Source organism: Xiphophorus hellerii, chromosome 3 (assembly GCF_003331165.1).
Source record: "Xiphophorus hellerii strain 12219 chromosome 3, Xiphophorus_hellerii-4.1, whole genome shotgun sequence".
NCBI lineage: Eukaryota > Metazoa > Chordata > Actinopteri > Cyprinodontiformes > Poeciliidae > Xiphophorus > Xiphophorus hellerii.
In genome coordinates this window covers 27,369,421-27,513,599 of record NC_045674.1, presented here as the reverse complement: position 1 = coordinate 27,513,599, position 144,179 = coordinate 27,369,421, and the positions used below count along the sequence as shown (strand labels likewise).

Here is a 144,179-nt window from a genome sequence, read left to right as displayed (position 1 = left end):
TATAGAGCACATTTCAGCAGCAAGGCAGTAAAAGTCTTTAAATAAAAAAAAAAAACATCATACAGTCATCAATTCTGAAACGAGCAAAAAACAATACATTTTGTCAAATGTCATCAAAATCATCCAGCAAGTATGCATCAAATACTTTAATCAATGTTTCACTGACTACTTGAGCTGGTATACCGGCTTTGATGAGTAACAAAATAGCAATAAAATTATTAAAAAGACTAACAAATCCAAGATTTACACTACTACCACCAATAAATCTACTGATACTATTACTACTACTATTAGTAATAATAATAATAATAATGCATTTTCTTTCATATTTGAAACAAATAACAACAAAAAAGAACAGCCACAATTTGGACAATTAAAACCAGGAATAACATATTTTCTGAGGTTCAGAGTTTGGGACTGAACACCACTGTGAGTATATCTGAAAGGTGTGGAGGGTCACTAGAAAATGAACAATTAATATTTCTACATGGGGCAAAAGTTTGTGAATGGATTTTTTCTTGTGTGCAAACTATTCAGAAGCTAGGGACAAGAATCTAAAGAACAGACAGAGCAAATGAGATTTTTGGTGTCCTGAAGGCAGGCGCCAACAAGTGTGTATTTTTAGTGTTGTACTGCAAAAATATCAGATTTTCTGGTCTTAATTTCTTCTTCAGCCAAAAAAAGAGGAAGGAATTACATAATCAGGTTTGACAGACAGGCACTGTTATGTCTCATGTCTCCAGCATAAAATTAGACTGATGGTTTTTTTCTGAAACGACACTGAAGGTGAAGGAAATAAATTATAAAAGAAAGGGGAAAAATATCGCCTGTAACCATTAAGGACATTTATAAGCTGGAGAAATAGGTTATTTTTAATCAGCACACATTTTTTGCCTCATATTTTGAAAATAGTTGATGACTGATTGAACTGGAGGGACTCCTGATGTTTCCAAAGAGATCAACAGGACAGGTCAAAGTATCACACGATGAGCGACGAGACAAGATTGTGACATATCATAAAAGTACCATGCTGATGGTGAAGCAGCAGAACCCTGTGATTTCAGCATACACAATATTCTCAGAATATTAGTACAAAAGAGATTCTGCTCATGTACTTTGCACAGGCCAGTGATAAAATGTTATCATTTCTACTAGAACAGACAACATCTTGGTACAAACCCAAGACAACATTCCAGATGAAGGCCCTCAGCTGTCCAGCATGCAGATGGCAGTGTTATGGTTTGAGAATATTTTTTTACTGTAGCGGGGCAATAGCCAGCTGATTTTTTTATTTTTTAAGTCTAGACCGTTCCGCTGGGTCTGCGAGCAGTGTTTACGAAGCTCCAGTTCAAGAAACGCCGTAACTCTAATAACCGGTTTCCCCCTGTTCAGCATCACGCCACAAGCCGTTAAATACGCCTGCATAACCTTTGTTTATTTGCGTTCAATTGCAAAATGCTTTGAAGCCGTTTAGTGTCTCATGTCGTGTAAATCAGTGTTTCCCAACCCTGGTCATCAAGGCACACCGTCCTACATGTTTTAGAGGTTTCCCTGCTTTAATGTGCCTGATTCAACTGACTGCAGTTCAACAAACGCCTGTTAATCAAACATCAGTTGAAATCATCTGGACTGAAGCAAGGAAATACCTAAAACATGCAGGGCAGTGTGCCTTGAGGACCAGGGTTGGGAAACACTGGTGTAAATAAACATAACAGCCTCCAGGCTCACTTGGAGCTCTAATCATTTTGAGACTTTGTTAGATGTTGTATTATGTTTTTCTTCTTTTCTTTTCTTTTTTTTCCCCCACCAGAATTGCTTAGTTACTTTCAGGCAATCCTCCTTCTCCTGTTTTTTGTTGTTTATACAATATAGCTAATAGGTTATATAGGTAAGCGCAAAGCTAGCCATTGTAATTGCACACACCATCAGTCAAATCTCGCTCGCTGAGAAACAAGCCCCTGTTTCGTTACGGGTTGTCCGAGAAGCATGGCAACCAGATGAGCGGTCTGTGCGGCTGCCATTTGTTTCCGTGCACGATGACGGGCAGCATGTCTCGCTCTTTCCGTGAACCTGGACTTTCTTCCTCTGGTTAGTCTGTATATCAGATACCGTGAAAAGAAGTGTGCACGACCCACCGCTCTTCTCATCAACAAAACTCTGGTCGATAAAACCACGATTCCAAAGGCCCGTCGATGTTACTTTTGTAAAAGAAAAAGAAAATGCAAAGGGAATAAAAGAGGAACAGGCAGTGTCCGACAAGCCAGAAACATTTTGTTGAAATGAAATGCTGTAAAGAGCATGTTAATGTTCCTCATCCATCCATCCATCCATTTTCTTACACCCTTGTCCCTAGTGGGGTCAAGGGAGGTGCTGGTGTCTTTCTCCAGCTGACGTTCCGGGCGAGAGGCAGGGGTCACCCTGGACAGGTCGCCAGTCTGTCGCAGGGAAACAGAGACAGACGGGACACACAACCATACACACACACAATCACCTAGGGAGAATTTAGAGAGACCAATTTACCTAAGTCATGTTTTTGGCCTGTGGGAAGAAGCCGGAGAACCCAGAGAGAACCCACGTATGCACACGCAGAACATGCAAACTCCGTGCCGGGAATCGAACCCAGGAACTGCGCCACTGTGCAGCCTATGTTCCTCCCATCCCTCTATTCAAAAGTAAAACAAGATGCTAGAGGATGCAGCAGCGAGGGGAAAAAAAAAACCCGTCCCCAGATGTTTTTCATGAAGTGTAAAAGATTGGCTGTATCATGTGACTATTTTGGTGCTCGTGTTTAGGCCAAGGATGATAAAGGTTTTCTGTCATCCTCGCTGGACTCCGATACAGATGTCAGCTGTGCAAACAAAATAACGACATGCTTATTAAGGTGCTGATTCCATGTTGTCAGCGGCATACTGCTCAGGCTACCAGCATCCTGACAATGAGCTACGTAACTATACAGGACATGTAGTTCTCATCTGGCAGCATATTCTCCTTTTTTTTTAAGGGTTCTGTGTTTGTATAGTTTTGGAAGTAATAAAGCCTGAGTCCTCGGCTGCTTCTTTGAATTCACCAAGGCAGCAAGAGAAAAGTGAGCGCCACTCCATATTTCTTCCTGACCCGTAACATGACATCTTGGATGTTGCGGGAAAACAGGGAGTCCCACTGGTTTCCTGTCATGAAGCCCTTCAAGTGTCCCTCACCCTCTCTTTAAAGCGGAGAAAATGGCGCGATGTACTGGACATCATGTGATGTTCAGAATGACGGGCATTTGATTTTTTTTTTTTTTTTTTTTTTTTACCCCAGAGGGCTTTTGCGGGTCACAAGAGGTCTGCAAAGTTTTAACAACGTCTCTCTGCTGTACGCAGGAAAGAAGCTAAATCCAACGGGAGAAATTAAAATTTAGACGCGAGGATGTGAGGACAGCTGCTGAAAAGCCGCTTTGACTCTGAGCGCTGCCAAGAAAAACAAGCAACACACAACAGTGTCCCATGTGCTAGAAGCAGAATCAGATGTTGTTGATGAAGCCCGTATGAGAAATGATCAGCTGACCAAAGTTTCATTTTCTATTGTGCCAAGTGAATAAGGGCAACAGAAACTGTCATGCATAGTTGATTTTCCAACCATTAGTCTTTTTCATTTTTTTAAAAAAAAATATATATTCTGGATAATCACTATCAAAATGTTTTGGGAGGAGGTTGAGTCTTTGACCCTTGGCGCCTGGAAACACCCGCCCTGTGAGTTGGGAGCAGGTATCTGTTCAAGACATGGGATGTCCATAAGGGGCATCATGTTTCAGTACAAGGTGGTCCAATGTTGTACATGCTACCAAAGGTCAATAATTTATCTATTGTATCATCTGGCCTCCAACGTTATGCCTCAGATAGTTGAGGTTAGGGGGGAGTTGTAAAGTGACCTGGTAGTGATTTTGATCCAGTGACCAAAAGATCAAGTGAACCTTTAGCTTTCCTTAACCCAAACATCTCAGGGAACAACAGATATCTTCAGGTCTCAACCTTAGGCGAGTATTCCTTCATGTTGGGTTCAGCTACTGGAAATTAAATAAACCGCTCTTAGATCTATCAATTGTGGATGCAGGATCCCAGAGCTGTGGCCTGAAAGACATTGGTGCCTGTTGATGGTTACCAATGAAAATGAAAGCTGAAGTTTTGAAGTTGGCCTTTAGGATGTGGCAGAAGTTCAAAGGCAATGGAAAAAGATTTTCTGTTAAGTATGAAGAAATCAAACGTCTCAGCCTCGCTTGAAAAGTTAATTGCAAGAGGAGTGGTTGTTGAACTTTAGATTCAGGAGTAGCAGTCTGGCTTTTATCCCGACCAGGTAACAGTGATATTTGCACTTGCACAGTTGCTTAGGGGCTCATGGGAGAATGGTTGTTCCGTCCACACGTGTTTTGTGGATTTGATAAAGGCCTGCAACCCTGCGGTTTTTTTCTGCCTTGAAGATATCAGCCTCATCTCGGCTTTTTGTTGTCGATGTGGCTCTTCTGGAAGCTTCAAACCAGAACCTTTACCGTGCATCGGTTCATAAGCGTGTCAGAAGCAACTGGGACGAGAAACAGTTCTTCTGGGTCTGGAAAAATATGGACGGTTCCTTTCATTTGGGGGTGAGTGTTGCTGTCATGCAGAGGAGTCGCACCGGGCTATAAGCCGCATGGTTCAAAGCGTGGGGAAAAGTAACAGTTTATAGTCCAAAAAATACGGTAATGTGGAATTTTATTTATTTATTTTTTTGTGAAAACATTAGCTTCAGTTCAAAGGTGAAAATCTGGCAGAAGTGACAGCATTTTCTACTTATTTTTTACCAGGCCCGGTTTGCCTTTGAAGCTCAGCTATGAACCAAGTCTCTTTAACGACATCTGTAGGGGTCCTCGCCTTGAGGTACTTCTACAGGTTCCCCATTTACTGGCCCGGAAACGTCCACAGTATGCTTACCTTAAGGCGGCACAAACGAGCAAAGGCCGCGTATCGTCCTATTTTAGTGGATATGTGGAAAATTCCTCTTACAACGTACACATGAAGACCAAGGAACAGATGCGTGTAGTCTCTCAGACGCACACTCTCGCGTACACATAGACACAGACCACTAGGAAAGTTAGGTCTCTGCATTTAGGTGTGAAGTTGACAGATCGCCCCCTGTGACCTACACATCAAACATTCCCATCGAGGTAGAATTTGGGGAATGCTCCCTGGAACATCAATTGCACTCATGCCCATCTGTTTCAGGCTGCCTGCGGTGGCATGAGGGTGGCAGGATGCAAGTTTAGGAGGGTTGGCCCAGGACTTAGGTTTACTGCGAACTTTATATGAAAGCGTAACTATGTGTGTGCATGTGGGTTTAATATTGCTGCAAGGTTTGGGAGTACAAAATGTACTTTAGCTATGGATTGTTTTTGAAGGATTGTGTGAAACAAGCTGAAAGGATTGTCAACATAATTACAGTCTATAAAAGCTTAGGAGGAGTTTCCCTTCAAGGTTAGGACTTGTAGCTCACCGTGAAATGTAATCAGGCAGCTAAAAGAGGAAGTTGTTGAAGTTGCTGACGAAACGTCAGGGTGCTGGCATAAGTCAGCACCGCATCCTCAATCACAACGAGGGGCTGGTAACTGATAAACTGACTTAAATGCAGATGAAAAAACACATAGCAAAGAAAGAGTTTAAGTAAAACACTTGAATCATAAAAGTCGTGAACATAAGATAATCCATTTAGAGCAGAGGTGTCCAAAGTCGGTCCTCAAGGGCCGGCATCCTGCATGTTCTAGTTCTCTCCCTGGTGGTAGTAACAACCTTTTCAGCATGTCAATGCTCTTCTTAGGCCTCTAATGAACCATCATTTGATCCAGAGAGCATCAGTCATTTCTCTTTTAGTTTGGTTGGATTTAACCAGAATGCCTTGCTCTATAGTCCGCTTCCTGCTTTTTGGAGCGGTCTCCTGTCTGCTTGGCGTTCACATATCTATTTGAACCATAGATATGAACCATAGTACACTGAAACCTGGACCAGAGTTCGATTGCGCATTCACACCTCCCCAAACAAACCAAGCTATTTAGGCAAACGAACTCAAGTTGGATTAAAACTAAACAGGGCCGGGTCGCATGCTCCCTTAGTCTCAGTCATTTGTTTTTTCTTTTGAGTACCTTTTAAAAACTCAAGCACTGGCTCTTGCTAAACACCTGCACTCAAGCTGCGCTGACGTGGAAGAGAGAAACAAATCAGTTTCAGGCACAAATGCTCTTCCGATAGGTTCAGCAACAGTCTCTTTGTGTTTTTTTTGGCCCCGAGGCAAACATTTAATCAAATGTCAGCTGAGAGATTTTAGAGGCAGGTCTGGGCTCTTGAACTGACAGGGTTTGGAAGCACGACGCTGGAGGTTTACTGTAAAGATAAAACTGGAAGAATTCATCCTCAACATAAAGTTCCTCTGAAGGAGCTGACATGACATGTTCTCTGAAAGAGTCTCGGCCTCTTTGGGATCAGGTTGAAACAAAAGAAGAAATAAACACAGCAGATTAGCAACAGCTTACTCCAAAACTACATGAGAAACATTTAAATCTAATGTGATAATAACTGTCTTGAAAAATGTTTTCGACCCTCCGTACTTTGACATTTTTGTTTTGAGGAAACAACCGGGGAGGAAAAAAACCCACATTTCTCTACTTGTTCAACGTCTCCTTCCATCGCTACGTCTGTCGCGTTTCTGCACATCTGAAGTCCTGCTTGGGTGCAGTTATCTTCTTTGCCTTGGGCAAGGGATCATTACATTACATCCAGCTCAACACCACTTGGCACAAGCTGAAAGAAAAGTTATCTAATCTGAAATTTTACACAAGGATTCTGAGTGGCATAAAAGCAGCGGCTCCAAGGCTGCAGATGAAGTAGACGCGTGTTTGTTCAACCTCTTAACTCATCTAAGAAAACAAGACGCAGATCCCTGTCTAATATGTTCCATCGGCCTTTTAATAGGAGACATTTCGACCAGTCAACGTGATAAAAGCGCAGATGTCACTGATAAAATTTAATTATGACATGATCCGCTTTTTGAGTATCACAATCTGCTATAGTGCAGATTGTGTACAGACTGAGTTCAGTCGATGTGTCGCCCCGCTTTGTATTATTCTGTACAACCTTTTCTAACTTGTGTGTGGCCTGCAAACTGTTATCCATCCAACATCATGGAGGACGTTCCTGCCCCATTTAACGTGTTCAAAAAAAAAAGAAAGAAAGAAAATCAGAGGTGAACGAGTTGGAGAGAGAAAAAATATATAATTTTTAGACTGAATAACAACAGAGTTCAGCTAGACTGAACTTTGACAAGGTGCAAGTTTTGAACAAAGGATGAATTGTTAACCGTATTCATGGTCGGCGCAAACGCCAGAATACATAGAGAAGTGGATTTAACCCTTCGTTCACATTGCCTGTCTGTCTGAAGAGGATCTTAACACTTTTTGTGTTAATAGTTATAAACTATGCAATGTGCATGTTCCCCTCCTCCCAAAGGCAATGTTTTTGGATGACTTATTTAAAATAAGCCAGTAATTAAAGCAATCAAATTATGTTGATTACTAAATAACACTCTCTAAGGTAATTTTGTTTATATAGCACATTTGCGGCAACAAGGCAATTCAAAGTGCTTTCCATGAATTACAACAACAAACTAAAAAAAAAAAAGACAAAAAGGTAAAATGATAAAGTTACATATTGGTTCCCCATGTTTAATACGAATAACAATAAGTAATCAATAATTTATAAACCAGTAGGGGTTTCTCTGGATTCTGGTTCTGGTAAAACCAGATGTTGGTTCTCCATGTTTGGTAAGATTAGCAAAGCATAACTAGTACGGGTTTCCAGGTGCTCTGTAAAAGTATAAAACTACATATTGGTTCCTCACGTTTAATAAGAATAAAACATGGGGACATGCTTATATAGCTGAGCCTGTATAAACTAGTCGGGTTTTCTCTGGATTCTTGTTCTGATAAAACTAAATGTTGGTTCTCCATGTGTGATTCTATTAGTAAGTATAAAACTAAATGTTGGTTCCATTTATTCTAGGTTGACTTATAGACTTGTACAGTATAAAGCTAAATGTTGGTTCTCCATGTTTGATTCTTGTTCTGGTTTGTTATGGTACTTGCTAAGTTTGTTCTAGATTTGTAGGAGTTACTCTAGGTTTTGCTCTGATATTAAAAGTATAAAGCTAAATGCTGGTCTAAAGTAATAAGTACTCCACGGTTTATAAAAGTCTGAGGTCATTATACGACAAGACGCTGAACAAAATGTCAAGGGGTATGACTATTCCTGCAAGGCACATGTCAATGAATTCTGCTTCCCGAATTGTTATTCATACATTAAACACATTGCTACACAGTGACATAGGTTCTGTTTAACTATTTTCACCTGTGTTGAAAGCAGTTCCATAGTCCAAGTTCAAACCCCATTCAGAAGAGCTCGGTTGATGGGATTCTTAGGTTTGTTTTGGCTTTTGTTGCATCGCTGTAACACCGTGACATGACCTAGCGTAGGTACATGTTGTCGAAAACAATTTGGGTGATCCTGTACAGTCAAGCTGGGTTAAATGAACCAAATGTCGCTGACTGATACAGTTCGTACTTCTTCCTGATCTCATTTTGTTGCGCCTGTTTTCTGTTATACACATCTTGCTCCTGCTGTGTTTTGTTAGTTTTGCCCTAACTGGGCTTGTAGATGGTTTTTATTTATTTATTTATTTATTTTGACTCAGGATGAAGTTACATAGCGGTACAAGTACTTCTTTTTTCATCAGTTAAAGTGATCAATGAACAAATCCAGGACAATATGAAGCTACATAGAGAGCTAGTTCCTCATTAATCAGTAGTTATTCAGTAATATATTTAGAGGTTGGAGCAGCATGTATTGCAGTTGTTCCAAAGAGCTTTTAATGACTTTTCTTTTATATATGATTTTAGTAATTTATGCATGTACTATCCTTTTGATGTTATGTATGAGTGCCATGTGTGTGTGCAGTGTTACCTCTCTGTCCAAGGCAAATGTTTCCCAAGGGAGACACGTCAACAGACTGTGACAGATTGTTAAGTGAACAAAATATGACAATAGTTTTAGATTAGGTTAGTTTGATTTTAGTTGATAGTTCTCAGTTTAATTTTGCTTAATTTAGCTTGTAGCTAAGCTGTTACCTAGCTACGTTAGCTAACGTAGCTAGCTAATAGCAATGGTACTTAGCTAGACAATAGCTAGCTAAGTTGAAGTCCTTAGATTAGAACGGCAAATTCTAAACTAAGTTTGGAACTTAGCTTAGAAGTTACAAGCTAGCTAGAACTTAACTAGCTAGCTTATAGCTAGCTAGTTCCAACCCTTGTACGAGCTACAAGGGTTGGAATACATTTTGGCTACAAGCTAGCTAAGTTAGAGTCCTTAGTTTAGATCTTCCAGTTCTAAACTAAGTTTAAAACTAAGAGTATAAACTGTGAACTAGACTCTTAGTTCACAGTTTAGCCTAGTTTCATTTATTCTGTTTAATTTTTGTTGTTGTTTAGTGGAATTCAGCTTAGAGTTTAAATACTTTTTTATTGTTTAGTTTTAGTTTATATACAGGTTTAGTTTCTTCTTCAGATTTAGATTATAGTTCTAAGGCTTGGAATAAGTTTTGATTTTACTTACATTTTTTTGAGTTAAGATTTTCTATACGGTTTATGCTTTCATATCATCTTAGTTTATTTCGTTGAGTTTTGCTTTGCTATTTGGTTTATTATAAATAAGATGATGTTGTAGATATAACTTGAATTTATCTGAGTAATTTTTTTGTTCTGTTTTTCATTGATTTATTGCATCTGATTTGTCCCGCTTTAGTTTTATTTTTTTTAATCATTATTATTTTGGATGTAAATTAAGCCGACAACACCAGACAGAAAAATATGTCAGGTTCGTATCTGTTCTATCTGCATGGAAATAAAATTCAAAGTAAATGTAATAATCTTCAATTGACTCATGTGTGGTTGTAAAACTAAAGCATAACGACAACAAAGTCTGGGACTCTTTAGAGAGACTTGACATTATTTTTGTGAGATCTGAGAGAAATTATATGGTTTTTATACTTCGAGTGTGCTGGGTATGACAAAAATAAAAAATAAAAATCTACATCTCGGATTTGACTTGTTGGCATTAAGGATGCGGAGCCAAATAACGTGTGGTCCACATGGTAAGGAATGTGGTTTGTTTCCATTCAAATGATGTGTGTGAAGCGATCAAAGCAGTGAGCTGTGCAGCAGTGGAGCCAGACCTGCTGCTGCTGCTGTAGACTCATCTGTGAAATCAACTAACTTTTTTGACAACAAAAAAAAGAAAATGACAACTGTCTTCTTTACCAGTCCAAGGTCTAATATTCTGCTCATTCTGACTCCTGCTTTCATTGTTGGTCTTTTAAATCGGATTAATGGAGTCAAATGGCAAAATAGATTGGGTGAGTAATGTTATCGCAGTATTGCTGGCAGTCTTCATAGCTCCGATTCCACCGAGGGGACACACACACACACACACACCGGTCCGGCTGTTTTCCATCACCTCTGCCCGGGCCATCTCATCACTATTTTGTTTGGATGCTGCTTTTGTCACACGTGTCCCAGTCTCAGCGTGGCTGTTCATCCCTGCTGCGGCTCCGCCCAGGCGGTGTGATTAATTGCCTCTATTACACAGAAACAAACGAAATACCAAAAGAGCGCACGCGCTTTTACTGTAATCGCATCCTTCAGGTGTGACCTGCTCTGTAAGTGATGCGTTACGCCGGATAGGTTTGACAGATAAGCCTCATCAGGAAGACGTCAAGCAGGTGCCGACTTCTTCCTCACGGTGCACTTAAAGAAGGCGGCGTGAAACCTGCAGGGCTCAAACAGACATCGTTTACAGTAATCATCCAGGAGCTTTCACAGCAGTAATAATTTCATTAAAGTTAGGATGAACTTAAAAATAAAAATAAGACGAAGACGATAAAGGCGAAGTTGTGAATTTTTTTTTTTCTGAGTGTGTAAATGATGCACATATGTTGAAAAAAAAAATAAATCCCATTAATGTTTGGGAATTTGTTTGTGAGAACAAAAGTTCTCATAACAGCCTATAACATCTGAATATGACGTTCATATGCTCAAACAGGCAATTTGCCCCCAAAAAACTGCATGTGAACAAGTTCGCCACTGAAAATAAAGGAAAGTAATAAAAATGGAACTTGTAGTTCAAATGGATCTTGATGAAAATGATTTATTGAGAAAGCATAACAGGCTTACAAAAAATGGGAGGAAGCATAAAGGAGAGATGAAACGGCAGGAAACTTTTCAGAAAACAACAGAAGCAACAGGATCTGACAAAAAGTGACTTAGAATAAGAAGCTTATATTCTCGGGAGGTGATTAAATTTGTTCTGTAATTAAAGAGGAGAATTATTTGAGATCCCAAACCAAACGTAACACAGAAAAAGGAAAACTGGAAGTTCACTGACCTGCCATGCCTGAAGGAACTAAATTAACCAAATTAAACATAAACTACAACTCTGTACAAATTCAGAGCAACACATAAAAATCCAGAAACAGTGTTTAGTGGGACACCCACCTGTTTGACAAGCTAGAGACAAATGAATGTTGTGGATTAAAGAAGTTTAGTGTAAAAGAGAAGCCACCTTCTGTCATCAAACTAATTCCAACGGGGCTGACGACAATTCAGCTTTCTTGGATTTTTCTCTCAGGCAGGAAACCAGGCCAGAAAAAAAAGAGAGAACAACATGTTTTTAGAAATGCTGGCAGCACTCATGTCACCATCTCTGCGTCCATGGACACTTGCTTCCGCCTGCACTTCGAAACGTTAGTAAAAGTGCTGTAGCAGTAAGACTGCACACAGTTGTGCTCTAAATATGTTCTAGTGGTGCTGTGCACTTTAGTCCACATTGTACAAACCTTTTTTCATGGCTCTGTAAGGGTGAGCCTCTTAACCGCGGTTGGCTTGTTTGCTGACATCAAACCAGAGGAGAAAAAGAGGAACTTAACACGGGAAACGTCGCATCCATGGGCGATGAAAAGACAACGTCAGGGTTGGAGGTGTTGCACGATGAGCTGGTGTGCTCGACGGTTACCCCCAACCTGCACGTCCATCCGCAGAGGGCAGTTTACGTTCGGAAGATTTATGCGCCATTTGTGTTGGGGAGAATTCAGACTCCAGAGGCTGAATTCTCTGTCTCGGGTTTGCTGGAGACTTAGAGGCTCCAGCAAAACCGACAAGGTCAGGAAACACATTTTTGTTTTGCCATATTTTTTGCTTTATTGTTTCCGTCTGCAGCACCATATTTTACCAATCTGGAGGGTAAAATCCCTCATTTCAACACATGATTCTCAATGAGGTTGTGCCTGAAAATCAACACTGACTGTGTTTGGCTGAAATGCAGAGAAGGAAAATGTGAGTATTTGACAATAAAATAAAGGTTTTTTTCTCAAGTCTTGGTGTGTAATCTCTCATATTCACTAAACGCTCAGAGGTATAAAGTTAAAAGCAGTAGTTTACATTAGAGGTGTGTGATACTGAATATTTTGATGTCAATCCGATAAATACGAGGCCTGTATCGCTGATAATACCGATACTTATAATTTAAGTGCGTCATATCTTCAAACGTCTCACCGTTAATCGTTTTTCTGACTAAATTCCTATGAATTGTTTAGTTAAAACTTGGGACAGAATTTGGATAAAGCTTGAAAAGTTATTTAATAACATGATAAACTGAAACAATAGGAAAGCAAAACAAATTTTTGTGCGCTGTTTTCAAAATAAAGCACAAGAAATATTATTTGTAAGGAAATCGACGGCAAATTTCAAGAGGGAATCTGAAACTAAAGTATCGATCTTATTGTGGTAGTATCTATCCGACATTGATACCGACCTGGTATCGATATTATCGATATTGTGGATTGATTCGCCCACCTCTAGTTTGCACACATCAAATAAAAAGACAAAACTCCTTTATTTTCTCTGTCTGAAACTAAATACGATGAAATGTTTGTTAAAACAACAGTTAGAATTACCCAAATTATTCCTATATGCTAAATGTCACAATTATAAGAGAAAGAATATGTGAGATACCAGACATCTACATGCATGTTCTCAGAAACTGCTAGCACTGACTTGAATTCAAACTTTTTGGGTATCCTTCCGCAAGCCTACAAGGATAAAGCAAAGAACAATGCTAAGTTTTCTCTTCAGAATCAATTGACGAAAGCTAACAGGTGAGATTGCCCAAATTTTCACATAAAATTATTCAGCTACTGCCAGTTAATTGGATGTTAAAAGCTTTTTCCAGCAACACGGGCTCATCAGGCTATCTCTTAAGTCCAGCTTCCTTCTCTCTGCATGTTGCAGGAACCTTTGACTCACTGATGACATCAATCAGGATCCGAGTGCCGTCAGAAACGTCGCACATCGCTCTGGGTGTCAGAGGTCGGCAGGGAAGAATCAGTGAGTACCGTCCTGTATCAGAAACAAACAGATCGAGGGTCAGGACCGTCCGCTCCAGAGACGTGACTGTGACGACAGTTTATGGGCTCCGAGGATGTGAGGGGAATAAATCAGCCCCGTTTGTCACCATCCATGGCTGTTTTTTGGGGGTTTTTTTAGTGGCCATCTACGTGTTCAGTTTCATTTTCTGTGTTCATTATTGTTAATAATGAACACAGAAATTTTCATTTTCTGTGTTCATTATTGTTAATAGGTTTTTGCCAAATGAGTTCATTTCTTTGTGCTTGGTTTCTTAGTGTGCTGTTCTTTGTGCGTTTTGCTTTTTTACTTAGATCATTAGCTGCGTTTCCATGACAAATCTTCGCAAAAAATTTTGTTGATCCTCCCCTAATGTTGTAAAAAAGAAAAGAAAATAATCGCAACTGCATTGTTTCCTTTACATAAGAAGCGCAATTAAAATCCCACATGCATAAGTCATGAAAAGAACATGCTCCTCCTTCCACTTCCTGTCGTCTTCTTTGTCTTTTACATCAGTTGTAACATCCGGTTGTTGATCACATGACTCGTTTTTCAATTGCAGTTCTGCAAAGAGCACTAAATTCGATACAGCTGAAAAATCACCTCATCCTACTACAAAACCGTTTTATTGAAAAACGTGAGTTTTGTTTTTGGGTTTTTTTCCCCAAAATTGGCATGTTTCCAATAAGGGAATGTATTGTTGTAATACCATTTTGCGCAATTTTATTGTCAGTTGAACCGCAGCTGCTTGAGTTGGTCTTCTTCCCTTTGGTTTGCGGGATCATTTTGTGTCAATTAATGTCCCGGTCCAGTATGATTATGTTCTGTGTTGTGTTTTTTCCCCCCGGTTCTTGCCTCTTGTATAAATTTTGAAGCGTTTCAAACAGCTGACGTAACATTTGCATCTCTTGCAATTACATTCGAAATCTGCAAGCGCGATTCTGGTTTCGGTCGAATTATTCATGATGCTCCTGGAGTTTTGTGGTTCCCTTTCATCGGAGTTTCCTCTTGTGGCGGCGATCCCATCAGCGAATCGGAATTCGCTTGCGGGGACGAAAACGATCGTTACCCCCGCGCTCGCTGTCCGTCAGCAAAGTCAGCAGAGCAACAGCTTTGGTCAGAATCCACGGAAAGAAAAGAGATGGAGGAAAAAAAACCAAAACATCAGTTGTAATTAAGGGCTACATCAGCATGGAGTTATATGTTTTCTTCCTCACATGGGAACCCAGCGGTGCACGGTCAAATCCTGAGGCTTCAGTCACAGACGAAGCTAAAGCGCAGCTGCCACTGTGGATTAGACCTGAAGGGGGGAAAAAAGGCACATCCTGGGTGGTAATGCTCTTGTGGTTAGGTTGCAGCTTTGAGATGGGCTGCCGTCAGTATCCTGGATGTTGTTCAGAAGGCCTCTGCAGTTTGAGGTCCACTTTGAAGTCTGGCTGTGGGAAAAGCCACGGTATAGGCAGCGGTCCGGTCAGTATAGGCAGGGCTGTTCCATTGGAAAACAGGCTGTTTGCACTTGTTGGTCCTGAATGCTTCATGTCACAAGCACATATACAGAGGAAGCAGCACATAGTCGTTACGTATAGTTCAATAAAAGAGGCAGGGATGTTTTATGTGATGTATTCTTAAAGGAAGGTCGTGGAATTAGGGTTAAATGATAGGGCGGTGTGACGAGACCGAGACGTCCCGCTATAATAAAATGCTGAAAATATTTCTGCTTGGCCAACCCAAGCATTAACAACATGGAGCCAACGACGATATCCGAGTGCTTCCCCGTTTCCGCCCCCGTCCTAAATGCCTCAGAGTAAATCTTTTAAACATGGTGGGATCTGTGCGGGTCAGCGTCCGCGCCGGCAGGACTGTGATTACGGCCGACCCGAGTGAATATTTGACATGGCAGAAATGGAAATTAAGGATGTGAGGAGGATAAAACGCGAAGCCAACAGACGGGTAATTAGATGAGTGCTGTGGCTTTTTTTTAGGCCGCAGCGTCTGAAGTCACATGAGGACGAGCAGCAGTTCTGGTGGAGCGTGGTGCTGCGGTTCTGCTGCGGGGGATGATTACATATGAGAAAATAAATAAATAAATAAAAACAGACCTGTACAGGTGATGACTTCAGTTGATTTCTGTGAGGATTAATAGCCAGAGGAGTCCAGGAAAAATCAATGGAGAATAAAACACTGTCCTCACATCTTCCTACAACTGATCAGACGGCAGAAATTCTCCTGCAGGGTGCAGAAGCAGGAAGCGCTGGCCATCAGTGAGTAATAACAATGACAATCAGGATATGTGAGGATATTGCATGTGTACGGAAAAAACAATGTCAAAAAACTTGGGTCCAATTTGTGCAACAGAGAGCTGATATATTAGCTCGATCGCTTGACAACAACAACGACTGGGATTCTGCAGGCTCATGCAGATTTATGGTAAAGCAAAAAAGATAAATAAAAAATGCTGACATGTTGTTGCAACTATAAATCAGAATAAGCTGCTATCTTATTGTGGATGTGATTGGAATGGCTATGTTATGTAGATAACTGCATACTAACTCCAAAAGAATGCAACCCCGATAGAGAGACGAATCGAAAATGAAGCCTTGAATTAATTTTTTTATTACTATCTAATATTTAATCCAGTTCAATTCAGTTCACAACAAATGTCATCTCGAGGCAATTTACATAAAGGTCAAGTCAATTCAGTCATGAATACAGAGTCAAAGTCAAATGCATGCATTCCAATATGACACCAAACAATACAGTCAGGTTCAATTTGTTGTCCAAATTGGTTAAAGCATTTCTATTTAAAGACGACCGCACTGAGTGACTGACGGTGGACGGTCAGCTGCATTAAGTTGCTGACTTTGCAGCAATCCCTCGTAGTGACAGCGCAAATGTAAACTTCCCCTTTAACAGGAAGAACCTGACTCCATGTGAGCGTGCGTCTACCACGACAGGCTGGGGCTTTGAGAAGACTGAGTGTATTGAAAAAAAAGAAACAGTGATTCTATGTTAAACAAATATCTTGTCGTTAAATTACTGGTCACAATTCAATGAGAATAAAATCCTTTAATCTTTAAGGCAACCATTCAGCCATGCAAAACTCCTGGTTGGACCTAGCACCGCCTCTAAGGCAAAGCTCCGCCTCACAGAGCAGCTCCTCCTGACACTCCCCCAATCAGTTCCTTCAGACTAGTCAGCAGCAATTAGTGAACATCTTCCCATCTACACAGCAAATTCAAAAGTGTTAAATGTTTTGGTGTTTATGCAAAAGCAGAGTTAATTTTACTCTAATAGAGTCACGTTCTGTTTATGTCACTCTGGGGTGTATATTATTAGTAGTTAAAATCCAGTGTTAAAACAAAGTGTTTCTGTATCAAATCTAGAGGTGTTAAAGTGGAATCAGTAACGCTTGACTTCTTAACTCTGAACTCCTACAGTGGCTGTAACACTAAAGGCATTAATTCACTGACTCCGGCCCCAGAATCACAGGTTCCCACCGACACCAAGTCATTTCAGGACAATTTACTTTCCACATGTCTGAGTTGTTCACTGCGCTTGGTAAGTAATTTTTTCCTGAGATGGTTTATAAAACTATTATTTTGAGTTGAGATCAAGCTGTATGATAGACATCACGTTTGCCACACGGCTCGGTGTTAGCATATTTAGCTTAGCATGCCGAATGTTTGCGGAGTATAAGTGTTGGGGAAAAAACCGAGCCGGTGAACATTCAGTCAAATTCATGGCTAACGAACAGATCCGTAATAATCTGGAGTCTGATTTTTCATGATGTTGAACGTTTACATGAATATTGGTCAGATTTATCAACGCTTCTCATCATATTTTTTCCTTTGGAAAACTGTAAAAGGCTTTTTTCCATGTTGATGGCATTATTCCTGTTGTTGTGTCTTCTTATGTCAGACCTTTTGATAAGCAATATGTGAATGAAAGCGACATGTGAAACGTGCACATTATTCCACGTTGTGATATGTTTTGTAATTATGGTGCATGTTTTGAAATAAATGTATTTGAGAAAATTATTGCCTCTTTATTAAATGTTTATTTTCCAAAGAATTTTTAAAAGTTCAAAACAATAAAATACCTATTTAGTATTAATTACAAATAACTCTTATGAAGTTAAAAAATACTCTGTGAGAGTTAATATTAAGATCTAACACTGAATTAGTGTTAGTAAGTGTTAAATGATTAACTCCAGCAGATTTGATATTTGACCATTAGAGTTAAGGCACCAACTCTCCAAAAAGAGTTAAATGAACACTTTCTGGTGTGAACCCATATAGACACTTGAAAAGTGTTGAAATCAAATCTGACAGAGTTAATTTGGACCTGCTGGGTTTGCTGTGTACTGAGTCCATTATAGGAGCTACTTCACAGTGCAGCGCTGGTAAAAAATAAATAAATAAAAAATAAAAATTAAAGGGTTAAAGAGGAATGATATTGTGATGACTTTCTGAAGTCTGAGTTTTAGAAAGAGCAGGAGTTTTTAAAGGCACAGAGGCCCAATTTCAAAGTGTTAAATTAGAAAGTCACATTTCTTTTCAGTCATATTTGACATATATAACATTTCTATAACAACTGAAGTTAACAAAGTCATTTGATTGTGCTATAAAATGCCAATATGTGCCTGGAAAACACACTGCCCCTTTAAGTCTTTAGTTAACCCAGTAATACAAAAGTCCCACTGGTTGTGGATTTGGACCAGCAATCACTTGTAATGTCTCACTTTATAGCATCTCATCATCCATCCACTTACCCTCACTTGGAAGGTATTTTTCACATTTTGCACAGAGCAAACATTCCCCACTATAAAGATATTTCTATACAGAACAAAATGACATCAGGTAATTAGCTAATGTGGAAATGAAAACGTGAAGATAAGGTTCGGATTAGCGATACCAAGACACAATCCTTTAATCTTGCTTTGCTATAATACAGTGAGCCAGATGACATAAATATTGCACTATTTAATGAAGTACTTAAGAGTTTCCTGCCTGGACTCTAGTGTAGTAAATCTAGTATGCTGAACCTGAAGTACAGCCTTCCTTGAACTCAGTGTTAACAAATGCATAAAGATTGATTTAACTGTTTAACCCGACGAGGAATAACATCAGGCTTTTTACATCTGAACTACATTCATAAACACAACTTGCTCTCCCTCCGAGCTGGAAACCGAGAGGACATGAGAGCCTAAACAACGCTGCTTTATTTTGGAGATACGGCAACTCTGTTTGACACAAACGAGGATTATTTTACTGAGTTGTGTGTCCCTGTCAGGTCATACTGGGATTGTGTTTCTCTGAGACGTTCCACGAAGACGTGAAGATGAGGTTCGGATTAGCGGTTTCCTCTTCTTCAACAGCGGTACTATCTTGAGGGTCTTTATTTAGCAGAACGAGGGCAAATACATTTGTCAGTTGTAAATTCTGGCTAGTGCCTTTCTGTTTTACTCTCAGGTTAACGTCAGCGGTTTCAAACTACAGTGGACCCCGGTTCAGTATTCCCACATTCAGCTATTTGTGGATTTTTCTGTGGAACGTACCGAAAAATGTAATCAGTCACAGATTTTTTTTTTTTTTTTGAGAGCATGTGTAAAACATTCAAAATAAAATGCAACTTGCGGAGTTGAGATTCTTTAGCACAATGCTGCTTGGCATGCTATTGGCTGGTGTTTACAGAGCAGCCAATCCAGGAGCGCCTTTCATTGTTTTTAGTAATTATTGGCTGTACCCCAAAGAGTGGAGGATGTTAGCTTCTGCGCTAGTGCTAAGGTGGTTTCCACTGTAGGTATTACTATATATTGAACTATTAAAACAGGCAGTGTTTTTAGAGATCTCAAGTATTACTCATGGAGGATAAACTCTAACCCACATGGATACTGGAGGTCCTCTGTAAATAAACTCTATAGAGCAATGAGTATTGTTGAAGATGCTTCCAGTCCTCTGTGTCGTCAACTTTCTTTTTGTAGTTTTTTCACTTTCAAATTTTCTTCAGTTTTTTCCATACGAGAGATTTCTTCAACAATTTGAGCCCATTGGTTAGAGCGGGTTGGATCTGATTGGTCCCGTTTCCTTATTTATACTTATTTTTTTTCAGGCCACTGTTTGAAATTTAGCGAGATATTCATCTCTTCCTTGAACATATCCATTTTCTGCACTTGCTTGACCATTCAAAGTCACGGTTGGGCTGCTGCCTGTCTCCAGTAGTCATTGGGCGATAGGAAAGGCTCACACTGGATCGGTCGCCTGTCCATCACCGGACTCCCTAGTACATATTCATCTGAAAAAATTACCAAGATACTGGTCATTTTTACCAGTATCTTGGTATCTGGTCACACCAAGATTCTTTCCTAATTCATTGTTAATGTTTTGCCAAAAAGGTCTTAGACATCTCCAAGACAAGTGACCCGGTTGTTGCCTTCCAATGTGGACTTTTTTTCCAAGTTTCCCGCTGAACACGTGTGACTTAGTTTCCTCAAACAGTCCAAAAACATGCACGCTAACTCACCTGGATGTTCTAAAAGTTTAGTGTGGATATATAATGCTGTGCTATGCTGTAATAGACTGCCGATCAGTGTGGGTGTACTCTACCCCTCAACTGCTGACCACTAATGAGAGAAACCACAACCTAGACAAGTCCGATCTGCAACCAGGTTTAGAAATTCATACTTACAATTTGTCCTTTTTCTTCCATTCATGCTGCATTTGAAGCCTTAAATCTGCTCACTTCACTTTTCTCTAGATTGCTAGTTTTTTTGTGGGTTTTTTTTTAGTCACATCTGCCTATTGTTAAGCTGAATTAAAGACTCTGTATGGAGAAATAGAGCTGGAGTTCTGCTTCATTCATGTTGCAGAACACACCCCGAGGTGTCACAGGAGTCTAATTGGCTGGGATGTGATAGTACAAACTTTGAGTATTTAACCTCTGCTTTTCTTACCTAGAGTAAGCAGTGCAGTCGTCGAGTCTCTCCCTGGTTCTGTGGTCAGAACGCTTCACACAACAGGACTGTGTACATGTCTATCCACAGCATATTGTGGTTCAATATTTAAGGGGATTTGCTGTATAAACAAAAGTCAGCGTCTCAGTCAGCGGATGAAAAGTGAGTTTGTCATTAGAGAGTGAGTGCATTTAGAAAAAAGAAGAAAAAAAAAGACCAAAATGAGTTTTGCTCAAATTACCCAGTATGTTTACTCCAACACATCTGGGACACGCTTCCCTTTGCCAAGGGAGTGGAAGACAATAAGACACAGCTTGGTCCTTCAAGCGTAACACTTGTGGGGACATTTATTTAGGAAATGCCACCGCTTGGGCCGAATGGAGATGAACTGATCATGAATAAGCGACAGATGAAAAGAAATATAGCTACAAGCTAAACGGTTGTATAATTTTGTCAGGGAATAATGTGGTCAGCGTCTTTCATGTACGTCTGAAACCGTGCTCCTTTCTTCCCAACCATATGCACACGATAAAAATGTAACTTTCCGCTGAAAACGTCACATCTCTTCAAATTCAGCATAAATAATTAGCATACGGTTATACGGCTGAACTGACACCATGTCCGTAAACGTCATGGACAATAAACACCAGTCCAACCCACGCGGGCAACGAGCTAAACTTTGCACCAAGAATGCTGACACAGCTCTTCCTTTGGATATACAAGGATTGGAAAGTCCTTAAAAGTAAACCAGAAACCCGTAAACTCTCGTAGCACCTCCCATAAAACAACACCAAAACTCCCGGGACCCCGCCCCCCGACTGTCCCCCAGGCAAGTCTGCATCTGGACAACTGTTAAAGATTTGATCAGATTTGATCAGACTCTTCTTTCCAACAAGTTTTGCTTGATAAATAGAACAAATGTTCTGGTCAACCTTCTTAGAAAATGGTAGCGCCACTTTGGTTTGGCACTCCACAGCTGTTCCTGTTTTTCACAAGACATAAAAGGGGCAGTAATAAGTAAAAATCGACTTTTTTTTAGCTTTACATCATGTTACAATGTTATTTCTTCATCTCCTAATCTCCCATGGCAACCATTCAGCTGTGCAAAACACTTGAGGCGACTGAGCACCTCCTCCTGAGCTGCAGTTTTTGAGATTTTATGTCATATTTGACATATGTCGCACTTTTTACAACAAGTGAAGGTAACATAGCTACTTGATTGTGCTATAAAATGGCACTGGAAAATGTGTCTGAAAAATACATTGTCACCTTCCTAATGTGACAATAAGGTGGCCTAATTCATTTTTTTCCCCAAATTAGATTTTTTTCCCCCTTCTTTTTTCTTTTGCCTAAATCATATTTTGATTTTAAAAAAAGAAAGAAAGAGGTGGTGATTTGTTTGAGGCCATTATTACGAAAACGTACATGTCAAATGAGTCATGAACAGAGACACGTCAACAATAAGCAAAAGGAAATTAGTGCTCAACGAAGATATGTGTTGGCATCCAACATCCTACACCGGACGGTGTTTTCTGATATCTTTTTTTTTATCTAACAGTAAAATCTAACCTCTCGTATGTCGGATGGCATTTACTCCAAGACTCCCGTCCCATTTCGGCAAATTCTGATACGAAATAATTCCCCTAAATTACAATATGCTATAAATGCAGCCTGCGACAGACGGCTCATTCATTTCGGGGACCGCAGAGGACTGCAAGTTTAGAGGCTCGAATCCAAGTTTGTTTTCTCTGGGAGGATTTTTTTATTTTTTTTTTTAAAGTCTCCGCGGGGGAGTCGGGTTAAGTGTCTGTCGGCTTTGCCCACAACTTCCTGTTCAATCCTGCCTCTGTGAAGGCGGCAACCCAAAACCAGCTATCAGTGCGAAGACACAGCTTGTTCTTATCAAGACCGGCGCAGGGAGATTTACACCGTTTGTTTTCAGACTGCCTACTATTAAGCCTTAAATCACCCGTGTCCCCGGATGATTAGGGGGGAACGAACACCCCGTGTTAATGACAAGCAGCGAGACTATTCGTCACTTCTGGAATGACTTGTTGTTATTGATGCATTAAATGTGGCAACAACTACAAAAAAAAAAGGACATTATGTCCTTATTGAGCTTCGGGCCAGACTTATTAATAACTTACTTCACTAGAGTTAGGGGACTCTCATTCACAAAGAAGCGCAATCTTTTCCTTTTTCTGCTCCGAGTAGATTCCACAACAGGCACTTTGATCAAATCTACCCTCACATGGCGCTTTGAAGACCTTGTCTCCTGCAGGCAGAGATTGCTGCCTCAATTGTTCTTCCTTGGTGATTTAAATAAAGAGAGTCTCCAAAGCCACACGGCTCTAAATATGTATTTCTACTGTTCTAATTAGAGAGTGTCTCTGGAGCGGGCACCGAGCCCAGGATGAGGGACGGCTAAATATACCAAAACAAAAACAAAGCTTCCAAATGGAAAATTATAAACATTTAGACAGAGCTGTGGACAAAAACTGAACATATAGCTGGTAAGGTGACTTTTTTGTGAGTGTGTGTGTGTGTGTGTTTGTTTTACTGGAGGAGAAGCAGGGCAGAGACAGGAGGCTGTGGGGCGGCTGCACACTTTGAGAACGGCGGGCGTGGAGCACCAAGCCGTCGGGGAGAAAAGCACAAAAACAGAAAACTTCAGCAGAGGGTTCTCATTCTTAAATGGGTTCACCTGCTTTGATGTGAACCTTGATCCAATTTATGTGCTTTCAGCCGTTGTGAGAAGCAGTGAGCTGTCAATAAAACATTGTCAGTTTTTCTAATGTAATAAAAAACAGAAACCCAACATTTCTCCCTAATGGCCACTTTATTAGCTTCTACCGTTCAAACTGCTTGCTAGCACACAGTAAATCAGCCAATCACATGGCGGCAACTAGGGGTGCATCGATTGCAGTTTTCTGGCCAATCGCTGATCTTTTAAAAAGCTTAACCTGCCAATTCCGATTTTGGGCGATATAAATTTTTCTGTCTGAAATGTTGCTCAATGTAGCAAGACACTTGTTGAGTTGGCAACAGTGAGGTCACTATTGTTAATTGTAAACATGCAGATATAACTTGGAGGGCCGGTCTGTCTGTCAAACCTTTCTCACGGGAGAGCAAAACAGGACAGTGTTTGATTCTTACACATTTGCCAAGCTAGATAAGACCGGTGGAAAAGATCGGCTTCATATGTAAAAATCGGCCAATCACCGTTCTCCCAAAATTAAGGAAATCGCCACCGATAAACTTTTGCACCCCTAGCGAGTGGCAACTCCATGCTCGATGAGGTGAAGACAAATAAGTCTCAGGATGAGAAAAATGACAGAGTGTTGCAGAGTGGCATGTCAGTAGCTCTTACAACATGGGTGGAACCGTCGTTGGGCTCACAGTGCAGCCAAGCTTGAAGCAGATGGGGATAGGCTTCAGCCGCAGAACACACAGAGTGCGACTCGGGACCGGCGAGAACACGGAAAAGAGTTTCGACAAGCTTACCAAAGTTAAAACTGATGAAGGTGTCTGAGCTTAAAATGTGGTTAGTTGAATTTACTGAGATACTCCATTTGGAGACATTGTGGTATAATACCTTGGCCTCTGCTAATAGGTTCTGTAGTATCTGGCAGCCATTTTTGGACCTTCTCACACAGTCTAAGATTGATCCCAATGCTCACTCAGTCTATCGTGCCACCCGCACCTTTATAGACAGGTGGTACCGTCCTGGAGTGTAAATGGTAAACTGTGCAGTGTAACCAGCTATTTAGGTAATTGCCCTGACTCATTTTTATTCATTATTTATTTATTTGTTTATTTATTTATTGTTTTTAGTTGTTGTCTGTTTTTATTTTCATTTTTCCTTATTGGTACCAGTATTTTTTTTCTTATACAATAGTATGTGAAATATATGTTTTATACTCTTGTGTATAATTTCTCTATGTTCTACTTTGCAAAATTTAATTAAAAAAAAAAAAACAACAAAAAACAAGCTTACCAAAGTTGGACAATAAAAGATTAAAAAGGTTGCCAGGTTGATAAGTACTGATTGTATTAAGGAGACTTTCACCAGTCCCCTTAATACCAGCTGATCGCCATTTTAAATGCCTCCATGAGTGTTTTTGCTATTTACCACGTCCAACCCTTTCTATAGTCTGCACATTTTCTGATGGCCGTAACGAAAAAAGTCACAAAGCTCGGATCATCTCACACTAGTCTGCTGACCAAGATAAAGAGTTCTCTGACTCAACCAGTCACCAGGCCTCAATTCAATAGAGGTTTGAGATGCAACCCTACAGTAGCTGCATGTCACGTTCGTAGAGAGAAGGGACTCAAATGTTGAACTAAACTGTGGGAGAAAGATGGGAGAAGGGAAAAAAGTAAAGACATACCGTAAATGCGAAGGGGAAGACAAACGACCAGCAAAAGATGAAAATCGATGAGCTTAACTTACTGAGGAGAGAGTGGAGAAAGACATTGGGTTTAGGTGAGGAAATCAGGTGACCAGCTGACAAACTGATAGGTTGAGGAAAGAGGCTGAACTTGGTTTGAGTTAAAACAAACAAAAAAAAAAAAAACAAGGGGGGAAATGAATAAAATCCCCCCCAACAACAACCGACCCCATTGAGGTCCATGGAAAGCAAAAGATGTACAAGGCAAACCAAGGCCTCTGAAGTAGAGCAAGAAGCAAACCAAAGCCAGGAAATACCTCCATCTGTAAAACCTGTCCTGTTTCTGATACGATCCCTCACCTGGTTCACTCTGGGCTTTAGTGAAGGATCACATGGTTACGGAGACATCCGTACCGGTATCCGTGTAAATGGATGCTCCAATACCATCACCTTAAATTATTAATGACGTTTTAACCCTTTCATGCATAGTGGTCACTACAGTGGACAGCTATCTAAAAGCCATTTTCTTGTGCTTCCTGTGGATTTTTATGTTATAAATGCACACAGACCACTGAAGTGGACACTGATGCATCATAAAATATACCATCAACTACTGGCCATCAGCTGCAAATGCAAGAAAATTTTTTTGTTAAATACAATATGGCCGACAGACAAAAAAGCATGAGAACCGACCCGGTCCCTCCTTCTACTGTGGACGACTCTTGCAAGTAAAAAAAATATTGTGACATCAGATAACCCCTAAGGAACAATGCTACTGATGTATTTTTCAAATAACAACTTTGTATTTGGACAAAATTACAATTGATCATATAAAAAAAATATATATATATATTTTTACAAAAAAATGTTCCTACCTTTTTTATGCCTTAAGAAAAGAATTTTAAAAAATGGAAAAAAAATTCTGACACAAAGGATCATAATTCATGCATCAGAGGGTTAAGAAACTAGCAGTGCTTGCGAATGTCTCATAATCCTGATCTGTTGATGTCTGCCCCAGCGGTACCAGAGAACGGGAGGTAAACACAGCTATTAGGGGAATAAAACCACCTGGAGATATTAAAATATAATCTGATTCATAAATTACTTTTAAGGATTACGGGAAAAATCATCAGCTGTGAGTGCGGATTGTTCTGCTTCAAATTTGTAAATTTATTTCAAAATAAAGTGTAGGAACATGACAGGGAATCAGCTACACACAACTTTACTGTCTGATGGTTTCTTTGCACGACATACTATTTTAGTGTTAAAAATAAAGCATTTCCAGAGGAAAAGCTTTTTGTTTAACGCATGAAATACATGAGATTCTTTGTTTTGCACATGATGTTTTTTGCTCTTGAGGAAAGTGACACAGCTATATTCACATTCTGCTGAAAGAAACCCCCGTCATGAACATAAAATAACACCTGTTATGAACACGAAGACGTCTTCATGAATGGTTATGACTGTTGTCCTGAAGTGTCACTCGGTAAACAATGACACTTTTAGAGCAAAGTGGAGACTTTCAATGCAAGTTTTCATACTACTTTGCATTAAAAGTGCCATTATTTACCAAGTATCACTTCATGACAGTCATAACCATTGATGAAAACTACTCCATGTTCATATTAGATGCCATTTCATGTTTATGACAGTGTCATGTCAGTCTTATACACACACCCCTTCAAATAAAGTGTTGCCGTCTTTTTAGTATTTTCTAGTGTTGACTATTTTATTTGCTAACAAAACTTATAAAGCCTTGCCTCCATCTTTAGACAGATCATGCTGCAGCCAGTTGGCATGGTTTGTGCTTATCTTGTCTTCTGAAACAAGAGCCTGCCTCGTGCAGAAACATCTAGAAGCCTGTGTGTTCACACCAACCACAGGAGGGCGATCCTGTTTTATTGGAGTGATAAATACAACTTACCGAACCAGGCTTGGATGATAAATACGGACCCCAAAGACGGTTTATAGGACATTTTTTTAATTTATTTTTTACCTAGAAAGCCATATCAGCTGTCCACAGCCATGTCTTTTCTAACGTTGTTTGTAAATTATCAGGAAAGAAATGTCTTGTTTCTTTACTCTGGATCTGTCCCTGAAAGCCAGAGCCAAGTCCGAGTTCTGATCAGATGTTTTCGAGGAAAGTTGGCCGTGCGTTCTCGGCGAGAGCATACCAAAGTCTGTCAGGGTCCAACCTCTTCTTTCATTGAGCTCAGAATTCAAGGAAGGCTCCAAACTTCTTCTTCTTTTTTTTTCTTCTTAATGATTTAGATTTCAACAACGTCCTAAGTAATAACCGCGCAAAAATACTTTTCATATATTTAAGTGGATGAGAGATAGCCTAGCGGCGGTAAATGATGGGACTTCTCTAATGTCAGGAGGGTGAGTCAATAGCCATCACTATTGACCTTCAGACTTCTGGACCCAGATGAAATCCTTCAGGAAGGAAAAGGGTTTTACTGCGAACACATTTACCCTCGCCGACCTCGGATGACTCCAATCTTCCCTTCCTGCAAAATATACTTCCTTTGGGATTCTAGATCCTCCGGCTCACCCCTGGGAACCGAGTGTGTGTGGGTGTGTGTGCGTGTGTGAGGTGCGGTGTGTTTGGAAGGACTTTTTAAAAATTCTTTTGTAAGGTTGAACTGCGTGAGGCGCTGAGGATTCTCTAACAGGTGAAATATGTCAGCGGAAGAATGTTAGCGTTTTTATTAGCTCTAAGGCAAACCATGCGCTCACGTCCAAGCTGCTTTATTGATTTGACGTCTGTAAAGCTACGGACTTGGCGACGTTACAAAAAAAATAAAAATCTCTTGCTATGATAAAAATTCTCCTCACAGTGAAAGAAATTGTCATAGGAAATCGAGCGTAAGGGGCGGCGGCAGCAGCTGCACGTGCATTCCAGCAGATAATGGGAAATAAAATGGATGCCTCAAATGATAATGCAGACCGGCCGAACCGTCTTTCTCGGTTTACATTTTTCCTTCTCCTTGGGGACTTTATTCCAGATGGACAGCAAAGTGTGGGATGGAGATAAAGCGCAGTAAATCCAGCTGATTGTGCATTTCTACAGCCATTCACGTATCTTGAACTTTTCTCTTTGGAGCAGCTGCAGAGCAGAGTCTGAAACATAGCGGTAAATAAAACTGAATGCAGCGGAAATGGAATATCCCAACATCCTTTTTACTCTTTTTTTTTTTTTTTTTTAAAGTAGCAACGACTTAAAAGTACAGTAAAACACTTGAGGTTTGTCATTTTTTTGTTAATAGCAAAATTTAATTCAGCCTGCTAGAGGGGACAAAAAAACTGTTTCTTGTAACGTTTCCACGCCTTTTAGGGTTCTGGACAGCACAAAGACGTGTTGAGTGGCAGCTGTGTGGACGAAAACGCCTTGTTGACATCAAAGGTCAGAGGAAAATGGACAAACAGGTTTGCGATGATAACCGGTCATTAGAGCCAAAGCGTGTGGAATCTCTGAATGCACACACCGCTTCGAGCCTCAAGCAATGAAGACCACACAATGTGCCGCTGCTGTTGCCTTAGAACAGCAAAGCGAGACGACAATTTCCACAAGTTCACCAAAAACAGTTTAGTGGGGAAAAAAAGAGGAAAAAAATGTTGCCTGGTGTTAATTTTAGCTGCAACATCCAAATGGCACGGAGAGAATTTGCCACAACCAACCTAAAAGCATGAATCATCATCATCTGCTGCTGTAATGACTAAAGGGGACATTTTCTGAGATAATTTCCCCCCTCACTGCAGCAGCTGGGCGTCACTCAAACGCCACCTGCTTACCTCCTGTATTATTGCTGACATTGTCCATCCGTTTATGACCGGTGCTCCAGTCCTCTGATGCAGTGGTCTCAAACTGTATTCCTTGAGGGCCAGACCCCTGCTGCAACGTTTTGATGTCTCTTTGCTTCAGCACACCAGGCTGTTAAAAAATCGAGCTAGCTAGCAGAGCTCTGCAGCGCTTGACTGCATGCTAGGCTTCGTTCACACTGCAGGCCTTAATGCTCAATTACAATTCTTTGTGAAATCCTTTTTTTTTTGTTTTGTTTCTTTTTGCGCGGCCGTTAACATTTCAAAATACATTGGGCTTGTGTGTGATATCCTATGTGAACTGCAAACACCCTAAAAGTGTCCCGCATGCGCAGCAAAAGGCGCAGTAACGTCACATGTGGCGTAGCGAGCGCGTTTACGCAAGAAACACGGATGGTAACGGTGATTTTGCGATTTTAAAGTGAACTTTATTAGTATTATTTTTACACCTTTATTTAACCAGATGCAAACCCATTCAGGTTTAATTTTTTTTTTTTTTTTTAAAGTTAATGTGCTGACTCTGGTTGGTCAACAACTTTAAAATCGCAAGATACGCTGCGCCATTACCATCCATGTTTACTTCGGCAAACACTGAGCACGTTACGTTGCTGCACCCTCTACTGGACACTTTTGGAGTTCAATTTAAAGTTCACTTACAACTTAATCCGCATTATCGTTTGCCATGGTTGTGGCTTTCCTCCCAACTTGCGCATATCAGGATGTGAATCTCGAGTGGCAGTGGTGTACAGGTCGGATGAATGCAAAAAAAAAAAGAAAGAAAAAAAAGGTCAGATTTCAAAATATCGGATTTAGGACCACATATCCAAAAGGCCGGGGTCGCATTTGTAAAAAAAAAAATACAGACAGTCAGTGTTGTTCAGGCTGTCTTGAAAAGAAACAACTTGTTGAATCTATCCTACAGAAAACTAAGCTGAAGGGCGATGGTTGCCCCCAGCCTGGTACATTCAACTCATAGAAACAGATGTCAGGGTGGGTTTGTCTGAGTCACACTCTAAGGCCTCTCTGAGTGTATGGAAGATTATGGATGGCTTGTAATGGCCCTCCATTATCTTCATAATCACTGGGAAGAGTAGTTATCCTGCAATCAGAAGATTGAGAGTTCTGCAGATTCGCTTAACCACACTGGGTACGACCGTAGAAGCCCGACTTGCCTACTGATCTGTGTGGTGGTGCATCAGTGTGTGTTTCTCAGCCTTCATGGCTGAGAAAGAGCAGCGTAGGAGAAGTTTAACAGACCCGCTGCGGAGGCGAGGAATGTGGGCCTGATTCTGTTCAGCAGAGCCAACCTGCATAAAACTACACCGCAGTGTTTTTATGCTAATGTAGATAATGGGACGCAACTATGTTTTTAATTTAAACAGCTCCATTATGACACGTCTGAATCCAGCTGAATCAAAGTGAGGATAAGCTAAAAGGTCGTTGCCAGTAAATATCTCACCTCCACCAAGATAGGTGTTTCTGCTAGCCGCAGCCATTACACATGGGTTTTGGGAAACATTAAAAGTTAAATTATGTTTACCTGAACAGATGGACGACGTGTGCTTCCACAGTCATTTATTTTACCATAATAATGTTTTAGAACCAGTTCTTATTCACAGACTTTTTGCAACATCTACTTTGGCCAGATCCATAAACTGTAGAAATCAGAAATAGGTGTTTCAAATGGAAAGGTCATTTTTACAAACCGAAACCTCCCATTCCAAAAATAAAAAAAAAAAAAATGTAAATATATATTCATCCATCTACTGTATGTTCATTGCAGGGTCACTAGTGCCAGTTTCCAGCTCTCTTTGGGCAAAATGTCAGGTTCACCCTGGACAGGTCACCAGTCCATCATAAGGTTTGGTAAAGACACACAGGACCAAGCAAAGTATCCAAACAAATTTAGAGAGACCAGTTAACTGAACTCAGAGGGAACCATGGAGGAATACCCCAGACCAGGATTCAAACCCAAGACCGTCTGAATGTAAGGCAACAGTGCTAAAAATCTAAACTCCTAAATCCATTTGCTTCTATAACAACGTCCAATTTAATCCAAACATGACAGCGGTCCAAAAACCTGCCAGCCAAAAATGCTGGCAGGTTTTTGGAGTCAGAAGTCAACTGTGTTCTTGTGGCGACACTATTAGCTGTTTGCTGAAAAGTCTGTTGTGGTAAAGACTGATTGACATCAACTGCTGGTGAAAAATGTTGATCCTTTCAACCACCTTCCTTTTCTCTTCTTAATAAATCTTGATTAATATTGGTGGTTTTTCTATTTTTCCTACGTACATCATCTATTTATTTATTTATTTGCTTTTATCAAATTTTAATCATTTAGCTGCTTGTTTTATATTACAACAGTGAAACTATGTTGGGTCGGGACGGGCGACAGTTCTCGTCTTGGTGCAGTTATATTGCCCGTCATTTTTTAGTGCAGCTGTCTCAGTCATTGAAATCTGGCTGCACCGCGTCGTCTTTTGTCTTACTGTATAATATGTTTGTACGTCCTGCCGTCGCTGTATTTCTGCCCGCAACCAGTTTCACTTAGGGGACAATAAAGTACATCTTTATTATCGTATTTTATCTTATCGTTTCTGAACAGACTCAACTCTGTCCACCCAACTCATAATTGTCTAAAATTTTAGGAGAACTAATGCGTTTTGGTTGCGTGTGTGTGTGTGTGTGTGTGGCAAGAAAAGCAGTTTACCAGTGAAACATTGGCAGGTCTCACTGGGAGCTCTGTAAATGGGCACAGTGACATGACATAACACCAACCGTAAGAAATGCACATTAACGCCTGCTAAGCTCAACAACTTGACAATAGGACAGTTTTAAAGCTTTAATGGAGGTTGGGATTTTTTTTTTTCTCCCCATGGCGTTCACAGCGCTGCAGCTGCTGCCTTTCTAAATGTGCCGGTCATGCTGCATAGACTGTGAAATATTACTGAGAGACTGAGTTTGCTCAACGCTTTGGTCATTTGCTTAACGAAATCTGAGCGTTCCAAGAAATGTATGTATTTGAAAAAGCCTGTTGACTAAAGCTGTTGACAGATTTTAGATATTTAAGTGCATAGATAGGTTCTTCCATGATTACGTAGCGGTTGTAAAGAGTGTGCTGAGTTTTTATTTAGCGCACAAGAAACCCCCCTCCCCCCCAAAAAAACTAGAGCTGTAAAAAGGTGTTTACGCCCTTAAAGCTTCTTTTTTTTCTTTCTTTCTTTTTGTTGCATTTAAATGGTTCAGAGCATCATGCAAGGACACTTGAGTAAACACAAAAAAGCTGTTTTTAAAATTATGATTTCATCTAGTAGGGGAAAAACCATCCAAGCCAGCCTGGCCCTAAGTGGAAAACTAATTACCCCGAAGCCTAATAACTGGCAGTTCCACCCTTGGCGCTGACGATTACTGTCAAGCATTTTCAGTAACTGGCAGTGAGTTTTACACATCAAAGTGAAGCAGTTTTTTTCTTTTTCTATTTTCAACAGGACTGGTTCGCTTAAATCACCTTGGAGGGTTTTAGAGCCTGTTTAAGTTCTCAGCAGGACTACGGCGAGATGCCGCATCGCGTCGTCCAGGAACCGAAGCGGCTCCGGACCATCACGCTACCATCGCTATGTTTGACCGTCGGTGTGGTTTTTGTTCTTCTGAACTCTGTGGCTTTAGGGTGACGAGGCAACAACCGTTTGGTATTTGCCAAATTAGTCAGATGCCTCAAAGGTGTCCAAATCCAATAAAGTGTCTTTGCAAAAGTTTTGATAAAACCTCAGTTTCTTTTTTTACATCATAACAGCAGACTTAAATAGCCTCCTTCAAAAAACAAACCGCAGGGATTCAGACACATTTTAGCCATCTCCATGTTGTTTTTGTTTATTTAGAAAAAGAATCGATGGGGCAAATGGACATAAGTAGAAGTCAGTCTCCCTCTATTAGTCACATCTCCTGATTTGTATTGGGGGAAGCAGACTCTGTGGGTGGAGGGATTGCTGTATAGCTTGTGATTGATCCATAATATCCATAATACCGATACCAAGTCGATATTAGTATCAGACTGATTCTATTGTAATAGGATCAACACTTTAGCTCAGTTTCTGTCTTGAAATGTAAATTTTTTTTTATCGCTGTTTCTCAACTCTACCATAAAAACGATCTTGCTTTGATGTGCTCTCGTGCCAAATTTGACGACATGTCATACTTAAATTAAAAGTACCAGTAATGGTTTTGGTACCAGTATCGACGATACATTGCCCTCTATCTACTTGGCGTCGGATCGCTGCCAAAATATACAGATTCTTGTGCAATATATTGAAGTTTTCAGTTATGTAAAAAAAAAACTTTGACATCATGAAGGTCGTGATTTGCCACTGTATGTTTGAATAAGACTTCATCTCTAAAAGTATATCATTGGTAAACAGAAGATCAGCGTAACCCTTAATCTGTAAGTTAAAGAAAACTACAAAGGTATTAACGACAAAGTAATGTTAGCGCATAGCATCCACCTCAGTGGAAAGGAGGAGAGAGAGGACTGGTCTGCAGACACCCAGATGTACATGTGTTTTGTGTTTCAGGGCTGTTTTTAGTGCTCTGTGAGGTTCAAAGAAGGCAGTGAACCGCAGCTTGGAAACACAAACAGTATTAGCCGTGTAGTCTAACCACGACATTCAATTGTATCAGCAGACTAATGTACAGTGCAGCACGGCTCTGTGTGTGTGTGCGCGTGGGCGGGTGTGTGTGTGTGGGTGTGTTTGCGTGTGGGCTGCTTGCACACCAGTTGCATGTAAATGTTTGATTGGGTAATGAAGCTTTGAATAAATGGAACAGAAACCGCTCGCAATCTCCCTGGGCTGGAAGCAGGTAAACATAAAAGCAAATAGCGGCTTTTGTATCAAATTAAAGACGGCAGATATTATTTCATCTAAATGAACTGCAGTCTTAGGTTACGAAGAACAGAGCACGTGTAGCAGTAGTAGTAGTGTGTAGTAGTCTGAAAATGCTTTTTCTTCTTGTTATTAAATGTCACACACATCAAACTGCCAATGGGACTAGAGGTGGAAATTAGCCACTTTGGTATAATGTCATGAATTTACCTAGAAATGTTAATTAATATGTCATTTTTAAAACATAAACTTAAAACAATCAGCGAAAAGAAACATTAATGGCAGTTGCAAAACAACAAAAGGAGCGTTTCTGTCACCTACTGACATGGAGTTTGGGCGAAACGCTAATCTATGTAAGAAACTGACTCACAGCTCTGGTGGGGGTGGCCAATCAGATTTCATGTGTATTTGGTGCACTCTTTTATGATGCTAGTCATAAAAGATTACGACTAGCTAATCTCTTATGACTAAACCAGCAGTTAATCAGCTAATCAGCCGTGTACCATGTTATGGCTACACATTGTAAGAAATGACCAAAAAGTAAAAACAGAATCAGCAGAAATCCCTCCAGCTGCACGCCATCGAAAACTAGAGAGGAAAACCTTCGAAAACATTTTTGTTTTCTGCCAGAAGCAGAGGAATTAATGTTTCAAAAATGAAATAAACCAGAACGATGAAGTAACAAGAGACACTCCAACATGCTGTTACTTCTAGAAATTTACAATTCTAGGAATCAGACTTTAATTCTTCATGCAAAGAACTGAGATTTGGCCAGAATCAATAAAAAATAACTCAAAACGCTCAGCATCAAAGTCCAACAGAGGCTCAATGGCATACTTCCTCCTTACCAAAATAATAAAAAAAAAAACATAAAATAGAAGCTACACACTGTTTCACATTACCCTGCCCCACGACCGAAGCATGAACATCTGAACTCTGTGATCTATTCCAATCTGAAATGCGAGATGAGAAACAGACAGAGATCTGGTGGCCACACATCACTGTGGGAGAAAGACAACAGCAGTTGTTCTTTATAGAACGGACCCTTTAGAGAGAGATGCTGCATTGGAAGTGATGACATTGAACATATATGTATATACAACTGTTTTAAATGTTCTGCAAAGTAATACATTCACATACACTAAGACTCCTTTAAACAATCTGATGGATGCTCAGGTGAGAGATACGCAGACTTCTTTGGTGAAAATCGTAAGAAATTAGTCAACATTTCAGGAAGAGAACTGCGGGAGGGGCTGGTGCACTTCACAAAACCGATGGCATCATGTGGCGAAAAAAACGTGGCAATAATTAAGTAACATCTCAGATATTTAGCCAGGAAGCTAAAAATTGGGACGAAAATTGGTCTTACAGAGACATTTTCAGCTGCTGCGGTTCACTTCCACACAGCACTGTGTCAAACGAACCTTTGGTTAAACCTCCTCGCCTGTGGTGGCGCTGCACCAAGAACCACTCAAGAAAACGACACAAAAGCCTCTGAAAAAGACACTGAGCTCAACTTCCTTCTTCACAAAATGTAAACAGATTTAAGCGGTTGTACAGTTTCTCCTTTGTCTTTGGCAAAAGATCACAAGCTATTTCTACCGCTAGAACCGGGCAGCTGTTTTGGTTGTATTCACCCAGAATGCCCTGCGCTACTGTCCGCTTCCTGGTTTTGGTGTTCACATATGCGTTCGAACCACGCCAGAGTTTGCTTCAACCCAACCAAGACCGGTGTTTGTAAGCAGAACACAGACTTAGAGCTCAATAACGCAGTAACACCTCCGCAAAACAACAGGACTTTCTAAGCAAACTAACTACCGTTTAATTACAGCAGACTAAACAGAGCTGGTGTGAATGCACCGTGACACAGCACCAAATTATTTACAAAGTCGATGTTTCGGAGTCACTTCATAGATGCAGGGAATTTAAAACTTCTGGTTTCAACTGTATAATTAAACAGTACATCTGGAAAGAAAACTATGTTTGTTAAAGTCCTAGACTGAAATTAGCATGTTTACTCTGACTTTCTGATTATTCAGCTTCTAACATCTTTCAATGTTGTTTGAGTTAATCGTGTTCAGATGAAAGCAGTTGTTCTCTTGAGTCATGAATCTATTAAAGGTCGGCGGTGGATGTATGGGCGCAGAGAGAATAACATCAACACAGAGAGAGCGGGAGCTGCAGCAACCAATACAGTCATTTCTTCAGTATCCTTATAACATACAGCTCTGGGGGAAAAAAAACAAAAAAACTTTAAATGATCAGTGCCTTTGATTTTATTTTTATAGGTATATGTTTGAGTAAAATGAACATTGTTCTTTTATACTATGAACTACTGACAACATGTCTCCGAAATTCCAAGTAAAAATGTTGTATTTATTTGCAGAAAATGAGAAATGGTCAAAATAACGGAAAAGATGCAGTGCTTTCAGACCGCAAATAATGCAAAGAGAACCAGATCATGTTTATTTAGAAACAACGGCACCAATGTTTTAACTCAGGAAGAGATCAGAAATCAATATTTGGTGGAATAACCAGGTTTTCAATGGGGTTCAGTGCAGTGGGCTCTTCATTTTTTTTACAGAGCTGTATATCTTATTGTATATGGTGTAAAGTTTTCTGATAGTTTGACCTATAGCTAAGAACATTCAGTTATGTTTTAGGTTAATTAAGCAATATGAAAAGCTTGCAATATTATTTTGTGAGCTGCACAAGTGAAAACAGGGTGTGTTTGTTTAAAAATGTCTACTCAGAATGTGGCTGCTTTGTTTGCAAGTGGTTCAGTTATAGAAAAATCAAATCAAATCAAATAATAGACCCATAACATGCATCTGGAATTTAGCTTCGTTAGCAGCTTTGATGCAAATCACCTAAAATGGCTTTGATCAGAACCAGTATCCAGAGCTGTGGCCTGTGCTGGTGACGCTCTTCAGAAACCATCACTTTTGTGCCGCGAGAGAAAACCGAAAGAACCCAAACGAACCGACGACTTGAACTTCCGGCTGCACCATCACGGCTAATCCGCTTCTCAAATTGATGCGCTCCGCATCTTGCGGTCAAGTCATAAAAGTGAACGCCGGCGCATGTAAACACAAACACAATCACAACAATCCCATGAATGTAACGATGCTGTAAAACATGCAGCCACGGCCATCAAATTGCACAATAGACCACATTACAGGCTCGACGGTCCTGTAATCTTCAGTAATGTCTGGTTGTGCGAGTCGACGCGCACCGCAGCATCTTCGCCCCCCGCGGCTCCGCGTCGTGACCTACCACCCCTGGTTTCTGCGTTTCATGTAAATATAGCGTGTAATGACACACTGCGAGAGCACGGATGCTATTATGGCCTTCCAGCCGAGCAGAGGTCATATTTGCCGCCCCACCCAAAAAGGAGGGGCTGCCACACCAAAAGGGTTAAAAGGACCTTTTGGTTAAAAGACCCACAATGACATTCAGTTTATCTGCGTGTTTCGCGCCGCAGTTCGCAGTGCAAAGTGCGAAATATCCGGACTGAAGTTTTCTGGAAGGGCTTTTGTTCCGTTTACCAGTGGCTTACTTTTAGACAAAAAAAAAAAAAAAAAGATACAGAACCTTGACAAAATATTCAAACACCTTGAAAGTTTTGATAAGTTATTATAAAAGTGCAGCAAATTAAGGGAAAAAAATGTTCAGGACTTAAATTTTCTAATCGGATTCCAGTTAAAAAGGCAGAATTTTGTAAAATTGACTTTATTTTAGCTTTGCATGTTATGATGAGATTCCCTTATCAAAAACATATTTGTGATTCTTTCATGCATGTTTGAGAAATCCCTTTGATCGCCCATGGCGACCATTCAGCTCTGCAAAAACAAACTTCAGTTGTTAGATGCGGAAAACTTTTGAAAGATTTAGAGCTCTGACTGAAAGGTGCTACTGCCAAACGGGGGCTGAACTCGAACGCAGGAAATACGTTCCGGATTTTTGTTGTTTATCTTTTTAAAAGTTTGAAATTATGGATCGCTTCCTGGCGAAGTTAGTCGTTTTCGACGTGACAAAATGTGCAAAAAGGTTCCAGGGGTATTAATGTGCCTCTGCAGACGTTTTGCATGTGAATGTCAGGGAGGAGAAAATGGAGGATATCTTGAGGATTATGAGAAACAGAGAGTTATCACACTGTGAGACAACTCTGAAACTCACTCATAAACGTCTGCCTCAGAGTTCAGATAGGGTGACAGAGAGTTCATGGCTTGTAGACGGAATCTAGTTATTTCTATCTCGAAATAAAACAGTCAAGTTAGATTACCAGAATTGCAAATGGATATGTTTTTTTGTTTTTTTTCAGTAAGCCTTTATTTAAAATACCCATTTCCATCACAAGAACGTTGTTTTTTTTGTTGTTGTTGAAAATGACATCAGAGATGCTGTTTTGTGCAACGCGGCAGCCATTTGTGCACCTTTCAGAGCAGTTCGCCATGACATTTCAGAAGTTTTTCCTCACACACACACACGTTTGCGCAGCCATCTTTGCGGGGACTTTCCATTGACTTCCATTCATTTCTACAGCCTAAACTTTACCTTTATCCTAACCCTATCCATTACATACCTAACCCTAACCCTAACTAAAACTCAATTCACACCTTAGTCCTAAATCTGACCCCTGACCCAAAAACAGTGTTTCCCCTTGTGGGGGCCAGGCTTCGGTCCCCACAACGTAGTATTTGTCAGGAAAATGGTCCCCACAAGGTATTAGAAACAAACGCACACCCACACACGCAAGCGAAGAGGAGCTCTCGCACACACATTTTTATGTCTACTTCCAAAGAAAAACCGAAAGGTTTCCAAATCACACAAAGATGTAGCCAAACCTTTACACCGAAAGAAATTCCAGATGGCTGTTTTGTATCAAATCCATGAGACGACTTCTCTGGTTCGCAGATTTAAGCTTGATTTAACCCAACCCGTCCCGAGATTTGCACCCAAGTCTACCGATGTTCAAAGTGCAAAGTGGAAGACATGGATTTTGTTCATTTTTAGTCAAACTTCGAGGCAGGCCTCGCTTTTGGGTGAGACGCGGGGTCATCAGGTCCGTCTTGCTCCATCGGCTCCTGAACATTTTTTGTTCTTATAAAGTCGGGGCGAGTGCAAGGTGGAGGAGGTGGGGGTTGTACACTGTAAAAACATAATGAACATCGAATCTGAATTTGTTTGTACCGTCTCCCGTTCACTTCCACATTTTTCTGCGTCCTAACAAGCGGGCCTCGATGAAGCCCTGAGGTACTGTAAAGCAGCACGGTTGTCTGGCTCACAATCCAGCAACTTAATGTGTCCCAGAAAATGACTGTTTGGAATCATGAAAAGTCTTTTGAGGCCTGAAAGAGCCAGGTACGACATTAGGATGTTCTTGTCAGGCTAATTTAGAGAACACAAAGCCGGGGGGCGTTGGGGGAAAAACAGCTTCCAATAAAATGTCAAGGAAAAAAAAAGAAGATTTTGCTATGACTCTTCTCATAACTTCATGCAGATCTGATGCAATGCATTCGCTCCAATGAGAGTAATCTGAGACGCAGCAGTAACAACTGGTGTTCATATACGAGAACCAAGCGTGTTATTGTGGCCTCTGATGCCAATTCAAAGCCCTTCACATCATATTAAAGCTGCACCTGAGGACATTTCTGCGCCGACGACGGATCAAACGACGCGATGTTTCAAATCAGCGCTTTGGAAGAAAAGGGGAGCGCAAACATTACCCACAAATCTACCAAAAACACAAGCTCGGCCTTTTCGTGACTTTGCTATTTTTGACCGGCGTCTGTTTCTGCGTCGCTCTTCATTTGAAACTTGAATGAATAATAGCGAGGTTGGACGGATTGAGTCTGCACTGCAAAAGCAAAAAAAATATTTTTGGTCTAGTTTATAGTGTAAATATTTTAGTACACTTGAAATGAGACAAAACTAACTTACAACTAACTTTTTAGGAAGACAGAGGAGCTTATTTTAAGTCAATAATTTCTTAATATTCACAAAAAGGTATTTGTTCTACTGACAAATGTTTCCACTTTCAAGATGGAAAAAATATCTTGTTACATGTGAAAAATCAAGGAATTATTGACTTACAACAAGCTCCTATATCTGGCTCAAAAGTTACTTATAAAGTTAGTTTTGCGTCATTTCAAGTGTATCGGATTTTATTTCTAGAAAGTCAGATTTTGTGCTTTTGCAGTGTACTTGTCAATCTTGCAACATTTGAACTTTTTTTCACCCCCCAAAGATGATTCTTTCTTGAAAACGTTTTAGAAACAAGAATTAGGTGAGCATGTTTTTTCTCTACGTTTTTATTTGTTTTCTTCAAAATTTTAAATTCAGGCTCAAATATACACTGTACACACACATTTATACACAAAGCTTCTCCAATGACTGACTACTGGATCCTAAGTGCAAAAAGTTGTGTATTTGGAGATTCTTCCTTTTCACAGTTTTACTGAATTTCCCCACTGTAAAGAATTTTTCTACTCTATTCTATCAAAACGAATGTTTCTTCGCAAGGTGCCCAGAAATAACCAGCTTGTTGTTGCCATCAACACCATACACCATACCGACATAATTCTGGCTTAATATTCCGCCAACCTTTGACTCAAAAATGGCAAAGCTCATTTAAATTTGCTTGTTTCCTGGTATTTACAGCGATTTTAAGCATGGTTCAGGAATTAAGTCAAAGCTATTCAAGTAGCTTAATGTTTGTTGACTTTGCCCAACTCAGAATTCCTGTTGATGCGTTTCAGATCGTCGTTTTGAGGGAACCACATCAACAGAACCAATGGAAGCGAGACACATCCTCAGCATGATGCTACCACCACCGTGCTGGACAGGTGATTCAACTAGATCCATCCGTCTCCTCTGACCAGAAACTTTTTCCATCCAGAAGGTTTTTCCTTTTCGGCCTGCAGTTTGAGTCGTGAAAGTTTCAGTGTTGTACTGGGTCCTTTGTTCGTTTGCTTGTGATCCCCCCCCCCATTGTTTGCGGGTAACCTCCAAGTTCATGTTGCTGTTGAACTTACTCTTCATGTTGTCATGTTGGTGTCCCAGCAGTTTCAAGTTCAAGATAAATTTGAGTCTCTGTGGTTTTTAGGCTGAGAATAATTTACCTGATCCTGACCATCAAAAATGGTTAAGAACAGATCTCAGTCATACTAAACTAACAGTTCAGAGATATAATGGTTTAAATAGGACATTAAACCCCAGCATAAAATTACATTAATGCCTATGTTAATGCACAAGCTGGGTCTTACCGTAGCTTGTGCATTACTTATGTCTCGTTTATTTCCTGCATAGGTTACCAGTGGCTACTGGATCAGACTCAAGTATTCCTACAGTTTTCATTCAACTTCAAGTCATTAGTTTAAAACCAACCAACATTGTGAATGTATGACTGACAGCAGCATAAAAGGTCAGGACTCAAATCAGATCCGATCATAATCCAAAAAGGTTACGTTTGCGTCATCCTTCGACTACGTCTTCATCCTGCAAACAAACGTGTCCAATTAAACCGACGGTTGTTCTTAACAGTAAATACTGCTGCCTCTCAGAAGACAAATATAACCTGTTTTATTTTATTTGCCTGTGTTTTTCAGGTATTCTGACGTCCTCCCATATTATAATAAATATGTGTAGACCATAGCTATCCCGGAGACCGAATGCTAATAAGTGGGCATAGAAAATAATAACTTAATGTCTTTTAAAGCTTGAATTTTCTTTGATGTCGGATTTTTTTTTTTTTTTTAGACCCATCATCTGACTGCCCATTTATTTGCCTTCTTTGTAATAGTTTGCACATAATTTAGGATTTCTAAAAGTGCAGGATGCAGTTTTAGCAGTAAGTCAATAGGATATCATTAGTATCAAAATCCAAAAGCAAAGATTTGCATAAACTGACTGGAATGGACATAACGGTACAGAAAAGATCACTGCGGACCCAAATACAGTAAAATCAGGGATGCACCGATCCACTTGTTTCACTTCTGATACTGTACTGAATTACAAATGTATTTGATAAATCTGCACCAGTACAGCATAATTAAATAAACCAATAGTTTCATAAGCTTGGTCAAATATGTGAAAAGAACAACTTTCATTTGTTCAGTCCATGAAATTAGGAGCAGAACAGCCAATGTGAAATAAATAAGGAACTGAAAGTGAACAAATCTTTCAAATGGTTCAGAAAGTCAAATTAGAGATTCTAAATGTAGAAATAAATAAAGTATGACTTTGCTGGGAGTACGAAGCATAGAATCACAATGAATAGATCTGTCCTCATGGATCGGGCACATTGTCACTGATACCCGATCTAGAATTTTGTTTCAATATGGTGACCGATACCGATATTCATATCGGATCGGTGCGTCTCCAAGTAAAATTTTTATTCATCATAAAAAAGTCAGAGATTGGTCAAATAAATGAAAGTGAAATATTTATTAAACAATGTATTATTTATTAGTAAAAGCAGATCACTAATATATATTTATATGTATATATAAATACATATATATAATATGATACATATATTATACAAGGCAATTTCCTTATATATATATGTACATATATATAAATTTATATATATATATATATATAAGGCAATTGCCTTATATAATATGATCCTGTTCCACGTCATTACTAATGTGTGTTTCATCAAGTGAAAAAAATAACATTTGCTAAAAGTTGTTGGTAATTATTCACGGCTGATACAAAGACTAGTGCATCTGCTGTTATCGCAGGTATTTGTACCGGATTTAAAAAGAAAAACTGCATCTGAATTTAAGCAAAGGGTGCATGAGAAATAGAGTAATGTGCATTGGTGATCATATGTGAAGCCCTACAACATTTTGCAAGACCATTTCTGTGTGAAAATCTACGTGATTAATGTGATCTTGGGACCAGATTATAAAGGTCAACATTTTTTTTTCTTTCTTCCGGGTTTAAAAATGCCAACGGAACAACAAATTCAAACACAAACAACGAAGCCCAAATGTTGTGAACAAATCTATTCGTTTTATTTTGATCGAAAAGAACAGACTGTTTTATGTCGATACACTTCATTTCATGTGAAACTAAACGGATCAGAAAAAGGTCTGGACACGTTACAGAGCAACAGCACACAAAGCAAGGCAGTTACATATTCAACCAAGTATTTCCCCGTCTATTAATAAATGTGTTATTCTATGCAACAGCTAAAACCTACATGTCACCGTTCATTCGGTTGATCGAGTCTCTTCTCCTTTGCAATGTGAGATAAGGTAACAGGCTTTGAAAATGAGGAACAGAGCGGAGCATGAAGGCCATCCGGACTGTGTGTTTTTTTATTGGATGGTCGACAAAGTGTTTCTTTATTCTTTTTTTTTTCCACCGCTCTGTCCTGGTTGGATGTATGAAGTGTAAAAGGCAGGGAGAGGGTGTGGAGTTCACGTCCACCAGAAGCTGGCCCTGGAGATGGAGAGGATGGAAAAAAAAAAAAGAAACAACAAAGAAAAGTTGGACTGGATGAAGCAGAGAACTGAGGAAGAGAGGCGACATATGTGGGATTCGATTAAAGGTTTAATAAAAGTGTCATTCCTCCTCAATAGCCAAGAGTTGAAAAGCTATAACTCGGGATGAGTTGCTATGAGACCCAGAAAGCTCTCAGCTTTCTCATCAGAAAGGATGCCAAGGATTCCAACACATGCATTTCTGACATTACTCCCCAGTGAAAATAAAATGAAATCTTTGGTGACAACTACACATATTTGTTAAAACTGTTACTCTGTCACGACAGTATAACACAAAACAGATAATGTTCATTAAAAGTAAACTACAAAACTACATAGCTCGGTCAGAAACAACCAATCAGAGCTAGGAGGAGGGTCTTAGCGCTGTAAATCAAGCTTGCTCTCTGCTACGCTACAGCACCTTCTTGGTTGTTTTTGACTGCGAGCGGTGCTTGACTTTTTCTCAAACCATCTCATATTATACTGTCATGACATAATGATAGTTTTAACAAATATGAAAGAAAGGGATTTGTTTTTTACAAAAGTCACATACTTTAGCTTTAAATCCTTGGGTTTTAGATCTCAGGGCATAATAAAAACATCCCATCTGTATCAGGTTCTACCAGTATTGAAGTCGGACCCCAGCTGACTCCATATCATCATTACTGCAGCACCTTGAATCACCCCTGGTCAAATTATTGACTTTTTTTCCCCCCAGCAGCATGTTCAACAGACGGTATGAGGCATTTATGTGAACATTACATCCAAACATCTCTGCTTTGGTTTAGACGCAACATTGCAAATCTACCTCGCGCTTCCTTCTTTCGAGGAAAAAATAATAATAATACGACTATTTCCTCCTGGTAAGCCTTGCTTAAGTTTTTTTCTTGCCCTGGACTTTAACATCCACCATGCTAACTGAAATCCGCAGAGTCCGACATGTACCTGCGCCATGTCTTTGTCATGTTTCTGCGCTTTTTTTTTTTTTTTTCCCCCCAGCCATTCGTTGTGATGTCAACACCTGGGAAATCTGACAAATTTCTTTAATGTCGTCTGCTGGTGAATCGCCTCAGCTTGAAATTATGGACTTCAAATTGGTTGGAAAGGGTTTTACAACTTTTCTAAGCTTAATGGAGAACACCAATTACTCCTCTGAGGTCATTGCTGATGTTGTTCCCTCTTGGTATTGAGTTAATACACATCTTCATGCTCCATAGCAACAAAGTCAGCTTTTCAGGAGGCAGCTCCACTTGCTGGCGATTACAATTCAAAGACTTATTTTCCGTCTCAAATCGTACAAGTGTACTCAAGTTTTCCTCCCACTTTTGTTCGCTTTTGATGTTAAATTATGACTTAGTGGAATCTGTAGCGAGATTTAGCACAACTGAGGTTAGAGTTCAGCTGTTCTGTCATACGTGTTCAGCTGTTCTGTCACGTATGCTGCCTTTCGAAATCGAAAGGCGGCATACGTGCTTTTCATCACGTTTGAATGTAAAATGAAAGGTTCCGTTGGAAATGGAATAGAGCCTGTAGGAGGGAGGTAAATGTTCTGATGATGGCTCTGTTTCAGGTTGGGATGCACCGATATGGAAATCGGGGCGGATCGTGGCTCTGATACTTATCGATACTGTACATTTGTCTAATCTGTTGACATCATGAAAAAACAACCAATCAGAACCAGGAGGAAGGTCTTAGCGCTGTCAGTCACTTTCGAGACAATTAGTATTTTTAACCACTCAGTTAAACACTTGTTTGTATTCATTGGTTTATTTATTGTTTGCCTTTTTTAGTCATGCTAGCACCTTTATGTTTTTGATCGATACGTTTTGAGTTTCTAACCTCCATTGGTTGCAGCAGTGGAGTTCAGTGCCACGCCCTCTGGCTGAATATTAATTCAGTCAATTAGTCAAGATTATTTATATAGCACATTTCAGCAACAAGGCAGTTCAAAGTGCTTTACATCACAAAAAACAAAGATAAAAAGTCATAAAAACATCATGCCGTCACCAATTGAGAAACCAGTGAAACGTCACATTTTATCGAGTTACATCATCAACTAAATTGCTCAATGTTGCAATGTTTATGGCTCGAAAGCAACTCTAAACAGGTGGGCTTTTAATATAGATGTAAAGGAACTCAGTGTTTTGGCTGTTTTGCAGTTTTCTGGCAGTTTGTTCCAGATTTGTGGTGCATGGCAGTGGAATGCTGCTTCTCCAGGTCCTCTGGTTCTGGTTCTGGTTCTGGGGATGCAGAGCAGAACCAGAACCAGAGGACCTCAGAGGTCTTCTGGTTAAAGATCAGCAACAGCAAATTTTGTATGCATTTTGGTGCCAAGCTGTTCAGTGATTTATAAACTAACACAAGTCTTTTGAAAGTCGATTCTCTGAGTTAGTGCAAGGTCTTAAAAGTGTTGCTGTTTTTATTGCGACTTATTGTAAAATTACTTGTCCATTAGAAAGATTGGAATCAGAATGATGTAAAAAAAAAAAATAATAATAATAATGTTTTTTTTACTGGACCAGTATCAATATGCTAAAGATTGGCTAGTTTCGACTTCTTAATAGTAATTATATTTTTGCAAAGAAAAAACCAATCTAAAGCAGGTTAATTGCAAAAAGACTTTAAACACATAAAAAAAAACGATCTCTTCTATCAATTTGGCTCAAAAGAAGCCATTGGATGGTTGGTACCTGACAGGGCTTTAGTAGTTGATCATCCTCTTGATTGCATCGAAGCACTTCCACTTGTCTGGGATGTAGAAGGGCTCAAAGATATGCGGGAAGGGGGTGTCGTACCCGCAGACCCTGGCTATAGGAGCCTCCAGGTTAAGGAAGCACTCCTCCTGCAAAGGGGAAAAGAAACAAAACAGAACAGATGCTGTTGGTTCAAAACAATCCATCTAATCCCACAGTTTTGGCTCATTACATAAATACATGGCACAAACAGTTAGAACTGGTTTGTCAGAGCAAATTAAAATAGGACAAATCCATAACTTTGATTTATGCGACGCATACCAAAATGGCTTTGACACTGCCGGTAATTACAAGCAGACACATGCCTGCACAAGAGGTTCAAATAGTGCGAGCGAAAGCTTAACACAACAATAAAATCCTAATGCGGTAGTCTGGAACAGATGCGATGGTTGCGCTGGAAGCTTTGGCTTAGAAGAAGAAGAGGAGGAGGAGGAGGAGGAGAAGCAGCTTGGGAGCAGAAGGCGAAAACAAAACAAAACGCGGAAAAATGCGGCGAGGAACTTTGCTCCGTTTTAAACCAGTTTTAGCCTTATTTTTGTTTTTTAAAAAATTGGCTGGTGGATTTTAAAACAGCTGGGAGTGGAGTAGAGAAAACAACGTTAACCACCTGTAACATAGAATCTGGCTTGATCAAGTCGTTTGGACAGACTCACTATCTCTCAAAAATAAAAAATGCCATCACTCTTTGATTCAGGGGAAGTAACCTTTCCCCAACTGTCAATTTAGCCAATTAAAGACACTTTCTTATGCCTATATACACCATCAACACGAGGCATAAAACACTTAGACTCTGGACAACACGTGCAGAATGTCAGTTTTATTGTTCAGAAACACTTCAGATCAAATGGAAGGCTCTTCAAAGTGGGGCAATACTCAGGCTAAAGTACAAAACAAACCACGACATGTGGTTTCATATTAACTATTCTTCTTTTTCCAAGGAAACCAACAAAAATGCTGTAAATTGGACAATTAGATAAAAGTCCTTTGAATCGAACCGAGCAAACGACCCGCGGTGAAAGTGGACGATTGACTGCGTCACAAACAACAAATCCGAACGCTGGCCGTCACGCTTGTTGATATTTGACAAGGCAGGACATGTTCACTGCATCCATGGCTTTTCGTTTCCAATAAAACATCTGACAGAATCCTGAGTAATGTCACATTTTATGATGGGAACGTCTGTGTTTTTCCAATTTTTGTAAGTCACAAAAAGAGAAAGAGATAAAAGAAAACAAAAAAATCGAGAGAAACAAACGTGGGTGTTTTTCTTTTGTTTCATTTGCCTCGTTTTTTTTTTTTCCATTAAAACGTTAATTCTGAGAACAGACAAACAGGCGAAACCATATTACATGTTTGCACGTAAAAACTGGTTGCACATCATCTAACTTTTCCTCTAGGAAAAGGTCGGGCTAATTACGAGGCCAATTCCAACTTTTAAGTAAAGGATTTGCTGTAAACTTGAATTTTCATGCTATATTGCTCTCCTTGGAGCCAAGATTCAATATGCCTCTATAAAACATATTAAAAAAGTCACCAAGTCACTGAAGAAAGCAGGCAAAGTAGCTTTGAGACGTGATGCATGGACATGCATTGTAAAAAACATAGTTTTCAATCATTTTATCACCAATATCTACAAGCTATTAGCGTGTATGCTTCGAGTAAGAATCACATTTATGCAAATATGGCATCGCTACATAAGGTGCATGGAAACTGTGGCTTTGCTAATAAGGATAAGATTTTAGTTACTGATGAAGTCAAAGATCTTGGACTTTCCATTTAATCGTTTCCAACTGTTCTATCAAACAGGCCAGCTGTTTAATAGTTCAAGATGTGCAGAAACGATAATTGACGTGTCGATAATTGAGGCTCTCAATCGTAATCGAATCCAGTTGTTAAGTGCATTAAGATTCCCCCTTTTGTTTTACTGTCGTCCGTTTGATTCCCTCTTCGTCTCACTGAAACAATCTGAGGAAACTGTTAACTCTAAACATGTTGGCAACGAAAATAGTCCAAAACAAATAAATAAAATAAAACAGATGTCTTCCCAGAACCAAATGCTCTCCGAAAGAAAGATTAACAGCAGAAAGGCTGTGCACTGGCAGTGTGCTTAAATGGTACACAGTCTGTAAATCTTTCAAATACAACAGATTGATTTGTATGAAACATAGTTGTATACAATTTGATATTCGTATATTTATTTGACTAAATAGGGGAGCAATATTTTTATGGAGGTGGTCTTAAATGGCCAGAAGAACCCACGATTACTCAGAACACAAATACTGGACCGGTTCTGCCTATAAAATATTCTGTTTTCAAAACTTATATATAAAGAGTGATAACCCACAGCAGAGCTGATCACAGCTGTGCATACTGTTGCTCTTCATCATTTATTTTAATTCCTCTAAAGTCGATTTACCTATATACTTATCGCCTGTGAGCACTTGAAACCAAATTCCTTGTTTCTGCACAGCGTCTCGGCCAATAAAGCTGATTCTAGTTCTACAGCTGACTAATTTGTCAAGATAATTATTGAGCTGGTGTAGAGAAAATAAAGAATTGCCACCCAATCCTCCTGAATGCCTCTATCAGACTTATTTTATCTGATTTGGTTTGGCTTGTACGGCTGGACCTCAGCGCCTCAGGACACGCAGCACGCTCCACCCAGCTAATTTAATCTCATCAGCTTTAATGAACATGACAATACTAGTCCAACAAAACCCCCCTTATGTTCTCCACTGCTGCTTTTGCCTTCCTCTTAGACCGCAGAGCGTTTTCATGTGCTGACAAATGTCCACGTTCCCTGGGGGTTTGTGATTAGGATTTAAAGACTGCTCTTTATTCGGTGAGTCAATTTGCGTGTATGAGAGGGTTATGGGGAGAAATCTATGATTTTTGTATTATGGAAAAAAATACAGCTGTTAAATACAGAAAATCCAGACTGGAAATAATTCTGGCACCCTTTCTAACACGGCGCCCCTGCAGTATTTTCTGGACTATAAGGTGAACTGGATTATAAAGCGCACTGTCAATGAGTGGTATATTTTCCATCTTTTATCATATGATAAAAGATGGTATATTTTCCATCTTTTATCATAGGTAAAGCGCACAGGACTGTAAGGTGCATTAAGTGAAACAAAACAGTCAAGTAAGTCAGTCAGTCAAAGCACAGTACGCGTATTACTCTGCAACGCTCCTGACTAAGGAGTAATGTAACTAAAACATTTTGACAGTACTATGAGAGCCTGCTAACGCACAAAATCTATAGGTCAATACCAGAATTAATCCATATTAATTCACTAGAGGGGAATGTTTTACTCCAGAACAATGTATAAAGTGACTATCGTTTTTTGATCAAATTCAAGTGCGCCTTTTAGTCTGGAAAATACGGTCCAGGGTAAATACGGTACCCACTTTTTGTGCCACTGTTCTTTCTGGTATACTACTTAGTGCTGTCAATTGTCCAGATTTTACACAGATAAAACTAAAGAGAAGAGGCTTTGAAGCTTATGAATCCGATGTAATAATCCTCGATTAAACAGCATTTAATAAGAGTGCTACAGGAAGTGTTCATTGGACAAACCTCAATGTAATGTCTGTGAACCCAGCAAACCTTCTCAGAAGTGAACAGGCATGCACTTGAAAAGATTTTTGTTCATGCAAACCTGCTGGTACTGTAACATTTCGTCATGCTGGGTCTTGTTTTTTTTTTTCTCTTAAAATATACATCCAATTATAAATGATCCATTTGAGCTTTTGCGTTGGGTTTGTTTGGTGGATTTTAACAGATAAAAGTAAAACGGAAAAAAAAAAAGTTGGAATATTATTTTATTGGTGAAGATGTTGCTGTGAAATCCAGCCTATGACGAGTCAACAACCAATTCTCTGCATGCAGACAAACAGTCAGAATGTACTGTAGACTCTGCTCTTTAGTCTGGATGAGATCTGTAATCTCCTTTAAATAAATGTACTGGAAGTGGGAGGAAAACACAGTAGTCTGACTGTCTGCCACCAAAACTGGACAGGGAACGGCCACACAACTCCGATTTCATTCAAATCATTGTTTAGCTTTGAGGAAGTGCATCATTATATGTAATATAGTTAAATGTCAGAATAAAAATATGTTAACATGGGAGCAGCAAAAAGAAAAAAGAATAAAATTGTGTCTTCCAGTGGCAAAGGGTTTTTAAAAATACTTTCCAGCGCGGCCGGAGCTTTGCGCTGATCACATTGTGACTGATTGTCAGAAACACCCACAGAGACAGCAAGGTTCCTACAGCCACTTCTCTGCGAGTCCATGTGGCTTGACTGGGGCTTACAGAAACTGGTAGCAGGTCACATGTCATCTGAGCTGTCAATATTCTAATTAGCTCTTGGTGGAAACTTGTGGGAGGGTACTAATTGAAAGTCTAAGTTTTCTGCTCAGAAATCCCATTACTGTGAAATAAGCTTGAAAAGCATGAAGAATTCAGATTTTCCACTGTGTCAAGAATGTGGCTTTAAAGTATGTTTTCCTGGTCAGAGCCTTAATGGGGCTGTTAGTGCAGTTAGTCTCTCCATGTTTCAGCTGAAAATGTACCTCAAGGCGGAAAAATGGCAAGAACTGCTTTTGGTATATCTGAAAATTTATTTTGATCAGACAGAAAAGCATGGACTTGTGTTGGTTATTGTGAGTGAAGGCTTTAGTCTTTCAAGGTAACCATGATACATCCCCCATACCGTCATACCTCTAGCTGATGCTAATACACTTTATACACTTCTTTATATAAAAATTTGTTTTTCAAGGGACTTTGGAGTGCATTCACACTGTTTAGTCCGTTTGTCTAGAAATTGTTTGGGGAGGTGTGAATGAGCAGTCAAACTCCGACTCAGAGCAAAAAAGCAAACTCTGGTCCGCCTGAAAACCTAGGTCTCAGTTTGGTTGAAGAGAACTCTGGCTCGGTTTGGATGGATGCAAGCGGGCCAGAGACTGTTCCAAAAGCAGGAAGCAGACTGCAGCACACGGCATTCTGGGTAAATACAACCAAAACAAAAGTGAGAATCTAGCGCTAGAGGGAGAAATGGCTCATGGTGTTTTACCAACGACAAAAGACAAATCCTACAACTGCTAAAGTCTGACTACATCTGCATCGTCTTCAGAGGTTTTCGTCTCATTTCCTTCAGTGGTTCTAGGTGCAACGTCACCACAACGTCACCTCCTCACGCAAGGAGGTGAACAGTTTTCTCCAAAGTGTTTGGTTCGTTTGGCTCAGTGTAGTGTGAAAGCGAACCGCACCAGTTGAAAATGTAACAAATGTTGCATTTTCTGGTCCCCAATTGGAGTCTTCCAGGCTATCAGCTGTGAAAACACTCAAACATTTTGTGATGAGAACTACGGGTTGAGGAGCAACAGTAACATTTACAGCGAGGCAAAAGCCGCAGGCCAAAATCTGACTCCAATTCAGAATATATGGAAGATAATGTTGGGGGTATTCATCCTTATCAGTATGAATACCACAGCATTCATACTGAATGCAGGTCGTAGTCTTTGAACACAGAGCATTACAGAAACTCCTCAAAGTGATAAGATGAATGCTGGATTTAGTTAGCCTCAACAACACTGGCACAATGGGGAGCCAAACAAATGAGTTTACAAAGTACTCAGAGACCCCGCCCCCAATTAAGACAATGCTGCTTGATCAATTGTGACGTAACATTACATTTATTAAGTAAAAATCTGTAACACTATCATTATTTCTTCTGCAGAATTCTAAAAAACAAAAATGGCATTCACAGCAATTTAACATTAAAAAGAGAACATTGTGTGGAGTTTCCATTTCAGGAAAAAAACAAACAAAAAAAACAACACCAACTCATTGTGGGTGATATGCTGGCACATCACTTTGGCTTTGAAATGTTCAGTCATTACTCAATAAATCCGGAGGATTTGTCCCCCATAAAAACAACAAACCAAACCAATTACAGAAATTAGCTGGTAAGACGGTTAAAATGGCACATATGTGCAGCTGCACCAACAACATACAACAAGGAAAACGTGATGCTATTGTTGCACCAATTACCATCTTCATCTTCTTATTATTGTGTCGTAATGACACTATTGGAATATCTGTTTTAAAGAGGCAGTATTATGTATATTCCAGACACATAGCCCAGTCAAGTCACTATATAAATGCTACATATCTAAAACATGACTTAAAAGAAATTGGACTTCTCAATTTATCGTCTTGAATTTGGCTCTCGGTCTCTTTAAGAAGATTTCACTCTTTCAGAAAAGAGCAAAAACCCAATACTCTACTTTAATACAAAAAAATACATATAAAAAGAAATTTGTTTCAATTTGGGATGTGTGTGTGTGTGTGTGTGGGGGGGGGTGCCATTCAGTTCACAGGAAATGCATATGCTGTCAGGTCTAGAGTTGAGAGGACACACCACCAGCAGCAGAATTGTTTCAGCTTAAATATGGTGAAAGTTCACCACTGTGGTAAATATCTGAATTTCCATTCGGCGGCTGCATTCTTCAAAGGTCGATCATGTCTCAGCCGCATGACAAATGCTGACCCAATTTCAAAACTCCTCCAAATGCAGCCTTCAAATCAGTCTTTCGTTTTAGGCAAAAGATGGAAGCACCTGGTCCATCTATCGTGGCCAAATATATCCCATAATTCCTTCATGTCCGAGTGTGTCAACTATCAGTCGACTGTGGAAAATACAAGCAGGAGACTATAAATGAAATGTAGTTTAAAACGGTACAAATGTTACGTATTACAAGTATTGGGCACAAATAAGTGTTTCTGATCATTTTTCAACAGAGTAATCTAACATTTTTTGATAGAAATGTCACCATAAAAAAACATTTCTAACAGACAATATCCCAACCTCCCTATATTAATGTTACAACTGTTCTTCCAAGTCTCTCTTTCTTGTTCTTAAACCCAAGAGATCCAAGATCACAATTGCGGTGTTTCCACGAAATAAGAAACGCAATTAAAGTCACATGTGAATAAGATTATTGATGCAACAAATCAGTAAAAATCATACAGAGGCTGTCATCTTCTTAGTCTTTTGCACCAGTAGTAACATCTGGTTGCTGATGAAGTGACTTGTGTGATGTAAATCAAAAGCATCTCCTTTGCAGGCATTTTATTTGGGAGGGGGTGGAGGAAGGAAAATGTTCCTCGTCCAACACACTTGAATTACATGGTGAAACTGTCTCCCTAGCATACAGTCAAGTTCTTCAGAGCTCTGCTGATGACCTAATATTGGAGCCAGGTGTGTGGAAGCAGAGAGACATCTAAAAGTTGAAGGACTCTGGCCCTCAAAAACCAGTTTCAGGCTTAAAGAATAATAAAAAAAACATCATTAAATAGCCTCTTTAGGGCTTGCAAGGGAGCACTAAATAGTACAATGGTGCTTTAAAACTGGATGAAAAAACTGGCAAGTTCTAATGGCTTACAGCAGGGGTGTCAAACTCCAGTCCTCGAGGGCCGGTGTCCTGCAACTTTTAGATGTGCCTCTGCTGCACCACACCTGAATAGAATAATTAGGTCATTAGCAAGGCTCTGGAGAACTGATCTACACAAGGAGGAGGTAATTAAGCCATTTCATTCCAGTGTTTTGTACCTGTGGCACATCTAAAAACTGCAGAACAGCGGCCCCTGAGGTCTGGAGTTTGACACCTGTGGCTTACAGGGATGCCAGAGAAATCCCACTGGAGATGTTTTCTGCATCAGTTTCTAAAATGGAGCAAACTTCATCATTATCTGGGAGGCATTTCCTTTGATTGAACGATGGAGCGTCTGGTTGTGCTGGGGTGTTCAATTGAAGATGTTGCAGGTGGCTTTCCTCTAATCATCTGAGGGTGATGATTAGATCTTTCAAGAGCACAACACTGTAGTTCACAACACCTCTTCCTGGAATAATGTACTCTTTTGGGCCGTCCTGCATGCTCCCTGGATCTAAATCCCCCTAAACCCTTTTGGGGATTGATGGCAAAGGAGGTTTACAAAAATCAGATGTCAGTTTGAGGTCATGAATTGCCTTCGTAAAGCCAAGCATCTTCACCAAATGGAGAAACGCTCCCTACTGGAAACTCTCCCACTAGCCATGCGTTAATGAATTTTTGAAGTGAAGTTGTTTGATACGTTCCGCTCTGTTCAAACTACTACTTAGAAGCTGATTATGACCCAAATACTTGAAACTTTTTCTCCAGTCTTAAGATTTCATCACAAGTGGCTTATTAAGCTCCTCAATAAACAGCTACATTCTGTTCCACTGACGCCTGTCCGTCAACAGAGTTCGCCGTAGCTTATTGGTAGTCATCTTGCTTCGGGTCTCTACCTCCAACACCAGCAGAGTGTTTCTTACAGTCCGAAAACCACAGCTCTGAGGCAAACACTGAGAACCTATTTGAGTTTTATTTGGAAGTTGGACCAGTACCCCTTTGAATGGCATCTTTTACCCCTGGGAGCTTAAGATGCCAATAAAATTTCCTCCTTTCACCACAAGCACGCTTGAACACTCTGCCAGAGAAAGTCACACACAGACAGCAGGCACTCACCTGTACAGTAGAGCTGATTTCAGCAGCAAATCCTCCTGTGACCGGCGCCTCGTGACTGATGAGCAAACGTCCAGTTCTCGCCACCGACTGAAAGACATGAACAAGAGAAGTTCAACATAGAACTCCATCAAGAAGGAATGAAAACTTCATCTGATTATGGGTGTTATTTAGGACTGAATATTAGCTTATCAAACATTCAGATACAGTCAATCAAAGACCTTACCAGGACTTTCTGTCCAATTTGGTGTGAACACTTAACTACTGAGTTAAGGAGACTCCAAGTTTTCTGCATCAAACTGTATTCTTTGCAGAACATCAAGAAATGTCTGTCTATTCATGCTGTGATAAAGAAAAAGCAAGACTTTCAACAGATAACAGGAAGGGTAAATGGAGTACAGCTCAATTTGAACCGTTTAAGCTTTTATCATAAAACATGCTGGAATTGGTAATGTTGGCAACTATTTGTAAATCCCAGATTCAAGGAAAGGAAAGGAAAGTAAGTAAGAACATTGTACGTTCTGGTTCATCTACAAGAAAATGGAATCACCTAAAATTTTTATTAGTAGGCCAAAACTCTACAGTTCTTATTGGAACATTTTCAAGTAGTGGTTGAAGTAGTATTGCTTTAAACATATACTGTATTTCCACTCTGTTGAGGTATCTGTTGAGTTATGAGTAGGGGTGCACCGGCAAATCGGCACAGATTACCTTAATTTTAGAAGACTGGCCCAAACTTGCATGTGAAACTGATCTTATCCACCTCCGCAAAGGTCTGGAAATCAAACCCGCCCACGTTCACATCTAAACGTGTTTGGTTAATAATAGTCACCCACTGTTGCAAAAGTAAAGACTTTATTGCTATATTTATATACTTTTCAGACAAAAAAAACATGGTACTGGCCAAAAACAGAATAGGTAAATTATAGTTTATTAAGATTGGTGAATGGCCAGAAAACTGCAATTGGTGCACCACTACTTATGACTTTTAGATATTTTCTGCAGTAGTGCTCATAGCTGGATGTGTCACCCTTGAACCAGTACTCAGATGTTAACATGTGGAAGTTGTTCCCACGTTTCCCTCAGTGGGATTCTACATCTGCCCATTTCCCTCAGGGGGCATTTGCATCATGCTGAGCGTTTGACTGCATGCAGAAATTGAACATGACAACCTGATGATCTGAACGGCTGATTTAGGCTGGTACACAGGGCCAACTGGACAATCATGGACATAAGAGTTCTCCACCTCCCAGGCATTTGTATATGGGTTTTCTGCAACCTGACATTACTGCAGAGGGATGCCTCCGCCCCACCCGTTATCTACCGCAGCATAAAACCAGTACTATACTATAATCTTATCCAGTGGCCACTTGACCAAGCCAAAGCTATGTCTGTTTTCTGCAGCTTCAGCAAACTTTTGCCTCTCCTCTACCCAGCTGGACTAGCTCGTTTTATTTCAGCAATAAACTGTGGAAACACCTTTAAAACAACACAATATTACCAAGTTGATTGTAACATGGTGTACTATTTAGAGAATCACAAGATTTGGTAAGGTTTAATGGGAAACTTCAGAAAAGTGTGGATGGGCAACAACTTAAAACCAAGTGCCTTGGGCGTGCCGTGGTGGCGGAGGGGTTAGAATGACCCACATTCAGAGGCAACATGGCCGACGATGTTTACCGCATGTCTTCCTCCCTCTCCTTCCCCCTTTCCTGTTAGCCTACTTTGAAAAAGGGACACAAGAGCCCCCAAAAAGATTCCTTGCGGGGCGATAAAAAACAAATAGAAAAAAGACAAAAAACAAGTGCCTTTTATATTGAAATAAAAACTTAAACAATACAGATCCATTTTAAGTCAGATGGGCGACCACTGCATACTTCTCGATCCCTCAGAGCCACAAACCAAACTGCTGTTGCAACTATATGACCTGCTGAAAATAGGTGTCACATATAGAAATTAAGTGACTCCTTCACACACACACACACACACACACCCTTCCACCCCCCCACACACACACACCCACACACACATACACACAGGCATGCTGAGGCTTCTTCCTGATGCTAAACTGACACATGGTTGCACTGCTGAGGCCAATAGTTAGGCTGTTAATCATAAAACAACTGTCTGTAATGTTGCCATTGTCACTCACTTGATCGAGAAAGTCAGCGCTGGGTTACTCAAGCTAGTACACAACATCGGACCATTAATTTGGGGTGTTTATAGGAGGAGAAAGATTCTTGATAGTAAACTTGAGAGTCAAACTCCAGACCTTGCCAAGGCAGTATATTAAGCAACTCATCCCCACATGAGGGGAACGAGTTCAGCCAAATACTCTGATTATATGACACCATCTTCAGGAATGTGCAAGTTAATAACATTGGAAGACAATAACAACAAATGGCAATGTGAGCAGTGAGGAGGAATCAAGCGGGGAGCTGAGAGTTGGGCGATGTCTTGATATGACATGTTGCTGTAAAGTTTGCCTCAGCTCAATGACTCATACGGGTCAGGTGCATAAACAGAGTCGCCGTCCAATCCCCTGCTCCACCCTAATGCTGAACCCGATCCCCGTCTTAGGCAAACTTGTACACAAAAGACTGCTGAGATCCAGTCTTGCAGTGAAACACGATCACTTGCCTAGATTTTTCCCTGTTGGTCCGCTCCCTGAGGGGACACCTCTTACTGCTGCATCAGGAGTGCATTTTCACATGCTTTGAGCACAATAGAAGGGCTCTTTTTTATATCCAGGGTGGGGTTTAAACACCGTGACCCACAATTAGGTTCAAAACTATTCATACTCCAGGCAATGCATTTCTTTGATAGGCCATGAAACCAGCATCCCTCAAAATATAAACTGTGTAAAAGGAGTATCACTATCAAAAAAATAAAAAAATAATATTTTACTTACATTTTATTGATAGAGAGCATGTTGAAAATGACTATATGCTCTCAATCAATAGAGAAGTCTATCTAGTCCTTTTTATCATTGCTGGTCAGCACTTTGAATGTTTCCACAGGTGTGTTGACTATTTATCTTTGGTGATAAACTCCATGTCGTCAGGCCTGAGGACGTTACCGTCACCCTAATCTTTAGCTCTCTCAACAGATTCTCCATTCAAGTCAGGACTCCCAGTAAGCGGAAACATGTTGCCAAACTTAAAAAATATCTTTAAAAAATCTAAATCTGAAAAATGTGGGGGTAATTTTACCTTTAGCCTTTTGAATTTAAATATGGGAAAAACTTTTGTAACTACCTTGTTTTATTTTGGTTTTTGACGACTACAACCATTTCTTCGCTAACTCAAGTGATGCTAATGAGGCTAAGCATAATATACGCTAATGAAAGCTATTAGAAAATTGTCACCGTCGATTTAACACAAATTCATTTTTAGCAAAGCCCCTTTTATATTGAGCTATTCAATGTAACTGCTTATCAATTTTAACATAGTCGCTCAGGTACGCCTGCTTATTCATAATTAATTACAGCAAACAGATGAAATCCATAGGGGGATTTCGCTGTCATTTCGCTGCTGAATGTAGCAACCATTCTGTTAAACCATGGCTGGGGATGGTTGTTTACAGCGCGCGCAATGTTCGGATGGTTCATAGTGTAGAATCTTTCACGGTCGAGCTGGTGCATTACATACACCCCTGACAAACATTAGCGACTGGGTAAAATTGGATCCAATCGTTTCAAACTTGAGCAAAGTCCACGCCTCCGGCGAGCAATGGTTTCTCAATAGCCATAGCAAAGCGTTTCTCTGCACATAGCAAAGCGTAGAACATCGGGTTGGCTCGTACCAAGCTACTTTACTTTCACATAACTACAATTTGTGTTGCAATCTGGCAAAAAAGTCCAGTTAAAGGGGCATGAATACTCTTCCAAAGCACTCAAATCTTAACACTTTAGTTCATCTTATTTAATTGAACTTTTCCTAAATTCAGTTTCAGTTTCAAATGATATTTGCTTTAACATCTAACATCAGACTATAACAGAAATTCAGAGGAGTAATTTTGTACTACAACTCGGTTGCCTCTGGTTGCCGAATGGACTTTCCGGAGACAGGAACATTTAAATATTTCAAAGTGTGATCCTTTTTCTCCCGGTAAATCACACGCTCTTTTTATTTGCCCATGACAGGCACCTTTCATGACAAAAACTCAAAGCAGTGGTAAGACTTTTATGACTGCTCTGGAGCCATAGGAAGTACGCTGGACAGTGTAAGGAGATGATAAGTTAGAAGCAGCCAAAGGGGAGAAATTATATGTCTTTAGTGAGAGAAGGACAGTCAAACATGTCATGAATCTTCCAATATAACATCATGGAGATGTGCTTGCAGTGAGTATCTTGTCGTTATGGTTGAACCAGGGGCCTGTGCCTGATTGGTTTATTACCAAGCGGCTCACGTCCAGCCAACCAAGGAAATCTCTCACCAAAATCAAAGCAGTGAAAGAGCAAAGCGTGCAGCAATATAAAGATCAAGAGTCCGTGGATAATGATAGCAGATTTATAGAAAAAAAAAACTGTGCAGCAAAAACATACAAACAGAGTCTGTGTGAAACTGGACGCTTTTACACATTCTAGAGGAAAAAGCTTCTTGAAGTGTATAAAAAGACTTTTTTCTTTCCAAACCCTGTCAAGCTTCAGAGAAAACCCGTATCTCTAAAACGGCCAGCCTATAAATGAGTAAACTTATCATTTTACTAGAAGAGTTTTCCCAGACAATAATTATATGATAAAACAAGGATACACACCCGGAGCCTTGCCTGATTTAAGTGCCAGCAAGGAAACTGTGGCTGGGTAGATGAACCAGCAACGTTTCACACAGGACTTTACTTATAATAAAGTAAAAGCATCAACTGACAATCTTTTTTTTTCTTTTTTTGTTAAATTAAAAAATATTGTAGTGTTTACACGGTTCAAAACCAAACTTGTGTTGTCTGGTAGAAGCCTCCTGCTCTTTGGTCCTGCAGCGGACCAGAGTCAAATCCTGGAGTCCTGGTTGGTGGCAGTTGATGGCAGTCGGGCAGGGCGACAGCTCTGGTGGCCACAGCTTTACTACTCATTGTACTGCAGGGCTGTTATTTGATGCCGGAGTCGTTCTGCTGGCTGCAGAAGAAATGTCATGTTTACTGCCGTTCCCATACACACCCAAACCTAATGAGCAGCGTAGAGCTCTGCCCTCGCTCTCTGGATCCGTCTCTTCTTCTGCATGGCTCCGTCCCGCTGCAGCCCGTCTCATCCCCATCATCCCATTTTGTTTTTTTTTCCCCCTCCTCCTGGCCTCTCTGTGAATCGCTGACTTCCATCGAATTAAACCGTTTGGGTTTTTATGGAGCCCATTTTCCCAGCCGCGACAGTCATCCCACGATGCGGCCTCGCCGCTCGGAGGTTGGCCTGGCATGGCCTCACAGAACAAGGCCAACACCATCGCTCTACCTCTGCACTTAAATTCGGTGTCTCTCCCGAAACGTCATGACCGATGAGTGGCCCCCACATGAGAACACACGCAACACACGTGGAAGTATGAACAGTAAGTACTTTGCAAAAGTATTCACATTCCCTAAACTTCCCCCCCATGTTTCATACCCAGACTTCAATGACTTTTAATAGGGATTTTATGTAATATACTAAGACAAAGTATAGCTTAATTGTGTAGGGGAAAGGATAGTAAAAAGAGTGTTGTGTATTCTCAATTACATTCGGGTCTGAACTTTGACTGAGCCATATTAAAGGGACAGGATTATGTGTTTTCCAGCCACATAATATCATTTTATAGCCCAAGAAACTGTGTTACCTTCAGTTATAAAAATGCTGTATATATATCAAATATGACTAACGCCTAGAAATTGGGCCTCTGTCTCCTTAAGAAACTCCTACTTTCCAACCCACAACACTCTGCCTTCGGGAAGTCATCACAACATTGTTCCTCTATTAACCCTTTAGCAATGTTTTACCAGCTTGCCTGGTAAAACATTGCTACTTCGCTGAGAAGTAGCTCATATAATGAGCTCAGCAGATGCGCAGTTCCACCAGGTGTTTGCTAATTGCTACCGGCTAGTCTGAAGGATCTGAGTGGGCGGGATTCACGGGAAAACTTGGAAACTGCAGCTCTGAGCACGGGCTTCATCCTTGAAGGCGGCACTCTATAACAAGCAGGCGATTTCCACATCTGAATGGTTGCTATGGGAGATTAAAGGATTTCTCAAACATGAAAAAAACCCAAAAACAAAGCAACACCCCAGGTATGTTTTTGATAAGGAAATAACATAACATAATAAAGCTCCAAAAAGTTGATTTAACATACTACTGCCCCTTCAACACATGGATACATTTACATCTGAACTAAGGCTGCATTATAATGGGCAAACATGAAATTGTTCAATATTGCAATATAGATTATAGAAATTATAATTGACCCACATTTTCCTAATTCATGTCTTCGTTTTCAGATATTACGCAGACCTCATTATACTCCCCGACTCTGTTTCTGAAATTACCTTTAATTGGACACAAAGAGCCTCCGTCTGCACGTTACGGATCTCTGTCACACCAGACGGTAAACTTCCAAGCCAGGCTCAAGTGGTTCTGAGCCTCTAATAAGTGTTTTTTTCCCTGCACCTAGCCAACTTCATAGTCCCTGCTGAAAGGAGGTCAACACCAAAATGGTTCTGGTACTATATTTTATGGTGGTAATGATGCATTTAGGGTGATCTGTAATGTTAGTCATGCCACACATAGTGTTTTCGGTGAGGGACAAATAGTTTCATTTTGGTCTCATCTGACCACAGCACCATTTTCCACATGTTCGCTGTGTCACCGGCAGGAATAATTGTAGTAAACCGCAAACGGGACTTTCTCATGGCTGTCTTCTCGCCACCTTCCCTTCCAGAAGGCCAGATCTGCCGAGTCCACCACCAGTAGTTGTGCTCTCGAGAGGTTCCAGGTTTTTTCAGACGATGGATGGAACGGTGTTCTATGAAATGTTCAAATCTTTATCTCCAACCTGTGTGGTAAATTTCGCAGTCTAATGCTCTCCAATAAACATCAGAAGTCTTCACGGAACAGCTGTATTTATATGAAGATTAAATACAAACAGCTGGACTCTTTATTAATCAGGCGACTGGGGCAACTGGATGCAATGGATCTCATTTTGTGGTATTGACATAAAAGGCACTAAAACACAAATGCGAGACAAAGTTTTATGTAAAAAAAATATGTTTTTCTGCCCAATTGTCTTATTTTATCCAATCCCAGTAAATCCATTAAAGTCCATGGCTGTAAAATGAGACAATGTGGAAAAGTTGACTTCTTCAAGCTGCTGTATATACTAAATAAAACAGTCTAATACTTGACCTTTGTGTTGTCACAGATTTGTGACACTAACTGAAGACAAATTGTTCAAAAAAAAAAGAAAAAACGGTTTACAAAGCCACTTCCTATTGAACAGAAACCCTGGGTGTTTTTCGACATAATGTGCCATAAATGCTTTCAGAACATGTACAAAAAATCTTTCCAGAAGAAGCTTCTGGCACTTACGTGTTGCGCCTGTATTTGTACATTGCTAAACTCATTCATAACAACCCTGAAATAGAGGTGACGAAAAACGGGAAAAAATACAAAAAAAACAAACACCGTCTGCTGTGCTGTGCTTGTACTGTACGTTTCCACACACAAGAACTGAAGAGACAGCAAATGACTCCCGGCCTTCCCATAATAATGTTCCTCTTCCATCCCTCAGGCCGTCCATCAAAACATGACAGTAACAGAATGTTTAGTTCAGTGCCGCCACGGAGGAGTCGTCCTTGCCGCTGGATCCGCTTGGCTCTGTTTGCCTTCCGTCGACCCTGTAATTGCGCGGCCACAGCAGCGCCCTAACTCATGTGCCACTGTGCGTCGTCCGTGACAAATGAGAGCCGAAGACGACGAGGCTCGGCTACTTGCGAGGCCCCTGAAAGTGGTCTTTTATGTGTAGTGAGAGAGCGGCGACTGTGTGGCCAATTTGCCAAGGGAGCAGACAAAAAAAAAAACTTCCCGTCTTACTGCAGAACGAGAGGTAATAAAAGATCCGCACTCACCACATTTCTGCATCACTGAGAGTCTATCAGTGAGCACACATGTATGGGAAAGTGAGTAGCCAACGTGATGACAGCTCTTGGTGAGCATCTCACAGGCTACACAAGCAGTATGGCAGTACTGCTTTATGGCAGTAAAAAAATCATAAAGCAATTTTATAGGCTTTACGAAGTAATCTAAGACAATGTGGGGCGGTTTCTACAGATTTAACTGTCTTCTTACTCATCGTGATATCCTGCAAGAAAAGATGTTATACAGCCTTTGAGGGAAATAGACTGGAACTTTTGTGCACAGCAGTGGCTTATTCCCATCAGCAGATTCCAGGTAAATGCCAGTAAAGTTAGACAGCAACAAATCTTGCTTGTTACAGTTGTCAAGGATTTCATGACCTCATTTGACCCAGATGGCTGGATGATGAATATATGTGCAATAAAAGAAACCTTGATGGTGTGCGTCGCCCACACAGGCATACATATATAACACACCCTAGCTCTACTTTCTATCCTGTTGTTGCTAAATTGTGTTAATTCAGGACGATGGATCTGCAGACTGATATCTAAACTGACATTTGAGATTTCTAACAGTTATTTGTTACTCAGTAATTGTTTATTAACCCAATAATCAATCAACATGTATCTCTTTCTGTGATAAAATTGGAGAAAGGCAATGGATAAATGAACGTGTCTCTGTGGTTTTACCCTCCTCCCTGCTCTGTTACTCCTCCCTGGTTGGAAATCACTGTTGTATTGTCAAAAATTGTAAAGCTGCCATTAACTTTGAAGATGTTTTTTTAACAATTACAACAATTCTAGATGGCAATTACATATGACATATGACGGATATGTCGTAAGCTGATAAGGAGAAGCTGTATGACCAACTACTGTGGAAGCAACATGGCTGCCCATGTGGACTGAGAGAGAAAACACTGAATGTGGTGTGTTCACAAATGAAAACTTAGATTTAGAGTCATTAAGCAAAAAGACATGCAGGAAGCAACCACATCATTGCTTTTTCCTGCTGATGTTAACCCCATGGATAACAGGATGGAGTTCTCATAGTTACAGGCAAGTGGAAATCAGTGACTGCTGTGTTTTTGTTTTTGACTGTCATAGTATCAGGGTCCCTGAATCAACATTGTTGCTGGTCTGCTGTGAAACTTGCATTCAAAATTATTTGAGAATAATCAACATCACCAGCTAGTTGCAAATGAAGTCTAAATATTGGGATTATTTGTGATATAAAATGGCAATGAAAATCACTTAGGACATTATATCACTTTCAGTTTTTATAAAGGACAAATCCATCCTAATATTTGTGATTACAGATATCTTTCATGAGTTTACTATTCAGTTTTTCAGGTAAATAAAATTACCAAAGCAAAAACAACCTGAGACCATTATGGCTCCATTTATTCCACATTTAAATGATTATTAACCATAACCTGCACATTTAAAGATCTCACATTTATTAAGAAGTTCAACTTTTGTGGCATTGATCCCAACTTTAAGAAAATAGGCACACCAACGCAAAACATTTGAGAAATTAATTGTTAGATAAAAAAGCAATCTAAAGGTGCTGCCATAATACATCACTATTCAATCAATTGGTAATTATGACTGTATAGCAGATATTTAAATAAATACCAGACCGGTTACAGAAAGGAGCCAGAAACATGGCAGACTAAAAGCTGACCCCTGGAGTCTTTATAGAAAAAATCTGGTCTGTTTTACTGCCATCCCTGTCAATCCTTCAATTCAAAATATCCTGTTTACCAATGGAGTAAAAACCTCATCACAACATTGCAATGCTATAGAGCAATGGGGGAAAAAAATGCACAATGGCAATTTTAGTATCAGCTTTTCACCCAAACAGCTCTGCAGCCCGATCCCACACACAGGCCCCCACTGTAACAACTAGCATAAAGGATACAGTACAGCAGTGGTTCCCAAAGATTTTCTTCTGGGTCCCCCTATGGATTACAATAAAATCCCCACCAAAAAAAAAAAAGAAAAAAAAACTGGGCACACACATCGTTCAACCATGCATAAACCTATACACATATTTTGTTTTCAAACTCCACTGAAGTTTATTTCACACTTCAGGCTGCAACAAAACAAACTACAAACCATCGTTACAGTGAAACACTTTTTCATTGTAAAAAGTAAAAAAGTGTTTTTTTTTCACTTTTTTTTAATTCACCCATACTGCTTCCCGCGCCTCTCCTGCAATGGCACTGTGCACCCCTTAGGGGGCGCGCCCCATACTTTGGGAACCACTGCAGTACAGGGAGATGACAGGATGGAACATAAAAATCAACAGATGTGGAAACGTGTTTGGGGAAAATATTTTGTCATTGCAAAATACATTGTATTTTTCCCAAAGATGATGGGGGGGGGGAAAAATAAAATAAATAAAAACATAAAATGCTTTCAGACTCGAGAAGAATTATTTTTCAGTTTGGTTTCCACTTTTGGAAGTGACTATGATTTATGGTCCACTTTTTTATGGAAAAAAGATGTGGAAAAAATCTTGGGTAACACATCATCTGGTGGAGTGTACTATCCAAGAAGACCTCCTGAGTGTCTGTCTGTCCTTGTGACTTCAGACTTTCAGTGTTTTCCATTGGGTTGTGTTATCAGCGCACAGGCTGACCTCAATGATCTCAATCCGCCCATACCTCAGGCCAAGGCTTCTCAGCAAAACAATTTTTACAGTGGGGGAAAAAAAAAACCACGACCCAGCCATCAGGAAATAGTGTCCAATTTAAAAGTGCAGCTCGCTTTTAGAAAGGTGGCTGCAAATCTAAAGCTCTCACTGTCATCACAATTATTACAATAATTAGCAGGTTCCATTGTTGCAACAGGCCAGCATATAAGAGCAGAGGTGAACACAGGGGCAGAAATTATGTTATTTCCCCTGCCTTGTTTATGTTTTTGCACCTACTCTCCACCCAGGGATTATTACCTCCAATGTTTGATAGTCAGCCGCATAGCAAGCCTGTCACCAGCTGAGCTACAGCCAATGTCCACTATTTTTCATCCAAGCTTGTATTGTGTATGCGTTTTCAATACTCTGTTATAGTAGAGGCGCCAAATTTAAAGGCCACATTTTACCGACGAGGGAACCTGTGAAGAATTTAAGAAATCTCCAGTGCCTAGCTGTGGTATGTGAGCCGAAGCCACTGCCAAGATGAGGAATGGAAAAACGATCGGCTAAAGACACACAAGTGGAGAGACTGCAGAAGACAAGTGGAAAGATTACTATACAATGATTTTTTTTATGTGCCACAGTTGGGCTTCTTGTGTCTTTTTAAAATCAATAGAACTAGAATAAGCTGAAAGGTTTCTTTTTTTTCTAATTTCTGTGTTTATTACAGCATCCAAGGAAAGCCCAGGAAGAGAATTAGAAGCGAAATCTCTGAACTAGTGAGTAATTTTCCACCAATTTAACTACCCAACAGCTCACTGTACTCATGACAGCATAATGACATACACTAACAAATACCATATGAAGCCCCCATCTCAACCCCGGCCCCCATCCCAGCCCCACAAAGTCCTGCTGGGTTTGTCCATGGGGCACGGTGTTAACTTTGAAATTACAGACTTGGGATGAATAAATACTAACTTTTGTGCCCAAAACCTCTGACCACTGTGCCTGTGTCATTATTTTCTACTTTGATTGTTTCCAGTCTGCTTGCGTGTATAACGGAAGGCCAAAGATACTGAGGGTGTTGCGGTGAGCCAAGGAGCAGATATTGGCCCCCCGAAATCCCGCAGCTGAAGGGGAGGCATGAGTCCGAGCTGTCTGTGCGCTAATCATCGGCCGGCAGCCTGAATCCGCAGCTTGCTTCCAGGCTGCAGAGTCGCATAAGGTCAGCCTCTGCCTGCCACGGAGCCAGGTGTCAGATCTGGCCATTGAGGCGATGCAAGTAATCTAGCAGCGAAGGCAAACCGTGCATTAGCGTATCAAAGACAGTACGAGAAAATTGCAGTGATCGAAAAAGAATGACCAAGTGGGGTAAACATAATCACGCAATTATTGGTTTTCAATTTGCTAGTGGGGGGAAATGTTGTGAAAGCATGTGTTTTTAAATAAGATGTGCGATTTAACTGTTTGTATGATGTCAGATCCACAGAACTCAGTATTATTATTATTATTATTCATACGTGGTTGTTTTGGCTTGCTTGGCTTCTGTCCTGAAAATGAGATGAAATTTTTAGTGTGTTGGTCTGTAGTGAATCTTTGAAACGTAGCTGCACTGTAAATAAGATGAGCTCTAAAAAAATGTCTAGGTTGCTTTTGTTGCTCATCAGAACATAAAAGCAGAAATTAAAAGAATATTCTGGGTTTTAAATTCGTAACTGAAATACAAATTCATAGTTAAGATGACTTGGTTGACATGGCACTATTTCCAGAGGTGAGCTTCTTAGTTTCTGGATCTTTCAATTTTTTGTATGCAACTGATATGTGAAAATGTATTTCCTCTACAGTATTTTTAGACCAAACAAAAATACTGTTTGGTCTAAAAACAAACAGTATTTTTACCATAAATTTGACTTTAATTATTATTAGTCAGTGGTATAATATTGGGTTGACCAATAAGACATAAAGTTGAAGCTCACATTATTTCACTGAATTTGTGGAATCATTTGGAAAAGCAAACCGCAGGAAACGTTTCATACTTACTTATTGACTTCGAACTTCATTTCTAAAATGGCTGAAGACTCTTCATCTTGTTTTTGTCTCATTAAGAAAATACTTCTTTAAAAAAATGGTTTCATGGTATAAAAGCTACGTTTATGTACATTATAATACTAGCATTTATCTAATTTCTCACTGACTTTGCTTATGAGAAACACAAAAAGGTTGGAAACAAGCGTTCACTAGTTTTCTAACAAACCAGACTGTGGAACTAGCAGGTCGCCTGTTGGTAGCCGTAATAAGCTGCTCTGTCATAATAGGACCTAGACATACATTTCTAAATGGAAAAAGTACACAAAAGAAAAAGGACAGGTCATCACTTCTACTGGAAGTTTCATGGAAATGAAACAAGCGTAGGAGGCTCCAAGTGCTGTTAGAATAAGGTCATGTCAAATTACTACAAATGAAGAGTGATGCCTTGGAGTTGAGATCACGACTTTCTCCAATTTGATAGAAGTGAACAGTTTTCATACCTTCACTGTGGGGGGAAGCAGCATCTAATGCTGGAGAGCAGGAGCAGACACACTTCAAGAGCAGATATCAGCATCAGAAGTGCAATTACAGTTCAAGGGAACAAAGTCAATAGGCAGAGTAAATAAATGCGCAAGTTTCAAAGAACAAACATTGAAGGTGGGCCAAAGGCTGTTGAAAGCAGGCAGTGTAGCAAGGTAAACATGGATTTACGTGGAGATTTTATAAGGAATTTTAAAAGTGTCAGCTATAAATGTATGAGTCACAACATCAGGAAGATGGCCTGTCTGTGTGTCTGCTTGCCTGGGCAACAGATGTTGGTATGTGGTTATTTGTCGTAATTTTGGGAATTATGTGAGATGAAACACATGATTTATGATAGGTGTTTGGGAAACCCTCCACACATGCAAGAATTGGGGATGAACGTTTTCGCCCTCCAGGTCAAAAGGCAATACTTTCTTGGGGCGTGCTGTGGTGGCGCAGGGGGTTAGCACGCCCCACGTTTGAAGGCCTTAGTCCTCGACGCGGACGTCGCAGGTTCGACTTCCGGTCCCGGCAACCTTTGCCGCATGTCCTCCCCCCTCCCGTCTGCCTACTGTCGCAAAAAATACGAGCCACTAGCGCCGCAAAAACTCTTCGGAGAAAAAAATGGAAAAAGAAAAAAAAAATCCATCCATCCATCCATCCAGTCATCGTATGAGAGGCGAGTTCGCCAGTCCATCTCAGAGTTTGTTACTTTATATCTGCAACTATAAGGTTCTTTAATATTCAAGATGATACATTTTACACAAGGGGACAAAATGTTAAGCTCCATCATTAAGCCGTCGTATATAAATGAAGCAAACATCTTGATGTTTATTGTGAACCATAAAAATGTCGTTGCTGCATGAGGTGGAATAATTTTCTGTGGAAAGTGGCCTTATCCTTTCATGTATAAATCTAAGCAAATCCAAGGACCCACTTAACCACACTAATCCTAGCACTCAAATATTTAGATAGTAGAATGCATTTTCAAACATGTTCAGACAAGGCTAAGAAAATAAGCTTGTAAAAAAAAGAAAAGAAAAAAAGACAGAAAATCATGCTGATTATTTGGTTTTCCCTCTAAAGATAGCCTCTTTTCTCCAGCCTCATTTATAGGTAATAAATGTTGATGTTATATCTGAGAGCCTCTCCATCCTTTGTCACAAAACAATTTCCATGTGAAGAAGCCACAATCAGGTTTGCTGCAGCGTACATAGCAATATACTTTCATTTTAACGCCTCTTTAAAATGCAGCTTCATAACAGTTCCACACTGTTTAAGGCGACCTCAAATGATAGATTACTCCCTTTGTGTAGTTATTGTGGATGGCATAAAAGCCAACAACAACCAGAGCCATCTAGCTGATAACACGCTGAACTTAACGCTCAAACAAAAACACACACCCCCATCCCTGAGCCGGAGTCCATTTGCGTTCATGTTCATTTGCGTTCATGTTTTCTTTCTACCTGAGCGATTGACAAACACAGCCGTGCCGTATTTCTCCCTGCCTGGCTCCAGGCTGCGTTCGTTCGCCATGTTTACCTGCCGTCGGCCGACTCGGGACGCGCATTACAGCTTGAAACCATTAGAAGAGAAAGCCGTGGGGGAGTGAGGCCACGATAAGACAGTCTTATCAGCGAAAGCCTCGGGAGTGCACAGAGCACACATCACAACCTGCGTCGCTTCCAAGAACCAGAGCAGATGCTCGGCCGCATTCCTCCTCATTAGCCTCTCCCTGGATCTCCTCCAATTCCATTAACCATCCAGTAAAATCCGCCTTTTGTTTTGGGTAATACGCAGTACCATCTTTTTTTTAATTTTTTTGGAAAGACTGAAGATATCGGAGCACTTGTATCCTTAAGTGACTCCCTTCTGCATGTGCGTCTCGGGTTGAACAGGTTTATCCAAAAGCGGTTGCATCACAATGAGGGCCAAGATCCAAGCAGCGCTGCTGTCACAGAGACTTCAGCCGAGGTGGAAGCCAAGATCCCACTCCTGAGGGATAAAACTTCACACTCGTTTAAAGGGAGCGTGCTGGAGAAAGCTTTCACGGGTCACGCCAGACAAATACAGTCCTGATGAATCGGGGAACGCAAGCTGTTTATGAAAACATGCCTCCTCTTGGATTAGTGGAGAAAATGTTTGTAAGTGCAATGTGGCGTATGACAGCCTTTGGCTTCCTAAATAGTCCGTGTGTTGCTTCAGTCAGCTTGAGGTAGACTCTCTGATATCTTTAATCATTATTGCAATGATGAAAACAAATAGTTTACATGACATTTAGGCTTAAAATATCAATAGTCAATAAAAAAAAATATATATATATATATATATATCTTAAGTGCTGCCAGAAACTGACTTTGGCTCAAAAATGACCGAAGGGGTTTTATCCGAAGAGATTGGACTTGCAAGCGCGTGGGCAAATGCAGACTTGCTTGGAAGGAACACATCCTCAATTTTATACTTTATTAAAAGTGAATCACAGTTGGACGAGTCCAAGAATACTGACAGAGAATCAAAAAGAAAAAGAAATGGAAAGTCACTCTTAAGTATATCCAGGACAAGCCCAGCAACTGCCAAAAAAAGTCTGCTAAAGTTAATTTGTGCCTTCATTAATGAAACAAAAATGTTCACTTTTAACATTCATATAGCCTGGACGCTTGCCATCCGACGCAGCTCTGTTCAATTCTCGTCTACCTTCAGTGCTCCATTTGGGAGTTCTCCCATTGAGCTTGATTTGTCCAGTTGAATTTCAACTGGGCAAACAGAAGAACATATAAATGATGACTTTGACTTTCTGTAGTTTGGCAATGGCAAAGGAAGTGAACGAAGCCGTTTGGTTCGTGTGGGCTACGCTTCCACATTAAAGTTATCAACTAGAGAAATTAAAAGTTGGAGCAAGAGGAATGTTTAAGACTTTTTATTGCTGGCAAAGATGTAGTGGCCCAACTTCCCCCAGAGTTGTTTACAGTGTACATCATTTCCGTTGAGCTACAAAGTTACACATGCTACAACCAAATCGTAATGGTTGGCTAAAATCTGATCCAGTTGTTTAAAACGTTAACAGAGTCCAAGCCTTCAGTAAGCACATGTTTCTCAATAGCGTAGGATGCAGACTCTTTGTATGAAGTGTAGAGCAAGGTGCTGGTTTTTACCAGGTGCTGTAGTTTTAACTGCACAAGAAGATGCCTACACAGCAGATTCTAAAAATCACAGGTAATTTCATGAAAAAACACCTGTAAGATGCCATTTATATGGCACAAATGCACCACTGATAAGAAAGTCAAAGAAATTTTACATACATGTTGCAGTAACAACCTGATAATAATCAAACATTACCTAAACTTAGGATATAACATATAGCTTCTGCCTCCGATTCACTCACCTCAGTGTGTCAAATGCTTGGAGTGGTTCCAACTCAGAGCCATCTGACCTGCTTTTTGATCTCCAATGCTAATAACTATGTTACCGCTTGGTGACCCTCAACGCACAGGGAAGGGAGTACTGAACTTTAATCCCAAGATTGTCAAGACATTAGGTATTGAAAAAGAAGTGTTGATTTCGGAGTAAAAAAATCAATACTTTTTACTGTGTAAAAAACCAAATATGGACATACTGTACAAAAGAGGGGCTCCATTGAAAACAATAGAAATGCTTCACAAACAAGACCGGACTTAATGTTTCTCAAAATATCTTCTTGTAAAAACAAAAACTTTCACATGAATCTGTGCTCCCCTTTGTTATCAAGTGGCAGAGAATGTTGAAGTCCTCCTGTAGATGTTTCTCCCACAATACCACAAGATTATATTTTGGCCACATCAGTGAACCAACAGCAATTTTGTAACAGAGAAGCCTCTTATGGACTGAGCACACGCTTGATAAATTCAGACTAGTGGAAATTTTGAAGAAGTCCCAGGTGGAAGAGCTTGTACCCATCAGAACATATGTGTTTGTGTGTGTGTGCGTGGGGGGGTGTGTGGGTGTGCGGTGTTGTGGGAAGTACCGTCCTCCCGTCAGAGGCAATGAACTGATGACTGTATTATGACTGGCTCCGGCGAGATACTCAGTTTCCTAGCCGGCCAGATCTGGACTCTGAAAAACGAGCATATTAAGGGGAGCTGCGGAAAATATTTCTTACTCCAGACAAGTAAAGCAAATGTGCATGCATGTAAGAATGCGAGGAAATAATGACTCAAATTCTCTCGTGAAAAACTATAAAAGTCATTAAACTGGGGAGAGCAGCCCAGCCGCTCGGTGAGGAATGGAATACCTCATATGTAGGAAGTGCGTCTTTACGCAGCTCCACATGTGGTCCGGCAACGCCTGGACTGGGAGGAAGACGGTTTCCACCTTTTCATCTCAGCGGCGCATTTGGCAAAACAAAACCAGACACTTTTATTACTTTAAGAATGGCTTCACCGACTACATTTACTAGAACAATCAAAACAGTGGGAGAAAACAAAACATCGTTTTCTGAACTTTCACACCATATACTCTCCATAAAGCACTTTATCAACCAGACGGCTGATTATGCTTGGATGGATGTGGACCTGGTGGTGGTCTGGGGGAAAATGGGGAAAAGGGGAAAAAAAAAAAAGGGGGGGGGAAGTTCCTGCATAGTGCATCCTTAACGACCTCCTATTCCAAGACACATCGGTCTCCATTTGCTTCATACGTCTGCACATTATAAAAAAAGAAAAAACAGCACTCAGTCTACCGTTCGAGCCAGCTTGCCACACGGCCTCGTCTGAGAGATACACAAGGTAAGTGTGACTCACAGGACATGAACAATTTTAATTGGCTGCCAGGAGCCAGATGTGCGTCTGCAGACCATCCCGCAGTCTCTGCACGCTCCGAATCTGACAGCCGGTTAATAAGGAGCGCAAAAAAGGCGAGTTTCAAAGAGACGTGTGCATCCCGGAAGAGCTCAACGCCAGGTGCACAAGCTTTTGAATTAAGTAGTTGACACACTGGCTTTGTTACGGCAGCTTCCAGCCCCAGAATAGCACCTGGATGAAAAAATGTTTGTCAGAGAGAAGCCCACTTTAGTGCAATCCACAGTCCACTATACGTGCTGTGCGTTGTTTGTGAGTATAGACGACATAATGATTTGATGCACAGTGGGTGGAACCCAGTGCTATCAAGAGCCGTGTTTACTTTAGGGCAAGTCTACAGTCACGGAATAAAGAAAGCAGAATCTCTTAAATCCTTGAATTTACCCATCAGAACAGAATTAAATCTTCCTCTGAACGGACTGCAACACAAAGTAATATTTATAATCGGTTCGTTGAGTCAAGGCTTTGTGGGACCACAGTGTTTCTCAGTCTCCGTCTTCAGGGATTACATGTTTTAGATGTTTTCCACTTATACTTGACATGAATAAATAAGTGATTAACAGGATTCTGCAGCCCTTCATGGCATGCAGGAGCTAATGCTGTCATTGGAGTCGTTTGTGTGGAGAAGAGACGGGCTTTCACATCTAAGAAAATTAAATAACTGCACGAGTCTTCGTACAATTGCTAAATCTCAATCAGGTTGGATGGCGACAGCATTTTAAGGAAATAAGTCTTTCAACAGATTCTCCACTGGATTTGGGTCGAGACTTTGACTGGGACGTTCCACCAGATGAATTGGATCTAAATCATTCCACTGTAGCTCTGGCTGCATATTTAATGTCTCATCTGAACTTTAGTTTTTCCACTGTCACCCACAACAACATATTGATTTAAACAGAAAATATTGCGATATATTACTTTTAGAAGATCATCAACATGTCACCCGGCTCTAACTTACAGGAACCATTCTGTGGAACTCTCCATCAGTCTCTAACTTCTTTGTGGGTGAATTTTGGCCTCCTCTTCTTTACAATATTGTTTTATATAATTGATCTTTGAGTAAACTAGTTTTAAGACAGTTTAAGGGTTTCGTCACTGCATTTCGTTCAGGTCGACATCTGAACGAATTGGATTTGGAAGTTGAGACACGGTGATAGTTTGCTTTTGTAAAGCCATTTTGTTAATTTGGTGGATTGACTCTACAATGCCTTTGCCACATGGGGGCCTCAAAGAATGCAAGGTACTCTTATGTGGTGGCAGTACTATGGCATCACATTCCTGCCAAAAACCCTGAGACTTGTCTTAAGCAATCATAATACTGCATAATTATCAAAACAGCACATATCTTATTCCCATTTATGTCCATAAATACAAGTCAGTGAATGGTAAAACATGCCTGCTCCAACAATCTCGCTGAAAAATTGCGCTCACTCTTTGCGTTTAGTGGGCATATTTGTCAGTTGGGGGCAGTAACTCTTCTAACTGATCTGATTGGCCAGATTTTCATCTCAAATCTGGTGGCAGATAGAAGAAGAATGAAGGAGAAGAGGATGAAGAATAATAAGACCAAAAATAAAATAAAACTTTCCTTTTCCTTACCTTCCTATTCTTCTTCATTCCCCACTGCTAACTGGTCTTCTTCTACGCTTTGAACGTTCAACGTTCATCAAGTCCAACTACCTGGATCATAAAGTGCTACTGCTTTCTATCTAGAAAAGTAATTCACTCGAGAGACAAAAAAAAAAAAAGACAAAAAAAACATCTGCAGTTGCTGCCGTTTCTCAAGCATCTGAAGTCCTGCCAGCCCGGATCGTCACCGCAGCGGCCAGTGGTTAGGGCTGCACTGCACAGGGTCACTGAGGACATGAGGGGTCCTGCTTCTCATTTCATCCATTTGTGTCTTATTGCCACTGAGAAGTGGACATTAAGCTTTTTTCTTTTTTTTTTTTTGGTTTGCTTTATGGATTTTAAGAACGGGATTTTAATTTCTGGGAGATTTGTTTTAGACTGCCATTTTGGTGCAATGAAGTTTTTTCTTGGGCAATTCTTATTTGTTGTCACATTCTAAAAAGAAAAATCTAAAAAGGTCACGAGTTATACGAGTTGTCTGGCTCAACAAGAGGACTGAGAAGGAAAGGTCATTCATTTTACAAAGATGGAAAATAAAGAAGATGGAAATTTTTCACATTTGAAGATGCAAGGCAATTTTTTCTTCTTAAAAAAATTGTGTGTAAAATATACAGAAGTACAGATGTGCCCCATGCAAATGTCAGAGTCCACAGTCTACATTTCTGAAGAAGTGCTTTTTTCAAAGTTACATGAATGATCAGCGATTACTGAAACACTTAAAAGCTGACTGATTACAATAGAGCTTTGCACCAATCTGATGGTTGAATAACCTAAATAACAAACTAAAAATAGCAAAATATCTTTTTTTTTTTAGCTGTGGACACTGGCATTTGTATTGGGGATGTCTGTGCTGCTGCACTATGTTTAGTATTTAGCCTTGAATAGTTTTGCTGATAGGCTAACTCATTTTTGCACAACAATGGTCTTTTCAGGCATCTCATCAGATTGGTTTTTGAAGCAAAAAAAGAGCCTTTAGTGGGCCGACAGAAGAGGCATTGTCGTCCATCGTTGTTTGCAGATGCTATTTGTGCGCCAGATTAACGCACATATCAGAAACAATACAGAGGTTCTGGCTCGGGACTTTTGTATGCGAAAAGAAAAATGCTATTAAATGCGTTAAATATTTATAGAATCATATAATCGAAATTAAGGCATTTAAGTCCCGGTGCTAAATTATACATAAACCTTGGCAGGTTCATGTTAGAGGAACCAAGGGACACAAATTTCCTGCAGGGGTTAAGAAAGTAACTAAAGAAGACAAGTCCACCTTAACACACTGTTCCTTCATCTCCTTTCATGCATCAAACACATCTGGTTATTTAATTAGTTTTGAATTAAGGCCGATATATCTCAGATGACAAATCTAACGCAATCTATTTTGATCCAGAATACTGTGCGCTCAGCCTCTGACTAACAGAGATAAAAGCTTAGAATAACTGGCTCTATGCATTAGTCCCCATGATAATTATAACTAAACCAAAAACGCTTCTGCCCTTTTAGTGAAATTTGATAAAAGCCTAATCAAAAGGCTGTTTTGATTTTGAGGCAGATGGGAACAAAACTAGGCAAAACAGCCGTTAATGGGGGCACTGGAACAAAAAAGGGGGAAACACAAATGAATGAGCGCAGTTAAATGCAACAGTCCTGACTTTATGAACAGAAGGACACGTCTTTGTGAATTTGAGCTTTGTGCTTGGCAGATGTTTAACAGGCTTTTGGTGTGAGGAAATGAGGAGGAATGGCACCGTTGATATGCTTCAAGTCTGGCATTAGGCCTACGAAGCTCATAAACAAGCTATTCAATTTCATAGCAGTTGTTTTAATGGGACTCCAATAGAAAAAAAAGAGGTTATATTCACTTTGAAACCAATTGTAAGAAGAGCATCAGCGGTGGATCAATGATCACTCTCGGTTTTAAATATTCAGGCACAATCCTGCCCTCGACCATCATTACTGACAGTCTCCTTCGGCGACTTCCCTCCTCCTGCACTGCAACTGTAAAATTTTGTTGTTATTCAGCTGTGAAACAATCTAACGCGGTTAGACACATTCTGATATATTCTACGGATGTTTAAAAGCAGCGGTCCATATGCACAGAGGAGGGAATATTCATGACCAATTTCCTACAGCGAAGGTCTTGCGGTTAATGTTTCCAAAGCGCTCTTTAAACCATCGCACTCTCCAGTACGGCTCGCCATGATTTAGTACACAAATAGCCGTTAAAATGAGAAAGAATCTCTTTTTATGGCAATTATTTCCAAAACGGTTCGGTATGCAAGTTGGAACAACCATCAAAATGCACAAGCCATTTTTGCCATAATTGTTCACTGTATTTTTATGTCATATTATAAATGTGTCTAAATATGACAGGTAAAACACAGGCTGTCGAAAAGAAACCTAGTTTCCTCACACGATTGTTGCGCTGGTGACTGCGGGTGCAGCAGCAGTTACCTTGCAAACGGTTTCAGTGTCCCAGGGCAGGATGGTCCTCAGATCGATGACCTCACAGGAAACCCCCAGTTTCTCCTGAGCCATGTTGGCAACCTCCTTCAACACGTGGATCTGAATGAAAGGGAAGACATTAACTGTGGTTTACACTTTGGCCCGAGATACAAGAGTACAGCTTTACAGTAGGGGTGCACCGACTGCAGTTTCCTCACAATCTTTAAGAAATCTGACCTGCCGATTCTATTCTTTTTTTTTTTTTTTGATCAGAAAAAAAAGTCGCTCAATATAGCAGAAAAGTTGGTGACTATTGTTAACTGTGCACAAGCAGACCTGACCAGTCAGTCCTCTCTGATGTCACAGGAAAAGGAGACGGTGGCCTCTCGTCTGGCAATGAAGTCATGGGTCAGTTCTCTTATCCACTCAGATCAATGAATTACTTAAAAATCAATATTATATCATAGAACCAAGACACAGATCGGCACAAGCTTACTCAAAATTGGTGGTTTTGTTATAAGCTTTAACTCAATATAACAGATATGGCGTAAAAAGATAAGAACCCATATGATGTATAAACAATACTAACAAGCTTTCTTCTTTTTTTCCCCACATTTTAAAGATTTGTGGCTGGGGTCAGACTTCGTTTTTGTTTATGGTCTTAAACAGTAATTAAATCCTGCTTTCCTGTGCTTCACCACATTGACCCTGATATCTGCCGTCACCTGAAAATAAATACAGATTTTGATGGAGACCTCCTGCCACCATGCAGGAACATTACATTTGGGATTATCTCTAATAAAATTTAAAAAAATGGAGATGATTCCTGGGGAGCTGCAGGTCTTTTATAAAAATGAAGTCTCTCAGGTAAAAAGAAAGGCAACAATAGAAGACAGAACCTACAGCATTAAAACCTCGTGATCCAAGAGAAGCCTGGATGCTTTGTGGACGCCGTGGTGAACCCGATCTAAGGCCGCCGACTGAGAAACCTCGCTGTGCCAACGGGGATTTGTGATGGACTTATAATTAATCCACTGCGAGCCTCTCTTTGAAGCATTAAATGTCATTAAGTGGAGATGGGACACAAAAACATGACCGAAAATGTTCAGGTGACACACTTCGAGAGGTGTCGCTGGCCACGTCACGTACCTGTGTCCCCCAGGCAACCAGTGTGAGATCACTTCCTTCCTGTAGGACCTCAGCTTGCGAGAGAGGGATGGTGTAGGAATCGACTGGAACCTGCTCCACTGGGGAGACACACACAAACACACACACTCAAACTTTATATGCAAGCTCACGTGCAGAAGACAATATGGCTGTGGCTCAAAGCACCCATTCATCATGCCACTATGTAAACCAGTGATTTTTATGCACAATACTTTGAACCCCAAACCAGCAGTATCCCTAAATAATAGATCGGTTGACAAAGTGGTGAAATACAAAACCATCAAACATAATAAAAAAATAATAATTTAAAAAAAGTCCTCCTCTTCAGCATTTTGTGTGGATGGTTTCAGATGAATCTAGAAGATTTTTTTTTCCAAGAATCTCTTTTCCCAGAGACGACTGTGAGCTTTTATGAGCACAATCGAATACATGATCCAATCAGATGGGCTTCCAGCTTCGGGCCTAGAAATGATTAACCTTCCCCCCCACAACACATTAATGGGATGAGGTAAAGAAAAGGAGAGCCACAGAAAAACCAAGTATCAGTCCAAAAGGGAAAGCCTCGCGGTCAGTCTGTCTTTGAACTAAACCCAACACAGAGTGCATGTGAGTGGATGGTTTAAATCAAACTAAATCTCTTGGAGACCTTAAAGAATAGGGGGAACAAATGTCTTTCCTAAAGGTTCGCTGTTAAAAAACCCCATTGTTAATGGATCTTAAAATTAAGCACATTGACATCATCATCTTGGCCCCAAAGCTTGGCGATAAAAGAAAATCTGTTTGGTGGGTTTTTAATGATTTGAATCAAAGAGCCAAATAAACTAATTATACTCTACAGAGGCGATGGATATGAGACCTCTGTGGAAACGTTGCTACATTATGCTTTAAACCATTTGCTAAGTGGTGTGACAGAAAAGAAATAGGTAATCCCAAAGACCTGTTAAAATATAAAGAATTCCAATGTGAGGGCCACAAAAATAGAATTTCAAGATAGTTCTGTGTTTAAACATAGATTTACTAGTCAAAATCAGATTTTATTTGTGCATCAATGTGAAAAGATGCTAACTGTTATTTAACCTTAAGAAGTGCAAATTGAATGCAGAGAGAGCTCTAATGTTTTAATAGTTTAATACATTCTGCCACAAGTGGTGGCCCTTTGTGGATCTTGATGTGGCCTGAAATAAAATATGAGTTTGACACTGTTGGTCTATAGAAGGAAGTTCACTGTTTAAGAAAACCAGAGAAAGACATCTGGTTTGGCATTTGCTTTGAGAAACAGAGAAAATATGAAGCCAGTCTGACACACATAAAAAGCTCTGCATAAATGAAAAGAAAAAAGAAAAACAACAAAAAAGACCTGATACACTTGATGTATTTATATACGTCAAATGTGGCGGGAGGAGCTGAGTGGGGGGCGCCTATTTTCCAATGCATCTTGGGATGTTTCCAGCTGGATTACTAAATGTAATAACTATTATCTTACTGACAACTTACAACGTCATTCTGGGGAACTCAGAAGTGCTTAAGTGTGACAGACCGTTTATGATGAACACATAAGGTTTTCTTCTACATCCACAGTCCTCAGGACTAAAGGAGAAACAACATTGCCATTCCATGTGCAATCTATATTAAACTAAAGTAAATATTTTTAGAGGAAAAATGTGAAAATGTCTATTACACATTTTGACCAGAGGTGCAAAGTCATGTCTTCCCCTCAACTCCTACAAAACAACACTAATTACGAAATGCATTGGAATTTTTAACCACAGAAGAGCAGTGCGTGAGACAAATCAATAAAAATTGATTATTATACATCACAGATTTCTTAAATTTCAACTAATTTTACAATACCATTTCACATACTAGATGTGGTAAGTTACTGAAGGTTAATACGCTAGTAATAGCCCTCATGTTAATGACTGCATTTAAGATCAAATTAGCTAATATTGACATAAATGCAAAATTTATACTGAATGGAGTAAATCAATCAGCTTGTGCCAGCCCACATGCTACTGATAGCGTTTTAGCTAATGTTAGCATTTTAGCTATATTTGGCTTATGTGCTGTTTTTTGTGTACCAAATGAAGTAATTCAATGTAAAGATCCCTCATACGCTACTGACAGCATTTTAGCAAGCCCTAGCATTTTAACTAATCCTGGACATTTTCATGACATTCAACAAATACAGACACAAACTATCTGATGTTTTAAGCTTTTGACACTTAAACTTGGGAACCTTACTCGGCATGAGTGTGTGTATGAATCTGAACAATACACACACATTGGCAGGCTCCTTTTAAAATTCTCCAACACCATCACAATATCTATAAGCTGTAGCAGACAGAGAAGCTGTAGATCTCTACGAAGGATTTAGCTGTAGTTACTGGACTCAATATGAATAAAGTCAGTTGTTTTTTTTAGTTTGAAGTCCACAACCTCTATTCAAAGATGGTGGCAATGAAGTTTGTTATGTTTCCTGTAGTTAAAAAATTTAACAGAGATATTTAATTTCAGAATATTATTGTCTGTATATGGCTGGGAATAATAACTGACTAACACTAACTGACATCTTACCTTATTCAACTAAAGTTTACATGGCTATTCACAAAAATATTGAGCCACTATTTAACACGTTTCTTGATATCACAATACAAATATTTCAGGTCTGGAAATCATTGATTCCAGAACGTCAAGCTGTGTTTGACAGGCATCTTGTCACAACTGTACAGAAATGCAATAAAATTTGCAGCAGTGTGTGGAAAAGACACACATTATTCTTGCTGTACTACGTTGCAACTCCCAAAACGGATATTGCACTCAAATGAAAAATGATGCAAATAAAGGCACCATCAATAACTCAGACACCTGCTCTCGGCTGCCCTGGTTACCCGCATCGGTCGGTAAGGCGAGGCTGCTTACCGGCACTCTACTAAATCCCACAACGCTTTCAAAATTCAAAGATAAATCCACACTTGCAAAAATATTAAGGGCATCAATAATGAGAACTGTAAAGGCTGTGCATGGATCTTGATGTTCTGTCACATAGCAGCCTGAACTATACACCAGTAGAATGAGGGAAAACATTGCCTGCCTGCTAAATCGTCCGAGTATGACATTGTCACCTCCATACAAATTACCTTCATATGTCCCCTCTCCTGTCATCATGTACAATAATAATTATCTGCCTCCCTTCTAATCATCCCACAAGCAAACTGTAGGAAATGGCAACCCATTTTCAGTTCTGTTTTGCCGTTTTGTTGTTTCCTCTAGTTTCCATCTGCCTAAACACAGACATCCTAACGACGAGGACGAGTGTGACCAGCTGATAATCGGTCAGGGCCTTTCGGGCTGAACATCAAGCACCGACTGATGTCAGAAGAATAGGCAGACAGTAACGTAACCCCATCTGCCTGCAAGGGTTCTTGTCAGTCTCCATTGTTTGAAAAATAAATGCAAAAATGTGCCCAAATAAATCTATAAATTTGTTGTGGTCTCTATTTGTTTGAACCCCATTTTCAAAATCTCTTTTTTATTCTTTTTTTTTTTACTAACCATCACAACATCGTTGTCCCAAACAACCAGATATGCTTTGCATATTTACTCCACAATCTTACATAACACCTTTCAAAGAGGGACTTTAATTACAATAATGAAGCTCGTTTTGCTCCCCTAATTTATGCATATCAGGCAATTATTATGTTACCATGACAGCAGTTTTTCCATCCGCTAAAAACAGAGGTTTATTATTGCAATATGCGACTCAGAGATAGCTTTTTTACATGCCTAGAAATCCCAACAAACCAAAAAAGAATGAGAAGTTATTGGAAAAAAAAAAAAAACATGTCAAAGAAGTGGACGTTTCTGTTATTCTGTTGTGATAGGATCTTGGCTACCATTAACAGAAAGTGAGAAAAGAGCAATCAAAATGCATTTCCTTTAAATGACATTTAAAGAGGCTTACCTGCTGCTCTGTACAGAATCTTGGGCTCAAAGAATAAACATGGGTTGTTGTCAGCAATGCATGAAAGCAGCAGCCCTTTGGCCTGAAGTGGACCGCGAGGTATTACAACCTGAGGAACACACGACAAGTCAACTTAAATCCTAAAAGATTCCATTTATTTATTTTGGTTTATTTACTCATTTTAAATCTCCCCTAATGTACAATTACTGAAGAAGCGTTCAGAGCTCTGACCTCTTGATATCGATTTCTTTCAAAACTCTCAACAGCATGTAGTTGTGCAGTTTTATACAACATCCATTCAAACTAATTGATAGTTATGTTCAACTTATTTAAAAGAAGAAAAAAAAGCTCAAATTAACTCTCAGGTCTTCGAGACTTAAACTTTCATCGTAGCTATACTGATGACTTTCTGTAATCAGTAATATGTTACATTGGGACCAGAGGCAACGTCACACTGGGCGAGAGAAACATGTTGCCATTGCATAGCTCATGAAGATTTTACAAATGTTATATATTTGTAATAATATTGTTCTAGAGAAGAACAATATTATTCAGTTTCACACCGTAAACTGTCATCAGCTTCTAATATTACCAATTAGCAACATTAGCGCAGTTGGCAAACGTACATCATAAACTGATGTTAAACTGCACGCTCGGTGTGGGTTTCCAATGTTTAAGTTATTAGTCAAATTAGTTATTAAACACAGGTTTCTCCCAAAAAAAAAAACAATTCATAAACTACTAACTCTCTCTTTAACTATAGCGTCGTAAAACATACATAAACTCCCAAATAAGCCATTACCTTTTCCTGAAGTTATTCGTTTATCACCTTCTTTCTTCTCTACAACAATTAAGAGGTTAGGTTCAGATAGGGAGCCCCATAATGAAAACAGAGGGGAAAACTAATTTATTCTTGAGAGGCTTTGTGTCAAATGGAGGAACAAGTAATGACAATGTGCACAAGGATTAGCATTCAGGCTGTGTGACCTTTTTGTAGAGAAATAGCATGTCTGTTGCGCTCAGTTAACAGCTAAATTGTATAATCCATTCTCTTCGCCGATCTTCCTCAGTTGAAACTGAATGGAAATCATTGTGATCTCCACCATCAGCCCTTGTTCAGTTCAAATCATTTTAATAAGTTGAGGCAGGGAAGTGGAATTGCTAGATTAAGGCAAGTCATTTGAGTATTTCTTTTAAATTTCAGGATGTCATGGAGATTTTCTCACCACTACTGCATGTGAAAGTATAAAAACATGGCGTATTGGACTGTAATGACATCTAAGGGCAAAATTATTTATACCTCTTGCAAATATTCATTTAAAATTGGTTATTTAGATAATAACTCTGACAATAAAACTCAAATACCAGTTTTGAAATGAAATAAATCTGATTTTTCTTGCATTTTTATGACAAAATATATATTTCTATTCTCCTCAGTGTTCAATGGAAAATTCTATATTAATGTTACAGCACTAAAATATTACTTATAACTCGTATAATGGAGATTTACCTTGGGTGATGAGGTTGCCATTATGATAATCTTTAGCTTCATCCACATAATTTATCACATTCAAGTCAGCATTCACACATTCAAAATGCAACCCGGTTGCAACAAAATGCTAATATTCCTTCTAAGTAGAAGAAACATGTTTGGTAAAATAGAAAGATTACTTTTCTAGATATATTGGAAAACATGCATTTCAGTTCAATGTCAACTTAAGCCATGTTTTCCTCACTTCAGTTTCATGACAATGGAAAAACAAAAACAAAGTTTTGTTCTCCCTGAACATCTCAGTCACTAAAATCTACATCATTAGCAGCTTTATTAACGGCAGAGAAACTCCACCCAACTGGAAAAAAACTCGGTTAATACACCAAGTCAAATTGAAGAGCACATGAAATACATCTTTCAAAACAAATATTGCATCAAAGCAGTATTTGCAATTGTGATTTTGTGCACAATGAAATTGTGAGGACCACTGTGATTCAACAGATTGTGGAGCTCTAATCAAACTTAGAAATAACTTTGGCTTATTTTCATTAAGGGTGATGCCATTTTGACATAAACCTGCTTGATGATCTCCTTTCTGGGAAAAGTTAACAAAACTTAGGCAAGCTCTTTCCTGTTCCATTTCAAACCCAGGATATTGTTTAAAGAGGACTCCATCTAATTCACAGATATGTAGAGTGAACATTTTAATATATACAGTATATATACATATATATATACAGTACAGACCAAAAGTTTGGACACACCTTTTAATTCAATGAGTTTCCTTTATTTTCATGACTATTGACATTGTAGATTCACACTGAAGGCATCAAAACTATGAATAACACATGTGGAAATATGCACTAAACAAAAAAGTGTAAAACAACTGAAAATAGCCCTTATATTCTAGTTTCTTCAAAGTAGCAACCTTTTGCTGTGATTACTGCTTTGCACACACTCTGCATTTTCTTGATGAGCTTCAAGAGGTCGTCACCTGAAATGGTTTTCACTTCATAGGTGTGCCCTGTCAGGTTAATAAGTGGGATTTCTTGCCTTATAAATAGTCATGAAAATAAAGAAAACCCATTCAATTAGAAGGTGTGTCCAAACTTTTGGTCTGTACTGTATATATATATATATATATATATATATATATATATATATATATATAATATTATACAGTATATTATAATATATAATATAATATATATATATATTATTATATAATGAATATTTTCAGCTTTCAATTCACTTTTAAAATGTGTAGGACTCACTTTAATACCAGGGCAGTGGGCAAAATAGGCTTCGGGGCTTTGAGAGTGGTACAAGGATCCGTGGCCGACACAACCCCATGGGGCCCGGATGGTGAGGTTCCCGCAGTCAAACAGGTTCCCTGAACGGTAGCGGTACTTAGCAGCTTCATTCACAATCTGCAAAGGCAATAAATCAAGTTCATGTCAATTCACAGTGACTGTGAATCTTCAGCGATGTGACCTGACAGGGCAACCTGTAAATTAAGTTCCTTTTTGTCATTCACATATTGCCAGAATTTTCACCGTTCTCTAAATCAATACCCAGGATGTGTGTGATGTTAATGTCTACAACTTTAGGACAAGCCGACTCTTTCCGTGGATGGTCTCATATTTCTACTTGGACTCTGCATTTAACCAACTGTCGTGAGTTGCGAGGTGAAGTGTTTGCACATATGCAGAGCCGTCCCTTGTTGCCACACAAGGGCTGGGAAGTGTGACAGCAAGAAAACCAGAGGAATTTTATGTGAGCTTCACCAAAATATATAGAATGCAAGAAGTTCATTTTGGGCGAGGTTCAATGCCAAAAACGCTGAGGTTTCTTACAGCTCAAAACGCAATGCTCGACTTTCCTAAACTTTAGTGAGTTAGGCTCTGAAGTGTAGAGAGATCTGCAAGCATGTCTATCAAGTAAGATGTAAAAGTATTATAAAGAAAATTTACAAAATAACAGCCAAGAGTGGCAGAAAAAAAGTCCTATTAGTAGAAAAGGAAGATGGCATAAAAATGAAGCGCCATGTAGAGAGCGTGGCTGAAAATCTCCCACAGACCTGAATGCAAGTTAAAGATGCATTTATTTAACCCGGCTTCTAGTTGAGATTTGTACTTCTTCATTATCTTGTATGGTTTGTAATTTTATTAATATTTTAGCAATTTGTGTTATGTATTGCTTTCTAAGTTATATATCACAGCAAGTACCATGTTATATAATTTAAGGACATTGTAAAGATCCTCCACAATCAATTAATTTCTCTTTTATTTTTTTATTGTTTTATAGTAATTGCTTTTTTATTTACTTTCCATTCTATTTTTTTTGTTTTTATCTCTGAAGCATTTTGTCCATGTCTGTATGCTACATAGATTGATGGATTGATTGGTTCAATTCCGACTGGCACCAAGTTGTCAATTTCTCAGCCCGTAAGTTGCTAATTTGGATATAACCGTGGCGATCGTTTAGATTGACAGATGATATGTTCAAGAGCTCAAAGAAGGAAGTGTGGAGTCCCGCAGAGTTCAGTGTTGGAACCTTTTCAGCTTATTAGACAACTATGAAATGTCTAGTGTGCCAATTTGGTAACACTTTATTTGCGGGGTGTGCATATGGCTGACATGACACAGTCATAAACATGAAGGAGGCTTCATGAATGTTTAGAACTATTGTCATGAAATGTCATTCGGTAAATAATGACACTTTTAATGCAAAGTTGACCATTGTGATGGAATTTTAATACCAGCTGTCATTTACCAAACAATGCAAAGCTGACACTTTTAATGCAACTTTCAGTGCAACCTTGCATTAAAACATTAAAAGTGTCATTATCTACCTAATGATACTTCATAACAGTCAAATATTTATGAAAACACTGTCATCTTCATAACAGCTGTTATGTCATGTTTATGACAGTGTACTGTCAGTCTTGTGCACACCCCGTAAAATAAAGTATAACCTATAATTTATTTTGTTTGCTGATGATAAGTTGTATATATGTATTGTTCTGGGAATGACAAAAAGATGAACTTTAAAAAAAAAAAAAAAAGCAAATCGATACAATGATGATCTGTGAGATTATCTATGAGGAGTGGATATCTGAAAGAAACTAAACGTGGAGCTTCAGGTAATCATCAAGGGATCTGTGATACCGGGCTGCCAGATTTTAACGGTCTCAGTATGTGAGAGGTGCCTAAAGACCACACCGGAAGACAGAGAATCTAATTTCGTGAGCCGAGGCATTCTCTTTGCTAACAAAGGCACTGAAAAACCACTTTATTCGTTTTACAAGCTCTTTGAGCCCAACGCTAAACGGCTAAAGTTTCTGATGCTGGGCATCCTCCAAACAGTTGCTCAAGCTTTTCCCTTTGAAACTCACATGGGATACTACTTTGAGTTTCATGCATCTCTAAGGTCTAGTTGCCTGTATCTTTTTAAGTCGGAACGCAGAAAGAAAACAGAACCACTCATTGTCAGTTGCTAGTTTTTTTTACTTTTATTTTTTATCTTGATGCACCAAACAGGAGACATGTTCTGTAAAACAGCTTACATTATCATATATTCTGCTTTATGTTGCCTTGACAAAGGAGAGGAATTACATTCATCATGTGAAGGACAAGATTAGACAGAATGACGTGCATGCGAGGTAAAACCTGCTCTCATCATGCGCTAACCATCAATGTCATATTAATCTTCATGAGAAAAACAGGAGGTCATGTACAGAAAATACTGGTGTTATAAATTATATTTTTTTGTGCTACTTACTGCAGTACAAGACAACATAAATATTAGTTTAAACATAGATTACAAGCTGAACTGATAAAGTAACCCTCAAATTTAGGAAACTGAGCAAATGAAAACGGACACCATTAATGGGCGGTTGCTTGTAGTTCTGCCTTTACTTGGATTGGACTTCTCATATGGTGCAATGTTGCTCTGGACAAACAAACATTGAAGCTTATCTATTCTGTTCCAGCAGTCTGCCTCGGGGGATGAAATGCTGAAGTCGGACCAGAATCTATTTCATGTAAAATTAGGTGCAGTGACATGAAAATTTGGGTCGATTTCGATATCCAATAAGTTTTCTTGTGTTTTCCTAAATTCTATTGTTTTGCTTATTAATGTCTGGGATTGGCTGGTGGTGGTACCAGATTAGTGCAGACACAGAGAGAGGCATTATAGAACACATTATAATCTCACATACTCTGTAGAACGAGCGTATGTGAGATGTTAATTCACACAGCACAATATTCAGGAAATAAATCCAACTTTCCAGGAGATACATGGAGTTAAATTGACTTTAAAGGGGCAGTATTATACAAAATTAACCCTTTTGAGCTTTACATTATATTATAACGTTATTACCTCATCAAAAACACGCTGAAGTGTTGCTTTGATTTCTTTTATGCATGATTGAGAAATAATTTTATCTCCATTCAGCAACCATTCAGCTGTGCAAAACGCCTGGGTGGACCTAGCCCCGCCTTCGAGGACGAAGCTCTTCGGAGCTGCAGTCTTCAAGCTGAGTACCCCACCCACACAACTGCCCCCACTCAACTCCTTCAGACTAGCCAGGAGCAATTAGCAAACAGTTGGTGAAACCGTATCTGCTGAGCTCATTATACTAGCTACTCAGTGCAACGCTGGTAAAAACGTTGTTAAAGGGTTGACAGAGGAGGGCTGCTCTAAAGACCGTTTGGAGGCAGTTTCAAAATGAGCAAGAGTTTCTTAAAGAGACAGAATCCCAATTTCAAGGCGCTATCTTACAAAGTCAAATTTCCTGTCAATCATATTAGATATACAGAGGATTTTTATAACAACTGAAGGTAACATAGATTACTTGAGTGTTCCATAAAATGATTCTCTGTGGCTGGAAAGCACATAATACTGCCCCTTTAACATAATTCAGTGAGTCTTCAGTGACAGACAGTGTATAATAGTTAAGTAGTTGGAAAATGGTGCAAGGTTTTCACAATTTCTGGTGAATATAATCTGAAACATTCCGTGAGTATGTGTCTACCCGCCACTCCCAACTCAATACTCAGGGGGTTTGAATATTAAACAAGGTGGGCGGAGTCAACACTCACTGTAATTATAGCTGAATGTCATTTGGGGTATATCTCTACCAGCTTTGCCCATCTAGAGACTGAAACAGTTGCCTGTGTTGTTCTGTCACAGTAAATCCTCACACTGAAGTTTACATTTATTACATGACAAGCTGTGAAAAAGTCAAAGGCGATGTCAATACTCTTAAAAGCCACTGTGTCCGTGCACATCCTGCACTGTGCAGAAACATGCTAGTCAGAACAACAGCATCATAAACACTGTCTGTAGGTCTTGCCAGCGCACAGGTAAAGTGTCTCACCTGGTCAAATGCTGGAAAGATGTAGTCGGCAAACTGGATCTCAGCAATGGCTGTGGCACCGGCAGTAGCTGCACCGATGCCAAATCCCACAATCCCCTGCTCACAAAGAGGAGTGTTGAAGACTCTGTCCTTACCTGGGAGCAGAACCAGGAGAGAAAACAGAAAAAATGTCATTGATGAGGACAAATCAGTGAGGAAGAGGAGCTAATATTTTGTAGAAAGCATTCTTGCTAAAGCTGTATCGAGTATGATTTCAGTCTAGACTGCTGAATGAGTACTGTATATAGACGCATTTATTCGTGTGGAACGACCACAATTAGGCACATGTGGAACAAATACTAACCCAAGTCAGACATAATTGATTAGTTTTTACAATCCACCCCCTTCGTCTTTATATTATGCGGCCCTAAAAAAGAAAAGCATCAATGAAGTAACAAACTGATGAGGCTCCCTTAACTGCATTCAACCAATCCAGAATTTCACTCACGCAACCCCCATGGAGGAAAAACAGAAAGAGAAAAAAAAACATATTTCCACTCTCCACCCTATAATCTGAAAAAGAACCACAAGAGTGGGGAAACTAAATTTGGGTTGCGAGTGTTATTTTTGTCATCTTTGTGTATTTGCCAGGCCTTTTTTCTGTTGTGCTGGGAAGCGAGCTGCTGAGCAGAGAAATTCTGCCCTTACGTGTCCTCTGAGCTCATAAAAGTCAGCGAGCAGCCGCAGCGCCACAAATCCTTCAGAGGAATGAGCCGTAAATCAAAAGTTATCAAAAAACTTAGAGCCTCGAGTCGGACCCAAACAAGTGGTTTCGTGTGAAAGTTCAAGCAAATTACACATTTTTCTTTTGTTTTAGGTTTATTTCTTTTTGTCCTTATTTTTTTACGCATTTGGGGGAAGGGTCAGCTAAACACATTAGCGAACCTGAAGTTATTGAATTAGTCATAACGACGACATGGTGAATTCATGCTGAACTGTCCAAACAACAGAGGACTCGGTGGATGCGTTGTTGTTCTCAGGGAGACGGTACTCAGAGGTGGCCCCGGCGAGCGGCCAGCTGCTGCGGAGCCGGATCACGAGGCCAGCGCGCCGCCCTTGTGAAAAGCCATTCATATCGCGCGCGGCCTGTATTAACCTCTGCTCTGTGTAATCGCTGCAGGTGGTCGAGGTGTGTGCGCATCATCCCTTTCTGTGGCGAGAGGGATAAAAACAGCTTTGCGCTCGTCACTGTACACAAGGTTGAGATGGAAAATAATGATCCCTCTCCGAAAGGTCAGCACTTCTGACGTCAATAAAAACAAAAGGCAGGCCGGCTACATTTGGCAGGATGCGAGACTTCTGGCTTTTAAAGCTGTTCATGAAATAAAAAGAAAATGGGTTTAAACCAGGAAAACCATAGTAGTTGTGACTTTTTCCCCTCCATCTCCCCCCAAAATAACCACTTCGGTGGCACCGTTTCCTGACTCAGTCAGCTGGTTTTTTGAAAAGGCCTGAATTCAACCCAGACCGGTTTGATTGTCTTTGTCGTGTAATGTGGAAATATTTATTTAGATTACAGAACCACAGGCGACCACACTAACCAGATTTTCAAACAAAAAAGGCATCTATTTAAAAATAAGGAAAACTACATCAATAAAAATGTTTGCAACTGAGGTTCCGGACTGAGACACTCGGGGCCCAGTGGGTTTCCATCTATGCCTTTAAGACGTTTCCAAGGGAAAAAACATAAACTAATCAAAGAGTCCTTACATCTGCTGGTGGAGATGAGGTTAAAAACAAACTAAGACATGATGCCACAAACCCTGCGACTTAAACACCGTTAATAAGTTAACAAAACCAGAAATCTGAATGATTATTTTTCTAAAAATGTTCAAGTAATGCAGATTTGCTGATTAGAGACGTGATTCTTCATCAAAATTATGGTGCATCTCGCATTTAAAGAGCGCAGGATTCATTGCCTTAGTTAAATAACGCTCTGGTATCATCGCATTTCTTTTTCATGCGAATGCATAATTGTGAGTTTATTAGAAAACATTGGGTTTAAATGACTGCACACTCCCACCTGCAGGTGGCAGTATTTCTTACTTCTACTACACTGTTGCCTCAGCCTAACTTGAAGTCAACTTATAGTCTGTCAAACAATTGCAAAGAGTCCTTATTATTAAGCTGGAGGGAACTACTGTTCAATAGTAGGTGCCTACAAATAGATTTTAAGAACAAAACAGCAAATGAATAAAACTAATAACTAGCGATGCACCGATTTGAAAATTTGGGCCAAAATCGATGTCCGATATTAAAAGTGCTTTATAGCCAATATTTATCAAAATTATATACCTTTCGCTACCTTTTTAATACCAACTACTGTGAACAATAATACCACTGATATCAATTCTGCTTCAGGTAAACACCTCACAATCCTGCGCTGCATCACTATCACTAGCTGTGGTTCCATTACAAATGTATGCAAAACTTTGTCAATATTCTGCTAAAGTAAAAAGAAAAAAGTTCACAACTGCGGTGTTTCCATTAAATAAGAATTGCAATTAAAATCATACGTGAATAAGCTTGTTCACATTAATAGCATGCCGCGCCATCATCCTCCATCTACTTCCTGTCGACTTCTTCTTCATGGTTTGTGCCAGTGGCAGCATCCGGTTGTTGATCATGTGACTCGTGTGATGCAATAGAAGTCGATTCTATTGTAGTTTTGAGAAAGAAAAAAGAAAAAAAAAAACATTTCACGGCCAATAAACCACCTGATCCTAGCTCAAGAACCTTTTATCAAAAGCCTGTTTTTTCGAAATGGGTGCGTTTCCGTTAAACAAATTTATTTTCGAAATGTCAAATTGTGAAATTATATGGTCAATGACAACAGTCACATGTTCGAATACCACAGGGCCGATCTCTTCCCTTCCTGCTTTTGGAACAAACACAAACAGCAACAAGATGGAAATAAACATCGCTAGTTAATCTTGGTTAAGTTTTTAATAGAGAACCTTTACTGATGTTTTATAAATGACCAACATTGATCTGTACTAACATTAATGCAGATGTACACTGTGTTCCAAATTATTATGCAAATTGGATTTTAGTGTCATAAAGATAAAATTTTTTGTTGTGCTTTTAAATTTATAGATGGTATTGTGTGTCAGGGCTCTTTGAATCACTATAATTAATTTCAGAGAGCTGGTTGATTAGTTTGTTTAATGAGCTCAATTAAAGGAAATCTACTTAAGAAGGATGTTCCACATTATTAAGCAGGCCACAGGTTTCAAGCAATATGGGAAAGAGAAAGAATCTCTGCTGACAAAAATCATCAGATAGTGTAGTGCCGTATGACAAGGTATGAAAACATTAGATATTTAATAAAAACTGAAGCATTTATCGTACTGTGAAGAGATTTGTGGCTGATTCAAAACAAAGATGGTTTCTACAGATAAAGGCAAAATGAGGAAGGTTTCTGTTAGACAAATTCATCAGATTAAGAGAGCAGCTGTTAAATTGCCCTAACAAAGCAGCAAACAGTTATTTGAAGCTGATGGTGCCTCTGGAGCCTCAAGGTGGAGGATCCTCCAGGGGCTTGTGGTGCATGAAGCTACTATTGGGCCACTAACCAGAGCTCACAAGCAGAAACGGTCGCAGTGGGCCCAGCCGTACATGAAGATTAATTTTCAAACAGACTTGTTCACTGATGACTGTTGTGCAACCCTGGATGGTCCAGATGGACGCAGTGGTGGATTGGTGGTGGACAGCCACCACGTCCCAACATGGCTGTGACGTCAGCAAGGAGGTGGTGGAGTCATGCTTTGGGCCGAAATCATGGGGAGAGAATCATTGGTCGGCCCCTTCAGAGTCCCTTCTGTAGCAAAATCATCTTCATGCATGACAATGCACCATCTCATGCTGCAAGGATTACCACTGTATCATTGACTGCTATGGGCAGGAAAGGGGAGAAACTCATGGTGTGGTCACCATCCTCCTCTGACCTCTGACCTCAACCCTATTGAGAACCTTTGGAGTTTCCTCAAGCAGAAGATCTGAGGGTGGAATGCAGTTCATATCAAAACAGCAGCTCTGGGAAGATATTCTGACATCCTGCAAAGAAATTCAAGCAGAAACTTTCCACAAACTCACAAGTTCAATGGATGTAAGAATTGTGCTGTGATATCAAAGAAGGTCCGATGTTAACGTGTAACTTGGTCTGTTAAGATGTTTTTGATTGAAATAGCTTTTGATTTTAGTACATGTGACCACTTAATGCTGCACATTCAAACGACCGTTTAATGTTCTTTATAATCTATAAAATTTTTAGAAAATCTGCTGTGCATGATAATTTGGAACACTGCATTTTGAGTTATTTTTTAATACTGTTCTCACGGGGAGCTTTGTTCAGTAAAATTTGATTTAGTTCATGACTTGAAAATTATACTGACCATCATTTGCAGTGACCATTTAAGAAAATATCACTTGCATAATAATTTGGAAAGTGGTGTATGAAGCATCCCTGACAATGACATAATCACACTATTTACGTTATATTCTTCAAATTATGCTTCATTTCATTTAACAGTTTTATTTCAATATGTATATACTAGGAGAAACTTATGAGACTTACTTGTTACTACATGACATTTGTTTTAAGTAAATGAGAATCAGAACTTAACATGGATACGGCTGACTGTTTTGTTTATGGTTATTAGAGTGTAAATCATTTTACACAATGACAAGTATGCAAAAAAAAACTAAATATTATAAAAAATGGAAATTCTGTTACAGCCCATTATAATTAAAAATATACTGTTTTACAATTGTGATTATGTCTAAATATGAATAAATTCTGACTGATTGTGTTTGGGATTATTACTCCTGCTGTTTGAGCTATGTGGCCACCGTTGGCTTGATTCCGTCATTTTTATTGAGTCAGTCTTATTTGTTGGTTTGACCCCCTGAGCCTAAAACATAAACACAGACTAAACAGCATTGCAAAGATGTGCAGCAAAATTATAGGGATAAGTCTTATAGAGCTGCCCCAGCTGTACAGAACCAGAATCACAAGAAAGGCCAAAGATATCCCTGCTGACCCAAACCGCCCTCGACTGTAATTACAGGTTGCCGCCATCTGTTCACAAATCCGTGGTAATTGAGTGCAATACAAAAACGTACAAATGCTCATTTGCCCCTGTTGGTGCCAGATTCATTAACTCTTTGCACTGATAGCCACAAATAGGCAGCAACTAAGTTTGTATCCAGGTTGCGTGAATGTTGGGGTTATATTTGAATTTCTGTCAAGTGCATTTGCTGTTTTTCTTTGCATTTGTTCTCTGCAAGTTTCTCTTGATCTTTGCTAAACACTGCATTTGCATTTCAAAACATGTTTGAATGAGGTAATTTGATGCTTTTTTGTAGCACAGTTGCTACTTCCAACCTTTGTTAAAACAGCTCAGTTTGATTCACACAGCATTTATTTATTTCAGTCAGGCTTCCACTGTATTCAGTGTTTTACATGGACTGACTGGAAGCCGAAAAGGCTGACACTTTAAATACATTTTCATCAGTCAATCAAAAGGCTTATTCACTCAACAAAACGCATTGAGATGTACAAAAACAATGTCTTGTAACAATTCGTCTACATGTGTGAAAAGGAACAGGAAGAAGAAAAACCTCATAAAAAGCTGCCCCTTTCTCAATAATTACAAAATAAATCATCATCACTTATATTACTATTGCATTAAAAACCACACAAAACTCTATAATAAAGTTTCAGGTTCATCCCTAATTTTTAGTCATTACAATGCCTAAATAAGGCATTTCCAGGTAGATCCTATTGAGGCTATTTGTAGGTCTAAAACACAAGGCGACTTGTTCTGCTGCATCAGTTTTTTGTATCGAGCGTGAAAGGCTCCCCTGCTGCAACACACATGTGCAGAACGTGCAGATGGATCCTTCTGGTCCCTCAGGTGCACACTGATAATCTCACCAGCATATGAAGCGAGGGGTTAAGATTTTTATTCTATGCTCTGCTGCCATCTAGTGGTAAAGATATATGACACAGACAACAGGCTCACCGTCTTACCGTATTTGTCCCGCAGGCCAACTGTGCATCGGAATACTCCTCCAAAGGCAACGTCTTCCCCGAAGATGACTGCAGAGACACAACATACAACAGTCAGGGGGTTCGATATTTCAAAGTATGTTTGTGGGTAAACAAAAGAGGACATAGATTAAATAGAAAAGTTCATGTCTTGACAGGAAATTCTCAAAAAGCTGTCTGAAAAACTACTATATCAACAGATCTAGTAACATTTTCTAATTTTCAGAAGTGTGAGAGCTCTATTTATCTTAGATATTAATCAAGTATTTCAAAACAACACTTCTTCAACTAAAATCTCTTGATTTTAATTGAATTTTACACATTTAAGACATTTAAAATGTGTAAAATTCAGAAATTTTTAAATACTTTTTAAAGTATATTCATGCTTTTTATGCTTTATTATTTATTTTACATTATATTTGGAATTCCTTATTGCAGTTTTTTTGTACCACGTAAAAAGGTTTGTAGCAGATTTTACGCCTATGCAAGAACTCTAAAGCCGTACAATTTCCAAAGCAGAAACATTTGTTTGCTAAAAAAACGGCTTCAGCACCACTTTGACGTGAACGTTTTGTGCAGATGTGACCCCCAAGACGGATTAGCATCACTTGAGTGAAGTTGTTCTTCAAATCAGACAAAATTGGTGTCAAACGTTTGTGTGGCAAAAGTTTTCGTTTGTGCCGCCATCGTTTTAAAGATATAAAGAAATGTTTCTAGCGGTCATCAAAGGTCAACCAGCCGCCCCCCCACCTTCCTCAAATCAGACAAAATGGGTGTCAATTAACTCGACTACGTTTGGGCAGCAAAAGTTGTCATTTGTGCTGCTTTGGCTTTGAAGATATTAATGAAAGGCTAAAGATCAAAAGGTCAACCAGCCCCACTTGCCCCCACTTCTATGAAATCAGACAAAATTGATGTCAAACGTTTTGCACAAACCCATTTAATTAACTCCCAATTAAATGGGAGTTAATTAACACCCATTTCGTCTGATTTGAGGAAGATGGGGTGGGGGGGCTGGTTGACCTTTGATGACCGCTACAAACATTTCTTTATATCTTTAAAATGATAGCGCCACAAAAGAAAATTTTTGCTGCACAAACATAGCACAAACATTTGACACCAATTTTGTCTGATTTGAAAAAGTGGAGGACTTCACTCAGGTATTAGCATCTCCTACAAAAGGATGATTTCAACGGGCTAACTGCGGGTCTCCTTACCTGCTGTCGGATCACTAGCAAGCGTGTTGTCCAAGGCACTTGTAATCGACTGGAACAAGTTCATCTTCTGCGTGGCACCTAAACCATTGGGAGTGAAATTAAACACGCAGTTAGTGTTCAAAACAGCCACATGCTGGTCAACTGCAACCAACATTCTTCAATACAGAAACAGCAGGAATTTGACTACAGTAAATATAAATAGACGTGAAACGTGACAGGAATTCGGTCTTGTTTGCTTTAGCCATTAAGTTGCAAACTATAAAGTAGTTCTTAAGCTAACACAACTTGACATGGGTGGGCATAAATAACATAATGCTGCCACTATGCTGCTCTTTCACTCTAAGAAAAACGAATCCTGAGAAAGTTGGGAATGATAAACTATTGACCAAAAAAATAAGAACTTTAAAGTTGTAAGACATTAATTTCCAGTAATGCAAGCAACTGATGAAGATATCCCTCATTGATAGCAGACTTATACTTTTATTTTGAAACTGGGCTGTTCGGATGCAGGCAAAACAAGTCTGATTAGTTTCAGGTTCCAGCTGGGCTGGAATTCATTAAATCCCTGCTGTACACCTGCTTACAGTTTCCTCAGTTAAACTGTCTACATATAGAAGCTTTAATAAGAAACCCAATTATTTTCCGACTCATTACAAACACTGAACGAGGCTAATGCTAACCAGTTAGCCCAGAAACTCACCATATTCCGTCGTGGGGGGGTCGGGCTGGAAGGTAAAGTGAGCGACATGTCTTTGCGCTTTTAAACGGGAGCTGCAACCTGCCGACAGTTTGAATAAAGAGTTCTGCTTCCCGGTGCCAACACCAGAGATAGCAAGTGTTGAGTGGGCACCTCGGATAAACAGTCTAGCAGCAGCCGCCATCGCTGTTATTATCAGATAGCAGGAAGGGCAAGCTGAATCTTAGTACGAAGATCGTCTAATGCAAGAAGGCGCCTTCACTGTGTGTGGTGCATCGGGAATTATGTTGTCAACTCACTAAGGATATTAGTAAGCAAACAGTCGGCTTATGAAGAAAAAAAATGTTTTACTTAAAAAAAAAAAAAACTAGTGCACTATTCCATCAGAAAGAAATTTAATGCGGAATTCTAGAAAACACTGCAGAGTGAGAACTCTTTTTCTCTCCCTGCCTTCGAGACGTCAGCGTGTGAGCGAAGGCTGCTCGTCATTGGTCTAAAAAGGAGGCGGTGTCGGCGTTCAGATTCTGCAAGAAAACCACAAACTGGGAGACAAAGATAAAGAATCCATGAGAAAAAAAAAGATGTGATTTATGATCATAAATATATTATAATATATTTAGCTCTCAGTTCAAAAATACTTTAACTTTTTATTTAAAATTTTTTCTGTCAAACTTTATTAGCCTAGCTCTGCAGACATTGGTATTTCCCTTTTTTTAACAAATAAAATGGTGAAAAAATTGAATTCGTATTTGCTAGACCAATAGGGTCTAAATTGTTCATCCTTTTCTACAGCTGCCAGTCCTGTGGTGTAGTTCCACATCACTATTATGCATTTCAGTACTTTGTTATGAAAACTTTTCCTGGCATTGTTTGTGCAATATATACAAATAATGACGATCTTATTTGCTATAAAACAAAGATGACCACTGTCTAATTTTCATCTGCATCCAGTTGTAAATACCCTTCACTCCCTCTTTACAGAGCATGTTCTCATATGTGAGGTTAGTTCTGTTTGTAATTCAGAAAGTTATTTAACTTGTTTCATGATTCTGCTTTCAGCTGTTGCAAAAAATAAAAAAAATTAAAAAAAATCAACAAGCAACTCATTGGAACAAAGTGTGTTTATTTTTCTAAACTGTATAAGCTTACAATTAGTTTAGCTAAAATGAAAAAAAAATATACATGTATGCTACTTAAATACATGTACGCTAGTTTAGACTTACAGTAAGATACCTCTATAGTGGTCACAAAGGGGTCTGAATACATCAGTTGACATAAACAGAAAATAAATGAAGACAGGAGGAAACGCGATTGTTGATTGTTAGGACGACGACTTTGCGCATTCGGTGACATCCAGCTTCCTGCCACTGCTGCACATTTTAGCCAAATTCTGTAAGAAACAATAAAGTTAGCGTTTAATGTCAGGCGGGATCAAGAAGATGTTACACACACACACACTAAAAGTCCTACATTAGCTGCTCGGACGATACTGTTTGGAGACTGGAGGGCTGCCAGGTCAGTTAGAATCCTCTTCAGGTCCTTGTCAGAAGGACGCTCTGACAGAACAAAACGAATCACAGTTCAGCTTCAGAAGTTGATCGCTGAGCACCCGGAGGGCTTATTTGGCTCTTGCGTACCTGGTTCAGGAGAGGATTGTGGTTTCAGCTGGAGGTACTGATGCTCCAGCAGCTCTGCAATGGAGATTCTCTCTCTCGGGTTTCGCACCAAGCACCTCTGATGAAACGAGAGAAAACGTGGCATCACAAACTTGACCTGCTAGCTTGGGACTTGTGAACAGACGTGGCAGAGAGAGAACTACAATTCCCTTTATTCCAGTGCCTCCTCCATTTGAAGTAAGAAACAATAAGATACACGTGGAGATATTTTCATTTAAGGTTTTGTGAAAATGTGATAAACTCCCTTAAATGACCATCTAAGCTTAATTAATAATTAGAGACGCACCGATCCGATATTAATGTCTGTATCGGTCCCGATATTAAAGCAATTTTTGGATTATGTGTCGGTGACAATGTGCCCAAACCGAAGGGCAGATCTATCCAGCCTAATTCTATTCTTTGTGCTCTGAGCAACAAGCTTTGTTATTCATTTTAAAGCATATCTAGTTTCGAACCTCTATATGTACATAAAGTTTACTTACCTACCTTATAAATCATGAATGCCACCAATCCCAACCTCAGTCAGATGTTTTCTAAGCAGTTTAACGTGATTTCAAGCTTTACAATTATTCAAACAGGTAAACTAAATTCATTTGCATACCAAAAAAAAAAGAAAGCCTCACTTTCAAAACATCCAGCAAATCCTTTTCTGCGATGTTGGGAAACTCGATCTTATGAGACGGATCGATGATGGCCTGCAGCTTGGCGATTTGGTTTGTGATGCTCTGGAACGGAGTCTTCCCATAGGTCATACAGTAGAGGATGCATCCAAGGGACCAAACGTCTCCTTTAGGGCTGATCTGTACAACACCATTATTATTATAATTATTATTATATTGAGATTCTTTATACGAGTCTTATTTCACAAGTTAAATCAGCCAGGTTTAGATGAGTACCTTGGATCGCGCCTGTCCTGGCTGAGATGATGTATCCTTGATGGCCTCAGGAGGCATATAGTTCAGCGTTCCAACCTGTGTGATTAGAACACACATTTTTTAAAAAACCAAACTATATAAACCATAAATAATCAGACAACTCAATTAAAACCGAACCTAAAATAAATATGACCTACCTGAGAATCTTTCATAATGCTCGTCACGTCGGGCTGGATTCTGTTCGCGATGCCGAAGTCGATCAGCTTCAGCGACGCGTTGACTATGACAAAATTTGCCGGCTTCAGGTCGCTGTGGACGATGCCTGCAGAGAGCGAACATGAAAACGTCACAATTACTCATTTATAACGAACAACACAGAAAATATGACAAGCAGTTGGAGACGACGAGAACCGTGCTTGTGGATGGTGTGGACGGCCTCCAGCATGTTCTTCCAGTAGAACTTCCTCTCAAGCGGGTTGACGGTTTTGCGGTTTCGCAACCAGGTGTTCAGATCCAAGTTGCCGCACTCCATCAGCATGTAGATATAGCTGTTGGTTATTTCACTGCAAAAAAAAAAAAAAAAAAAGTGGAACCATCAAAATCTCTGCCAAATAAGCTAAAGGTGGTTGGATTTGACCACACACTCCACTGCGATTCATCATCAACACACCGACTCTAGACTAGTCATACACTCACTAGTCGTAAAGCTTTATGATTTGGTCGCTGTACTGCTGCAAGTGGTTCAGATGCTCAATTTCATTTTTGTAACTTTCTATCGTTTGAGCGTCAGCCTCCTCCAGGTTCACATATTTCACTGCAAACAGCTGCTTTTTGTGATCGAGGACCTGATAGACCTGCAGAAAAGAAAAACAAAAACAACAAGAGTTAGGAGTGCACCAACTGCAGTTTTTTTTGTTGTTGCAATCTTTAAAAACAGGTTTCATCAATGTAAATGTGAGGCTTTTTAAGTCCATCGTCAACGAAGTCAACGAAATTTAAGACATGTATCGCAACACATACACAAAAGGAAAATTATTAGACAACGTTTTCTTTTTTCCATCTTTTCTCCCAATTTGTCGCTAAAGCTGAATCTGTGGCTTTCTGTTCTCTTCTGCTGCCATGTTCTATACCTTTTCTCAGCTATTTTTCCCTCTATAGAAACAACGTTCATGAAATAAAGTATGTCAAACCGCTGCTCGATCATCATGCTTAAAATCCATTAAACGTCCAGCTTCGGAGTTTATGTCTCTCAAAACGCTGCTCTTAGGTCAGAGCTAGTAGTATTAGCTGTTGGTTTTCAGGGGAGCTTTAGCCACTCAGTGGATCAAAACTGACAATTCTGAGGTCTGTTTGGTGGCTTAGCCTGCATAGTGCCAGGATGAACGGAGCATTGCATGGGTTGGCAACAGAAGTGAGCCACTGATGATAAATTAGCAAAAAAAAGTTAGCTAGATAGCAAGGCTACATTAGCAGCAAGCTAGCGTAACCGCCTCAAGTCACGGGATGCAATAAAGATGTCTGCGCGCAATTAAAAATGTTGCTTGACTGAAAAATCTTGAGGGAAAAAGAAAAAAAAAAAAAACTACATAGAAAATCCACGAATAAATTCAAAAGTTTCAATTGACGTATTAAAGGCCAAATAAATCTTTCTTAAAAAATATAATCTAACGCATTTTAAGGCCTTAATTTTAGATATTCAGATGTAATACTTTATAAGGATGCACTGATATCCTGTTGACCTGCTGATTCCGATTTTTGCCGATAGCATTTTTTTTGGTCTGAAAAGTCTCCAAACATAGCGACAGTCACCATGTTTTCAACAGTGGGGAGGCTATTGTTAACGGCACACGTTCAGATGTGACCTGGTAGGCAGGTCAGTCAGCTCTCTCTCATGGTAGACCAAAAGCTGATTTTCAGATCTTTGTGCCGATAGTTAAAGCCGATTTATCGGCGCACCCCGAGTCAGAACAGAACAACTTTGGTTTGAAGTGGTTTGTGTTTTTTGTTGCCGTCCGTGTTGCTTTACCTTGCTGGAGCCGCCTCGTCCAATCATCTTGAGGATGAAGAACTGCTTCCCCTTTATTGTGATGGATTCGTTTGAAAAAGAACTGAAGGAGGCCTTCATTGAAAAACAAATAAGTTCCAATGAGATTTCTGTTTTATTTGCAAGGGATTTCGGCTGAGAGGTAAATAACAAATCCAGTGAACAGGTTGAAACATCTGTAACCGGGCGGTAACAGTGCTGCACCTGTGGAGTGTGGAAACCAGCTGTGTGGCTCAGAGGCGTGCAGGCCTGCTGCGCGGCTCCGGCTCTGTGAGGCGCTGCTGCAGAGGACGCCGCCTCGGGGCCTCTCTTTACGACGGGAGTGATGAAGCTGAGAAGAAACGACTTGTGAAAATCGTTCATTCGAGGGCGGAAAATACACAACCAGACCAACTTCTTTAAAAGTTTAAGAGGCTGAAACGATCCAGATCTTGGATGTGAGCGAATTAAGCACCTACCTACTGGGACGTGGGTTCCTGTAGCCGTTGGGCGTCTGATAGGCGGCTTGTGGGTTCAGTTTGGACGGAAGCTGGATGGAGGGAGTGGGGTAAGACTCCACCAGACGGGGAACGGGTCTGAGGTCGGGAGGCGTGGTCCGTTTATCCTTAGGAGCAAATGAAGTGAAGCGTAAAATGACTTAACAGTAGAGATGCACCGATCCGATATCGATATCTGTATCAACCCCGATATTGAAAGCAATTCATTGTGACAATGTTGACGGATCAATAAGAGCAGATCTATTGATTCAATTCTATGCTATGTGTTCTGAGTGACGTCACGCTTTATTATTATTTATTTTACGTTGGCTGTTTTACTCCTAATTGCACGGACTGAACAAATTAAAGCTGTGTTGTTTTTCACAAGTTTGACCAAGAATTTCAATGTGCTGTACTGGTGCAGTTATCAACTAAATTTGTAATTCTGAACATTTATGTCTGTTTTAAAAAAAAAAAAAAGAAACATTTCGAGACAAGTTATTCTATATCGGATCGTTATCGGCCAATACTAAACCTCAGATATATGCACTGGCAGTGAAAAAAAATAAGTAAATGAATCGGTGCATCTAGAGAGGGAAAATAAAAAATAAAAAAAATATATATATATATATATATATATATGTATATAAAATTAAATATTGCTAATACCTCAGGAGAAACTTGCCGGGTGAGCAGACTGGGAATTTTCCACTCTGCATCCGGCTCTTTGCTGGCAGGTTTATTCCGTTCCACCGACTGGCTCACAGGGATCCGAGCCGGAAGCTGCAGCTTCTGCTTCCCGCCAGAGGGGGGCCCGCTTCCTGCTACACGGACGTTTACAGATTCAGCAGACAGAAACAGAAAAAGCAGCAGCAGCACTCCGCTTCAGACTGATCCCTACCCATGGGCGGGTCGTCCTCCATGGGGGGAACCAGCTGTTTCTCTCCCAATGTCAGGTTCCGCATGGCCGTCTCCAGAAGCTCTGCCGGTTTGGCATTTAATGCCAGAGCTTTGTGCAGAATTGAAGTTGCTTTGACCAGGTTACCTAAAAAATAAAAAAATGTAAAAATGTAAAAAAATCCACAAAGTCACCTTGGTAACCTGGTCAAACATGAAGAGAACGAAGAACTCATTTCACAACATGAAATCTCGAGATTCTAAACGTTTTTATTTGCTTTGCCACTTCCAGTTATTTTAATACAGCCACAAATAAAAACACAAGATTACCTTGAGAAACCTCAAACTGGGCATGTGCAATGTGGACAAACGCAAAGCCTTTGCAGTTGGATCTCGCGACTATGAAGTGATCCTGAGCCTCATCTGGATCTTCAATCCTACAGAGCGGAAAACAAATGGTGATATTGAGCAGACAGCTGTTAGGTAGTGATAGAAACAGACCAGAATCCCCTGTTGGGAAAAAAAGAAAGAATAAATTATTAAGAAATGACAGAAAAAATGAGAGAAATAGAAAGAAACAAAATGGAAAAGGAAAAGAAACAAATACAACGGAAGAAAAAAAAAAAAGACAGAAACAAAGCAAAAAATGAAAACGAAGCAACAAAAAAAGGAAAGAAAATCGAAACAGAAACCAGAGGAAAAAATTAAACAAAGACAGAAGCAAAAGAAAAAAAGGCAGAAAACAAAGATCCAAAAAAAGAAACCAAGAAAGAAAGGTAAAACAAAGCAAAAAAAAAAGAAGAGAGAAAGCAGCAAAGAATCAGAGAAAAACCAAATGGAGGAAAGAAACAAAAAAGGCAGAAAACTGATTTGAAATAAAGAAAAGATAAGAGTTTGTGTTATTTAGCATCCAAGAACTTTATCTAAATTTATCAAAAGGCTTCAACCGAGTCAAAAGTATAGAATCAAGGTAACCACAGGTCACTTCATCTACCATACAGCCTTAATAAAACACACTGCGGCTTTAACCAGCAATACTGTGAAAAGGTTGTGAATACTTTTTCAGTGCATTTTAGATTATCTCCTTATGTTGGATTCAGAAGCACAACTGTAATCGAAAACTCTGCAGTCCATATAGAAAAGAGATTGTGCACAACAATCAGATTGGTGCATCTTTGATATTTAGAAAGATAATGAAAATCTGACACTTTTATACGTTCACATCTGGAGATCCCCCAGAATGTCTTCAGTCAGACTCACCCCTTCAGTTCTGCATATCTGACCAGTATTCTGGCGTAGCTGGTGTTTTTGCTGTACTGTCTGATCGGCAGCCTGCTGAAGACTTTGGAGTAGCAGTCTTTGAGCTTGTTGAGCAGGCTGATGTTTGTGTGAGGGTTTCCTCTCTTCTCCAGGCTCATCAGGTACGTCCAGCACGACTCGGGAGAGTTGGAGTTGACAACTTGTTCGAAATTAAAAGTCACATCTGCAGAGGAAATAATAACAATAAGCAGAAGAAGAAGACAACAGAACTTTAATCTCCACTGATCACTCCGTTCAGCACGCTGCAGGTCAAAACGCAACTCAGCAGGTTTTACCTTCTATTTTGGACGATCCTTTCGCACCGTTTGATTGGAGGAGCGTTGCGGTCGAGTCTGCCTGGTCCTCCCACTGGCCGTGATCCGGACTGAGAACTGATGGCTTCTAGTGTGTCAAAATGGATTTTGGAAAAAATCATCTTCGCACCGAAGCACAAAAGAGCTTTGCCAGCAAGTTTCTTTGTTCTCACCTGATCCCTGACAACGTCTCGGCCTTCGACGCTTTTCCTCGAGGAGGACACTCCAAATCCCGAGGTCCCGTTTGAACCAGACGTTTGTCTGAGAGGAAATAAAAAACAAAACAAAAAAACAGATAAAATACACAATTAGTTTGCATTTGGAATAAATTAGGGGCATCAGAGTGAAGCGGGGAAAATACAAACCTGGACAAACCCCTAGTAACAGACATACTGCTTGATTTGGAGACTTTCTTGTGGATGTCGTCATCATTTTCTGGAATTGAAAATGGCACTACAGGTACTCTCCCCGGCTATCAACGAAAAAAAGGGGGGGAAAAAAAAGGTGAAAATCCCAAGAACCGTTTAGTCATTTGTTTTATCCCGCAGGCTGAAGCCCACCAAGCCAACTCCTCTTTTCCGATGGGATCCCGTCCTCCAGCCAGGAAACGGATCGTCCAAAGCCCCAGACGGTGGCTCCGTCCTGTAGAAATAAATAAATAAGCGTATTCCTCCTCGACAAAACCGTGCAAATTTAAGAATCTACTTCATTCTTACTCCACGCTAAAAAGACTGGAGAGCTGCAAGTCGCCGGTTCCATCTGACATTCTGCCGAGATTCGGGAATTCCGAGTCTTTTTTGACAGAATCCTGCACAGTTCTATTGGATAATGCTGGAGACACAAAGAAAATATGTAAACACAAAAAAACTATAAGATGAATCTAATTTAGTAAGATAAGAAAGGTATTAATGAGGGATGCACTGGGGTTGGAAGATGAAGCAAATTTTTGGTTTTTGAAGTTGTTGGGTTTTTTTTGGGAGGGGGGGGGTAAATAATTTTTTTTTTTTTTTTTTTTAAATCAGGATTTTTTTCATCAGTGCACTCATTGGGCTTCCACAGTTATGTTTTTCTAGTAAAATTGCGACTTTATTCTGCCAATATCACAACTATGTTCTCGTAATTAAGCAAAAATTCTAATAGCCTTGCTCTAGTACTCAGAGCTCCAGCTCACAGAAGGGAAATAAACGCCACTTTTTGAAAATGTTTTGTCATCTAACTTTTTTTTTTTTTTTTTAAGAAAACAAAATGACCAGTTTTCTGGTCTATTGCCAATCTTTTAAAAAAAAAAATAAAATCTGACCTTCCTATGGTTTTGGCAGATAACGTTTTTTTCTTTTTGTTTGAAAAGTTGCTAAGTTGGCAAAAGTAGGGCATTTATTGTTGACTGCACACATACAGATGTGACTCTATGGAGGCAGACAAGATGGACCGAACACCAAAATGAAGAAAATCTGGGCCGATTCATTGCTGCGCCCCCGGTATTAATGACTTGTAAACGGCTGAGTATAAGAAACAAGTTCTCACATGGGAAGTTCTCCTTGTCCTCCAGACAGATCGCCGTTTTCCAGGCCTGCATGCTCTGCAGCGCAGCCACCAGCTGTTCTTTTGGTTTGGCGTCCACCTCCAGTGCGTTCTGCAGTATCTGAACTGCTCTTTTTGTGTTGCCTGGAGACGCAACACGAAACACACCCACCAGGTGAACACTTAACACACACTCACCCAGATGCCACAAGGAGCTAAAAAACAGTCCTGTACCTTGAGAGTGCTCAAACTGCGCGTGCGCGACGTGGACAAACGCAAAGCTCTGGCTGTGAGCTGTCGCCACGTTGAAGTTGGCCTCTGCCTCGTTGACATCTTGAAGTCTAGCAGAAGGAAAACAGTAAAAAGAAGAAAAAAAAAAAAGAAAGAAAGTTATTTCTATCCAGAATTTATTATTTAGAGCTTCAGGTACAGTGTCTAAAATTTTTATCAGCTTGTCAACAACCGCAAAATTTCAATACATTTCTTTGGAAAGATCATCATTAAGTTGTGCATTACTGTCAAGTGAAAGAAAATATTCCCATTAGTGGTAGTAAAGTAAAAGATAAAAAACTCGAAGGAATGACGATGCTTTTTCCAAACTGCTCGAAATACGACATCTACTCACGCTTTCAGCTCAGCAAATCGGACCAACATCCTGGCATAGCTTTCGTTATGACAGTGTTTCCCCAGTGGCATATTGGAAAACACCCTGGTATAAAAATCTATGAGCCTGGTGAGGTGGTTCTGGTCCAGCACGGGATCCCTTTTCGTCTCCAGGTCCGTCAGGTAGGAGAGGCAAGAATCGGGCGAGTTTGAGCCGATGACCTGGTTGATGTTGTCTGTGTCATCTGAACGGAAAGGAAAGGGCGAGGGGGTATTTACAACGTCAAAAAGACTGTAAACAAAGGAAGGACGAAGGGACTTGTTCGTTAATCATCAGCAGCACATTCGTTACCTTCATTGAAATACTTTTTTATGTTGCTGAACCTTTGATAAAGCCTGGCGAGCTGCTGCTTTCTGTCTGTGTGTTCCTCTTCTTCCATCTGAAAGTGAGAAGCCGACAAAGCACATCCTAAACAAAAGCTTTTCCAGTCAAATCAAATTAAATCAAGCTGTGGCCAAATTTGAATTTTGTGCAACAAACATTTGCCCTCTTCAAGACTTTACCACTGTGACGAAAACTTTTGCAACGCCTGTTTGACAAATAAACACCTAAGCAACTAAAGTAATTTGGCTAACCAACGTAAGGAACAATAGCGAAGCCGAGCAACAAAGAAATTCACAATTTTCCTCCCAAACTCTTGATATGAACAAATGCCGAGAGACATTGAAACACTCGTTCCAGAATTATTCTAAACATCTCGTTCTTTAAAAATACCGACTTTCATGTTGACGGCATACTATGTTTGCTAATAGCAATGTTGTTAGCGGAGAATAGCTTAGCATTGCTTACCTTGCATGCGCCGAGTAATCTCAAACTAAGTAATGCAGAAGCATTTTGTATAATTTACAGTATTACGCAGCTAGCAGAAAAATCACATCACCTTGTTTATGTTTCCCTAAAGAAAGCAATCACTAAAACTCACCTTTTCAGAAGATGCGATGCACAGCGAAACAAAAAAAACGCCCAACTGACAATTTTCAAATATGCCACTTCCGTTTAAGCTGTGTACCGATTGGCTCATTCCTAAATGACGTACTCGTTTGCGGATGACACGTACAAATAAGTGAATGTCAAATATTCGCTAAGTGTTTTCGCCGCATTAATAACTATGGTTAAAAATGTGTTAGGATAATATTTTTGTTTTTTTAAGAGTAACTGGTGATATTTTTCTTTTTTCGGGTGCCCCCTTTCGAAACATCTAACGTTGCCATCAATTATGGCAAGCCATTTTAGTATTTAATAATAATTTTTTTTTTTTTTAAACTGTTAAAAACTGAAATTAGTATCAACCAACATGTTCTTGGTAGTAGGAATTATATCAGCAGATATACAATATTACAACTAACCAATAAAAAAGACGATATATATTTCATTATTCCTGAACGTTAAAGTGGAACCACTTGGCTGGACCTGACTCATTTGTGTATTTGTAAGTCAATTCTTTAAAAAGCATTTGAGGAACAAAACAATCTTTTTAGGATATATTTTGTGAAATAAATGCTTAATTGTAGTATACTGTAAAGACTGCATGGACCTGATGAGCTACAATATGGCCTCCTTCAGAATAGGGTCATATAAATTGAGGTAGTTTGGCATTTTGTCAACTCTGTCATTTTGTCAACTCTGTCAGAGTTTTCAACTGACAGTGTGACTCTCTTGGTGATAGTGTTGGCAAATCTCACTTAAATGTGCAGTTAATTCATTTAATGTACTTTACATAAATGGCATTACTTCACATGTATCAAGTATTTCTTTTTACTCACTAGTTTGTCACCACCACTAGTATTTCTGTGTCAACTCGGTCGTGCACTGTCAACTCCTTCAGATGGACTTTGTGTTGTTTTTAGTTTTAAATAATATTTCTATTGTTTCTTGAGAAGCATTTGTCTGTAAAACTGAGTAAAAATATCACTAATATTGTCACTAAAGAATAATTTTATATTTATTTTTGTCAGATCGTGATGACAAAGTTCTAGGTCAGTTCCATTAAAAATGTAATTTTCAAAAAAAATATTGCAACTGGAAGCCTGCACCTTAGCGTCTTTACATTTCCAAAACATTATTTGTCATATTTGTATACATAAACTTGAGGAATCATTTTTTAAAAATTGGGAAAATTTAAACCCATTTTGTCCCATTTCTCAAGAATCACTGAAATACATGTAGAGGTATCCGTCTCGTTCTCGTTTTCCCAATAGCGCCTAAACGCAACATGGATTCAGCTCCTCCCACTTCCAATATGGCAGCCATGGGAAGGAGACAAGCGACGCCACGAATTTAGGAGTTTTTTCGCGATAAATGAGTGGTATGGGAAGCTGCCACGTATATATCTATGTTGTGACAACAATATTACTCCTCAGTGCCAATGTCTCGTTTGAGAATAACTTTTAAAGGTTTCAAAAATACAATGTTTCTCATTGGGCTAAGCTAGCAAGCAACGGTTAGGAAATAAATGAACTTGTGTCTTCTGACTCACAAGAAGAAATCATTCACCCCGCATACGTCCTTCTAGGTGAGTATGCATTTGCACAGAAAGACGTGCAGACCATAAGGCGAGGATAAACGGCATTTGCATTAAGAAGATGTGTTTAACTCATCGTTAGCCTAATACTCAGAAACAATGAACGCAGAGGAACTGCATCCTAGTGTCACAGATTCGCTCGTCATGTCTCCTGAGGAAGTTGTTGATTGGCTCTCATTTCTGCCCGTCTTGTTTGTTTAAACGTTTTTTATCGGAACTGTTCTATTTCATCATTATTCAGTATTGCTTTCTTTTCTTTTTTTCCCCCCCTGCAGCTCAGATTCATCATGGCCATCACTCAGTTCCGTCTGTTCAAGATTTGCACATGTTTAGCCAGTTTGCTGTCCTTTTTTAAAAGGTTGATATGCAGGTAAGCACCATTAGTCCTCCATACTGTGATTTGAAAAGGATTTTTACCTGTTATTGTTGTTCTAGGGACCATACAACATTTTTCTTCTTACAAATAATAATAATAATAAAAAGAATTCATATTGGTTCCAATTCTTTGTAAAATAACTCAATCGCTGTCAATTTTCATTTTCTTGTCTTGCCCCTGTTTCTTAATTGTAATCATATCTCTGCTTCTACTGCATTCTCACAAGGTTCCTCTATCTTTTCACGCACTGTTTGGGTGAAAAGTTAAAACCAGGAGTTTACATACACCGAATAAAAAGACACATTTGCCTTTTTTTTCCCCCCCTCACTATCTGAAGCTAAATCAGACCGAACATTTCTTGTTTCGGGTCTGTTAGAACCAGCAAAAATAATTTTTATTTGCTAACAGGAGAAAGAAAATGTCAAAGATCTATTAATGTCTTCAAAATCAGAAGTTTACATGCATTCCCTCAGTACTTGCTGTTGTTATCTTTGAACTGTTTGGCTTGGGTGAAACGCTTTGGGTTCCCTTCCACAGGTTTTGCACAGTAGTTTAATGGAATACAGGCCCATCACTTCAGAGTAATCAACGTTCACAAATATTAATGTGGGACATTTCATCGACGCGTTACCAGACTCTCAGAGCGACCGTTTCTGAGTTACTGCTCAGCGAAGAATAATTCTAGGACAGGCGTCTGCCATAAGTGGCTCTTTGCAACTTCCAACAGCTCTAAAATAAGTCTGTATTAAAGTGATGAAGAATAAACAAATGTTTTAAATATACATTTAATAAAAAAAAAGAGGATCTAAGCAGTTATTTTCATGTATTAAAGTGGTAATTCATGACAGAATTATACAGAAGATACTGTTGAATTTTTTTAAGATCTATTTTTTTTTGTGTGTCATTAAGTTGTAAACAATTTACATTTTCACAGTTTCCTTAAAATTCTACATCCGATGGAAGGAAATGTGGCCGCCGTCTTTTGTGCAAACGTTTTGTTTTTCTTAACTTTAAAATCTGAAAACAGAAATAAATTGGGGATTCTTTAAAAATGACGACAAATTTCCTGGAGCAGACATTTATTAAAAACAATAAAAAAACAAATAAAACTTAAGTTGTCGTCATCTTAGAAGTTCTTCTGACGTTTGCAGGTCTAAGCAAGTCTTCTTTAGCTGGACTTCACATTGTGAAGATTGCAGGTCTATATTCCTTCTTGCATTTTGCAATTATGAGTGTTGAGCTTACAGATAAAGACTCGGATAATGAAAGTTTGTGGCTGTGATGTGACAAAATGTGAACAAGTATAGATACTTCAGCGAGTCACTGGATCTCCTACTGACTAATTTAAAAAAAAAAAAAAATCAGAACTTAAACAAGTTCCGTTTGGTGGAATCTTCTTTGTGCATTACCAAAAAACTGATTATGCTTAGTCTTGTCTGCTTTGTGGTTCCATGAAATTGATTTGAATAATTTGATTGTGACACAGGAGCGGAAGGGGCCGCAAGCTCAGCGGTGATCAGATAACTCTCCCAACGACAGTCGATTTTTCCTCCTCTTTACCAAAACAGGTGAGTAGCTGCGTCACTCACGTTCCCTAAAAGTATAAGGCTGGAATTCAGAATTTGGGTTAAAAAAAATGAAAATAAAAAAATTTAATGAACTCAAAAAAAAAATTGTCTCCCTTTGTGGTCTGAACAGCCAGAAATCGAAGAGTGGAGCTCCTGGGATGAAGAAGCTCCTACGAGTATTAAGATCGAAGGTGGAAATGGAAACGTGTCCCCTCCGCCCAACGATGCAGACGAAGAGCCGGATTATTTTAAAGACATGACTCCCACCATCAGGAAGACGCAGAAGGTACAGAGCGGGTTCAGAGCAGACGGACTTTGTTTTTCTTTTTTTTTTTTTTTTGATTCAAACGAAGAGTTGAAAAATAGACATGGCTGAAACTTATTGACATTGAAGAAAAATACAGACGGCTTTAAGACTGATCATATGTCTGACTGCTTCGCCCTTTTATTTCTGGTCCAGATTGTGCTGAAAAAGCGCGAGCCGTTGAACTACCTGGTTCCCGACGGGTCAGCAGGATTCTCCAGCAGGCTGGCAGCCTCCCAGGACATGATGAGCTTCAGTCCGCCCTCTGTGAGAAACGCCTCGGCTTCCTTCAAGACATTCTGTAGATTCTTTCGTTTTCACTTGTTCAGGTTTTTGTTTCGACTATAAACGTGTTGCAAAGCAGTAAAAATCAAATTAAAGTCCTGTGTTCGGCCTGGGCGATGTGGCTTAAAAATATAAATGTCACTTTTTCCCCCCCCCCATCCCATTTCTGATTTTATTTTTAAAAAATCTCTTTTCTAAAAAAGAAATTACAAATGACAAATTATTTTCAAAAAGTGGCTTTTATTTCAATCATCCCTTCTATGAGTTGTACGACGGCGTATTAAACACTGGATGCAAGAATTAGTTTTTAACTATGAGAATATAGTCAGAACATTAGCAGAATAAATACTAGAGCATCTTAATATGACAAGAAAACATTCATTTTAATGAGGGAAAAAAACGTAATTTTGTTTTTGAGTTCTCATAATATAACTACTTCATTCTCCTAAAATTACGACTTTATTCTGATAATATTAAGACTTTATTCTTTTACTATTTTGATTGTATTCCTGTAACATTATATCTTTATTCTCGTAAAAATAAATAAATAAAAAAAATCTTAGCACGACGCTTATGTTTCCTCGTGGATTTGACCTGAATTCTAAAGACCAAATAAGTAAATAGAAACCAGGCTTGTCAAACAAGATGGCGGCTTTGTGAGTGATGACATCACTCTGAACCATGGAGTGCATTGGTGAAATAAGAAAAAAAAGAAAACTTTTTTTTTTTTTTTTTCAAAAACTCAAATCTTTGAAAACAAAAAATGTGATTTAATCAATAAAATGAATTTATAATCCAATATTATATTTGCATTCTCAATGTCCATGTAATAGAGAAAACATAAGTGACTTAATGAGAGGCAGAAGAAAAACTGTAAACTCTCCTCAGTGATGGTGCAGACATCCTAAGAAACTTAAAGTATTTTAACCAATTGCTAAGAGTTTAAACCAAAGCTCTCCAGTGGTCAAAATAATAAGTTTTGGCTCTTTAAAAAAAAGAGGAAAGCTGCAAACTTACTTTGACTCTGTGTGTCTCCTCAGGCTGAACTGGGCGAAATGGAAAACTGGCAGGAGGACACAAACGCCTGGGAGGATGAGTCTGACGCTGCCTGGGAGGCAGAGGAAGTGCTCAGGTAAAGGTTCTGCTAGACTTCCTGCCGCTTTACGTCCTCTGTAACAATTTGAGTTGTTTCAGTTATACGGATGTTTGGGGGGGGAAAAAACAAAAAGAAATGGAGCACAAGTTTGTTATCCTACATATTCTATATATTTACACGTTTAAATAGTTAATACCGTCTGAATGGTTCAAGGAACCAGACTGTTCTCATTTTGCTTCTGTCTCTTTCCACCAGGCAACAAAAGATGGCTGAGAGGGAGAAGCGCTTCATGGAGCAGCAGAAGAAGAAAATGGAGAAAGAGGCTCAGAGGATGCTGAAGAAGGAGCAAAAGATCGCAGTCAAGCTCTCGTAACGTTTTGGAAATGCTCCGTTTCGAGCCGACGGGGGCGCCTGGGTTCGGGCACAGACTTCAAACCTATCATTAAAACAGTCTTTAAAGTTCCTTCCACGTTGGATTATCATCAGTCACTACTTTATCTGTTTACAAACTGTCCTCCTCCTCCCGTTTCTACCAGCAGCCATTTCAGTTTGGTACGCGGCTGCACTGTAAAAACCCATCGGTCTCCAGAGCAGATTACACACTGGAGAAGTGTGAATTAAAATTTTAAAAAAATAATTAGATTGTGACTTAATCTGGTTGGTAGTACTTAATTTGTTTGTTCTCTCCCAGAAACATTTTGTAAACGAAACTTCTCTGCAACTTTAAAAAAAAAAAAAAAATCTCATAAAATCTTTATGGCCTCACAGGGAAAAAAAAGGAGTGTAATTTATAACTTGCATCACTGTTAATCAGTGGCATTCTTTGCTTTGCTAATTATTGTGGGTTTTTTTTAATATTTATGTCTTTCGGAGTCTGTACATTTATTATTTTTTTCCTGATGATCATGGCTTTATTTTTGTCACTCTAATCTGAAGCCATCACTACACTGGAAATCTGCATTTGAATGAAAACTGGAGCTTTTAAACTTGGTGTGGATGAAGATTGATGCAATTATCAAGTCAAACTATGAATGAAGGCTATGGGTTCCTATGGCAACCTCATGGCTGCTGGTTTACCATTCATTCCTAGACATTTTGTCGAAGGTAATTATCCAGAGATCTAAACTTTTGTTTCTATTTGTGTGTGTGTTGTTGTTGGAGGAAATATTGCTTTGGATATGACTGATGAACATACTTTTTTATAAAATATGGATCACCAAGGCGATAGAATCAATTGCTTCACCCACGAAGAGGATTTAAGTGCAGATTTAATGTGTTTCCGCAAGAAAGAATTCCTGATCATTGCCTAGAATATTATTTCTGTAATCATGAAAACCTAACCGGGTGAAGAATCTAATATATATATGCATGATGATGAAGCTAAGAGTTTTAAAACCTCCATTGAAGCAAGTCAAAGAAGGCAAATTTTTATTCGCAACGTTACAAAAGCTTTGCAAATGGCAGGATGTTCTGCTTTATTATTTATGAGGTGATTGAGTGAAAACGTGACTGTTTTTAACCTAAACGAGTGAGCGACGGTGGGCAGTTCTAAGAGCTAACATGGTGAAACTGGTGTTCATTGGTTGGAAAAGGTTTGCGTAGTTAATTTGTTTCCCTATGGGGTGTCATAAAGAGACATAGCATTTAGCTTTTCTTTTGTTGGTTTGTTTTGCACATTTTTTTTCCCCCACAAAGAAATCATTTCTGTTTCTGTTCTTCTTTCACTTGATGACTTCATGTTCAAACATTTGGTGGTTGAGCATAAACAAAAGTTTTGCTCCGAGTTGACGAAAAGCCCTGTTCCGATTCGACAGGTTGTAAATCTGGTGTACAAGATTTTTTTTTCTTTCTTTTTTTTTTTTTTTAATAAAAACATTGATTCATATGTTTGCATTGTTTTTGGAGGAACATTTTCTAAACTACTAATGGGCCATCACCAAACGGTTTAAAATTGACATTTAGTGTGAAGGTTTGTGCTTTTTATTAGGATCCCAACTGGAATAAAAAACAAAAATGTACTCCTGTAAGTCTGTCTCCAATAAAAAAGGGTTGGGATGAGATTTAAATTGTTGAAATACCGTATCTTATTGTTTTCCTACTAGAGAAAAAAAAAAACCACCTGTCAATATCTGTCATCAACAAATAGTATACAAAATGTACAGATTGTTTTAAAAAAGACCTGAAACCAGCACATTGCCTAAGTACAGCTTCACAAACAACTAGATTACATGAGCAAAACTTGAATATTGGTTCATTATACACACAAACATTTGAAGTGTTTATCTGTGTGATAATGACTTGCAGCTAATGATAACGCCAAATTAATTTCCTTAGGAAATCAGAATAGTTCCATCCACTAAATTATAATATGCATTAGGAAGTCTAAATGACCTTTAAGCAGATGTAGCACACTTTTTATTAAGCCCATATTTCTGTATTTAAAATGTTTATTTTCATCAGTCTAATATAGTCAAATCTTAAAAGTAATGTTTTAGCTGTAAGCGGAAAACCATAAACAGAAATAAAGGCTTTGAAACATTTGTTTGTGTAAAAAAACTGTTTTATTTTGTTAAGTGTGCCAAGGAAATAATTAAACTTTTAAAATGTATGGATTAATCTGCCTTGATTTTTCGTATTGCCACTGATATATGGTGTGAATGTCATGTCAACAAAAATAGAAATATATTTACTGAGAGAAATGGATTCACTGCTTATTTTACTCTATCGTCTTCAGTTATAGCTTTTATTTACTTTTCTTTATTGCCATGTTTATTGCTTTTTTTTTTTTTTTTGGTTTATTTTTGTAGTAATATTCATTGACACACACTGGCTAAAGACATACTGTCCAACTAACTTCGGTCTAAACTGAGAGGTTATGCATTAAAGGGTTAAGTCCAGTCCCAAGGTACACATGACGTGTTTCCGCCTTGCACCGGAAGTTTGAGGAGTTTCAGCTGCTGTGACCGCGCTCCAGCGTCCTAGCTAGGGGATCCTTTGTGAAAGCTTAAATGTTTTGGAGCTGACTTGTTAACGAGATAGCCACTTTACTTAGTGAGTCTCGGTGGGTGGGATTTTTAGGGCTACGTTGCTTCTGCTTTCTTTTTTTTTTTTGTAGCGCCGTTAATGGTCGTCGTATTCTCACTTTTTTGATGCAGACAGGCTGCCGAATCTCGCGAGAAGAAGTGGAATCTCACCGTGAGTAAAGCTCGGGTTAAGTTTAACCCGGTGTGTTGTCTTGATAGTAATGTCGCCGTTGCTTCAGCTGGTGGTGTGTATTGTTTGTTGCTTTCCTTTTGGAGTCTTTGAGTTAACTGACGTGTGTTTGCCTTTGTTTCTCCTCCCAGAACAAACACGATGAATAAAGAAGCCAGACTGAAGGCATCAATAAACCAGAAGCTAACGGAGACAGGAGAAAGAGATAGGTGGGTAGGATTTAATACAACGTAGAACTCAGAAGGTAGGGGTATTATTGAATATGTTTCAACTAAAAATGTCAACTTGAAGGCGTTTTTCTGCATAAAATTCACCTGCTCTCCTCTGTTTATGTGGGTGACAGATTGAAGGAGCTGCTGAGAGCCAAGCTCACAGAGTGTGGATGGAAGGACCAAATGAAGGCTCAATGCAAAGGTAAAAGCACTTTTCCAGAAAGAATATGGCGGCTGGTACATGAGGGAAAGCAAGGTCAGATTTACTAAGAAGAGGTACTTTTATGTTTCTATTCTTGGCTTAGAGATGCAAAAAGGTCAACAGAATTTACATGAGTTGGAAAACTTCAAGGTATTCAGAGAAGGTGGTGTTTTCTTTCCTTTAGTTTTGTTTTTTTTTAATTCTATGAATAATATAGAAAAAACTGTCCACAATAAAATCCTAAAAGCGAACAAAGTCGGATTCTTGAAACTGTTGGATTTTACAGTTCTTGTGTTGCTTTTCAAAATGTTTTTTTTTTTTGTGCAATGTGACTGTTTTTAAGAGTGCAAACATATTTGATGTTTACGTTCACTGTCACTTTTATTAAAGTCGTCATCATCAGAGTTTATACATTCTGTTGACACGATTTCTGTTGTTGTGTCAACAGAAAATCTTTTTGACACAATAAGTCCGCCAAATGTCACTGGTAAACTTAAAAATTAAAATCAGAGTTTCCCCTCCTGCTAGCATAAGGACTCGTGCAGGCTTGGGTATTTTTTTAAACAGCTAACACTGCATTTTTATACTTTTCTGGAACTTGAACTATTCCAAAATTTGGAATATTTCCAGTTCTCAGACTTGAAACAGGCAGAAAGGGGAAAATTTAAGTCCTAAATTTGAGCTAAAGTCTGCACATGCAGCATTCACTTTAAAGGGGTTATGTAAAGCCTAAAAGTTTTTTTTGTAGACCTGTTGGCATAAATGAGAACAATTCACAGACAAACCCACATTACTTAAAGCTTACCACAATCATTTTGTCAGATAAAGATAGAACCTGTAAGTGAAGTTAAAGCAGAGATAGGAAAAATGTTGACTTTATTTTTAATGTTTTTGTTTGGGTTTATGTAGAATATGGCTGGAGAGTGAAGAGGGCAGAGATGGAAATAAAAGGTCGTGCAGCTTAATGGCAGACAGTAAGAAGAGAGTAAAACAAGGTCAGAGATGATGAGGATGAAGGTGAATAGGTTGAGGAGAGGATCGGAGAACTCTGCATCTCCAACCCTCTCAGTTGAACAGACTCAGCAGATGTTGCACTGAATTCTGCAGGTGTCAAATCTTGACTCCAGGGGGCGCCGTTACTTCTATAAATGTTATTTTGCTCTCAGAGCAAAAATAACATTCATTCTGAAGGGTTTTCAGAATGAAACCCTTCTGAAATACAGATGGTCACTTATTCTGTTCAGTTCAACAGAATATTTAACAAAATGGAGAGTTAAATAGGGTTTGGTTTGAGGATAAAAGCCTTTTAGTCGTAGTACAGTGACGGTTTCTAGTAAGAACTATTACAATATCTCTCTGTACTACTCACCAGCGTATGTCTGTGGTGCTTTGAGAGCAAGTTGTGGACGTCAGCCACAGCGCCCTCTGCAGGGACCAATAAAATCAAATCAACCAAGAGGTTTTCACAGGTTTTAGTACCACTTTATATTAAGACAATTAATATAAGACAAGACATTAGTTATTGAACACTTGACAGTCTTAATACTCTCAATAAATCCACTTGCACTATAAAGTAGTGGTTGATATCTTTGTGACCTCCTTTGGAGGTTAATATTTTGGGGTTTAGTTTTTTTTTGTTTGTTTTGATTTGTCAATAAAGTTAGCTTTAAACTTGATCCTTAAGTTTAATCTCTTCTGATACGTCAGTCTAACTGTATTATATTCCTCATGCAGACGTCATCAAACAAAAAGGTCTGGAGCACGTGACGGTGGAGGACCTTGTTGTAGAGGTCACCCCTAAAGGAAGAGGTAACTCAAATAACAAATCGACACTACAGTCTCAGAAAACAGTGACTACATAATTTGTCATCATAAATAAGATGATTAAAAAATAAGGCAATTGCTAAATATATGTATATAAAAAAGAAACTTTTTTGAAGAAAAGATCCAGCGCATTCCACACCTTTGATCCCAATGCATATGCACCGTTCAGAACAGAAGCATATCAGAAAGAAAACAGATGTATGTGTATGTACAATGATGTTGTAGGGCTTCATAAAAGAGTTAGCGATCATATTTACCAGTGAAAAAGAGTAAATGTTGCAGGAAAGCGACTCATCAGTGTGTCTTTATTGCAGCCTTGGTGCCAGACAGCGTTAAGAAGGAGCTCCTACAGAGAATTCGAGCCTTTTTGACACAGCACGCCTCATAATCAACATTTGCCAATATTATTCTCATGAAGATGTTAGCTTTTGTGTTGTTGTTTTTTAAGGATTTAATGGAATTCTGAAATATTTTTTGGAATTGCTTATAAATTCTTATCATCTCCGACATCTCCTCTGATAAATGTGTTTGTATTGATCCACTGATCAACTGATTCATGTTTTATACCAATCAGATGACGTGTCTCCTTGTGTATGAAATGTGCTGCTTGAATAAAGGGGTCAATTTATTAAATATGCATTTTTTTCCCATATATATAGATATATATATATATATATCTATATATATATATATATATATAAAAGCACAATACAGAAATTAATTTCAGGGAAGAAATTGATCAGTGTCCATCATCCATTAGTCTCTTAAGGAAGCTACTCTGCTACATTTAATTAGGGTCTCTACTGTAGTTCTGTAGATTTGGGGGTTTGAGCTAAAATAGAAATGTTTTCAGATGTACATTAAATAGCTAAAGATTGTTGCTTTTTAATGACAGAGGAAAAACACTAAAATACTTGCACAACTCTAAAAATGCACGAGTGTGCAGATTTTCATTTGCACACTTATGAATCGGCTCATTTCTTAAGAGCTGATTTAAAACATTGCTCCTAACAAATGATAACATATCAACATTTAGGCTAAAGACCAAATAACTTCAAACTTTACCTCTGTGACTTCCAAATCAGGGATTTAGCTCCCTATAATGGTTCCAATGCTGACCTGCAACAAATTGTGTCACTTCATAATTTTTTTTCTTCGTTAGGTAGATTTAAAATACATTAGACTAATTGTAAGATTAATAGTCAAAATATTGAATTCAATCTTAACTGAGCATGCTACAGCACTTGTGTAATTCTTTGACAAAAACACTTCCAAAGCATTTCTTCCACGCTTGGAGTGATTTTATTAGTTATTGTGCACTTATTTACATAGTAATGTTATTGATATCTGATAATTATCAAAATAGTTTGAGCTAGTAGAAACAAATGTGTAAAAACTGGAGCTAGAACCTCTTATTTCCTTTGTTTTAATGTTTTCCTTTGAGTCTACCAGCTGTTGGATTAAGATGAATCCATTAATGAACAGCTTTATGATTTTATGATTGTTGACTTTTGTTCCCCAATTCTCTGGTTGTTTCTTCAATCAATTTTATAAACTGCTTAAAAGTGCAGGTACATCACAATACAGTAGAATAACATTACATTTAATAACATCACATTTACATTCATTACTCCATTATTTATTGCAACTGCTTAAATCTGTTCGTCTGATTACTTATGGCTAACTGAAACCTAAAATTGTGTTTCTCAAGAAATTTGATTACACCAGACTAAAAAGGATGTTTGATACAGAAACGTCGTCCTATTAAAAATAATTTCCTTGTACTCTACAGTTTATTCACTCAATCCTTTGAGGTTCAGTCTGATGTTCCAAGAGTTAGGAAGCCCAGATTTCTTTAGTAGTAGCTTTTATTTTGTCTGCATTGTTGGTTTTGGTGTCTCAACGTCCTTTTAACATCATGCTAGATAAATTAGGGCAGGCCAATTTACTGGATAATCGAAGACAGTGACACTCTGCTTATTAAATCAGGTTTTAGTACTTTTGACAAGTGTGAGCAGGTGCCAAAGTCGTGCTGGAAAATAAAATCGGCATTTCCATAACAGTTTTCAGCAAGTGAAAGCACCGAGCTTTCACAACGCCCTGGCTGTCAGCCGTAGTGACGTTGGAGATGAGAAACCACAGCAGTATAAATCATCTCTGATTCTCTGTATGAGTTTGAAACTCCAAACAGAACTTCAAGCAACTTGGATTCTGGAATTGTCTCTGCTCTTCGGGTCGAACCCCGTGGTGTCCAAACTGTCTGCCATGTGGGCCAAAATTGAAAAGTTGAACATACTGGCTTGGCCATAAATATTATAGATTTTGAAATGAAAAGCAAAACCCGATTTGCGTTGTGATTTATTTAGTCGGCTTTACATGCTCAACATTAAGCTAAACATGAAATACTTCAGTGAAAGAAACAAAGTAGCCAGATTTTAGTTGAAAATGTTCTGTAGATGATGTTAAATCTGAAATATAAAAGACTCTCACACTTTTGCTTTGAAAGAAAGCCATAAAACTTTGACATACCTCCTAAGGCCCGCAACAGTAATCACAGTGAAGGACGGTTTTACAAAGTATTGACTGCATTTCACAATTAGAGGCAGTATGATGTATTTTCCAGTCATATGCTGCCATTTTATAGCACAATCAAGTATTTTACCATCAGTTCTTATAAAAATGCTGTATACATAAAATATGACTTAAAAGTAATTTGACTTTGTAATTTATTGCATTGAAATTGGGCCTCTGTCCCTTTAAAAACTCCTCCTGTTTCTGACACTCTGCCTCGAGAAAGTCTTCACAAAGCTCTATTAACACTGTAACAACATTTTTACCATCGTTGTACTGAGAAGTAGCTTCTATAATGAGCTCAGCTGATGTGAGGTTCCACCAGGTGCTAATTTTCTGCTGGCTAGTCTGAAGGAGCTGAGTGAGGCAGAAGCTTGGGAGCTTGGAAACTGCGTCTTGAATGCGGAGCTGGGTCCACCCAGGTGTTTCGCATAGCTGAATGGTTGCCACGGGAGATTACAGGATTTCTCAAACATGCATGAACGAATCAAGGCAACTCTCCAGGTGTGTTTTTGATGAGGGTAATAACATCACATTATGATGTAAAGCTCAAATAAGTTGATGTTATATAACACTACCCCTTTAAAAACGTCTTGGTTTGGGTCCGTCACATAAATCCCCATCAAAACACATTGAAGTTTGTGGCTGTAACCTACAAAAAAAAGGGAAAACTTTCAAGAGGCATCAATACTTTTTTTTGTAAGGCGCTGTAGTTGCACAGGCATGACCTAATTGCAAGTTAATTTCATTTCATCGCAAACCCAAGCAAAAAAAAAAAAGTGTACCTCTTGGCATAATTTTTCACATTAGCGAGTAGAGGCTGTGCGTCGGTCACCCACACAAAGCTCAGGGAGTGTTTTCATAGCCGAAGGACCCGCTGTGACATCAGCCTAGGTGACAACATGCTGATGTACAGTTCTGTAGCGGAGGCCAAGTGTAACATTCCCCTCCATCCCCTGCACACACGTTCCTTTAATGGCCTACATCAATTCCCATGTTATCAGCCCGATCTCCCCCGGGCGCCCCTTATAAAGCGGGCTCTGCACTCTGAACTACGCCGCATACCAACACCGGATAGAGTTACGGGTGACGCAATATATTATTATAGAGATTTGTATTTACGTTCTAACTCTGTGTTCTCAGCTTTTCTCAATCATCCGGGACCCGCTCGGCTCAGCTGTGGAGCTGTACAATAACCAGATTACTCTCCACGTCATAAAAAAGTCAGGCGAGTTTAAAAAAAAAAAAAAAAAAAAAAAGGTAAAACAAACGAAAGGAAAATATTTGAGGTAAGATGTAGTGGCACATCTTGCAGGAAGCAAGAAGAGGTTTCAGTGAAGCAGGAGCTGACATTTAGGCACAAAATGTCACAGAGTACTCACGTAAATTTGTGTTTTAGCAAAAAGGTTGTTTTCTGTCCGTTCCATTTCAGAGTCTCAAAAAAGTGAGATTTGATTTGCGATATATTTTAAGGCGAGCCGTCTACTTTTCTTAAATCTAAGCAAGTTCTCTCCTTTACCCTAAAACCTATTCAATGTCTAAACCCAGCCACAACACAATGTAAGACCTTGTTTTTTTATAATTTAAGGTAAAATACCCGCAGAGGTAGTTGCTAGAATGTTACTGTGGTAAATATGGCCGTAGTGCACGAGACATTACGGTACAATGTTTCGGCAACCGTCACTTTAACAGTACAGAACCGTTAACTGTTTTCAGAAAATTACCTCAAAAATCACAGATGTACTGTAAACATTTTTACATCAAGTTGCTGTAAAAACAACAGTATATATATTATAAACCTGACTACAGTAAACTCCTAAAAACAACAGATACACCATAAGGCAGATGTACGTGTAATTCTGCCTTATGGCGTGAAACTGTAGAGTGGCTCTCAAAATTGCACACATCCCTGTTCAAATGTAAGGTACTTGGTTTCGTTACCTGGCAAAGATATTGTATTCCCTCTTGATAAATATTGCGTCCTCTCGCAATAAATTATCAAATAATCCCTGGTCTATTTGGCATACAGTTAAAATAAACCATTTATGGTCTGCAGTAGCTTACAGTAGTGTCATACTGTATATGCTTAATTGCTTTATTTTGGTTTTATTTGATGCATTTCTAAGTAAAGGTTCTATTTTACCTGTGAAATGGAACACAGTCTACGGTATACAGTGGTAAGTATTAATTTAAAATTGGACATGCGTACGCCTGTAAAAAGGCTCAGTGAAAATGTGTTTCTAAATCTCACTAGGAAGATATTAAGTTAAGATACACAGCAAAACTTTACAAAACCTCATATTGTAGCAGAAAGACGTTCGGTATTCAGGATGCCGCATGAAATGACATACATTACTGCGAGAGACCCCAAAACTTGTTGTGAGGTAACGTAAAAGAGAGCTCTGTACATATAATGACAAACATTGTTTTAGAGGAAAAGATATAAAAACTAAACTAAAAACTTTGTCGAAGCACCTTTTGAATGAATTTCAATATTTACATTTCTTGAGTTTACACCTGTCATCAGTCTTAAAAAAAACAAAATTACTTGAATTATAGGCCTGCTTCCTCTGTAGGTTTTCATTGACAGTTGCTTTTCCGCATCCTGTAGCCAAAGCCTTAGTTTCCATACGGGTTATAAAGGTCTACCAGTTGCGAGAAGGGTACACAAGTTACCAATAATGGGGGGGGAAAGTATGGAGCAACAGAAATATCACATTTCTCCAGAATTGATGAAAAGATGAGAATGAAACTGTTCATGGAAGTTGCCGAGAGGCCGCAAGTGATGCTGAAGAAGCTGAACTAATTTCCACCAATGTGACGACAATCTCCTGGATTCTCCATACATCTGGGAGAAGGGTGAAGACTGGCGAAAATCTTTCAAAACCTTCAGGGAAAATGTGCTCTGTCGTCGTATTGAAATCTATCATTTGAAAAAGTTTCATAGCTTTGCAAGACTTGCTAAAAAAAAAAAGAAGTAAACCCGTGTCTGTAGACCACTTGATGACATTTAAAGGGGGAAAAAAAAAGGGCCATGCTACAGATGTTTCCACACGTGCTTGTCTGCATGTAGGGAAGTGTGCACACATTGGTTCCCCCACCCTCGAAACTGCAGCGAGATAGCAGCTGTGTCAATAGGCGAAAGAGCCAAAATGTGCGGTCCTTGCGCGCCGAGTCCTAAAGCAGCTCTACGGTCATGTCTCTAGTGAGACCGCCGGCATCCAAAGGTCATAAACACCTCCCGTACTGTACAAATGCGGAGAACCGGCAGAGCCGGTTGGACACAGATGGTAGGAACGCGCTCATATTGAGAGGAGATTTTGGGAAATGATGAGGTTATCCTCTCATTGCCCCAAATAGAATAACAGTGCACCTGCTTGCAGGGTTAGACTTGCAGGAACGAAACGAATCAACAGTTTTTAACGTGAAAAAGAAAAACAAGTAAAGATCACGTTCACAACAGCGTATTTGCTGCACATAGAGTAAGATGGATGCTGGAAATGATTTCATAAACAACTTCTGGATGAAATATGGACCAATCGGCCTTAGAACCAACAGGACTGGATTAAAAAATTTGATGAAAAATGACCTCATTGTAGCCATAAATGAACTTTCACTTCTCACAATCATTTTTGGACAGCAAAATTTATGATCAATACATAAAAAGGAATTTAAAGGCAGTTTTCAGTGGGGGAAAAAGACCTTAATTTTTGGAGATGTATCCTGAGGCATACCAAAAAACGAAAACTGATTTGTTCAGACGTCATGGCCAACATTAGGTTTCATTACTGATTAGGAATTTGCTGGTAATTACTAAAAACAAAAAACAAAACTAAACAGCAGGTGATGTAAAGCTTTGTTTTGATCACATACATAATAATGTCTCACCTGGTCCAGCCAGAATAAAGTAAAAAAGAAAAAAAAAGAGTATAATTGAAAACCTATTTAAGTTCTGAGTAGTTTTTTATTGTTGCTTAGTAAATTAAATTATTAATAAAGCTGATGGAAAAATTATTACTGACATCACCTTCAGTTCTCCAACAAATGGCAGAAATTAATAATTACTTAACAAATGAACCCAAAGGTTGTGCTTTTAGACTGTAGCAGGAAGCTGGGCTACCCAGGGCGAACGTGCAAACTGCATGCAGGAGTCCAGATTGAAAATAGAAAATCTGAATTTTGAAATTCATCTAAAAAAAATTCTAGAAAAAACAGGAACATTTCTGAGCTTGAAAAGTTGAAAATTTGCCAGAAGAATCTCAGAAATCTGGAGATGAATCTCAGAGATTTTCTAGAAGAAAGTGGGAAAATTCTGGGTTTCAAAAGTCAATATTTGTGAGAAAAAACCCAGAAATTTTGAGAGCTAAGAAAATTTAAAGAAAAAAATGTCGATTTTGGAAACTCTTTCTAAAATGACCCTAATATGCCGTCGTACAACAATGCTAACTTTTGGCTACCATTTTTTTTCTTTAATAAAAACTTAAGTAAACATACTGTAGATCCTAATGAGATTTGATATTTTAATTTTAGGGGGGGGGGTTTGTCAGCAAAACACTTCTGATTGGTGGCAGGTGACAACATGTGACATACAAATGATTAGCTAATTTGTACTTTTGATTGTTAGGGGAGATAAAAAAACAACTTGCAGAGGAATGTACAAATCTTTTTTGATAACCTCTGAATCAACAAGGTAATGCAAAACCAGGTTTCCACTGCAATGCAAAGTAGGTTCTGTATTATTTCAATATGGCCACTTGCAGGACGCTCGTACGTGTTCTGCCCGTTGCTGCCTGGTTTCTTTCCTCTGAACACGGGTGAATACCATGCTCAATAAAGTTCTCTTAAATTCTCTCACTTGGATTTATGAGAGTTTTACCTCAGAGCTACAACCCCTTTGAAACCTGCATGCTAGCAGCCATTACACCTTTTTACGTTGTCATTTTGATGCAAACGAGTGACAAAAAAAAAACAATTCTGGAAACATAAAGATGGAGCTGCAAGCATCCTGCAGTGCAAAAAGTTTTTAACACAGTTACATTCTGTTGTGTCTCTTGGGAACAGTTTTCTACACCCTAATGAGGTGGAAGAGCAACCTTCTCGCTGTTATTCCTGGCATCGACGAGCCAGACGGCCGACGGTGTACCACTCTCGCACCAATCCTCCCACCCTCGTTTTTTTCCCCACTCGGTAGCCCAGTGCAAATAATAAATAAGGAGAAACACATCACCCCCTGGTTTTTTTCTTTGTTTTTTTTTTTTGATCCATGACCTAAGAGCAAGTCTGCCAAAGTTAACACAAAGCAATCTTAGGTAATGATCAGCAAATGTGTATAAAGTTTCATAGAGCATGACTTCACATAATCATTTAGATCAGGCAGACTGACTCAGCTGCCGTGCTGCTGCAGCAAAAAGCGGTGCTCGCGCACGCACACACACATTTGTTTGCGTGACACTTAAAAGCAGCACTTCTGTTTAATACGTTGCTGTAACTTATTTGATACGGTGTGATGTTGTGGTTGGGATTAGCTACTGGCCATAAATAGCGGAATTTTTACAGAGGCTTTAAGACATGCTCATAAATGTTTATTCTGAAAATATGTGTCAGATTTTCCATTCATTTACACACACAAGTGGCGCACACACACACCCACACACACACGCACACACACACACACACCCACATCCCCATGCACAAACAAGCTACTAGTTTTGATAGGGGCTGTGTGGCTCACATACAAGGGCGCCGTTCCAACAGAGGGCAGCACTAGCTTTTGACAAAAAAAAATTCAAAAATATGTCAGCTGCTGCCCAAAAGGTGCTTTGTTGCAGCGTATACCTGCGTGTCCATGCGTCCTTAAAATGTCTTGAATTCATGCAGCTAAAATTAAGGTCTTAAAATGTCTTAAATTCATTTTTAAAAAATGTAAGTTGGCCTTAAAGACGTTAATCACAGGACTTAAATTTAGTCGTGGAAGAGCTATTTAATCTGATATAGCTAGCTTTGTTCCCATGGGACTTTTCTGTCAGCGTTTGAGTCATCCACAAACATAACATCTGTGCGCAGTGGTTGCCACTACAGCTATTTAGCAGCAGTCGCTAACTTAGCTAGCTTCTTTGCGTCAATCATGTGTGAAGTGTAATTTTACAGCCTGTTGGCTGAACGATGTTCGTCTTCGCCACTGGCTCACTTCTGAACAATGCTGCATTCATTCTGTGCTAAAAAGCTTGAGAATATTATATGAAATCTGTGACTTTCTTTTGTACACTTTTGTTGTAATGCAGGGCTTAATTATCTTAAAAAGTGTTACATTTGTTAAACCTGCAGACGCCTTGTGTACATTGAAACATTTAACCCTACATTGCCATAAAAAGTGTAGTTTGTATTGAATTTAAAGATTCCTACTTAGCACTAAATTAAAAGGGCAATTTCACATATTTTAAGGAGTTGAGAGCACATGTGATTATTTCCTGTTCATAATTTACAAATACTGAGCTGAACTTGACAAATCTGTCCTGAGATTTTTGAAAACTTTATTGTCATTGTGAAGCCAAAAAGTCAGAAAAGGGGTGGGGCTCATGCAGCATGCCGTTCATGCAAGAAACGCTACTGCTCACCCACACACACACACACACACACACACGCCCACACACCCACACACACACACACACACAAAACGAAATGCAGCTTGGCTCAAATTGATGAAAGTTGTTTCCTGATTAGAAAGAATGAAAGAAACCTCCAGCTCTACCTACAGCACAGTCAGAGTGCAGAGGGAGAGCCGGGGGGTCTCTGCGCTACAACGCAGAGGAAAAAGAAAAAAACGAAATACAATCCAGACATTGTTTATCCTGCTCCTGATGTAAAGGCCACTTACTGTCGTGTCCAATGCCTAACCCTTAATTTGCTGCTCCTGCCTTTGAAGTGTGTGCACATTTCTGTTTCATGACACACTACCTTCTGCTCTGTCTGCCTCCACCCTGAGCCCCAGCAGTTGATATTGCAACTGGATAGGCCATGTTTCCATGTGGGGGCTCTTTTCAGGCCTGCCCTGATGATAAAAAACACAAGTTGAGGAAAAAAGCGGGGTGGTGGTGGTGGGGGACGGATCAGCGCCGGGTGCACAGATCCTCGGAGAGGCCCCATCCCCGGCCCAGACAACGCTGCAGGGGATTAGAGCACACCCTGGCAGCAGAATGGTTTCACTTAAGAATTTCAGTAATCACTTTTAGGAGTGTAATATATAGCTGACCTTCGGCAGCGCCACACGACCCCCTGCTCCCTGAGCCATTTGATCAAAGGAAGCGGCGGTGACTGCGCAAACAGGCGCTATCAGTGGACTCCAATGGATTTACAGCCTGCTTCTTCTCTCTTGTCTCCCCTGAGTCGTGTGCTGATACTCGCCGAAAACCAGTTTCATCTTACAGGACTCATTTTTCTCCCTCGCTGCCTCCCTCCCGTACTAATTTACGGGGGCCAGATCGTGACATTAAGGAACTTAAAGAAGGCGGAGGAGGACTAAGGAGAAAAGGCGGTGAGAGGGAAAGGGGAACGATGGGGCTGGGGGTGGGGAGGCGGATGATGTCGGCTGAAGAGGCCTCTGGGAAGGGAGCGGAGGGTAGTAGAACCTTGCAGAGGAGGTAGGCGGGGGGGGGTGGGGGGGGGTTCCTCATGCACTGCCCTGCCAAGCGGCCTGAGCATCGTCGTGGGAAAACCTCGGTTGGGGCTCCTTTCTTTGCTGGAGCAGCCAGACACCATGTCCCGAGTGCCACAGCAATAACGGCAAGACAAGAGGCCAAAAGGCCGACCCAGTAGGGTTTATATGGGGCCTTAAATCACTGGAGGCTCTGACAAAGAAAGTAAGACGAGACAATGTCAGTACCATAGCAACTATTAATAACCTAATTCCTTGGCCCGTGAGCACAGGTGGGATGTTTTAGGGTCTTTCTGCTACATTGCGCTCTTTTCGTAATTATTAATGCTATATTGGCGAGTGTGTAACATGACCTCCAGATGTAGCTCATACTTCCCAGGTATGACATTTTAATAGGGCTTTTTATGGCTATAAGTGACACGGTTGCTCTATCAGTTGCAGCAGCTGATAACAGAGCAGAGTGAAAGGGCTACCAGAGTACAGTGTCAACATGTCAACCTTTATGCTTTAACAGGGAACAATATCTCAGCTGGTTCAGTCCTCAGTGGCCTGGTAAAAAAACGGCCCCTTGTCCTACGCTACGCTTCGTACAGAGGGTCTGGACCCTCGGCGGTGGAGAAACTCTTGCTTCCTGGAGGCGTGGGCTGTGTGTTGAGGTGTGTTGAGCCAGAAATTGACCTGCGCTTTAAACAACTATCAATATTGAATGTTAATTTAATATTTGGAAGCGTGGCCAACACAGGCCGAATGGCTTCTTTCACTTACTCCGCTGCCATTGCTAAAAGTACAGTCAGGCTACAGTTCTAATTGACATCATCATTCACAACCTCTCCTTCTGTTCGCTGATTGGTCCGGTTAAAATTTCACTGGATCCGGAGGAATCCACGTCAAAGGGAGAAAGCCCAGACGGAGCCGTGAAGCCGGATTAGAGTAGAGCAGAATTGCGTATGAAGACCAGGCTAGTCCACAGAAACATGAGAATTTTTCCATTTCCATATTTCCGTTTCATAGAAGAAAAAGTCTTGTATTAAATCTAAAAAAATATTTTAATAGTTTTTTATTCTTGGTCAAACAGTAAGATGAGACATTCAGTTTAAACCGGCTGCGAATTTAGCTAGCCTAAACTTTTAGCTAACTTACATTAGTACACTTTTTAAATCAGCGAGGCCAGTCCACAGAGACACTGGGCTGCGACATGACAATTCTTCCATCTCCATATTTATATTCCATAAGAAAAAGGGTCTGTTTAGAATATAAAAATATTTTGTTACAATTTGAAGAAGTTTGTGAATTTTGCTAGCCTAAATATTTAGCTATTTTTCAATAATACACTTTTTTTCAGCTCATACAAAAAAAAACAACTTATGCATAAATCACTATGTATCGCATTTGAGGGACAAAATACCACATTTAATATTCTGGTATTTCAAATTATATACTGAAGAGCCTGTCGGCAAATGGAAACTACGTTACCTTGAAGAACTGGGCGGGTCTCCTTGGACGGGTTTGTGTTTGTGATACGTCAAGTGCAGGTGAACAGTACGCAATGCGGATGATGTCATGACACAATACGGAAAGCAACTGGTGACAATATTCATTTGCATAAATACCAAATAGGTTTACAGTGACAAGATTACATCAGATTAAATCGCGTATCTTTAGACGTTTTAAAATCTCTTGCTGTTTAAATACAATAAAACCCACCTGTGTTCTGCATGAAAAACACAATTTTAAATAGTAAGGTGACCATAAAACAGTTACATAAAACAAGCATCAGAATTTCCTTTCTTAGAGTGCAACAGGAAGTACCACCAGCAGCCACCTGAGGGAGTCAAAGCACAGACGACAGGAGAGAGCTGTATGTATAAAGAACACTGTGTATGAGGAGATGTGGGTCATTTAATCCTGGCATATTCCCAGCAGAAGTACACACATGTGTAGACCTTTGAATGAACCCAATATTCTTAGCCCTTGAACTTGTTCACTTCTGTGTCACCATTACAAACGAAAACGTTCAAATGTATGCTATTGGGATTTCGGCCAGTGCACTGAAAAGCAATTTTAAAGTCTTGCCACAGACTTTAAAATTGTTAGACTTACTTTGATTGAGACCGTTCCATAGCTGATCATTGGATCATTGATGTTTACATCTCTGCCCCAGTTTTGAAACAGTTGCAGCCATTTAAAAAAAATATTTTGTCATTTGTAAATTTTTTTTCAGAAAAGAAAGCAGATTTGGTATTAAAAAAATCTGACATTATATATTTAAGCCATATATAATGGCTTAAATATATATAATATATATATTGCCACCAGTAATGGCACCAGTATGGCCATTACTGGTGCACTTCTATGTGCACCAGTATGATTTAGAGAGATTCCAAAGGAAATCTGTGTGGAAGACACACGTTCACCTGGCTAAGAACAGATCCACTGTGAATTAGCCCAGGGCTTGATTTTTACTGTAAAAACAAAAGAGCAAAGGAAAAAAATAAGAAGTCTGGGCCAGACTGAAAGTTGCATGGATGTCATCAAACGTGAACAGATCTGAATCCAGCCCGGCTGTTACGTAACACCTGCGTTCATCAAGCTGTGACAAAGAGGAAATGTTCCCACTTTCTCCCAATCAGCTGATAAGATCCGCTGTTTAAGATCTGCTTCGCAAATCTTGAACGGACAGGCTTCTTCTTCTTTTTCTTCTTCTCCTTTCTTCCTGGCGTGACACCACTCTGAGCAAGATTGATAAGTGTAAAATCTGCGTGCTTGCCATGTCGTTACCATAATACATCTGGCTGTGTTGATCCTAAGTGCTGTTGAGTCAGTTACAGTAAGGAAATAAAAAGTTCTCGTTTTGCTGAAGAAAAAAGAAGCTGGACTTGGAACGCAATAATGCAACCTCCTTATTAGTTTCCCGTTCAGCGCCAGCTCCGCTCAACATATGGCTAACACTTGCTGTTAGCTGGGGAACTGGGAGAACTTTCTTGACCCTTATGATTATTGCTAATTTTGGTGGAAGAGAGCGCGGCTCGCTGGGTGGGCAAACGAGCTATCGGCCTTAAAAATGATTAACAGCGTGTCTATTTTGATTAGCATCAGCCCATTAAAAGCCCTTTCCACCAGCGCCGTGTTTTACAATCATCATTCAGCGCCCGTCTCTTCCGCACACTTCCTGCGTTGGCCCTCACAAGCGTGCGAAGGAGTGGGGGGGCAAACGTGGAGGTGAGGCGGCCCAAAGCGGTGTGTTCGTGGTGGTTCGAAAAGGCTGCGAATGTTTGGATCAGCTGAGGCTCATGTGGCTGGCCTCGACTTGCTCCCTGCGACCCAGCGGGGCTCACCAACCAGCTGCGCGGCACCCACCGCACATTCCTGCTTTATTTCCTCCGAGCTCGCCTCCTCCCGTGTCGGAATCGGCCGGGGCAAAATGTGTACCAGCTGCAACACCGCCAGGAAAGTGGGAGCACACTTTTATTTTAACGGGCTCGTTGAAACGCCGCCCATGTCACTTGCTCGGTGCGCAGGTGTTCCAGGTGTAAAAGGGGGCAACGCTCACAAAGGTTTATCTCACTTTTTGTGGGTTTTGTCAGGGGACCAAACGCTAATTCGGGAAAACATATTCTCGACTGGATGAAAAGGACAATCTTGAATCCTTAAGTCTGTTGCTACGGATCATATGTCGTTTTGCAAAAAAAAATATTAATTATCCTTTGAGGTGTTCTCCCATGTTCTCCCTTGATGGCCTCAAACTTTGATGTACTTTATTGAGATTTAATGTTTTTGACCACTACAAAGTAGTTTAATATGGATTAGAAGGTAAAGGAACTGGGGGCTTCAAATGTTTTTGTAACTAAAACATCTGAAAAGTGTGGTGTGCATTTTTTTTCAGCCCCCTCCCCCTCACCCCATTGCTTTAGATCAACACGCATGAATATGTGTTCATATAAAGCATTCCTTTGGACTTCTGAGAATAAAAGAAATCATGTCCTTTTCTTGCACTTCCCAATTATGCACTACCTCGTGTTGGTTTATCACAAACTCCCAAGAGAACTTAAAGTGTGGCAGAGTTCAAAGGCTATCGATACTTTTCGAAGCACGTTACTTTCTTGACTCATTGAGACAACTGCAGTGAACCGTAATGATATGCCTCTGTGGCTTTATTGACAAGATTTATTGTTCTGTGAATGCTTCCTTATCATTTTAATTAGCTTCTTTTTTTTCTTAACTTGGAAGTCCGTAGGCCCAATTCCGTCAGATCTGTTTACAGCAAAACATACCCTTCCTCTGAACTTACAGTGTAACATAACACCTGAAAATCACCGATAACATTTTTAGCTCGAAGCGCTAACCCTTGTGGAGTGCAGTGTTTCAAAAACAATGGAGCTATAAAAACCTGTAGCCTTCGCTGAGTTCTAAATACAGATTTGCTTTCTGTAACATTAACGTTTGCAGGAGTTTGATCTGCTATTTTTCCTTGAAGTTGCAAATTGTACTGACACACAAGCTTGAACGACATGTCAGATTTAAAAAGTAAAGTTTGCACCACTTGAGCTAGTTCCCGAGCTGATTGATGATCCGATGCTTAATTTTCACTTCATTGTCGTTACACTCTGGAGACCCAAACATGCGCAAACTGATATGTACTCCAGACTAAAAAGTTCTCTATTTTTTTCTCTTTTTGACACACTCCACCATTGCGACAAAGACACACTCTTCCCCGCAGACCGCCGTCACAGCACTCCAAATCCAGCTGTCAAAACTCAGCAACAACAATACTAAGATACTTTTGGAGGCAGGGAGAACCCTCCCCACCCCCAAATGCAAATTTTTGCACCTCAAACATTTTGGTGTCATATTCCCCGCTTTTCGCCGCTCCTCTCATTTCTGTCACCTGTGCCGTCCACCTCTCTCCTAGCCCCGTATTTTCGTCCGTCCGACGGCCGCAGGCACAAACCGCCATCGTCTCACATTGAGTCTGAAAACAGCTTCGGGGAGACCTCCTTCGACCTCATGCCTCACATGTGAGTCCACATGTCCAGGAGGAACAATAATAACACCAAAATCCTCCAAATTAGGTCACGTCAAATTAAAAGAGGTGTTTCAGGAGGCCACATAAGCCTCAGAAGGGGGTCCAGTGGAAAGCTTGCTTAGGGGACTGGGGGGTCATATTTGCATGTCAAAATACACTTGGATTACATTTAATTGTAACACTTGGATTACATTGAGAGTGTGTTGTGTCTCTGGGATTCTGCATCTTTACCATGAAGTCAGGAGTGAACACAGGTGAGGAAAGTCCGCTGGTACGCGAAAACTGGCAGATCAAGACTTTTGACGTAATTGGAGCGAGCAAGTGTTGCTCAGTCGGACTGACAGCAACAATATTGTTTCAGCATTTGGTTTGCAAATCCTTAAGGTGAACAAATTAAGCTCTGAGAGCTTGGTGTTTATTTGAACGGGCAATGCCACTTTTGGACACTGGAGCCTTGTGCGTCCATGGAGCTGTTGCTACGTGTGGATGATCATGATTTTAACACGTTTTGGCTGCCACTTTAAATGGCATGTTGTGGAAAAAAGTCGAATGTGTAACTTCTCCCATTTACAGTGCTGTGATATTTCTATTTTTGTTTTTTAGTCACAATAACAGCATCCTGAAACAGGTTTTAATATCAGGGATATCATAGGAGAATACAATATGTAGTTTCTGGGTGAGGATTTCTTTTATGAATGCCCTTGTTAAATCAACAATGAACAAATTCCACTTTTTGTTTGATTTCCCAGCTACACGCAGGGCTAATTACTGTCTGAGCTCAAGAATCAAGAAATCATTTAAATAGTACCTGCCTGACAACGTAAAGTAGGGCGAAAGACCTTAAAAAGAAACGTATCACACACCGATCTAAGGAAATTCAAGAACAAATATTTTAAAAAACCCATTAACATCTGTCAGGAACAAAAGAATCACAATGTCGTGTCAAAGGATTTGACATGAAACAGTGGGGAACCTTCCCAGGAGTCTGGCATAAAAACTAATACATCAATTCAGAAAAGAAACATCAACCCATTCGTCAAATATGGTGGTGGAGGTGTAATGGTCTGGGTCTGCTTTGTAGAATATCCTGAAAGAGAACGTCCAGCCATGAATCAAGCTCAACTACACCAGCAAGATCACGCCCCAGGAAGGTCTTAATAATTCCCAAAAAAATTTTATTAAGGTTTTGGAGTGACTTAGTCAAAGTCTTGACCTAAATCCAATAGAGATATTGAGGTGTGCCTCTTCATTTTCAATTCAAAGAAGTGTGGGAAAAACTTCCTCCACTGTTACTCATTGCCGGTTCCCGAAGAGGCGTGATGACAGTTATTGCTGCCAAGGGCCGCATAACCATTTATTAGGTTTAGGGGGCAAAAATTTGTTTCCGCATTGGGCCGGGTTGGTTCGGATGACGTTTAACGCCGTGTATTTACTCAGGCTATCTTTCTATCATATTAAAACTGGGTCACCCTCGAAATCTTTCAGGGGGTAAACACGTTTCCACGTCGCTGTATCTCGTCTTTCTCCCAGATTATGGGAGCTGATAAGGTCTGGACCTCGCTTAGACTTACAAACAACCACTTTGCAGCTCCAAGCATTCCAGGGAAGTTCAGACTGGCCGGTGATTTATTGCCAGGATGTGGCCGTATAGCAGAGAGTGTGGATTCCAGGTTAAAGTAGCTGGTGGCACGGCGGGTCACCGAGATAGCTGAGTTACAGAGCAATCTGGGACTCATTCGGGAGTGCTCCCAAAGGGGCTCTTGACTTGAAGGAGGTGGTAAATCCTCACTCTGAGGGCTTTGTTTCTGCTGATGCTGCGCAACAATGCGTAGGGACAATTGTGAGCAAAGCTAACTTTACCAAGCTTACCTTTTTTTTTTTTTTTATGAAGAGACACTATTTTACTTTAGCATCTTTTAGTCTTTTGTGTTATTTTGTCTGATTTATACTAGCTACTGTTCCTGACTGCTGTTTCTGATTTAAAAGAAACAGCAGAGACTTGTAGATCACATTGTACAAGTAGATCATTGTACAATGTGATCTACTTGCCTGGGAAATTTCCTTGTGCCTAATAAATCCAAAGTTTATCCTCTGCTCTGTTTTTCTGGGTTTGTTAAGAGAGATTACTGAGCCTAAGTAGCCCAATTGGTAACATGTCAATAGCTAAGGTTTAGCCTAAACTGCTAACACGACGAGTTGGTTATTAAAAATACTTTCAAGAGTAGAAAATCAAGAAGAAATCTATAATAAATCTATTATCTTTGGAAAGCGTCGAGCTACAGTGGCTGTAAAAAGTGTACACACCCTTCTTAAAATTATGTTGACAAATAGATTCGGATTATCATTTGCCAACGTTTTCAGAACAACTTTTACTTCAGCAGCGACATTCAGTCTTATTTGGCAAGAGTTCACCAGTATACCGCACACAAGGTCTGTTCTACCCTGGGAAAGTTCTTCAGATTTTGAAGATATCTCTTGTCCACAGCTGTCTTCAGACGATCTCACTTGATTTTTGTCCAAGTTTAGTTTGACTGGCTGGCTCAATCCAAAAGTCTTAACTTTTCTGTCACAGATCGAAGTGGGTGTCTCAACTTGCAGTGACGTTAAAAAATGAAATCCGCCTTTTTGTCTTTAGTGTTCCAGCTAAACACCTGAAGGTTTTCAAACTATGAATATTTTTATCCACCTTGATTAAAACCTCAGTTCCATCTGAATTAAGCAGCATAATGGTCACACCACCATGTTTCACAGTGGTGCGGAGTTTCAGTGATTCTAAGCATTGTTTCTGTGCAAAAAAAAAAACGACCAAAAAACAAGAAAATACAAATTATGGAACAAAACGTTAAGTTTGGTCTCCTCAGACCATAAAATACTCTCCCTAAGGTTTTTTTTCTCAAAGATTTTAGTCAGACCTGTAGGTTGTTCTTGGAAGAATAGGCTTCCAATTAGTTCAAACACATGAATAATAGTCAGAGAAAACAACAAAGAAGAACACAGAAATATCATGTAGGAAATTCCAGTAGCAACCTCAGTTGTTAGCCTTTATAGCTCCTTCTCCATTGTTGAGTCTCACGTTAGCCACTTAATGTCTGGACTTGGTTCTTGCCAAGTTTTGGGTGTCCCCATTGACAGTCCGTTTCTCTCTGTGTGGATATAAAATATGGGCAGGAATGTGGGTGGATACACGGGAACGCGGGCGTGCAACGCTCCAATGACGTCATTTTCCGCATGTATCCTTGGGCGACCAGTTTCGCCAAAATCTCTCTTTATATTTGTTTGTTGCGGGTTGGCCCGTCCAGTTAACGCTGTAAGCATTCTACTGCAAGTACCGCCTCCACTTATCCTGTGACGTAAATCAATGGGCCAATCAATTAATGGGGTCTACTGCCAATCCAATTGTTTATGCGCAATACCCTCTTGCACCGACCCTGAGGTGGTTCCAAAAAATCAGCTAAAGCCACACGTGCATCAGGATTTTATGTAGATTCACAAACCAGCTTTTGTGTTGTCTTTTCGATAATGTGGGAGAAACTTTTGCAATTTAACTATTGTGCCATGTTTTTCCTACGGTTGATGATTGCCTTCACTCTTCCTGGTACATAAATGTTGCTGGAACTTGCCGAACGTTTTGTCCCACTCTCCCGATTGGTGCTTTGAGTTGAAAATAAGATCATGGCGATCCTTTTTAAGCTCTCTGCAAGTATTGGCTTTAGCTAAAAATGTGGAAACGTTGGTAGGGTTTCAACCAGACACCTAAATTTAATTTGTCCTTAATTAGCTTCACGCTGAAATCTAACAAATTGTTTAACGACGTGCACACTTAGGCAACCAGGTTGTTCCACTTAAAATAAAATAAAAAAAGACCACCCACTGTTTATGCTGAATGATCCAACAGAAATAGTTTGAACATTTTCATTGTTTTTACAACTGAGACAAAAAATTGGATTTTTGTCTCCACCCAAAAATCCAATTTTGGGTGGATTTTATCACTTTACATGTATGAGAGCCCTTTGACTGTCACTAGCAGAAAAACATTATAAATGATGTAAAATATGTTTCATCTCAATAAACAAAGTTTTATCTCAATATAACAGCCTGAATGTCCCCTACAGTCTTTATCTCAACACTTTTTTACCACATGGGGGAGGTGCAACACCATTGTCACTCTCTGGTGGCTACATGTCGGCCCACAGCTGCCTGTTTTCAGTCTGAAGCAACATTGTCTTTTACTCCTCATTTTAGCTCAGGTCAAGTTCTTAACTCATATGGAATATATAACAGCATATTTCCTAACAAACGTCACAAAGTTCATTAGCTAATTGTAGCACCCCCATCCCTCCAAATAAATGAAAAAAAAAAACAAAAAACTGTGGATTTACAAGAACAATTTGAACCAGCTGTTTTTCCTCCTTGAGAACCAGTTAATGGCAACACTGAAGTTGTGGGTTTGAACCTGGGCCTGCCTATTTGCCTCCCAGCCCCCTTTGACCCCAAAGAGTATAAATCAGAGGCAACAATCAAAACAAACAGCACAAAGTTTCTAAATTACTTTGCAGGGCAGCAGAGTTGTGTCATAAAAACCTGCTTTAAATATGGGAAATCCTTAGCGGGGGAATTCTGACGCTGCCATTTTGTCACACCCTATAACATATCCAACGCCCAGATGGCACTATGCTTTAAACGGTATTTCAGAGATTTTGCTAAGCACAGCGGAGTTGGTCTCCACCTTTAAACTTTGTGTTCAACTATGTTTCCTTTTGCTGTTTGGCTTAATTTAGATACGTAATTGCTTCAAATGTTGATATGATGCATTGGTGAATGGCACAAACAGATGAACTCAACACATTCGCTTGATATTTTTAAAACCAAGTTTCCCGTTGCACAGGCTTCTAATGTCAGAACAGAAGGAAAGTTCTAAGAAGCAGTAGTAGGTGTTGCTGTCAAAGTCCAGATAAGCTGATTATTGTGCACAAAACAACTGCTGGATTATTTCTTTAACCCAAATGCTCAAGAGTTCATGTTGGGTACATTGAGTTGAAATGAAAGAAATTCAGTTCAAAAGGCTGGCTCATTTTCAGATCGATTTGGTTTTAAGATGCCAGCCTGGGGTGACTTGTTTTATCTGAGAGTTAATCTCTGGAAGGAATGTCGGGGTAAGATCTGAATCAAAATCTCAGCGGTGATGCAAATGATCTGTTTACTCTGCATTGAATGAATATTTTTTTGTTTAAAAAAAAAAAGTATAAATAGATGCTGCTGCATTTTCTTTGGGTCAGATTAGCAAAACTGTCTTGGGTATATATGGGTCCTCATGTGACATTTACTTATTAAATAAACACAGTGTGTGTGTGTTTTTTTTTTTTACTGCACTCCTCCCCTTGTGCTTGTTCTCTGTCTCACTTAGAGGAGTAGCAGCCTACACGACTAGTCATAAAATCAATGTAGATGGACTAAGAAGCTACAGTACCTATAAGAAGTACTCACCTCGTTGAACTTTTTACCCATTTTATAGCTTTTTGCAAATCAATCATGATTAACAAAATGTGTAGACAAAAATTTACAATATAAAAATCTTTAATCTCACAGTGATAACGCTGTAATGGTAGCCAGGAGTACTATGGACCTTCCAGACACAGTGGTCGTTATACTGCAACCACATGACACACAGTCACTCCACTCAGGTGATAATACACTCCACACATTGTGAGACTAATAGCACCAATTGACTGGACCTCTCTTTAATTGGGCCAGTCACTTCAAAGGGGGTGGATATCTATGCAGTCACTTATTTTATGTTAAATATTTGTATTTAATTGTCTTTATTTTTGTAGAAATCAGATTTCACTTTGACATTAAGGTTAGTTTTGTCAAAAAAAATTAAATAAAAATCTAATTGAATTTAAAAATGAGTAAGTCATCCAACGGGGCGAATACTTTTTCCATGCACTGTTTGTATATAGTTCTGTAATGAGTGCTCTAATGATTCTATATAACAACATAGTTGGTTTTAGCTGTATTTATCTAATAAGCCATTGCATTTCTGATGTTTTATTCACTCTAGAAATGGCTTTTTCCAGCTAACATAGCATTAGCTTCTGACAAGCTAGTCCAAAGAATTGTTCAGGATTCAGATTTTGACTTAAGAATTTGTCATAAAATCAGAATACACAGAGAAATATTGTGACTGAATTCACCCAAAAGTATGAATTTTGTTCATTTCCAATTTTTTTTTGTCTACATAAAGCCAAGTTACTGTAAACAGTAAGCTATTGCTGTCTTCATTTCTATTTTCATGGGAGAATTATTCAATTAAATTATTCAGTTTAACGTAAATGTTAGTAATCTAATGCTGTTCTTATTAAATGACACTCATTTAGATACATTTTTTAGCTAAAAAACATTGTTAAAGTGAAAATGACCGGTGTTACAGCTACTAAAGTCTAACGTAGTAGAATAATCCAGATTGGTATATTTTTAATCCAGCAGTTGGATTTTATTTAAATTTCCAGTGTTATTCCAGATAACAATTCTTATTTTTCTGGTAGTAACAAACACACAAAGAAATAGGATTACAACATTTCTCTTTCCTGCTTATATGATATAGTAATGTAGATTAAAAAAGCTTTTTCTGTCTACCAATTGGAAAAAACACCTTTTTGTTGTTGTTGACACACAAAAACAGTAAAAGCCAAAGCTTGCATCACCAGGTGAAATAAAACAACGTCTCTTTCTAGAACCGTCTACGTGCTCCAGCGGCGGTATGCGACATGTTCAAGTCCTCGGCGGCAGAGCAAGATACCGAGCACTTGTTCTTCCGCTGCAAGGAAGTCGTGCGGTTTCACAATTCCAAGATTAGGAGTGAAATCTGCAGTTTCCCCCCCACCACCACTTTAAGTGGCTGTGGTGCACACAGAAACCCACTGAGACCAAAGAAACATACACAGCGAGTTAGTACTGGGATTTGGCCAAGATAAATGACTGCTTCAGGTGAAAACAAACCATGGCTCCAGCAGATTTTCTTTTTTTTTTCTTCCTTTCCCCTCGATATTTTCACCCCTATTTGGACATTTTGGGGTGACTTTTCTCGGTGTGTCAAATGTTGGCTGTTCAACTTTCTCACACTCTTTGGGCTTGTGAATCACTCAGAATGTGGAATTAAAGTTTAAGCGGCCCTATGCAGATGTGGGGACTTCTAACGTATTGGGAATTAAAGGTGGAGCCACCCATTTTAAACACCTAACGTTGGATTATCGTCATTAAATCGATCTGTGCTTCGGGGACATTACAAGTGGGGCGGATCACGTCTGTAAACGTGGCAACAAATAGTTTCTAGCTTATTCATTTACAGTCATTTACGGCAATAAAAGCTCCTGAACTGCTACAAATTCTTCTTTGGGCTTTTTAATTTTGCTCTGTCGTCAGGTCGTTAACCTGCGAGCGGTTTCATAATCGCCATATCTCAGCTGCAACGCCCAAGACGAGGTTTTATAAACATAACTGTTTATTTTAGAACGTCGTGGAAGAAGAATCAAGCAACATTTATATTTCTTAAATGTTGCTGAATCAAACTAATTTAGCTACAGCTAACACTCTACAACCCTCCTAACATCTGCACAGCAAAAACATAAAATCTTACCCAGTAATTTTGGTGTCGTTTTTATTACAAACATCTTAATTCATTTGAAATAAGACAAAATTAGCTTACAGTAGAAACTTTTAAGCAAGATATAAGAGATTGTATTAAGACAATAACTCCTTAATATGTATGTAAAAGTACTTTGCAATTTATTTAACTTATAACAGAAAGTTTTTCCCGTGTTACAATTGAAACAATCTGCTAGTGGAACTAGTAATATTTCGTCAATATTAAGGAATTACTGACTTGAACGAGTTCTTACATCTTGCTAAAAAGTTAGTTGTAAGTTACTTCTTGTCTTATTTCAAGTTTATCAAGATTATTTGCACTATGACCTAGGCAAAAATACTTGCTTTTCAACAATTTACTTTAAAAGATCTTTGGCATGTTAATCATTTTTTGTAGATGTTTTATTCTGCAAGCAAGAACAAAACAAAACAAAAAAAAATCAAGACAAACCTCCTTATCTTATCTTCTAGCATCTCTGCCGTTTGGTCACATGAGTACTGAATGAAAGATTATGGTGGTCACCTGAGTCCCACCTGAGGGTAGGAGGAAAGTTCACACGGGGCCCCGAATACCATCAATTAAGAGAACAATTGCTTTAGTCACACAATTATGAGCTCAGGGTGACTAAATGCAAAAGACCCCGAAGGGACATTTGCTAAAGATCTCTGGCATCTCATTGGGAGCGGTCCGCCCACCCCCTGCTGCTCGTCACTGGGACCACCAACAGGGAGTTACTGAAACGAACATCCGCTGTCACAGCGGTGACAATCCCCACGAGATTCAGCTTGAACCCACGGTCACGGTGACATCGGCGTTAATGAAAGCAGTTCTGACGAACGCCAGCCGATCGGTATCTGGTGGCCTCCTGAGGGAGTCCAATAAATGTTGAGCGGTCCAACACGAAGCATGTCGTTCCGAGTCGTAAACTGAGACGACTTTTCTATTTATTGCTCTTATAAACAGTTGTTATCAAGTGGATAACAACTGTTATCTACTTGATTAAGTAGATAACAACTGTTATTTACTTGATAACAGTATTCTATAACTTTTTTTTTTTCTTTTTGTAGCCTATACCGTCTTGCTGGTATCATTTGTAAAAACATGACCTTCAAATAGTAGTAAATTATTACTGGTTACAGGGGGTAGTCAAAAGTATCCAAACCGCAGACGGGAATGTATTTTAGTGGGAATTTTATGTGATAGACGTGAAAAGTGTGGCCTTTCATTTGCTCTGATACCTGTAAATAAATTTCAGTACAACCAATCGCCTTGAAAAGTCACTGAAATAGTGAATAAGGGTACACCTGTTTGTAATGTGAGGGGTATTAAGGAACACTGAAGGTCGCCCAGCGTCACGAAGAACAGGAAACAACATTCAGAGTGTTTATGGAAAACAGTCAAGGAAAAAGCTCGCTGATAGAGCACTAATAGACATATAAGTCGTGGCAAATGTAGAAAACATTGCTCTTGTCGGATGACACCAAAATTGAGCTTTTTGGCTTACATGCAAAATTTTATACATGGTGAAAAACTGGATCCAGCTCAGGACCCGATAATCACTGTGAAAAATTTCGCTGTTGGCATCATTTTGTGGGGATGATATTCTTCAGAAGGGACAGCAGAGCTTCTCAGTTTCATTGGGAACTACAGGGCAATCCTGGAAGAAAACATGTTAGATTCCCCGAAAGACTCCACACTGCTATAGCAACGCTAAGCACACAGGCCGAGTTACAATGGAGAGATTTAGATCAAAAACACGATTTCCTTTAATGGTCCAGACAAGATCCAGAGCTAAATACAAGTGAGGATTTGAGTCAAGACTTGATAGTTGCTGTTCCTTCAGACTCTGGATAAAATTTCTATGAGCTTGCGATAATTTACAAAAAAAAAAAGAAGAATTTGTAAATGGGCCAAAATGTCTGTCTGTAAATGTGCAAACCTAGGAAACACACCTCAATTTACTTGTATAGTTATAACTGCAGGTAACTGGTTGTAACCTTACTTTTTCCGCAAAATAGCCCAACACAGTGAAATTCCCCTTCTGCTGCATGCTGATGGTGGCAAAAGAAATGATGTATATATTTTCTTTTCTGTTGACCACTATATTTCATACAACAGAGTATCAGTGAGGGGGGGCGCTATCAGATTTATAGTGGATCTCCTTAGCTACAGCCATCTTTTCACATTGCAACCTCACATGTAAACGTATACAGCATATCTGCTGCTGCAAAGGTGATACTATGCAACAAATGTATAAGCCCAAAATATTCCATGTGCTCATGTTGCAATTTTGTATATACATATATATATAATTGATTAAAGCATATTTTAGTATCATTTTTTTCTATTTTGCATGATTTCATAGACTTTTCTTATACACTTTATAGTTACCCTTGTCACTTTTAAATGGATTAAAGTAGATTTAAAAAGTACATGAACTTATTAGGAAAGAGCTGCTCCTTATATTCATGGTCTCAGACAAAATGTATGCGACTAGATCTGGATTACATCCGGACTCAATATTCCAACTCATGTCTGGATGAGGTTTAGGGTTAGCATTGAAATCGGCTCGTTGCTCAATGGGCCGTCATTGCTTTTTTTTTAGTTTACATGAAATAAATGAACAAAAAACGTAAATGTATGTATGTATGCAATGAATGTTAAAAATCTTTAATATCTTAGTTTTGTATTTACTTACATCCACGTTTTGTGCTTTAACCGCTTTAGTAAGAATATATATAATAATCAGTCTGGATATTTGAGAACATTTTTTTTTGTTAAAATTTCTCATTCTGTATGATCAGGTATCATATTTTCACGTACTTTTTTAATTAGCTCATATTAATTAGATTGTGTAAAACTACAGTTTTATAAGTCTATTGTTAGGACACCTGTTATTACCGTTACAATATGACACGGCGCAGTCAGGCTTTTTTTTTTTTTTTTTTTGGTACGTTACGATTTTTGTTTCAGTTTGTTATAATTTGCACCGTAGGAAACGTTCCACTAAACATTTCAGACTGATGAAGAAAAATAACGGCAACACGCAATGAGATCAACAATTTTCCAGTGAGCTAATGTGAAAGAAAAAAAAAAAAAAAGCAAAAAGCTCTGAATAATTTGCTGAATAATTTTAGAAGATGTTGGTGTGTACACAGTTTTCAGATAGATTAGCTGTTGAAACAATCACTGGATGTTTGTAAAAATCCCTCTCACATGCCTGAGGGCTTCATGGTGGAGGCAACTTGCCCCAGTATTCCAGGGGCCTCATTCCTCATCCTACTCATCAGGATTGTCTTATTTATTTATTTATTTATATTTTTTCCAAGTCATCTGCTTCTAAATGAAATGCAGCCATCTTGGGCACACGGTTTTGGATTTGTAA

The 144,179-nt window shown here is 39.5% G+C and overlaps 4 protein-coding genes across 8 annotated transcripts; 2 read left to right on the top strand and 2 right to left on the bottom strand.

The window, feature by feature from the left end:
* Positions 1 to 42,551: 42,551 nt before the first annotated feature.
* On the bottom strand, positions 42,552 to 96,786 carry bckdhb (branched chain keto acid dehydrogenase E1 subunit beta). 2 transcript variants are annotated; one of them, XM_032558469.1, is made up of 11 exons: positions 96,541 to 96,786; positions 95,841 to 95,918; positions 94,606 to 94,674; positions 88,533 to 88,666; positions 84,424 to 84,579; positions 81,658 to 81,766; positions 77,679 to 77,776; positions 76,539 to 76,649; positions 54,354 to 54,440; positions 45,737 to 45,888; positions 42,552 to 43,005 (listed from the first exon to the last, which is right to left on the bottom strand). In XM_032558469.1, the coding sequence occupies exons 1-10, from the start codon at positions 96,719 to 96,721 to the stop codon at positions 45,748 to 45,750; spliced, it is 1,164 nt and encodes a 387-aa protein (XP_032414360.1). In that variant the 5' UTR covers positions 96,722 to 96,786; the 3' UTR covers positions 42,552 to 43,005; positions 45,737 to 45,747. The 2 variants fall into 2 exon arrangements, with proteins under 2 accessions (XP_032414360.1, XP_032414361.1); XM_032558470.1 differs by lacking the exons at positions 42,552 to 43,005; positions 45,737 to 45,888; positions 54,354 to 54,440 and adding exons at positions 61,023 to 61,234; positions 72,043 to 72,045.
* An 854-nt stretch (positions 96,787 to 97,640) lies between these two features.
* Positions 97,641 to 107,309, bottom strand: ttk (ttk protein kinase). Of its 2 annotated transcripts, none has more exons than XM_032558467.1 (25): positions 107,226 to 107,309; positions 106,595 to 106,682; positions 106,265 to 106,487; positions 105,874 to 105,980; positions 105,643 to 105,783; positions 104,835 to 104,949; positions 104,679 to 104,760; positions 104,484 to 104,590; positions 104,292 to 104,379; positions 104,101 to 104,206; positions 103,766 to 103,988; positions 102,836 to 102,942; positions 102,510 to 102,653; positions 102,278 to 102,432; positions 101,591 to 101,736; positions 101,337 to 101,463; positions 101,115 to 101,207; positions 99,785 to 99,942; positions 99,500 to 99,651; positions 99,286 to 99,410; positions 99,110 to 99,184; positions 98,837 to 99,013; positions 98,175 to 98,271; positions 98,008 to 98,093; positions 97,641 to 97,927 (listed from the first exon to the last, which is right to left on the bottom strand). In XM_032558467.1, the coding sequence occupies exons 2-25, from the start codon at positions 106,680 to 106,682 to the stop codon at positions 97,859 to 97,861; spliced, it is 2,991 nt and encodes a 996-aa protein (XP_032414358.1). In that variant the 5' UTR covers positions 107,226 to 107,309; the 3' UTR covers positions 97,641 to 97,858. The 2 variants fall into 2 exon arrangements, with proteins under 2 accessions (XP_032414358.1, XP_032414359.1); XM_032558468.1 differs by lacking the exon at positions 107,226 to 107,309 and adding an exon at positions 107,093 to 107,176.
* A 1,212-nt stretch (positions 107,310 to 108,521) lies between these two features.
* Positions 108,522 to 114,993, top strand: ebag9 (estrogen receptor binding site associated antigen 9). Its single transcript, XM_032558941.1, has 7 exons — positions 108,522 to 108,815; positions 109,100 to 109,194; positions 110,687 to 110,768; positions 110,899 to 111,054; positions 111,229 to 111,339; positions 112,398 to 112,489; positions 112,709 to 114,993. Exons 2-7 carry the CDS (start codon positions 109,112 to 109,114, stop codon positions 112,824 to 112,826), a joined length of 642 nt encoding a protein of 213 aa, XP_032414832.1. The 5' UTR covers positions 108,522 to 108,815; positions 109,100 to 109,111; the 3' UTR covers positions 112,827 to 114,993.
* Positions 114,994 to 115,368: 375 nt separating this feature from the next.
* On the top strand, positions 115,369 to 118,537 carry eny2 (ENY2 transcription and export complex 2 subunit). Of its 3 annotated transcripts, none has more exons than XM_032558943.1 (6): positions 115,369 to 115,514; positions 115,609 to 115,648; positions 115,798 to 115,875; positions 116,010 to 116,080; positions 117,815 to 117,889; positions 118,219 to 118,537. In XM_032558943.1, the coding sequence occupies exons 3-6, from the start codon at positions 115,808 to 115,810 to the stop codon at positions 118,290 to 118,292; spliced, it is 288 nt and encodes a 95-aa protein (XP_032414834.1). In that variant the 5' UTR covers positions 115,369 to 115,514; positions 115,609 to 115,648; positions 115,798 to 115,807; the 3' UTR covers positions 118,293 to 118,537. The 3 variants fall into 3 exon arrangements, with proteins under 3 accessions (XP_032414834.1, XP_032414833.1, XP_032414835.1); XM_032558944.1 differs by having other exon boundaries at positions 115,370 to 115,504; XM_032558942.1 differs by having other exon boundaries at positions 115,369 to 115,648.
* The last annotated feature ends 25,642 nt before the right edge of the window (positions 118,538 to 144,179 follow it).

Coding starts and splice junctions, on each gene's coding strand:
- bckdhb (XM_032558469.1), bottom strand. CDS start 96,721: ATGGCGGCTGCTGCTAGACTGTTTATCCGAGGTGCCCACTCAACACTT. Junction 84,580..88,532: donor TCTTTCCAGCATTTGACCAG/GTGAGACACTTT, acceptor TTGCCTTTGCAG/ATTGTGAATGAAGCTGCTAA. Junction 77,777..81,657: donor GATTCTGTACAGAGCAGCAG/GTAAGCCTCTTT, acceptor GTGTCTCCCCAG/TGGAGCAGGTTCCAGTCGAT.
- ebag9 (XM_032558941.1), top strand. CDS start 109,112: ATGGCCATCACTCAGTTCCGTCTGTTCAAGATTTGCACATGTTTAGCC. Junction 109,195..110,686: donor TTTAAAAGGTTGATATGCAG/GTAAGCACCATT, acceptor ATTGTGACACAG/GAGCGGAAGGGGCCGCAAGC. Junction 111,340..112,397: donor TGAGCTTCAGTCCGCCCTCT/GTGAGAAACGCC, acceptor GTGTCTCCTCAG/GCTGAACTGGGCGAAATGGA.
- ttk (XM_032558467.1), bottom strand. CDS start 106,682: ATGGAAGAAGAGGAACACACAGACAGAAAGCAGCAGCTCGCCAGGCTT. Junction 104,761..104,834: donor TCCAGTCTTTTTAGCGTGGA/GTAAGAATGAAG, acceptor TTATTTCTACAG/GACGGAGCCACCGTCTGGGG. Junction 98,272..98,836: donor ATTTGCTGGATGTTTTGAAA/GTGAGGCTTTCT, acceptor TCGTTTCATCAG/AGGTGCTTGGTGCGAAACCC.
- eny2 (XM_032558943.1), top strand. CDS start 115,808: ATGAATAAAGAAGCCAGACTGAAGGCATCAATAAACCAGAAGCTAACG. Junction 116,081..117,814: donor AATGAAGGCTCAATGCAAAG/GTAAAAGCACTT, acceptor TTCCTCATGCAG/ACGTCATCAAACAAAAAGGT. Junction 117,890..118,218: donor GGTCACCCCTAAAGGAAGAG/GTAACTCAAATA, acceptor TCTTTATTGCAG/CCTTGGTGCCAGACAGCGTT.